Consider the following 116,313-nt stretch of genomic DNA (forward strand, 5'->3'; position numbering starts at 1 on the left):
CACAATGCAAATCATTTGAATTTAGATCTAATCAGTCCAAGGAGAGCACAGCAAAAGAAAAGCCCTCAAAGTGAGTGGACCTCGGTGACAATTTCATAAGCACGTTCTCACACTTGAACCGCTTTAATGATTTGCCAATAAAATTACAAGTAGTTTTACTTTGTCCCATTTGCAACAAATGAAACTTTGTTGTCACAGGTTTGGATGAGACAAATATTTAATCTTTCCTACCATTACTGAATTACCTAGTTTTTCTATGCTCATCTACTAAAACTTAAGACACATCACAGTGACCATGGCACTAAGCACTCTTTAATTTTATTATACACAAAACATAAAATCATCTACTGGACCAATCTTCTCATATGACATCAGGACTATTTAAAAAGCTGCTTGAAATTTTCAAAGATTATGTGGGACAATGTAGGAAAACAGTTTTCCAGGAAGTAGTCGTAATCCTTCTTCTATCCTATTTTTACTGAAAAATGCAGACAGAAGAAGGGGAGAGGTGTGTGTCTGCGGTGGTGTGTGGTTTCTCCTTTACAGAAAGGAGAAGTTTGTAAATTAGTTTGTTCATCAGTTTGATCCTAAAATTAGATTTCTGCTGTCCCAAAGTTCTTTCCACTGCAATTAAATACCACTTACAGAGGAAATAAAGGATCAAAAATTACAGTCTAGAAAATCAGATGGAAACAGTTTTTGTATTTTTGGTACTAAGGCTACTTACTTTTCCTACACTTGCAAGAAAAAGAACTTGACTATATCAGGAGAGTCTTTCACCCTCCTTTTCTTTGACTGTTAGTGTAATAAAACGTTTTACTTTCCAATCTAAATTGGAATTACATAGCCTAGTAATCCCTGAAGTCGACAGTATCTCTTGTAATTTGGAGTTTTCCAAAATCTCCATCAGTTAGTTGAATGATGAAGGTCACCTTCTACAAATATATCTGCTTCACATCATTTTTCTACAGAAATATGGTAACTATTTATTGAAATCATAAGGACTGTAGAGGTAGCCATTGACAACACTGAACACATTTTAGGCTGATGGCACCCTAAAAACTAGGCTATGTATGGGGTTGGGATGCTCTGCAAGTGTGGGCAGAACAAATACTGTCAAAAGGGTATTCTTTAGTCAAATTCTGTTTATGAGACTGTGTTATCATAAAATCTTAATTTAAGGAGTGAGAATGCTGCAGGCAGAGAAGCTTCCCTGCTGCAGAGAACGGAATGAAGACTTATGCATGTACACAGTAAAGTTGCTACGGTCTTTTATTTGCAATGGATCAGAGAGGACGATCTTTATTATTCAAAGGTCATTCAGGTCAATGGAAAGATCCCTTTAAGCTTCAGGGGCTTTTGCATAAAAGGAAGAGACAAATGCCTAGCGCTAATAATGACCGATGAAATAGCAGACTGTTTTGAGTGGGAAATATGAATATATACATATAATTAATTTGTTTATGGGAAATATATCATACAATTTTTTCTGGTAAGCAGAAACCATAGCATATTTGTGAGTATTTCCCATCTGAGTTTCTTTATTTCCTCATATCTTAACAAACATAACAAACTGAAACATGGAGCTAATTATTTTCTGTTCAGTAATAAAAAAGATACATTACTTTGATGCCCAGAAAATACATTAAACATTCATTTATTTGTGACAGTTTCATTATATTATTACATATGCCTTGGTTTGGTGCATAGGAAGTGTACATTTTAACATGCTAATTTTATTACCAATTTTAAAAAGGTATGGAGCTTTATTCTATAATAGACAGGAGATACAGGTCTGAGTTTCCCATGTATTGCTGAGTACAGACGAGATGATTGGAATTTAAGCAATATGCCTTATCCTTGTGACAGGTTAATTACAATGACAGGTATTTGTTTAATTAGAATCAAACATAATCTTACAATCAAATAATAAGTACAAAAAAAGGGAGTATTTTTTTAATATGTGCAATAGCTTCTTCGTCTTACTATTTCTAATTCCTCTTCCTCTTGCACTTCCTCTTGCAGCCGTAGCTGAATGTTGTTTTTTAAATATCTAGGCTAAACTTTTCAGAAGTTATTAGCAATTCTGGGTGCCTATTCAGTTATCCTACTGGGGCCCAAAAGCAAATATTTAGCACTTTCTGACAATCTGACTCCTTCAAGGTAGTTAATATTGAGGTGAAATTACTAATCCTTACCAAACCTCCTCCATCCAAAGATACCATATATTCAACCCAATGAACTCTGACATCTGTTTTGTTCCACATCCTCAGCCACTCTGGTTATCTGGCCAAGGAACAATAGTTAAGATCTGCCTAAAATTTTAGGAAAGTTTTAAATTTCACTAGGCAGCTGAGCACTTTTACACACTACTTACTTTATACAGACAACTACATCAGGCTCACTTAATTTGCTCCACCCTATGTCTAATCAACATAATAGCTTGTTATTTGTCTTAAACTATAAACCAAATATTTAAAAATAAAACAAAAAAACACTATTGGGTTTTACAAACAAGTATATGACATAATAGTTTGTGGTAATGATTTAGGTTGGAGCGGCTTGCTTGTCTGGGATTTTAAACGCTCTCTCAGAACCAGTACTCGGAGACAAAGATGTGAACATTGACGATGTTACGATGAGATACCACTCCACCCATGACGTAGTTCATCTCCAGTTTCAGGATGGCATGGAAAGGTCCAACAATGGGCCTCACCTGGCGAACTACACCTGTTGGGATAGAAACAGGTTGCTGAGATTAACAGGACAATCAGATGGGTTTGGATGAGCTACACTCCCCTTCGTCTTCAGTACAGCTGACAGAAAGTTATTTTACCTATTGGGTCTGTAAATAGCTTGCAAGAAAGCTTGCAAAATAAGAATAAAACAGAACTTTTGAATCAAAATACCTCGAAGATCTAGAAAGAGCACTAAAATGCTGCTAATGGCAGAAAAACGACATATTCTGAAATCAGTAATATATTTTTTTACCTTTTATTCAGAGAGATAAATTCCGTAAGTAGTCTGTGACACTGCTTTTTAAGTAAGTAGGACATAAGGAGACTTTCCTTAGGTAAGCCAGCACACACACTGCCCTGAGGAGTACGTGAGCACACACACCTGGGAATGCCATGCAATTGCTGGTACCGTGTTGAAAACCGCATTTCATTTGGAACAGCAGAAATTATTTGTAATGCAGCAGTAAAATCAACACTCTCCCTATAAACATCAGATGACACTGATCTCTGAATTGTTCGCGTGCCACATCGTGGATAGACAACCCCACTGGAAGCAACGGGAAGAAAACCAGGGGAGTTTAATGAGGAAAGGAGGACTATCACAGCATGGGGTCCTACGTCATTCCTCACACGGATGGTGGCCATTCCCTCACCACCATCAGGGCTGGGTAATGAGGAAGGAATTGGCAAGGGAGAAGCGAGCGGTGTCTTTTAGGGCTCTAGTCCTTTGGTTTGTTTTCCGTGGAGGAGCCTCAGCGCCGGGGCGCAGCAGGACGAGGACTGCTGGGGGCCGAGAGCAGTGGGGTCCTCAGGGGGTGGCAGGGCAGGGCTTCTCCAGACAGGGCTTGTCCCACCACCCCAGCCAGGCAGCAGGGCAGGGCTGGGGGCAGCCAGGTTCAACCGAGGGCCCAGATCACCAGCTCAGCTCATGGCGACGGCGCTGGGCCACAGTCAAGCTGTGGAGGCGACGCGTGGGTTGGGCTCCAGAACTAGAGGACCTACGGCTGTGATGGCGCTGGAGACCAGGCTTCTTCCAGGACTGCTCAGGCAGGGGCTGAAGCCGAAATGGGGCTCCTGGCCTCTGGGCTTATCGGTGCCTTGACATGATGTGGCTAAACAGAACAGCGTTACAGCTTCAGATCTACGCAAAAGAAAGTCAACAGGAGCTTTGCCATTGACTCCAAAGGCTGAAGATCAGATCGTAAACATGTCCTCGCTCCATGGTTATTTTCTAGGTCCGGTGTTACAGAGTTGGGAGCTACCAGATGGCTTCTATCTGAACGGACGTATCCAAAAGGTCAAAATCACGCAAACCCAAAGTCAGCCAGCGGGCACAGGAGTCTGGAGGAGACCCCCCCCCTCCTCAGACACCTCCTTCTGACAACTGACTTATCTGACAGGGCTCTTGATTCAGAAGGAAATACCTAGTTTGATTTAAGGAGTTATTTTATTTAAGGATTATTTAAGACGTATTCCTTCTGCGTGCTGGGGGTTATGTTTCACAAGCAGGCACCACACCAGCACCTCCCTGGAGTCCCAGCCGAACTCCTGCAGCAGTCCTCTACGAACACATTGGCTTGAGGTCTGATGGGGGAGATAAACGTTTGCTTATGCAGGCTGTCAGCACCTTTTTCTAAGGCAGTGATGACATTACAGTTTTGTCCTGTTTAAATACTAACTAATATCTTCAGCATGCAGTAAAATTGCAAACTTTTCACCACATTCACTTTGCTTGCCATATTTGATGAATACACTTTTTAAGCATCCTTCCCCCTACAATTTATATGTACATACATACATATATATACTTGTTGTTTGTTTTTTTTTTTTCTAGTTTTCTTGGCTACTCTCCTGCACCTTATAAAAATGACTGGGCTTGGCAGATAATATATTGAAAAAGAAAAGCCTTGCTAAAATTGCTCTCCCTTTAGGGTAGCTTTTAAAGCATTTTGCTAACAACACATCACATTATTGCAGGCACTGCTTTAACTGACAACCACGGAAACACACACCATTGGAATCACTCAATACTGGCAAGCTGTTTAACCCACCCTGTTAGCGGCTCATGCAGTGATCACCAAGCCTCAAATGGCAAAGGTTGCTGTTTCCATTTAGCAATCTTTTTATAGTGTTCTACACTTTCTTGCTCTACTCTAGTAGAGTCTACTCTAGTCTAGAGGTAGGATTGCAAATTGTGGTTTTTTTCTGATGTGATGCAATTCTACTCAAGATGGTTTATGCCATCTATCCATACACTATTGACGTAGCATTCAAAGCAATTAGTAACTTTCTCATTCTTGTTTGGATGCATTCTGCTAATAGGCAGAAAAATTGGAACATTTATTTTCGAGGTGGAATGGGCAAACACACTGATCCATGTGGCAGTACTTCTCCACAGAGTTCTCTTGCTGCAGTTTTAAAATCAAGCCTAATAATGGTCTGAGAAGCAAATGCTGCACATGTTAAGACAGCTATACTGAAGCAAGAAATTGAAGGAATGTACAAAGAAACACAATACTCTCACAATATTTATTCAACCAGTTTGTTGTGCCAATGTCCTAGATGGTCCTGAAATGACCGCCAGGGCAAAAGAACTATTTCCCTTCCTCTCCTATTAAATAAATAGGATGATGCAGTGAAATGGGTTTGCACTACAGCATCTCTATAAGGATGCAGTCATTCTAAATGGGCAGAAGAAAAAAAAAAAGAGTAAGAAAAAAACCTTGAAATGTTCTACTGCACAAAAGCATATGACAGGTTTTCAGCTCTTGGCAGATTTACTCATTAAGAACTTCCCTTTTTTTTTTTTGGTGAAAAGTGCTAAAATGGAAAACCTGAGTATTTTTCTCCACCAAACTCAAGGACAAATGCGGATGGAAACCATGCAACAGCAAAGCTGCTCAGAGCCTGAAACCTGGCTATGTGCTTATCCAGTTCCCAGTGACCCTGTTGCAGTGGTCCTAGGACTTGTCTCAGAAATGCTGTTAAAGGCTACCTGCTGTAATGTGTCACTGCCTTTTGGTGCTACCTGTGTCTGATTCTCTAATATCTTGTGCCTTTCACGTCAAGTAGGAGGGAGACACAACTATTCCAGTCCCAAACTAGGCCAGCGGTGCCTTGTGCCTACTCTCACAAATGGATGTCTAAAGTAAAAGCTTGAGACTCAGGCCTCGTACATGTAATTCACATACTTGGCTCAAAGAATCAGTCAATATCTGAAAAGCATTTAACACAGGACACATCTGAAGATGCCATGTGTAATAATTCTAGATGTTTTCAAGTGACGTGGATTTACCAGTTACTGCAGCATTTGCATAAACATGTTGTTCCACTATGCCTTTTGGCAGACTAATGCTGGGTCCAGATTTGTGGTCTGGCATCCTTCAGCATTCATGGCTGAATATTAAGTATAAAAACATATTTTATAGTAATAGGAAGGTTACAATTTTTAAATGTACTGAAGAGTCAGGAAATGTAGAAATAAAGCAGCTGCATTTTGATCTCTTTTGTACCAGTCTAAATCCAAAGTAGCTGGAGGGAGCTGCTCAGATTTGACATGGGGGTAACTGCAGACTGGGACTTGGTCCTGGATCACTGCAGCAGTACATACTGTCCCGTGAGTCACTCTCTATAGGATGCCACAAGAACAATGGTGTTGCTCATTAAATGACCTGAAAACAGAGGGCTCTCAAATACCACCATCAGCTGGTCCTCTCTGGGATCAAAGCTGCAGACTCTACAGTTGGTAAATGGGGTGAGTTTATTTAAGCAAGTTCACCCAAATCCTTTTCCAACAAAATCAGACTTCAGCTAGGTTAGCATTTTGCACAAAAAAAGCCAGGAGAATATTTGTCTATATTAAAACAGGGTGAATCACTGATAATAAATGAACACGGAGATTCGCACTGCTGCTGAATCCCATGTGCCAGGCAATCTCGAGCATCTGTGTTGTCTTGCCTACAGGCACATCTATGCAAGCAAGCACTGCTACCCTCCAGTCTGATGCGCTGCTGTTGCTGTTCATACTCCTCAGTTCATAATCTGTGGCCCATAGACTCAACCTACAGAAAACCCTATGTCACAGACCAGGCAGACTACTTTCCATCAGCTCACCTTTGTTTGGTTTTGCTTTTTTGTTAACTGAGCAGAGGTGTTATTATGCCTCCCAAATCTGCTTGGGTATCTTCATGGTTTGCTGACCTCCTTTTAGAAAACAATGATAAGACTTCTTTTTTCTGCACACTTTGCCCTTATTGTAAACAGAATCTGTGCCAATCCTTTCCATCTGCTGATCTGTGTAAGCAAACAGCCTTGGCTTGAGAGGCAGTAAGTTTTGGATGTCACAGTTATTTCTGCAGTGTTAGTCTGACCATGGCCCAGAACTGTTAAAGCTCTGTAATTAATACACTGAGCTGCTCTCTTGCCCTGTTTCTTCTTCTTTCATGTTTCATATTTTGATTTTGTCTAAGGTAAAACTGTGTCACCACGTGTAGTGAAGACATTAACCTAAATAATATATAATACTTATTTTCAAGTGAGAAATGACAACAACCAGCAATCTTAGAGCCACTGTCATTGGATTACTGAGGCTTTGCTTCTCAAAGAAGATGGGATAAATTAGACAGCAAGCTTAATATTGTTCATCTTCCTAAGCCTTTCAGCAGAATTTCTATTATTGTAATCAGATGCCACAGGTATTCCTTGGCTTGTCTATACCTCCTTAAGATATCATTACATTTCTCTGCTTTGAAATATGTGAGACCCTCAGGCAATTCACTTCTGTGTCTGGTTTCTGCTTGTATTTTTGCATTAGGCAGCTGATTTGCTAAAAAGCTCCATTTTGAACTTAGGAAAAACACTGCTGTTTTGTTACCACATTAACCCACTCTGGATAAAAAGCCCCCACGTTATCATGCATTAACATTTTGTCTCCAGAAATCCAGACTCCTGACTCTGACTTCTGTGCTAAGCTCACTGCCCAGTACGCCGAAGGAGCACTTGCAAAACTCTTTAGAATACTTTTTAAAAAAAAAAACTTTTTTCCACTGCTAACCACAAAATCTGCAGCAATTACACTTGCAATGAATCTGGGTCATTGTGTTCCTTACACCTCTTGCTGAACACTGCATTTGCATTTTCTCTAGAGAAAGTTCCTCTAACGGGGATCTCCACCGTTCGCCAGAAAGCAAACCAGAACCAAAGCAGCTTATTTTCACACTGACACTTGAAAAGGCTGTTTTGGATTGGTAGAGAGGATGCATTAGGTTATGTTTTCTCTTCCAGAGGTCAAGGTCACAGGATTTTCCACAGGGACTGACTCTTGAGTCTAGTCAAATATTTAAATCTGCATCATCGTAAGAACACAGTACAGACGTAAGTTCCACCCATTCTCAAAAAGAGAGCCTCAGATAACCTGAACTTTTCAGGACCCCCATGAAATCAAGCTGAGAATTGTCCGTGGAGCAGGCAGGGAATCAGAGGCTGAAAGGAGAGGCCACAGGGACTGCTGATGACTAGGGAGCTGTATCTGGTGACTGCTGGAAGAGGGGATGTGCTGAAGTAAACTTCTTCTTGCCTTACCCACATATGCATATGCAGGCATATATATTTGTGTATATATAAACAATCTAAACTACAGCCAAATCAAGAGTTGTTCTTCCAAATAACCCGTGGGCTATGCTCAGGAATATACAACAAACACAGTTATCAAAAATGGGATCAACTCCCTCAACCACATTTCAAGCTTTAAGTAACAAGCACAAGAACTCTTTTCCTCTTACCACCTTCCCCTCTTTTCCCCCATACACAGGATTACAGCTGTATTGTTTTGTTCCGGTCATCACATGCCAAAGGATAGTAACAAAACTACGTGGTTTTTTTTCCTTTGTGCTCACAGCAAGCACCCGGTCTCCTTTCTGTGATTCTTCTCAGGTGGTAAGTTAATGAAGAGACACGTGGCTTCTTACTATCAGTTGAATCCAACAGCATTGCCCCTTTTTCATTAGTGCAAGACTCCATACTTGACATTGTAGGTAGGTACTAAGTTAGCCAGTTTTTCTGGGAACAAACAATTTATTTAAGAAAATTTGCTCTTTTTTTTTTTTTTATTGTTTAACGGTAAGATCTGTGGTCAGCTAAAAACTGACCACAAACTGACTAAACTTGGGAGGGATGGTAAGGAGTTACTGAGAGAGCATGAGGTGGTGAAAAGAAGAACAATCCACTTTTCTGATTCATTAATCTATAGTTAACATATTAATCCAGTCCTAAATAGAACAAAACACATCTTTTTATTCATTCTGAGATGTATTTTAAATTAAACACTCTGTAAAAAGTATCTAAAATAGTAAGAATGGGATATATATTTGAAATACCAAAGGCAGACAAACAAGTCTGAGCATAGCTCATTGTTCGCTTTTCCTTCAAAATAAGCACACACTGCTATTGAATTTTTTTTTTCATGTTTGCATCCTGGCCATGCATTATTAAAATAAACTTTCACAAATCAGAAACTAAGAGGACAACTGAGAATTAGTCTTCATTCACTCTACTGCAAGGGGAAGTACTGACCATATATAAAAAAAGAATATTTTGCATTAGTTAGAATTAACAGCAACTTGGTATATGAAATATGATATGAATTACTGTGTGGAATATGGCTCCATAAGAATGTTAATATTGGCTCCATTGTAAAATACAGTCATAGACAGCAAAGAGTCTAAGGGCTGAGGAAAGCTAAAGAATCTCCTAGGATCTTCTTGGTAATTCTCATGTACAATGATGTTTCTTTGCCCTGATACACGGGTTGTTTCACTGGCTGCCTAGCTCTGAGGTCCCCGGGCAATTTCTAATCCAGTCCACGCCAGCAAGGCAGGCGGGACAGCAGGGTTGAAAAGCTGAGCAGGATATGAGGCTTCAGAGGTGAGAGGCAGGAATACATACTAGGGCTGAAAAATGCATTGCTTGTTTGTCCAGCACGTATGGTATTTTGTTAGCAATACACTCATTTCTATTCCTCATGAGATAAATAAAATCCCATGTGAGATGAATAAGAGCCCAAGCAAATGAGTTTTTCCCCTAAATTTCCTAATCCTTGGGCTATGAGTCTACAGGTCTGATTGTAAGCGAAAGCTAAAGTCCATCACAAAATGTGTCCCCTTTGGAAAAAACGACAGGAAGGCTTGTCAAGAGAACGTGCTATTAGATGGTGAGACATAGCGCTGTCTGGTTTTAGATGGAACTTTTGGGATGAGCTGCTGGTGACACCTACGTTTCAATGACACAAAAACCACCTTATAATTTTTCCTCTAGCTATTTTCCTTGTGCTTTAAATGGATACTTGGAACATGAAATGATTAATTTGGGAAAATTCAAGTACCAGAGAATGTGGTGAGAGCTGTGGAGCTGGAGCCTAAACTCAACTGAAACTCGGGTAATTTATTGGGCTTTATATTAACTTCCAAGTAATCTTAGCCTATGTTCTGAAGTCCTACATTTGGCTGTTCCGGGATCTCTGTTTCTCCACAAAAGACACTCTGGGCCTTTTTACAGCCTTGTCAGAGACGAACAGTCCTAGCTGCCACAATGCAACAGTAACTATCCTTTTTTAAACAATGGATCTTTGGGAATCACAAAAATAGCCTTTAAATAGTCTGCTAGTGTGTGTCAGGCCATGGCTATCTATGATTATGTACAAAGGACAGACACAGGCTCTCCCCTAACGTTAGCAAACTTCTTGAATCCCATGTGGACGTTTCAGTAATGAAGCCGAGAGGTTACCGTCTCAGCCGCCTGGAACCTAAAACCATTGCACGGCTACTAAACAAAAGTAGCCTAAACCACCAGCACGCTAGCAGTAATGTGTGGTGAACAACTTTTTGTGAGGGGAAAGCATGTTTATGAGTTTCCCTTAAGCAATACAAGAAGACTGATCTCCTCATGTTAATGCAAGATCTTGGACTATAATTTCAAGTTTGCTTTTCTCCTCAAGGCCTCTTGCTTTATACTGCTGGCCAAGATTTTCGAAATTAAGAGTAAACATCTCAGATGCATCAGTGTTACTTAAGAGCCCAGTCATAGTTTCAAAAGAGGTGTTCAGGCAATTAGGAAGTTTAGGACTAGGGAAATGATCGCTGCAGTGGCTACTGTAAAAGGTAAAGTTGATAGGATCATTCCAGAAATGAGCAAGAGAAAAAAAATCCAGCCATGAATAAATGCTTCCTTGGATCAAACCATAGACAACCAGTTGCAGGTTAGGCTTGAATACCAGACTATCTCAGTCTACAACATGTAAATACATATCTATAGCATGAAGCCAAAACTATATAGCCAAATTGTGTTTTGGCTCTGTAGACCTCAACTCAAAGAAGTCATGTTAAGATTTGTAAGAAAAAAAGTTATTTCTTATTCAGTATTCATTACAAATATACAAAGTTCATCAATAAGGTTGAAAAATTATTCATATCCTGGTCACAAACAGAAAATACGTATTTTAGGCTATTTTATTCATTTTTTTTTCCGTAAAAAGCTTTGTGGCTCTGCACACATTGAAGTTTAATTGAATTCCTTTCCTAAAGGCTGCTCTTTATTCCAAAAGGTTATGCCAAAGTAATGATTTTCAGTGCTTAAATTGCTCTGGCAACATAGTTACTAGAGTACTTACTGACCTATACCATGCCAGCGGAGAAGGGAAGTGAATCAACTGTTGTGTAATTGTTTAATATATCGTAGCTTTGAAAATATAATGCTTCAAACATTGCACATTAGGGAATGTCTTACTGCATTTGGTAGAGTGAAAGCTGCAAAGTTTTTCCTTTCGTAGCAATCCAGTCCTGTCATGTTTTCAACATCACTGCAATCCAGAATCAGAATCACAGAAAAGCTGAGGCAGGAAGCACCTCTGAAGACCATCTACACAACCCCTTGCTCAAAGCAGAGTCACCTAGAACGTGTTGCTTTGGGCTGTGTTCAGTCTGGTTTTGAGTATCTCTAAGGATGACGACTCCACAGCTCTAGGCAACCTGTTCCAGTGTTCAACCACCTTTACAGTAAAGAAAGGAAGTTTTTTCCTATGTTTAAATGGAAGTCCTGAATTTCAGTTTGTGCCCATTGACTCTTCTTTCCACACCACTGAGAAGAGTCTGTCTCTGCCTTCTTTACTCCCTCCCATTACATTGATCAGATTCCCCCTGAGCCTCCTCTTCTCCAGGCTGAACAGTCTCAGCTCTCTCAGCCTCTCCTCATAGGACAGATGCTCCAGTGCCTTCATCATCTTCATCACCCTCTTCTGGACTCCCTCCACTATGTCCATGCCTTTCTTGCACCAGGAAGGCCAGAACTGGACACAGCACTCCAGTGGTGACCTCACCAGTGCTGAGTAGAAGGGAAGGATGACCTCCTTCAGCTTGCTGGCAATGCTCTTCCTGACACAGCCCACTGGCTGCTTTTGGCACAAGGGCATGTCATCAGCTCATGATCAACTTGGTGTCCACCAGGACCCCCAGATCTTTCTCTGCAGAGCTGCTTTCCAGCTGGTAAGCCCCTAGTATGTACTGGTACGTAGGGTTATTGCTCCCCTGGGGCAGGACTTTGCACTTCCCTTTGCTGAACTTCACGAGGTTCCTGTCAGCCTGTTACTCCAGACCATCGAGGTCCCTCTAAATGGTAGCACAACCCACTGGTGTATCAGCCACTCACTGTGATTTTTTTTCCTCTTCAAACCTGTTAAGGTGCGCTCTGTCCCATCAACCAGGCCATTAATGAAGAAATTGGCCCCAGTATTGATCCTTCGGGTACACCACTGGTGACTGGGTGCTAGCTATGCTGCTGATCACAACCCTTTGAGCCTGGCAGTTCAACCATTTTTCAGTCTGCCTCACTGTGCACTTATCTCATCTACATTTCCTTGGGTTGCCTAGAAGGCTATTAAGGGAGATGGTGTTGAAAGCCTTACTAAAGTAAAGATAAGCAACATCCACTAATCCAGAAATCTCTTTGTAGAAGGTTGTCAGGTTAGTCAGGCATGATTTGCCCATCGTAAATCCTTGCTGACTACTCCCAGTCACCTTCTGGTCCTTAGTATGTTTGGAAATGGTTTCCAGTTGGATTTGGTCCATCACCTTCACAGGGACTGAGGTGAGGCTGACCAGCCTGTAGTTCCCTAGATCCTCCTTCTTGGCCTTCCTGAAGATTGCAGTGACATTTGCCTTCTTCCAGTCCATGGGAACTTCTGATCACCACCATCTTTCAAAGATAATTGAAAGCGGCCTTGCAATGACATCAGCCAGTTCCCTCAGCACTTAGCGGGGGCATCCCATTAGCTCCCATGGACTTGGGTATGTCCAGTTTGTTTAAATGTTCCCTAAACTGATCCTCCTCCACTGAGGGTAAGTATTCCTTGCTCCAGACCTTCCTATTGCTCTGAGGGTTCCGGGAATCCTGAAGGCTAGTCTTATCAGTAAAGAATGAGGCAAAGAAGGCATTGAATACTTCAGCTTTCTCCATGTCTTTTGTTACCAGGTCTCCTGCCCCATTCAGAAGCAGGCCCACATTTTTCCTAGTCTTCCTTTTGCTGTTGATGTACTTCAAGAAGCCCTGCTTGTTGCCCTTCACAGCAGTGGGCTGTGCCTCCACAGGCAGTCTCACAGGCATTATGTTCCTCCAGTCCTCTCCAGTTCATGACTGTGCCTAAAGGCACAATCTAGCTGTCAAACTGCAGGCATTTCCCAGACCACCAGATGTCTGCTGACTTCGGAAAGTTAATGTACACCTTAGATTCCTCCATATCTCTAAAGCTAAATAGTCCTTTTCATTTTCTCTTTTTTTTTTTTTTGTTGTGAAAGCTATTTATATTTCTCTCAATTATTTGTGACAATAACAATGTAGGCTCCTGCTATGTGATGCTCTATAGTTTCTGATATAATCTGTTTCATTAATAAGAGCCTGCTCTTTGGAAAATGAAATATTTCTTGGTAATCATCACTGCAGGCATCAAATCATATGCAGAAAAATAGCTCTGAAGATATCATTAATCCTTGAGCTGCCCCACCTGACAAACATAAATATGGTTAAAGGATTCAGAAAACTCATTAATCAAAATACAAGTACCGAAATAGGTTTCCTCTTGCTTTGAAGTATATTGCCCTCATAACATTGTGAATTAGACCTTCATTCAAGTTTGATGGTGAACACTTCACAAAATAATAGATTTGGAGGATCAAGTTAGAGTTGGATGTTAACAAGGTTTCCATGCTGATGGAGAACTGCTTCACAGGAATGTGGCTGGCTATATGTATCTTTGCTGAAGTATCTGGGGACAAGATATTAAAAACCATGTACTTTTCAAACATGGACCTCCCAGATCTTTATTCAAATTCCTAAAAAACGGCCCAGTTTTCAACTGTTGAGCAACCAAGTGCTTATAAAATGCTTCAGAAGTCAGTTTGGACACATAAAATCGCACTTTCATAAGCTACATGACACTCAGGGGAATTTCACTGTTGGCTTAAGCTGATCAAAAAGAGTGGTCCTGCTATATCCTCCATCCCTTCTATTGGATTAAAACCTGAAAGAAAAGAATAAAAAATGGAGCTTGCTGCACAAGCACTAATGCTGACAAGAAGGAAAGGGCTGGAGTGTTAGTTCAGAGGTAGACAGGAGAGGGGGATTTCCCTTTTGAGCACCAACAAAGCTCTAGATCACTGAATACAACCCCAGTGTCCCCTATTAGGGAACAGAAAGGCAACGGTGATTTAGGTACTGTAACAGTGAGTATTGCACCAGTGGCATAAACAGGGCTTCTAATGACTTGGGCCAGTTGGTGCAGCGCTGAATGCAGTGGTGTGTTATCTCAGGAACAGGCAAAAATGCCTCTGTCCCTACAGCGATTCAATAACCGCTACCCAACAGTGCAGCTCAAAGCTGTGCTGTATCGTCCTCTGAGAGGTGTAAAAGAGGATCAGGCGTAGGGCAAGACACCCCTCGGAAAAAAAGAGTAGCGTAACTCCATGGGCCTGGGCCTGCGACCATAAGCAACACCTATTGCTCAGATCTCTCCCATGCTCAGAGTATCTATTGACCACAGTAATCATTTAAAAGCCACATAAAGACAAAGCTCTCCTTTAAAGACTGTCCAAACAATTGTGTCTAAAACTCTCCAGGTACTCATAGCCTTTGAAGTTTCCACTTAGGGTACAAGTCTTCATTTAAGTTTAGCTAAAACTGAATCTGCTTCTCTTTTTGCCTTTTGTTTCACCTCTAAAGAAAATGGAAATTACAGTACAGGAATTACATTTCAGCATGAAAAAGGATCTTTCTGCCTTATTCAACAGTTCAGAAATTTGGGATTCAATTTATTATAAATGCTATCCTTCAACCACTCAATGAAGTTTAATTTCATTAACACTTGGGCTTCTCTAGAAAGCTTTGATTGCTGAAATGCATCAAATAAAGAGGCAATAAAGAGGCCTCATGGTATTAATACATTTTTTGGCCAGAAACAAATGGTAAATATTTTCAAAGCTATTATCTGTCATGTTGGATCATATGGAGCCTTGGTATTATGAAAGAATTAAAAACAACCTTTGATTTTACTGAGGTTTGGCTAGTTTACAAATACTATGATCTTTATTAAGGATACCAAATAACTTCAGAGAGATGTGCTCTTATCTTGGTTTGGCAAACTTGAAGTGCTTTTAGATCTCTGGTTTGCCTTCCAGCCAAACCTTGCAATGGGTTTTAATGTTGACAATGCTGTGAAATCACTCATGCCGAAAATGCAATAACTGTGCTTGAAGTAGCCTCATTAAAAAATAGTTTCCACCATATATTTTTTAATCCTTCCTGTTCCACCTTTGAGAACGTGACATGCTTTATGTAGTATAAGAATCTTACATATTACAAAAACAGGTGGAAAAACTTCAAGGCTGAATGTCCAAAACATGCAAAATCACATATATCAGCCTCCCGATACTTTATTCCCACTATCTTATTTACAGGCGTTTAGTATCCATCATGGCACATCATCACGTACATGCAATCTCTCCATTTAGTGAGAGCAGCTTAGTTTACCCTACCTGTCCCACAACCACATTATTCTGTTTCAGCCAAGTTTTGATACAGTAGCATATCCATGACACCTGAGCAATTAATTATTGTAACCCTAAGCATTTCTTGGCAAAAAGCCACATTATGGCACACAGCACGATACGGCTCTGTGATTCAATTTACCGCGGAAGAAAAAGTACCTAATCCTGAGGATTTGACATGAAAGCCCTTATATAGCTGCTCAGTCATCACCTAGAGGCAACAGCTCTGCTGGTATTGTTAGCAGAACTTCTGACAAGGCAAGCTTTCTGAATCTTAACGTGTGTTAATCCCTGACCAAATTCTCAAAATAAGGCTGAAATGAGGGGTCACTTCACCACATTCGACCCCTTTAAAAATAAAAGTTAGGGTGGGTTTTTTTTAAGTGAGCCATGCATCTGTGCATCATACCGGGAAAGATTTATGATATGCCTTGAGTCTCTTATCTTCTGTCTCCATTTTTATAGGGTGTGTAGGTGCTACTGCAGGAATGAGATGTTTGCAATCAACTCAAACTCAGGAGCAGCCACAGCAAAAGCAGCTGTATCAGTCGCACAAATATTTCACGCTTGGAAATTGTCAGAAAAGCAGGTCTCTGACTACTCTAAACTGGGGCAAAGCACCTCAGAAGGCTGAATTCACACAGACATCTCTCAGAGGAATTGCTATAGTATGTTTCTCCGTGTACTGGATTCCAAATCTGGCTTTATTTGCTCATTTATCTAGTATCTCAGCCCACCATTTAAAATTAATACCAAAAATGCATGCTATGTAATCTGAACCGAGGACCTTCGGTGGTCCTCTTAGCTGTTCCCTGACTCAGTCCATTTCTTTCCCAGGTCGGCAGGTTTTATACTTCACGCCACAGTTCACAAAACTTCGTCAGAGTTGCAGTGTGATTTATTTGTCTGCTGGTTTTATGGAAACTGTAACCGAAGGTGGTCTGTATGAATGTTTTTGTAATACGTTACACCTTCCTACCCGAGGGGTGAGATGAACATTGATCAAGGAGGAGCGTTTGATGAACCAGATACTTGCAATGTGCTAGAGTGAAATTTGGCATCAGGAAGGTTGTTCCACTTGAGCACGAGACTCATTCTCACCAGAAAAGCACCTTCAGCATTTCTCGGAGACAAAATGAAAATTCACCTCCTGCTCGAGTTGCTTGTTTGCCTCCAGAAGAGCTCTCCAGCCTGACAATTTTTCTGGAGGGGAGGGAGGGTGTTGAGAGATTTGACTACTGAACAGCGCAGTCATCAGCATCCCGAAAGGGCAGGTTCAGGCAATAAATCTAGGCTCCCATTTACCAAATGGCTTCTGGGCACCCTCATCTCAAATGCGTAGCTAGTAATTTTGACAGGGCAACCTGGCATAGAGAAAAACTCACAAAATATTCTTTGCTGAGGGGCTCCTCTTGTGAAAGGGGCAAGCCTAGATGAAACCAGAACAAAGATACTGAAAGGGACTGTGTCTTTTTTAATGTAAGGCTGGAAAAGCCTGTCGAAAAAACCTGCTGAATTATGTCCCTGCTCTGTGCGCTCACTGTGAATGACTGGACAACATCGGTTTTGTATTGCCAGACACCATTGTCGTTTCATGCTAATGACATTATAGTCATGACAAAAGGTGGCTATTGTTGCTTACTTTCTAGTAAGAGTATCCACAAGGGGAGATAATGTATGTGCTGAAATCCTCACCCCTGTGAACAGCAGAGCTCTCCTGGACGCCCTGGCTCTGCCTACACCTAGGCTCCACTTCCCCACAGAAAAGCAACTGTAGGTGAACTGCTACTTTCAGCATCACAGCCGTGCCAGGAAGCCCAAATCAGTCCGGGGATCTCATTATGCTAAACACCGTAACAAATGCATGGTAAGAGCCAGCCAGCCTCTGGCCCAAAGATAAAGAGTCTAGAGCAACAGAGGATAAGGGAGAAGCAGAGAGGAATGTGAAGGTACTTGCCCGGCACTGCAGAGTGGGTCCAGGGACAAAGTTCAGAACCGAATCCTTTGCAATCCCGTGACTCTGAATTTAATGTCAGACCATACAAACATTTGTGTGGTGGACTGTGAGAAGACTTGCCACACTGGGAATGTCCAAAGCACTTACAAGATACCCCTGTGCTAAGGACAAGTTTCCCAAAAAGTCAAATAAACCTCCAGTCTCCTTCTCGTGCCCTCAACCAATACGGGATCCCCCAAGCATACTTTCTTATGGTGACTGGTTTTTTTACCTTCCGATAATTTTTTAAAAATCTCTCCCCAGCCTCTGGAACATATTAAACAATCATGATAGCACAGTAGAAATTAGACTACTAACAAATCCAGTGTTGTGCTATCAGTAGTTGAGACACTTTCTGTAATGGTTCAAAGGTAACATCATGAACTATCACATGTGTAAAAGAGGCTGGAAAGTCAGGACAGAGATAGCAGTGAAATCCTTGCAAATAGTAATGAAGAGCAGTAGTACCTTATCTGTAAAATTATAAGCAACTGTTGATAATCAGTGTATTCAGGCACCAGCACAATACCCCTGAGAAGCTCTATAGGTATGAGTGAAATTTTATAATTGTACTGGCACTGGATGTTTTTGATAAGAATAGTACCATTCTGCTTAATAGGCAAGAATATATGCTTAGGTTAGTATCAAATACAATATGGAAGATTTCAGCCTATCAAAACCACTTCTAGCTGTATTACGAAATTTTAAAATCTTCCTGAAGTTTACCAGACTACAAGGTGGTATTACAGTCACCTAAGGAAATGAATGCATAGCTGAGGGGGGAAATGTTTTATAGTATCTGATAATACCTTAGGCATTGATAGGACATTTTTGTACAGGTTGAAAATGCATTCTTCATTTTTCACTGACAGCTGGTTAAAAGAGGAATGCAGTGAAAAGTCCATAAAAGCCTTTAAAAAAAAAACAAACCCGGATAGGTCTGCACTTCTGCTTTTCTCCCACCCATGCTAATAAGTGATGTCAGTTATTAACAGTATCTTTTGGATTCAGTGCCACCTTGGCCTATAACCACACCAGGCAACAGAGAGCCTACAGCACTTCTTGAACTGGGGAAGAATGGGTTTTCGCATCTCTTTTTAATACAATAGAGTAGAAATATTGGAGGCATCTTTTTACACAATTCTTTTTCTTCAGCTTGCATGAAGTCTACGCACTGTCACTCCAGCAGGCTGGCTTTCGTTCCTTCTCTTCCACTGGAAGATACTTTCTGTAGGTCAGCACAGCTAGTTTTGGAGTCTGTTCTTATTGGCTCCTTCATGTCTGATACTGCTGATCATTGATTCCCATTTGATGTATTTTCTTTCCGTGACTTTGCAATACTGTCCATGCCTCTTTCTTCTCCTACCTTTGTGCCTGCTCCTCCTACAGCTCCTTTGGGAGACCGTGTTCTTTCTTTTTCTAACATTCCCTGGGGCAGCTCTTTCCTCTGTTTCTAGTTTCTTCTTTTTCCTTCCTCACAACCTGCTCCTACACACTCTCATCTCCTCCTATGACCTCAGCTGCTATCTCTCCATCAACAAATCACAAACCAGCCTGATCAGCCACTCTCCATCCAATCCCACATACTTCTCAGCTTCACTAACATCTTCTCCTTGATATCTCAGTGTCAACTTAAGGGGATAATGGCTAAAACTGATGACATGACTCTCTTCAGTCCACAATTCTCTGTCAATGTTGAAGTCCTCACTTTTCTTCTGTAAATCCATCTCTAACAGCTCCTCCCACTCTCTAAACCTTTACCAAGAGAAACCTGTAACTTTTCACTTTTTTTTAGTGTTACACTTTTGAGGGCATCTTGTTCCTTTCCATTCACACACAGTTTAGATGCAGGTCCTTCTTAAGGCATCATCTCTCTTCTTGTTTGTGACAACCTAGCAAAAAACTGTTTTACTAATGAAGGACTTCCTGCAAGAGCATCTTCATCGGTCTGTCCTTTCTTCCCCTCTTTTCCTAGTGCTCCCTCCTTTCTTTGAATTCCTTCATTGGTTTCCTCTGCTCTGACATCAAGTCAAGGTTTATTACACTCAGCTCTATCAGTAACACTAATAACTGCTTTCCTGCTTTTTTCCATATACTCTTATGCATTTCATCTCTCTCTGAGCTAACCCATGTCTTTTCTTTAAAAAAAAACCAAAACCAAAACAAGCTCCTGTAGAGTTTTTCTATCTTTTCTCTTGTAGAAAAATTTATCTTGTAGAGAAAAGATATTTGGTGATCTAATTTCCATTAGCAGATAAAATAGCTTTGATACTCTAATAATTTCTTCTGAAATATTACAACAGAATGAAACATGCTTATTATTCCTTTTACCCATGCATCTATGATTTATTTTCAGGGTAAATGTATTCTTTCCCCTACAATATAGGCAGCAAAAAAAGATTGAAAAATAGGCTACACGGATTCAAGAGGCATATGTCCATCAGTGGTCATCAAGCATGACAGTCCAGGTGTGCTTTCCCAGAAGCATATAAACTGATGATTGCAGCAAGTTGGAACATTGTATTTGGAGAAAGATTCCTGTATAGCTGTCTGTTACTGGTCCATATGTCGGACACTGGTTACTGGGCTAGTTGGACATTTGCTCTGCTAGAGTCCCTATGTTACATCCCTACAGTTCTGATGTTCCTGTAACTTAATGGGATAACCAATAAAGCTTTCTGATAACCAGTAAATCTTTCTGATATTGTCTATGCCCTTTGTCTTTTTCCACCCTTATACAAACCCTTCCCCTTTCTTTACAAGAGCAACTCACTTTGTGAACTCCTGTGGACTAGGATCCCATCTTATTTATTTGTCTTGAAAACTTCCCAGCACTTTTATGGGAACACCTAACATTCTGATTATTAATAACAAGAAAAACGATATTATGATGAGAGCAGCAAAACCGCTGCTGGCAGAATTATTTGCAAACCTAATTTCACACATACAACATGCTGTCCTGAACCTCTGCCCCTCCAGGTAATATCAGCTGGGGTTTTGTTTTGTTTTTCCTTTTCCAATTCTGCTGCAGGCAGTTTACTTTGCAGCTTCCATCCATTAATCTCAAAGTACTTTTACATAGAGGAATTAATTAAGACTCTTACATACAAGAATTAATTAAGACAGTAGTAGGCATGTTTTATCATCTCCGTGTTGCACATGGGGGAACTGAGGTAAAGAAAATGTTACCCAATTCTTTTGCAGAGCTGGGAATGTACTTAGGCATATATCATATCCTCTCAACCAGGTGTATAAGAGTATCCTTTCTCTCCTAACGTTGTGAAGCAGATATTCAGTTTACCAAGTAAAATACCCTTGACACGCAGTCCTATTATTCAAAATGGAAACGCTTCCCTCAGGCGAATACCTTGGCCAGTCAAATTTCTAAACACATCCTTCTTTCTTATTTCAGACAGAAAGAAGTACACAGCACGGAAAGCAAACTACTGTAACTACTGCGGGATCTGATAACATTTATACTCTTCTAAAGAATCAACCCAATACCTGAAATCTGTAATCTTATCATCTTGCTTTAACAGACTCTCCCTCTTTCTCAGCATTCACATGTATACTTCTGTTTGATAAAGAAAGAAATATAAACCTAATGACTTATGATTTTTATCTACAGTTCATAAAACCTTTGCACAGTTGATGCTGCACTATCGTGCTTCTGAAATGCAACAGTGCCACCTTCAGATCATGCTAAATATGACTTTTTCACAAACCATCAGTATGGAAGAAGCACAACAGTGATTTTTCTTTTCATCCAGACAAGTCCTGCTAGAAAGCCCAGAAGCACATGTATAAACCTGAGCTGAACCTGCACATTCACAAACTGAAACACAAATGTTCACTGGGAAGAGTCATCCTTTATTTTCATAAATAAACATTAATAAAGAAAAATCACATACTACTTTTTAATACCCGGCATATTCATTCTCTAAGCATGAGAATCACAGCATATTCCCCTGCCACTCCACTAGCAACACACATTGGGCAGAGCAGCACATCAGCTAGGACCTGCTCCTGCTTTACAACCTTCACATAATTTGCCAGCTACTCCTGGGTATGTTGGGTCCCAGAGTGAGAGCCAAGCTACAGTATACACTGGAAATATGTATCTGTATGCATGAATGTATATATGCTAGATACACTTTACACATTACATACTGGATACAGTATGCATTATATCCCCCAAAGGGGCTCTGCTTTGAAAGAAACCTACCAGAAAGTACGACCCCAGGTTTTGTTGCAGCCCTTCCCTGCTAAACAAGGAGATGCAGGTCTAGTGTATGACCCATGTACACAGGTATACCTCCTGCCATGTCTCCTCCCTGCCAAGTTGAGACTGTAAATCAAATGTATATGTTCCATTCTGAAGTTTCTTCTAAACCACAGCATTCAACAGATCCCTTTTACCCTCAACAGAGGTATTTATTTAAAACTGAACCAGCCTGTCATTAAATATTAAAACAGGTAACAGTTTTGGTAAATTCAGTCCTGCTTTAAAAATTTGATTATTATCCAGAAATTGGTGCAATGCTGTTTAAACACGAAAGAACAGTTAATTAAATTTACAGTCTCTTTGCTGACATACTACATATTTTATATTTGGTTTGATTATAATGGGCAAACCTCATCATTTTAAAGCTAAGCCATTTGCATTTGTAATTAGACCCAGTTCTGAAAAAAAGTTAAAATACTTCTCAAATTAAAGGTTAGGCCTCCAGTATTTTGAATAAAAAGTTATCTGTGATATTAGTTCAAATTACACATATTGGACTGGAGAATATTAAATCAATACAGGCTTGAAAATCAAGGTGGGAATTAATTACTTGAGTTAATTTCTTTTACTTTGTTCTACAATATTATTGAGAGAAGAAAGTAAACAGAAAACATGCTACTCACCCACTGTCATACCATCCATGTAACGCTTGATGATATCAAAGGAATCCCTTAAATTTCCTTCTGTTATGTCAAATATGATATCTGCCTGGTTGGCCGGATATGTAGGTGTGATGGCACGAAGAAAAATAATCTCTGCAAACAAAGAGTATCACAGAATGTACTGAGAAGTATTTGAAAACACCACTGAGGAACCTGACAGAATTTGATCCAAAATGACTTGCCCTCAAAGCTGGGACGACACCCCCACCGCCACCACTCCCAGTTTGTCCTTTAAAATGGAAAGAAAGAAGATCTGGGGGAAGGGAGGATGCAGATAGATTTATTTTCTCCTCCTGCACCATCCAAGAAGCCCTGAAGCCAAAACACTATTACTTTTAGAGTCTAGAAAGACTACTCTTAGAAACCAGTCAGACTTCCAGCATGTACCCAAAGAGGACAACACTGAGGGTCCACAGGGTGGGCAGTGGAGGGGGACCAAACAGATAAACCCCTGAACTCTGATTCCCTTAGGCAGTTACACAATGTATTGCCATTAAATATTACAGAAGTCCTTTTGAGTACTGGAGGAGGGGGTTAGGTTTTTCAAAAAGTGAGACTATTTTTCAAGCCCCTTGTGAGGGAGGTTAAGTATTATTATTCTCATGATTATCCTTGCTCTACAGATGATGAAAGTAAACCATGGGGCTGTAAGAATTCACCCAAGGCCATGCACTGAATTCAGTTTAGGAACGTCTTCTGGGCTTCGGTAGTGCTCTCAGATCACTAGGTCTCATCTCTTTTTATTAAATCATGAGGATGGACTAATGAGGGAACAGTTTGGGAAGCATCCTGGGCCAAATCCTTAGCTCTGCTGCCAGTGCACCTGGTGAAGCTGAAGGGGTGTGTATAGGAGTAGAAGTGGCTATGGGGCATTCCTCCGTTCCCTGTGAAGTAGGGCCAGCCAAGGTCTGAAAGAGGCCTGATGCAATCTATGGCAGCTCTACGCAGCTAAGTTACTGGTGGCTAAATTGTTCCTATACGAACAAGGATTGGGATGTCTCTTGCCCTACTCCTTCTGCCTGGCACAGAAGTGAAGAATCAGCTTTGGCTTTCATTTAGGACAACCTTCTGAGATAGCAAGGCTGAGACTCTGGGTGCATCAGAAATAGGGATTTAAGACCTTTAAAACCCCTCCAAAATAATCTTCCTTTCCTCCATCCCCTTATTTTCTCTCTGTGTCTGTGGCACGCAGTAAGTTGCTGAGTGGCTCGTCCTACAGAGCAGCAGGGCTGAAGGCAGTCATCCCACCTCGGGATGTATAGGCAATCCCCAGTGAAGCTGCCAGAAAATGAATACAAATGCCAAGGAGCAAAAATTGGCTCTTGATCTGTAAGTTTATATGTGAACTAAGCAAAGTGAGTGTGATCCTTAAGAAACTGCAGGACTTAAAAACTCACAGGTACTGCAGGGGCTGATGAAACTCAAGAAACACACGAATGCCCATGAGAGTGCAGAATCTGGGGCTGGAAAACTCACTTCGGATGACTGGACAGCCACTCACTTGGATGCTTTTTGAAAACCTTAGCTTAAAAACTTTCTGTCCAGTCCTTGGAATTTCCCTTCCTTTATTCTACATTTAAAAAAAAAACAACTTATTTTTTTCATAGGTCAAAAATAGGCGAATCACAGTACTAGAGAGTATATTCAAGATAATGTATTTTGTGATTAATCTTTGCATGTAGATAAAGACTATATTCTTGGAACAAACCTCCTGTCAATAGTGAACAACAGACCATAAACAGATGAGAGAAATACAATGAGCACCGACTTCCTATGGCAAAATATGCAAAAAAGGGAAGAAAAAAGTCACGCGGCACACAGCTATCATGTGAGTAAATGTGGTAAATAGGAATTCAGACTCAGTATTTCCTTAGACTGAGAAGTTGTATGAGTTAGAGCTCAGAATGACTTTCTTTGCCCCATAAAATTAAAACTCCTGGATATCGAAGGTTTTAATTAAATGAATAGTACACTGTAATTTGGAACTGTGCAAACATTTTACTGCACCGGTAGCTAGTCTGGCTTTAGGCAAGGATTTCCGGTGGAGGTTTTATATGTTGTAGTCTATTAAATGGAACAAGGAACAAACCACTTACCTTCAGGTCTTGTAAATTCTCTGAACGTGGGCAGTGAAATGACAGTGTGGGAAATTGTGTGGACTGGATCCAACACACAGGTGACATCATTTGGTCGACAAGACTTAATGCAACGGATAGTATCTGTCTTTTCAAGTCTGACACTAAGAGAAACGAGAGAGAGATGCATATACACCCTGCAAAAGAATTACTCTGTGTTTTGCAATCTGGGGAGCTAGAAATTATAATTGATATAAGTGTTTGTTCTTCACCTCAAGAACTTAGACTAATGCAGATCATCAGAACTGCTGGACCACTGAAAAATTTGACTTGGCTAAGCGTTGCAGTCAAAACCCCCTCAAACCCAGTTCTTCAAGCCAGGCATGTAAAAATAGGGAGAACTGTAGTGTGTCAGATGCCATGTAAAGTTGCTTTCCAAGTACAAACAGGACCAAACAACTAGGCCCAGATCCTCAGCTGCATTGTCCTGGCATGGTCTCAGCCATTTCAGTGGAGCTACACTTATTTGCACAAGCCTTTTTGTACTCTATGTGATAATCAGTCACACAAAGCAGAAACAATTGTTTCCATTCTGGAAACCTGGCAGGAAATATCCGAAGGACCAACCCTCTTTCACGATTTTCAGTGCAGCAAGAGCCAGAAAAGCCTTTCTGATGACTTTTTTTTTTTCACACACAGCCCTTTCCATCTAAACTGAGACAACAGAGAGGAATGGGAACTGGGGGAGGAAAGAAGTTAACCACATTATTTAAAACCTCAAAGATTGAATTCTGAGTTTGGGGAAATGGTAAGGGTCATTTCATATTCCATCTCAACCAGCTGCTCATTCGTCCTTGAAAGTCTATTAAAAGTTAAATGACTTCTTCTCACCCTTGTCCACTAGAGTGAATTTAAAGTCACTTACAGTTCAAGAACTTCACACAATACCCGGTCTGTGTTCATGAGAGATGAAAGGGCTATGCTGGGACTCACAATGTGACTAAGCCCCACAAATGATCTCAACTTTGACCTGCCCATTTCTTCATATTTCTAAGTGGAAAAAAGAAAAGACTGCAGTGTCAGTGGGGGGGAACTAAAAGATTAAAAGGAAGAAAAATTCACTGAGTAAAAGGGAAACAAAAATGGAAGCTTTACTTTGTCAGATACCTCTAGAAACAAATGGTTCTTGCTCTTTTCACAATGTGTTACCCAAGTCCACACCTACAAGTCATCTTTTTTCAGATGTTCAAAGGGACTTTATGGCTCTATTAATAATAAATACATCAGTAACTTCTTATTATATGCTACCCACATTTGCTCATCAAAGAAGACAAAGCCAAACACGCTGATATTGTATGAAGCTAAAGTAAGGATAAAAGAGAAAACATGAATCAACATTAAGGAAACCATGCTCAAACAGATGTGAATGGGCATAGTCCACGGGAAGGCAATGAAGCTGGGTTAATTTACACCAGCTGAGTCTGGCTTGTTATTCTCACTCTGTAGTTGATGTTTTGAGACTGGCCAGGAGATACAGGCCAGGAGTGACCTTTTACTTGCCACCTTTACTGGGGTACAAAATTTCATCATTTCCTAGGCATCTCACAGGGAACAGAATAGGGCTTTCTGCTGGCCATGCTGGTCAGTGTAGAACAAATTAAGTCTGGATATATGGACATAAGAGCCTGACCTACGATAACAGATTCCATCCCCTTATTTTAAACGTCAGCTGCCAAATTAAGAAAGGACTTCCAGCTAGCTGACCCTCGCGTCTGTGAAATAAGAATCAGCTAAATTCACAGTCTAGTTCCTGTGTAAAATAATCTATTTCAAAACACGTAACAAATAGAATTGAGGCAAAACATACATCCGTTGTGTGTGTTTTCCTCTCTCCCTTTTTTTTTCCCCTTACTGTTTGTAGAGGCGTTTAGTAGACATTTACATCTATACAGCCATACAAACAAACACTGCATCTCTCCTCAGGATCCTGCTGAGCTGGGGTCCCAACACCTAGGTCAGACCTGTGTTACTTCCAATAACGTGTTTACAATTTCTGAAGAAGTTCTTTAAAAGTCTCTTTGCATTACATAACACATAAATAATAAATATAGCACCACCTAAAGGTTTTAGGGACACCAATAACCAGTAGCTTGCGTAACTCATTTTGGGACATTATTACCAAAGAAGTACTGGTACAATACATAGAGCATCCTAAATTTTCATAGCTGTATTTAGATAATAGAATTTGTATGCAAAAACATTGTGGTTTGAGTGTCTGAAGCATTCAGTATTAGTCTGCCTTTACCCCTTCTTGGGAAGGGAGCTTTACTCTTGACTTCAGCTGGAACAAAATTTAGCAAACACAAATATTTCTGAAATTCTCAACCAATAAAGCCATGAATGCGTTTAAGATGAAGTCCTAAGTAAAACTTACATTCATGATTCTCACTTCTGATTCACTGGAGTAAAGCATTCTGACATGAATTAGGTACCCTGCATACAGAAACGGAGGATTACAATGATCACGAGTGATTTGTGTTAGTTCCTAAATAAAACTAGTTTCTAGATCCATCCAGCTTGTACCCATACACATGACAGATAAACATTTGTGTCAGCTCTATTTCTTTGCACTGTTTCTTTCTCCTCTTACAAATCCCACAACCTTTTTTTTTTTTGCATGCTCTGTCCACACTGCTAAACTTGAGTTTGTGCTTTCATTCTGCCCTGCCTAAATAGTCATTCTCTGATCTCTTTTCTTTTGATATCCCTGCTAATTGCTTCAGCATATGCAAAGTGCAGTTGATAACACTTTGTTCTCTCATTGCTTTGACGGCACATCTTTAGACATCTTCTGGAGTAACTTCTTTGACAACTAGCATTTATTTCAAATCCTAATATTTGCTATTAATGATGTGCTCTGATCTCAAAATACTTTTTAATTTTATCCTTACACATCATCTTTGCATTTGATCTTCTGATTAGCTGACGTTTTCCTTTTTGCTTGCGTCCTCCTATAGTGGGGTCTGTGACTGACAAAAGTTTCTTCGTAAGTGCTGAGAACTTCTTCTTTATTCAAATCTTTCCTTCAAGTTTTCCCCCCTCTAATAAAAATTGCAGCTTTGGAGCTGGTATCTCCTCCAGGCCTTTTTCATTTAAAAGACAAAAAAGTTAAGAAACAGCTCAGTTGCTCTGATTATTTTGCAAATAATCCTTTCCCGAATACATTTTTTTCTTTCTTCTTGGGTCCTGGTGTCATTCCTTTTCATATTCTCTGTTGGATTCAATTAGTAAGTTCCTTGGACCAGGAGCCGTGATTTCATTTTCATTTGGAAAGAACCATGCACATAAATGGTGCTGCATAATTACATACATGTTCTTGAAAGTTCCAGCTACACTGCAGCATTAAAGCATCTAATACAGGAGAATCTGAGCTCCATGTTCTTGAATTACTTGCTGAATGCAATTAATATGGTAGCATTTTACAATACTGAGGGCCAAATTCTCACACTCCCTTCTTTTCCTGCCAAACAAATATATATTAATGCTTGCAAAAATGAATTTTATTTTTGAATCTTTATCCTACTTAATTATGGCCTCATAATGAACTGGTAGCCAGAGGGCATTTATATACAAGCATCTTCTGTGGCAGTAAGAAACCCTATTACCTCAAGTAGCACGGGCTTGTGCTTTCAATATTTAAAGCTGGGACTCTATCCCCACTGGCAACTTCTGGCAGCTTTATAAGTATGTGTCAACAGACTTATTAAACATTGGCATTCCTCGTGAGACTTGAACTCCTGTCAGCCAGCTGGGATAAACTTTGCCTTAGGGAACATGTAATACTCTGGCAGAGTGCTGTGATCATGCCCCAATCTAGTCCTTGGCTAATGATGAGCCTGAGAGCCCACAGCTTACAGCTAATAGAGTAATTCCTTGTGTTCAGGTGGTTAAGGCCTGTGATCTTGGTTTAGAAGGTTCCCAGTTTCTAACCTTGTACCTTGTCTGTGCTGTCTGTATTTACACAGTGAAGCATTTTTTTAATATGTGCATTCACATGGATTATTCCTCATTCATCTATGGACTGACTATTCTGCCTATGTACCAGGCAGCAGAGATATTTGAGCCCAGGATGGTGTAAAACATCAATTTTTAGACCATACCTCTGGGACTGAGTTTTTAATATTTATCAATACAAGGACTGAAGAGTAAAATAAATCCTTTTCCAGTCCACAAAACAAAAGAATTCCAAAGAAATTCCAGTTGTGTTGTCTACATTGATCTTGATTGTATTGAAGTAAAGGAAGAAAGTCGTAGAAGTAAAGGAAGAAAGATTGGGATATTGGAATTCTGGCTGACCTGTCAGGGCTGCTAGGGTCTGGCTGGGGTTTTTTTGTTGTTGTTGTGTAAAGTCTTTACAGTTAAAAATTTATCAGCTTTGATATGGAAGTTGGAGAGACAAAAATGTTATGAGACCAATTAAATATATTTTTCAAATGTTCCTGTAGACACATCTCAGGATACAGCCTGTGAAATAGAAAGGAGCTCTCTGCTACTAGGTGAATGCTGCTAGGAAGTTCATTGTTGTTTTCCCATCATTAGTTTTTCAATTCCATGGAAATTCCACAGAAAGGAAGATGAAAAATCTGTAAAATGAATGTTCTTTAGAGGAGATTCTCTTTTGCACTGTCCTTAAATTTAGAACTGTGATCTGTACCTGGTGGAAATCAGCACAAGCTCATTGGCCACAACAGAGCAACGATAACTAGCGCAGCTAGTTATGAGAATCTGGCTCCACACTTTCCACGTGACTTGTGTGCTGGGCACCTCTGAGGTCCTAAGGGCCTAATTTATGCCCTTTTAATAGATTTTCAGAAAATGCACAGTATTTACCCCATAAGTAAGGAAACTCTCTAAAGATGTCTCAGCTGAGACAGCTGAAATTATGTACCTATTTTGGTTTGAAAATTTAGACCTAAACATATGCAGCTGTGAATCATCAAATGAGACCAACTCCACTACTGTGTGAAGTAAATTAATAGTTTTCAGTGCTCGGTATATTCAGGTAATAAGCTCTTACACACCAGTTTCTGCTTTTTATAATGATTACACATAAGAATCTCCCCAAATTGAGACATTCAGTGATAGGAGAAAGTGGAGAACTGTAATGATGATGGCAAATAAAATGCAAGTGCAGCATGCAACAGATGAACTAAACCTTTATTAAAATTGGGGAAAAAAAGCTACTCTTAGAAGAGAAAAAGTAGCCAATGATGCTTGTAAGATAGGGATCAGAGCTGTGCAGAGACAAAGATAAAAAGTTTGGCAATAAACGTGTTGACAGTTCCATGGCGGGAAAGTTGCATTTGAATTGTCAGAAGAAGGTCTCTGGGCTCTGTGATTTGCCGCTGCATGACCACAATGCCACTGTGGTTGTTCACTTTTTTTGTGGTGAAAAAACCCTCCTGGTTCCCGCTGATGATGGACAGCAGAATTTTATCCCCAGGGACAGCATTGGAAGGGCCCATGCGGAAAATGTCGGTGGGTACTTGAATGTTGGTAGGAAAAGAGAGGTGATAGTAGGTTATTCTCAGAGGCAGGCTCTGGCACTCCTTATTTTCATTACAAGGCAAGCGCTCACAGCGACTGCAAGAAAAGTGAGAACACAAGACAAGAGGAAGATTAGCGTACATTTAGCAAGCGTGATAGGAAAGCAAGGGCAGTGGGGGTGGGAAAAGATATGTTGACTTGTATACTGTATCCATTCTTCAGCCTGGCACCTCAGTCATATTGCAAATGGACACTTATTAAATAAGGATGAACTCGTCTGTAGTTGGTACTTTTGGAGAAGCGTTGCCATTTTCAGAAGCATTGCCCTTTTTTTTGCATGCACAGATGGATTGAGTCTGACACCTTGGTGTGGGTGAGAGTTTGTTTGCATTTAGATCAGCTAAGCTCTTCCTAGGGAGAACACTGGCTCCCCACCCCCCCACCCCGCCCCAAGTTTTATTCTTCTGTTGACCAGACATATGTTAAATAAAGGAAAAGATTTTAAGAGGTTAGTGAGTTGACTGTGTCCTACTTGGGATGTCTGGCTGGATTTTAAGACTGGGCAAAGTATTCTGAAAGCCACAAATGTACAAGGAGTTGGTCTTTCTGAGAGAGAAGAGGCACTCTAGATACTGCACTATTTATGTTCCTCATCTGACAGCATACAGAGGAGTGTAAAACTTACTTCCAACAGTGCCTGCATGTCAAGGTTTATTTGTTTTGAAGACAAACCTTCTTCCTCCCACTGTGGCACAGTATTTCTTTGTGCTACCAGGAGAACCAACTTGAGTCAGTCTAACACCCATCTAGGCAAGCATTGAAAACAAGATCCAACGGCCTGATGTCTCCAGCATGTGCCCTGCACATTCAGTCCACTCTTACACAGCCTTAAGTCACGGGAATGACGCTGGCGAGTGAGAAAGTTGCCCTCTGCTGTTTCCTTCCTTTATCACTAGGCTCTATATTACAGTGAAAAAGCCAGAAAACTAGGAAGAGATCACGCATACAGGCTGAAAGTGAACAACGAACATCAGCACTAGAAATCATGATCTGCATGGAGGGAGCAATCTCCTCTCTTTCTGTTACTGAGACAAGTAAAGTTTGCCCAGTAAAATATGGTACAGACAGGTATGGGCATTAAAGTCACTGCTATTAAAGAATGTTGTCGTTTACCAGTACAATAATGAAGACCTGACATGTCATGATACCTGGTGGGTTTCAGAAGTGTTTAAAGAATTGCATACAAGGAAAGTTTATATGAATTTCAGATTGAAGATATGCCCAAATGACTACATTCAAGTTGGTATCTGAACATCCTCTCGCACAGGTGCATAGAAGTAGAGGTAGGCATGAGAATCTCAGCTGGATGTTGACTTTGCAAAATCTGGGGATGATCAGGTTGTGCATTTAGCTCCAAACTTGCCTCACGCACAACTATGAATCAATTAAATGATGTACAAGAGTCTCTCCACTCAAAAGCAATATTCAGTCCACAGGCTGAGGTTTTGGAACCTGAACTACTTTTTTTCTTTACTAAGAAATGCTCCAGTATGAAAGCATGGTTTGTTTCTTACAACCTCAAGGAAATCTGAGTGCCCATTTCATGTATTTTATTTTGACAAATAAAACTGAGCTCCTATCAGGAGTATCTGGTATCAACAGAACTGTGGCTCATAAGCAAGCCTCACTTTGTTGCCAGAGCATGGTGACCTGAATTCCAGGAACTTCTCATTACATGCAAAATAAGCATTTTCAAAAAGAGTAGTTAAAAGCACCCTCAGTTCTTCAGTTAATGTGTTCTATGTTTTCTTTTAATACCACTTGCAAACGAAAGTACAAAGCAATTCTTTGAAGACTTAGATGCATTCTTAATTTTATTCATGTGTATGAAGAGCACGCACAAGTCTTCACAGGATGGCCAGCTAATTAGGTGTGGATACTCTTGGAATATTTTCAGGTATAGTGAGTTCTGCATTCTTTTCTGAAATGTCATCAATAACTCCACTCAAGAGAATTACTTGGTTTTGTTGAAATCACAAGGCTACTTGGTTTTGCTGAAATCATGAAGCAAGTCAAGACAATTAATTTCTTAGCTGGAAATGTTTTCTTCATGTAAATCTTTCTGGAAGCATGTACATGCTCATGAGCACTTACACACTCATAAAGATGCCCTGATTTATTCTTTTATAAAAGTAAAATACATTTTATAATAATAGCCAGAATTTTTTAAGAGAACAAAAACCCAAGGCTTCCAGCTTCCTAAGATTTGAAAAAGGACTTTCTGCTGATTCAGAGTTATTTGTGGAGACAGATGTGCCTGCGGCTAGGAGCTAGAATTATTCAAAATTCATCTTCTTTTATCTTATTCTTTGGTGGTGCACAACTACACACTGCACACTTCACTACAGGTTTAGTTAATGTGCACTAATTGTTCCGTCAAATAACCACAGAGGAGAGATAGCAAATATTATTGCTTTCAAGAACCACAGTTCATTCTGGGGTCACGCACCACAAAGGCAATAAGCAATGAGCATTTAAATCTCAGTGTACTCTCGAGACCTTGTTTAAATGCTTCCCTTCAGTGGGCAGAAGAAAATCGTACGGCGGGGGAATCCAACAACCTACTGCTAGTGAGCGAGCAGCCCAAGACCCCGGGTGCTGCTCCAGCTCCGTGGCACGTCGGGACGGATGAGCTGGCCGTACAGCTACCGTGCCACCATGCCGCGTCGCTGTGGGAGGCAGCACGGGGGACCCGGAGGGAGAAGGGGAGTGCTGAGGAGGTGCCAAGATGCTACCAGAGAAACCCAACACTCAGCCCAAGTAAAATATGCGCTGCTTTGCAGTGAGGCAATTTTATATACATCTTTGCAAACCTCTGCAACTAGGCGCACGGGCTAGAAAAATAAGCATATAATGCTGCTAAATGCTCCTTCCTGAATTCATTCCTTATTATTTTAGCTCACTTACTACTCTGTTCTCTTAGGTTTATTTATGTGGCTGAAATACTGGTTTCAAAGAATTACTCATAGTTTGAATTTCATGTCCTGAACACTGGTTACTCATAAAGGAAAACTACCAAAACTAGAGAGATTCCATTTTAGATAATGAATACAACATTTCCTAACAGAGAAATGAGGAGAAAATATTTTCTGCCTTCCCTCCTTTTAATTTCTGAGCTGGTTTTCACGTGATACAGAGGCAATTTATTCCATTGTGCCCAAAGGAGTTGAGTGGTATACAACAATTCCTCATGCACTGAAGGGAAAAGAACTTTTTAGCAAGATTTATGACTTCACAATTTACTTCATACAGGGGAACCATCTCAACATGCTGAATGACTAACCAAGTATTATTACTAAACTACACACTACACATCTCTGAAATTCGACCCTGGAGATTTCCAGAGCTGTAACAATCTTCCAGACCTCCCAGAATATACTCTACTACGAAGGCACTCACTCATGCTATCATCAGTCTGTATTTCTTTTCAGCTGTTTGCACCACATCTTGAGGCCCAGATGAGCCATCAGCTGGGCTGTATCACCACATTGTGGATCTCTACATTTATGTTAAAAAAGCAGCTGTGTAGTGAAGGGGGTTTTTGTCTTAGACCAGAACTTAGAGGGAATGAAACCAACCGATGGTTGGTTTTCACAGATATTTCTTAACCAGAGGAGAATCTGGAGTCCCACTTCAGGCTCAGGCAGGAATACAGTATACAGCAATACAGTAGACAGGATGGACAAATACTTTCTATGTTCCTCCTGTCTGGAGCTGGAAAAGTCTTGAGTAGTTTTCAAGCTATAGAAGAGACAGACCCATCTTCATTCTGCCCTCAGCACTGAGCTTTTATGTCTTATCCTTGTCTTCTTCATCTGTCTTTCCCAACCTGGCTCCTTCTTCCTATCCCCTCTCCTTGCCTACTGCCCTTCCTGCTCACTCAAACTTTTGGCATCAGGACTGTCTACTCAGCAAGTGCCAATCCTCCTCTCTTGCTCCATCCTCTCCTGGCTGACACTTGGTTGCCTCAGTTCCTACACCTCACAGCACTAGTCCCAAAGCATATACCCCTTCCCTCAGTATCTTTCCACAGCCATCCCAAATTATTCCTTGCTCAGATGGTCTTCATCTGAATCTGGCATCAACCACCCTTAACCATAAGCTCCTGACTCCTCTGCTTGGTTTCTCCCTTGTCTCTAACTTGTTTTACCCAATTTTACCTTCTACCCCTCAAGCGTCTCCCAGATTCATTCTCCTCACCTGGTCATACGTTCAGATCCATCCCTCCCTCCCTCAATTCAGCCTCTCCATCCCTAAGTACGCCTTTCCTTCTTACCAAGTCATCTCTTCTCTTACCCATGCTAGAAACAGCTTTCTTATCCACGGAGTCTGAGTGGTCTTTGAAAGCACAGAAGAAACAGGCTCTGGGGTTGTTAGGGCTGGCAGCACCTGGCCCAGGACAAGTAGAAGCTGACATTATGGGGAAGATTGGGCTTCCTTCCTGTGGCTGTATGTGGGAGCAGGCTCACACAGTCTCTGGAGTTGGTACCTGCACATTTTAGACTGCTTTAAAGAGCTGCAAGAATCAGGTCTGCTGAATCAGAAGAGAAATGTGGGTTGCTAAACAAGAAAGACCTCTCTACTGAGAGGAAGAATTAAATTGTACTGAGGAAGATAGTCAAATGCAAAGACAGGCTGCCACTGAGGCTGTGAATTCCTTATCATTCAAGGACTTGAAGCAAAAGTTAAACAAACAACTCTCAGAAATACTCAACGTAGACCTGACTCTATTTTGGCATACAGGGGTGGATTAAGATTACTCATCAAGGTCCTCATTTCCTAAAGTTTATGAAAAAAGGCTAAATGCAATTTCACGAAGTCCATAATTTCAGAAGTTTCAGAGGTTTTTGGTAAGGATGACTAAAAGCATAAAAGTAATCTCCTAACACATTTCAGATTTCTGCTCCAAAACATGACAGCAAACTGCTAAAAGAAAAAAAAAAAGTCACCAAAATGCCTTAAAAACAAAAACCAATGTGTTCCTCGCTACCCTTGATCTTGGAAATGACTGAACTGCTTTGGCTGAAATTTGCCAAAACTTGAGCCTGAGTCAGACACCTGGCACGTAAAATTTCAGCCGTTGGTTACGTTTTGGCAAAATTCTAAGCAGTTAAAAACAGGTCCTAATAATGAGAAGCGACAGGCAACCTTAATAATAATACACAGACATGTCTAGAGTATAAAAATATTTCCCAATCTGGCTCAATGGAGCACACACATTTCTGACATGCCGTCATAACTGCTTCTTTATCTTTTCTACTATTTTTCTTGGCTTAAATATTACAAATGGTAGACTTCAGTGTCACGTAAAGAGAATTTGTTATGCAATTTGAAAACAAAAAGTGTTTGGCAAGGCAGTACAGCAAGTTTAAGTCCTATTGTGAGTAGCAGTAGATCTTAATTTTCCTTGAAAAAATGCCAAGCCTATAGGCTGATCAAGGTAAAATAAAAGGCAGAATTTAAGCAAAAGAGATAAGACCTTCAATAAAATTGTTACCGTTACAGATCAGACCACACCAGGCACTTTGCTGGTCTTTGGGGAAGGTTACACAGGCTGTTTCCTCAGAAAGTTCAGGGTATCCATATAGCATCCTGAGCTTTCAGCCTGTAGCATGGGATGATCCTGCAATTACTTCACTTGATGACAATCGCCACTGCAACAGCTACCATGCAAAAATCTCTGCTTTAAAGGTATTGGGTAAGGAAGCTTCTGGACCACTGAGGGCTGTTGCCCGTACATAAGGATTTTAAGGAAAAATAACAATGAACAAACTTGGATTTTGAGGACTGAGGCCTATTAAATTATAGCTGTTCCAAAGAAAATACTGGAGATAGGGTAAAAAATCCCATGAGGTGCCAACTTGATCAGAATGGAAAATGTGTTGTCTGTCTTATGATGTGCCAAGTTGGTGATACCGGAGTGTGTTCTGAATAAAAATGAGAGGAAAATGGTACCTGTAGTAGATATGATGTTATGAGAAGCCAACTGGTTTGATTTTAGAGTCCTGGCACAAGGTTGGGTGAAAAAGCAATTTAATGTCATTATCATGCAAAAGCTAATGAAGATATGCTATCTATCAGCTATGCTAGGTTATATATGCCAAAAATAAATTATTCAAGAATATGTAAATTAGTTTGGATGTAAACAGGTGCTAAAAAGCTGCTTATGAAACTGTTCCCCAATGGGCACAAGGCAACCCAATACATAAACCCTGATTCTGGCATGTTGGTATAATACTCGCATACTGGTTAAGTATGAGAGTACCTATCTCCCCATTGAACTAACTTGGACTTTTTGCAGTAAAGATAATGAACTCATATTCTCTTTGGTTTATGCAAACACATTTTCGACAATAAATTTAGTAACTGTGTCTGTAGCTGTTGAGAGGGAAAAACCTAATAAATCCAACAAGATAATAACTCAAGGAATTAAAATAATTAGAACTTCACTGAGCAGCTACAGGATTTGTGTCTGACTCATAGCCTAATTATAGCCCTAGCACATCAGAAGAATCTCTCCCTCAGAGTCTGTTCGAGTTAGGCAGAGTAAGCCATTGCAGGGCCCCAACAACCCAGACATAGAAAAAAAAATTCAGACATTCTACTACTTCCCCAAAAGATCCCTTACATCTCAAATAGCCATTAACTTCAACACATGCATAAAAATATAGATAAGAAAGAAGATGAAATGGAATGTGTGTGTACAATGCGTATTTTATAAACCGAACTTTGCAACTCAGGGATGTCCATAAGAGTAGAAATCTGCTAATTCTGCTTAGTGGCCCATTGCAAATGACTTTTTTTGAATTAGGATACAAATGAACCCACAATATTACAAATAAAGAGAACATCTGCATCACGACGCACTGCTTGTTTATTGATATGATAAATGTAATTTAAAAAGTAATTACTACTGACACTTCTCAGAATACACACGTATTTTACAAATATCTGTTTTTATACCGTGAACTCCCTCTACAGCATTCTGGTCAAATACATATGCTCTGCCACTTATATGGCACTTCACAGACTAAGGTTTAAATGGAAACTAACTAATCCCCACAAAGTCCCTCCGACTCAATTTTATCTAAAAGATGCTGGGCATATGAACACTGACAGTGAAAAGCAATAGCAGGCTGATGACAAATGTGGTTTATCAGCTTTCCTCCCTAGCTGGTGGAGCATACACTTACCTGGGTATGGGCAGATGAGGGGGACCATGGAGCAGCCTTTGGAAGAATCGTTGGAGTACAGGGTGGCCATAAAGCCACAGGGCAGGAGGAAAAGTGGTCATCTACATCAGCCATAAACTCTAGCTACGTGACTGAAATTTTGCAATAACTGCTCCACTTTGCTAGCACCATTTGATGGGTATAAATGAGCTGCCAGCTGCCCCTCCTCCCAAAGCTGTCTCATATTCTCAACACCAGAATGCATACACTTTCTCTGAGCTAGGTTAAGAGACACAAGTTTGAGCAGCAGCTAATGTACCATCCTTGCTAGGATTCCCAGCTTTTTTAACAGAGGTAAAATGGTACTAAAAATAAGACATTCTTGCAATGCTTTGCAGCAGCACTGGTAAAAATTCAGAGGGAGCTAAAAAGAACTCTTTCACTGGAGTGTAATAATAAGGAAAGACTACATCTGAAAGGAAATAAAAGTCAGAATTTTGAAGCTGAATGTAACCCTCCTAACAGGTTGCCTGCGAGGTAGCCAGAGAGAGAACATCTGCTCATGGCTCTGGAGATTATTACGATGTAAACCACTGACACGTGGCATTTTTTTAAGGCAATGTCTTTTTCTTAGACTGAACAGGAGCATGAGAAAGGGATCAGACCCATGTGTGCAAAACATAGGGTAGGTCTACCGACAAAATACATATTTGCCAGAATCCGTTATGTATTCAGTCGGCAGTGGCATGTCACCCAAAAACTGTTCAACCTTCAAAAAGAAAGTACTTACGTATCTCCTGACTTGCGGTAATTTTCTGGACATTCCAAAGACAGACAGCGAAAGCCCCCCTGGATGTTAAAGCAGGTCTCATTGAAAGAGCAGTTGTGGCTTTCTGCAACACACTCATCAATATCTGCCAAATGGAAAAAGGTGAGTGGATTAAACACATGCCTTTCCTCTACTTGCAGGTGCCAGATGATGAAATTATCATATTAGGTACTACAGAACATGGAGTGCTATTAAACATTATTACAGGATTGGAAGGGGAGGGCAGGAGAACAAAAAAGAAGAAATATAACCCAAACAACAGGCAAGAACAGGAAAAGGAAGAGCAGCAGTGCCACTAAGTGGACAAGACCTAAATATTTGCTGAAATGTTTACAGTGTATTTCCTTTTAATGGCTAAACTAACTCATACCATTTCACAGTGGGAATCTCCATCTTCAGAATTTTGTATAATTCTTTAATAATGTTGTAAAAAGTATTCTCTACTGCATTGTATAGTTTGTAAGAGAAATTTCCTGTATATTTATTATAAAATATTGGTTTCTTCAGATTTCAAGCTGATGTTTACTGCTTTACTTATAATGTTCTAGGAAAGGTGTTTTTTTAAACGTAAAAACTTGCTAGAACTTTTCAGAAGTCCACAATCCAGTTAGGTCTCCCTGCAGTTATTGAACTCACCTTGGCAGTTGCGTGCATTGGGTGCCAACCTGTAACCAGTGGAGGGACAAGTACACTGAAAACTCCCAGGAATATTAATACATCGAAAGGAACAGATATGCCCTCCAGTAGGTAAAGCACATTCATCAATATCTGCAAGAAGAAAACACCACTAATTTACTATGTGTTCATGACATTCAACCAAGTGCACGTGTACGGTGTTGCCACTGCAAGATTCAAACACAATTTCATGATTCTAATTGCTGGGCAAGGAAGAACATCATCAGACAGGTGTGGCTCTAGTCAATAAGGTCTGTCAGGAATAAATGGAGGTGTGAAGAAAATTAAAAGTAATGTAAGGGCCCAAGACAAAGTAAATGGGTACGAGCAAGCACTTTACAGTGATGTGTATCATAGTACTTTACAAAAGGGAGGGAAAGGAATAGTTTTATCCTTGTTCTTACAAAAAGGAAATCGAGATGATGTGTTCTGCCCAAGGTCTTACTGTCTAGTAAGTCCTGGAGACCTAAGTTCAAATTCAGGATCTTACCCACAAGGTCACGCCCACATCCTCCTTGTATTTGAGGAGAACCTACTTACACATTAGTTTAGAACCTGCCACAAAAAGAGGATATATAAAATACTACCTAGTAATATTATATATTACATATGTAACATATAAATGTGTTTGTATCTTCACTTGTTGAAGACTAGAAATTCTGTTAGTTCCTCAGAAAAAACCCAAACATTTCGGACAAGTTACAAAAGTACACCAAGCTAGAATTCAGTGTAAACAGCAAAACTGACACCACAAAAGCAGAGGTATTTCTAGACTAGGACATGGGTGGCAGACTCATTAAATACAGTTTCATAGTTTCACAGGAAAATACCAAAGAGAATCAAATGTTAAAATGAAACAATTACAGGTACATGGAATTGTTCATCTATGTTACGGTGAGAATAAGAAATGCTCACTCATCCTCCATCTGCAAAACAATAATGCTTACCTTCACATGAAATCCCATCTATGTCACTAAGTTGAAAGCCACGGCGGCAGTAACACTGATAGGAGCCATACACATTGGCACACTCTTGACTACAGGGGCTGCTCTCACACTCATTTAAATCTGAAATGCAAAATTATATACCTGAACCCCAAATTTCCTGCTATGTTCCTCATTCCTATTACAGGACTAAACCAAAAGTTTGGAAGACAATTTTTCTAATTAAAAAAGGATGGTATGCATGTCACTGAATAAGCTGGAAATAGGAGGGGTTGGGTGTATTACTCTCAACAGGGTCTGGCAGTATAGGTTAATCTATACTGTGCTATTATTTCCCACTGTCCTTCAAGGTGTGTGACTTGGAGGGAGTCTTTAGGACCACAGTGGCATTTTTGTATCTGGGTATCAGCAAGGCTGGTTTTGAAGGTCTTGACTCTGATCTAGCTGAATCACCCTTCAATATGCAGTAAATGCAGACCCACACACTTCTGCATGATCTAGCCTGAGGGCAATAAAAACTGTGGGCTAGAGTGGCCTTGATTAATCATAACAGCATTCATGTAATCAAAGAGACCACACTGGGTTGATTTCTCATGCCATTCCAGTGCAATCTTACAAGCTAAAATCAAATGAAAATAGGTAAACAGCAATGAGCTGTATCTCACACTATATAGCCAAAGCATATGACAGCTGTACCTTCACATGACCTGCCATCAGTTGAAAGTTTGAATCCCATGGTACAAGTGCAGTAATAGGAACCAGGAGTATTCTCACACTTGTGAGCACAAAGGCGGCCTGGATAGCGTCTGCACTCATTGATATCTGCAACGATAAACATATAGAGAGGTCTATGTATTGGCTGGCTTCACTGCAGTAGTAGTCTGGACAAGAATGTGGTCATAAAAGTTTGATTTTTATTTTCCAGATCTAAATTTCATACTAGAGAGGGAAGGACTTGCCCAAAATGCTCATTTAGAAACACCCCAGTGCATAATTGAATTAGATCTATAAAGAAGAAAGTTCCTTTGATCTTCCAAAGGAATGTTTTGCTGTAGGTGCATATAAAAATATCACAGAAAACAATTACACACGCTGTCATAATCTTACCTTTTAACAGGATAACAGATAACATGTTGACAATACTAATACAGCTTCCTTTGAAGTATCAGCAGCTCTTTAATATGGTATTAGATTTATACAAATAATATAGTAGTCAATTTTACATTCAGATGAAAGAGGTTATGCAGAGAGCAATAACATTCTTTACACAGGATCATTTTTTAAAACGCCATGGCTGCATGTATTTAAGTCGACAGGTGCAACTTACCAATACAAGTTCTACTGATGACATCAAAAGAATAGCCGGATTTGCACTCACAACGGTAATTGCCTGGGGCATTTATACAAACATGTCCTTCTCCACACGGCTGATTAGAGGATGAGCATTCATCCACATCTAAAAAAAGGAGAGAAGTGATTGCAAGTACACTTCTGAGCATGCAAGTTGAGAGAAGAGCAGTATGTTAACATATTTCCACGTCCCCTAGTAGTTACAAAGTGTTTTGAAACAGAAAGCAAGATTTTGATCTAGCTCTCAGCTTCTACAAGAAGATCAGAGTCACAAATCCAAACTACTCTTAGTGAAGCAGGTTATCTCTCGGGTGTCCCGTTAATGTTCATGGACTTGGGTGGGAAAAGAAATCAGGAAATCAGACAATCTTCGGAGGAAATCAGTTGCAAAATTGGTTTATTATGCACACTCGATATTCATGGATCAGATCTTCAGCTAGTGTAAGATGCCAGAGACCCACAGTCAGTAGTGCTTTGATAAGGCTTTTACAAAAATGAAAAACACATCCAAAAATACCTCTCTTAGCAAAAGCCACCTTAGTTAAAAGCCAGCCAAAGGCATATAAGCCTTTCAACATTACTTGAATGGCTTCTGTGGGACATTAAGTGGCTGTTGTGTTATACCTCTGTATTGAGGAGATTTGAGACCACACAGCATTGTTTCAATACACTAATATAGTCACAGAAAATGCCATTTTGGGGAGGTGATTATAATTTCTCTTACTCTCAGAATATAGGGTTTCATGAGTTATATGAAGGACAGAGTGTGGATCCTTATCATTCTACACTTGTTGAGACTGCCATGAGGGAAAGAACAGGATCAAGAGTCAACTGTGGGAATGACAAAAACTTGGGCACAGTGCACGAAACTGGCAAACATACATGATAGATGTGATTTATTGTCTTCAAACTGTTCTTCTTCCAAACTGTGACTTACCTACGCATCTTGTTCCATCTTCATTGAGATGATAACCTCGGCCACAGCTGGGTGAGATTCGCTGGCAGGTATATGAGCCATCAGTGTTAATACATATCTGTCCAGCTGGGCAAGGCATGTTGGTGCTTAGGCATTCGTTGATATCTACAAGAGCACAAGTCAGTGTAACTATCTGCTGTCTGAAGATGTTGGAGGTAAGATGTTTTCCTAATGTAATCCTTCAGAGGTTTACATCCTGATGTATCCCTGAGAGTTACAAAAGTTCTGCCTATGGGAGAATACAACTATTTCTACCACTTAGTTTCACCGATCTAACACTTCCAGGGTAAAGATCTGCGGAGGTATGAGAGGCTCAGATCCCACTGAAAAGCGGTGGAAATTGGGTATAGAACTTGTATTTGTTTAAAAGCCTTTGAAAGTCTCCCCTAAACATACAAAGAGATGATCAACAATTCAGTTCACCAGCTCAACCAGTTCTGCTGCAGTCTGTGGGTTGCAGCTCACGGTGAATGAGCTATTTGGTAGTGTGTGCTAATATAGGTAGTAGCTCACTCCATTTTTACAGAGAGATAAACCACTGCTCACAGGTATTCACCATGAATACCCTACCCTGTCTTATGGTAAGTTGTCCATGTAAACACATAGAATGTGAATAGCATATTTATGTATTCATAAGACTATGCAGCCCTCTACCATCCATCAAATGTTACATCTGTTTTTTTACAAACTGGACATCATATCACTTTGTGACAAAGATAACCTTTGCCTGGCAAGAACCCACTATAAAGTAGAATCTCAGAAAATGTAATAAGATGAGACTAAGCTGTATTAAAGTACGACCTGGTGTGCTATATCTAGCCAAGAAGGTAAGGAACTCACTGTTACGCAAGGTTAGCATGTGCTATTAGTTTGGGAGAAAGGAGTTTCAGAGTTGGGAATCAGTGGCTACAGGAGGTACTGAGGCAGCCTTTGCTGCCTGGAAATGTTAATGTAACGAAGATCTGACAGTTTGTAGGAGCAGCACTGCTTGTGAGTGTATGGGCTTGCATCCCATAACCTTCAGCAAAGTCCAGCTTCATGTGAGTACTTCTCTGCCTAAAATTTTCCCAACTGTTTCACTAGGATATTAGCATCATTTTACACAGGGGGACTGTTAACTGTTGAAGAGCTACTGTGTTCCAGTTGGTATGGTATGGTATGGTATGGTATTAAGTACAGCATCCAGCTTGCAAAATGTTGGCTTCCTGAAGATGGGGAAGGGGATGTAGTATAATGTGAAACATTTCAGCCAGGCCTATCCCAGCTCACTACAGTGTAAAATTTTCAACTTATGAAGACAGTGGATAGACAGGGAAGTTTTCATACTTCTTCCCCTCAACACCACACAGGGCAGCATTTGATTCACAGTGTGTAAAATTAGCCTGTGAAATTGTTCTGGTACATATTTTGAGCAAATGCATTTTAGGGGACATAACTATTGCTGCTGCAAATTGATGTGGGTTTACTAATGTCAGTGAAGGCAAGCTAACTACTAACTGCCATGGACCTCGTGCTAGCTATGGCAGATACACGTCTTCAAAGGGTTTGTTGTGCACAAGCACTGGCCCCTTCATTTTAAAGGCTGCAATTTTGTTTTCAGGCTCAGTGTTTCCAGTGTCAGATTTCGGCACTACAGGGTATGATATGGTCAGGAGAACGAGGGGTTGACAATGAGCTAGACTTGGCAGCTACTGCCGCTCAGCCAGTTCCACAAGTCCAAGACACACCACGCCGATGGGCAAATTCAAAGTTAAGTTGAGACTTGAAAACACTACTCAAGGGAATAACTGATAGATTTGTAGGTCACATTAGACAATTCCACACAGACTCTGCTGGAAACCAGTAATTCTAACATATTTATATAGAGGTTATAATTCTGTTTTGTAGGAGTCTTGGAAACAAGGCATAAGTCTGACAGATTGTAATCAATCTTTAAAATAAAACTCCTCTCCACAGTGTGTTACAACTGGCCCACCATTCTCATACATAGTAAGATTCTTGATAGGCTATAACTAACAGGGGACAGGTCTGGAAAGACCTACGTACCTGTAAAACCACGCATACTAATATCAACAAAGTGTGTTACAGAGGATGTAATAAATTACAGCTTTTTATACTAAGCTTTAGCTAAAACCTTTTGGATGGAGGTAGATAAAACATATCACAATTTTTTTTACAAATTTTGTTTCAGATAGAATACCCAAAGACTTAAGGAAAATGTTCAAATGCAGCTAAGTGCCTTAGGTAACCAAATCTCATTAAAAATAGAGATCTAGTATTTAAGTCTTTTATTTAAATGTTTTTCGTCTGTAAGTCTTACCTGTGGGACCAAGCCTGTCTTTAAAGGAGCAGAAAAAACACATAGTAGAGCAACGCATACATGCATGAAGAATGACTTGAGAAGCTCAGAACTCACCCAGTGAAACTACAACTTTTCTCATAGGCAACACTTAATTATTCACTGAGTTAAGAATACGTCTTACCAATACAGTTGCCTAGCGCATCTTGTATAAACCCATTCATGCACTGTAGCTTGGGTCGGCAACGGAAAGATCCTGGAGTATTCTGACAGATAAAATCGGGGGGGCAGTTATGAGTACCAGTCTCACATTCGTCAATATCTAGTACATCACAAAAAAAAATTGTTAGTAGGAGTTTGACAGAAGCTTTTTCATCACATTTAAAACATAAGACACAGTTAAAAATGTCAGACAGATTAATCCTCAGCGTACCTTCGTGCAATTCAGTGCAGTGACCCAGGATCAATCTGACCTACTACCTCAAACAGAATCTCAGTAAAAACAGGTAGAGTAAGTTAAAGATTTTTTTATTATTTCATTCTTAACATTATATATGGGGGGGTGGGGGGTGTATTTATTATGCTTTACAAGTTTAGTTCTCACAACTAAATGATTCAAAATTATTACAGAGCACCCGAAACATCGTGTTCAGCAGTCTTCAGCCTTGATTCAGCAGTGTGCTTATACATGGGCTCAGCTTTGAAATCAGTAAGATTTAATCATATGTCCAAGTACGATTTTAATTTTAACCTTAGATCCAATGCAAACATTGTTCATTTCTTTCATAAGTGAATTAATTGGCCTTGATTCTCATCCATATTAAGGCTTGCAATATCCTTGCATTATTGTGCTTTAGAATGCACATAAATACGATTTCTGCTCACTTTAATATTCCATTCCAGTTCAGAATAGACAATAAATATTTGTGAATAAGTTATGGTTCAGATAAAGCAAACAAGGGCTCATGAGGCTTCATTCACAAATGTAACCCCGTCCACATAAAAGCAACTAAAAACTTAATGTTTGCCACCTTGCAATGGGACGAAATCTCCTAAAGCTATTAAAATACAGAAAGTTTATAGCAATAGGATGCTTCAGCCTTCGCATTTATGCAGCTGACACAACAGTAGATGCAATTGCTTATCCCTAGAGCTTTGTGAGACTTAAGTAATGATTGTGGAGCCCCTTTTAAGTTTAGGATGGGTTAATGCCGAACTGGGTTCAGCAGGGTTCTACATGTTGCACAACTCAGTTGTTTTACTTGGCATTTAAAAATCATACACGAAGATTATTCATTTTCTATTCTCATTGCCATTAACATAACATTAATAATTAATATTATTAACATATCTTATCCAGATAAGAAATTTCTAACATTAATGGCATGCATAATTTACTGTCTGTACTCCTTTTTTTCCACCAGAGAAAGATTGTTAATACTTGCTGGTAAGCTATTTGTTGGCCTAAATCTGATGTCATTCAAATCAGCAGAAATTTTACTTCAAAGGGATCAAAGTTAGACCATGATACTTTGAAAAACATTGTCTGTATGTTCTGCAGGTTTTGCGTTGAAGTTTGTTCGCCAGCTGTTTTATTCAATCTATTATTCATCACTAATCAGTTTCTACAATAAAACCCTACCCAGAATTTTGGTTGAGTTAATTTACTCAGTGGAATGAAATTAGTCTGTTTATAAACAATTCTAAGCGCAGGGGGAACAGACTTTCTCATAGTGGAAACCAATTCCACATCAAATGGAGTTCGCTGCCGATGTATATCTCCGTGAAGTTAGCATGTCAGGTGAAGTTATAGATGCACACAACAGCATACACTGAGCTAGATGCAACTTGAAATCAGTCATTTCTTTAGTAAAAAAAAGACTGTTACCCTTGTGTTCAAACATAGCTAGTCAAGAACAGTGCTTTTATCTCTTTTTCATTTTTAATCCTTAAGAATGTTGTGATTAAGAAATTAATCCCTTTGTAACAAATTTAAACCTCCTGAGGATAAAGGCTTACTTTTTTAAAAAGATGCATCTACCTTAGCATTTTCAAATTGAATCACCTAGTCACTCCACTTGCCACACTTCATTTCACACTCCAAAGTGTGCAAACTTGATTCTTTCAGGTGAAACTAAACCATTAAGTATGCTCCAGGAGCAGGATTTAGGCACTCCGTTCACTAATGAGCAACCAATTCACAGGACCAGACTAGAGCTAGCCAGAAGTAAACACCAGAAAAATGCATGTGGTCTGAATGCTGGGCCTTCAAAATCAACTGTTTCAGTTCCCAGGCCAGCTCCTGTCATGCAACACAAATTGTCAGTGTAAAATAAATGTAGTTATCTCTCCTGGAAGTCTTTGTTGTAGTCCACAGACAGCCTGATCTGGTATCTGCAAGGTGACAGGTGGAAAATCTTTGTCCCAGAAGAACTAGCACTGTCTGTGTGTCCCTGTATAACTACAGCTTACATGTGTATTTACCAAAGGTAAAAGAGCATGACATGATGATGTACTTATTTTTTTTCTTACATCTGGAAGATTTCAGTTTCTCTGCACGAGACGTACCTTTGCAACGACTGTCATCCGTTAGTTCGTAACCAGTTCCGCAGCTCGTGTCCCGCTGACAGCGAAAGGATCCTAATGTATTGACACAGGTCTGTCCAATCCCACAGCTGTGTGTCCCAGTGATACACTCATTAATATCTAGAATATGCAAAACGATTAAAAAAAAAAAGAAAGTAAATAGGAAACATGAAATCCCTGGGAAGAGATGAGGTCAATGGGTAGCTGTGGGCACACCTCCAACGAGTCATTACTTTGAGCATCAGGATACAAAGAATGGTGTGGATTTGGCCTCACACTCACACACCCACAACATGGCTACTCATCTCTCCTGTCAGAGCATGAGCCAGTAAAGACATTTTGACCCCGCTGGTAACAGCACTTATGACTGCTGATTCACTGTACTTAAGAAAGAGGAGGAAGTTGTACTGAGTGAGAGCAAAGGGCCAACTTCATCTGATTCAGCCCAGTAGCAGATTATAGTGACTGTATCAATGAGGCAAACTTTCAGAAATCCTTCCCTTGCGCTGCCTCCCACCAACATATGGCTTAGGGACTCCTCGAGCCACAGACTGCAACTTTCTACTTAATAGCTACTGATAGACATTTCTTTTGTGAATTTTTTCATTTTCTCTTTGAACACGTAAGAAAAATTGGCATCCACGTGTATCAAATGTAAAAGTTCTTCCTTTTTATATTTCACACTAGGTTAGTGTTAATCCGACCAATCATCAATATCTTTTTTATATTCTGAAGTTTGTATCTGAGCTACTTACCTAGACTCGCTCTTCAGTCAATGACAAAAAAAGGCACTCCCGATGAGTAATGCTTTTTATCCTAGAATAGCTACAGAACAGGCAAGATGAACTGTGCCCTGGAAGTGCTTGTTTCTCTCAGTTAGCAACAAAAGGAGTCTAGACTGACTAGCTCAGAAGCAAATGTCTACATTGCACATGTCTGAAGTCAAGTACAATGAGCTCTATCCCAGCCCATTTCATTTTATGTCCCTTTAGTTCTTCTCCTGAGAGAAACTTAACAATTCTTCCCCCTTGACTATTCCCATATCACTCACACTAGCCAAAACTTTCATCCTTTCTGTCAGTTGTTGTGCTGGTTTTGGCTGGTATAGAGTTAATTTTCTTCATAGTAGCTAGTATGGGGCTATGTTTTGGATTTGTGCTGAAAACAGTGTTGATAATGCCAAGATGTTTTTGTTAGTGCTGAGCAGTGCTTACACAGAGTCAAGGCCTTTTTTGCTTCTCTCACCACCCCACCAGCGAGAAGGCTGGGGGTGCACAAGCTGGGAGAGGACACAGCTGGGACAGCTGACCCCAACTGACCCAAGGGATATTTCAGACCATAGGACGTCGTACTCAGCATATAAAGCTGGGGGAAGAAGGAAGGGGGGGATGTTTGGACTGACAGCGTTTGTCTTCCCAAGTAACCATTATGCATGATGAGCCCTGCTGTTCTGGAGATGGCTGAACACCTGCCTGCCCATGGGAAGTGATGAATGAACTCCATGTTTTGCTTTGCTTGCATGCGTTGCTTTTGCTTTACCTATTAAACTGTCTTTATCTCAACCCATGAATTCTCTTACTTTTACTCTTCTGATTCTCTTCCCCATCCCCCTGTGAGGGAGATGAGTGAGTGGCTGCATGGTGCTTAGTTGCTGGCTGGGGTTAAACCATGACAGTCCTGTCCTTACAAGCTGAGGAATCCTACTCTATTTCATCTGCCTTATCAATTACTATCTACTATTGTAAAAGAGAACATGTATTTTATTTTGGTTTTATGCACAACAATAAATTCAAGATCTTCTGACTCTTCTCCACTCTAAATCCTCTATCTCTTCTACTGATTCTTTCTTAACTCCATCTTCCCACAACTCTCATTCCAACACTCCATTTAAATCAACTTTTAATGATCTCATCTCTTTCCCCAGCTGGCATAAGCATATTCTGAACTCTTCTGTCTGGATCTTTTTTTATCTATTCCTGCTGTTTTAAAGCAATGATGTTGATAATCGAGGCAATAGTTTTATTTCTTTTACCTTCACAGTTGACACCATCTGGTTGAAGCTGATACCCAACAAAGCAGGAGCAGACGTAACTGGATCCTGTGTCTCTGCACTGCTGAGAGCAGGGCCCACCACCTAATTGGATATTTTAAGAAGTCTGATATGTAAGAGGCTCTTCACAGGAACTGAAACAAACCATTAATTTACAGGATGCTTGCTGATTTATTTAGAAAAGCAGATAACTGAACACACACATATACAAAAGAAGGAAAGGGCTAAACACTGAATGAAGCATTTGTAATCACTGGATTCTTTTAGTTCTAAAAATGAATACAAGAAGGAACTAAATTAAGGCATCGCTCATGGCCCATCATTGTTAGAAGTTGAAGGGAAAATGCTGATGAGCTCAGACACCTCCTAAGGTTTTGGCTGGCAAGTTAAAACTTTATATGGTGATTACTGTAAAATAAGGAAGACAAGATCCATCACCATAAGCTAATGAAACGTTTTCACTATTAGCTGCATTAGGCTTTATTTTTAGCCCATCATTATTAGGACAATACTCCTGCATTAGCTATAGCACATGCTCTTTTCCTGCTCAGCAGGCAGGAAACATGAAAGGGAGAAGAGGGTATTGTGGGTGACAAAGGCTTCAGAGAACCTAAAGGAACCAAGACTTACTACTGGGGTACTAAGGACCTAGTGAGATGTGTGCAGGAGTCACAAAGGATGTGAAAGAGAGCTGGGGTTATTCTGGCAGGCAGAAAGAGAGAATACTATAGGAAATTTACACAAAATTTGGCTCATCATTAAGAAAACTTACTTCTGATCTTGTTAAGAAATAAATTAATATTAAAAACATTTCATATTCTCACAATAGAGAAAAGGTTATATACTTCCAACTACTTGTTGTAAGAGTACTGATATTCTTAGTACAAATAGAATCTGTCTTCTTCCATTTTTCAGAATAGCTGAATAGGCATTAAACAAAAGGTTTGCGATAAGCACAACCAATGTGGGCAAAAGCAGCTATAATACTTTAAACTTTTGAGTGAATTAAAATAATTTTTTAATTTGCAACAATTTCTAATGAGGACAGGGCCATTAATACACTACAGAAGATTAGGTCTGTACACAGTACTGGCAAAGGCAATGACATTAGAAGTAACCACAGTCTTCTGGTTGAGATGGACAGCTACCACTTTCTGAACCTCTGCTAACACTGAGAGGTCCTGTCAGCCACAGTAAAACCTATCGTGGAGGTGCTGGAAGAACAGAATTAATTTCCTTATATAGCATGAAGGTGCTCCAAAACAAATTGCTAGAAGTTCCTCTGCCTAGGAAATTTGTTTCCCCTGGTGAAGTTTGGAAAATCACAAGTAATTCTGGCATGCCAAGTTTACCAGAAAATATACTGTAGACAGAAACTCTAATTTGTAATTAGTCATACCAATTCATCTCTTGCAGGCAGCTGATTAACTGACAAATGCAACAACTGATTACATAAAGAAATAATGCTAGGAAAATATATAACACATTTTTCTATGTCATCTCTTGTAATTAGCAGCTGGAGACAAAGAGGAGAGCCAGGGTTGGCTTTGACTAGCTAATGACCTAGTAGACATTTCCATTCTCTCTTGAGTGTAATAGCTATACAGCATGCAGCACAGTAAATCATCTCTCAACTGGAATATAAGTCTATTAAATTGATTTTATCCTAAATACATTACTTAGTTCTGAAATGCTTGTAGAAAATAATAAATCACTGCTGTTTTAAGTTTATAGACATGTAAATTGCATGCGACAAGCAATAAATCAGAATACTTAGCAGAACAATATCCCAATAACACATTCTTCCCAGGAGGCAGAACAGCCTGACTAATGAGGACAATAGCCGCTTTTCTTCCTTTTTTTCAGGTGATGCATCTCAAAAGGAAACAAGTTTCATTTCATATTCAATCACCCTGATCATCCCAAGAGAGGAATAAAAGAACGCACATATTTAATATAGGATCCCCATGTTCTGAAGAATCCAGAGTACTCCACGGGTTCAATGGGTAACACCTCTGAGGTACTACCCACTAGTAGTTAAATAAATTTAAATGTATAGTCCAAGCTTCAGTTGGATAAGACGAACTCCACTATGGGAGACAATGCCTTGTATTTAGGAACTTTTGAGGCATCACATAATGGCCTGCTATTTCTTAGAACAGATCTTCATTCTGTTATTTTTACCCATAACTAGCCTAGGCTAAAGGTTTTGGCTAATCTCTAGATCTAAGTTTGCTTCACTTTTATTGGAGACAATCACAAAAGAGCTAGCTAACAGGACTAGTTACCTGACTTACCTCTGCAGCCATCATGCAGATAAGGATCTTCTTGGTCTAGTTCCTCCTTTGAAATTTCAACTAAAAAGAGGAGAGATAGGCATTAGAGGAGAAAGCACTTTTCTTCTCACAGTAAAAAGCTGCCTGCTTGGGACAGGACTCAGACCAGGGTTCTGGATAAACCAGGACAAAATTAAAGAGCATTATTTACATATTTTACAGCTATTTCACACTTAAATTTGACATTCAAATGCACATAGCCATGGGGCATTTTCCATCTGGCTGATTCAATAGGAAAATCACACTGTGATCATAGATTACATATGGGTTGAGATTTTCAAATGCAGGTTCTTAACATTAGGCTTTTAACCAGAGCTTAACCTCATTTTCATAAGACATGTTGTTGAGGCATGCTTGGCTTCCACTGACTTTATAGTAGCTTGGGGTACTCACAGCTTTAATGAAAATCAGATTAACCTCAGTTATTTATTTAGACTTCATTCCAAAAAGAACTCCACACCCAACTTTTGGGCACCTACTTACAGCATTCTTTCAAATGTACTTCATATACCTTAATTCTGAGAGCTCTGATGAGCGGTACTTCTATGTCCATGTGTCCTGAGAGTTCCTTCTCTCCACACAGAGGACATAAAAGAGCTGAGTAAATCCACTCCCTGAACCCATTGCTTGCCCAAAGGACTAGCTAATGGACTTCCTCCAATCCTGCCACTTTGGACAGAGGGGAAATGGTAGGTTGCTAGTGAGCTGTGTAAAAACACAATCTCAAAATACTCTGGTTATTGAATAGGAAGCTTAGTCTCATTTCAGTGATTGTCCATAAGCCTATTCAACCAGCAGTCACTTACAAGCAAATAATATATCACGGAAGTGAAAGCAAGTTTTTGTGCAGTGGCACAAGGCTGGGTTGGTACACTGAGTCCTCAAGCCATAGGGGTACATTTTGGTCACACAGAAGCTAATGAAATCAGTTTGCCCAAGTCTGATCTGATTTTGTAGAGGTCTCTGGGGACGCAGTACCAGACATTACTCTTTACATGACTAAGAAAGTGTCATACAGGGAGTTAGCTTGCCCCACCCTGTGCAGCAGAATGCCTTGCATGCCTTGCTATTGCACAACACAAACACAAGGTGCTAGTCCAAGAAGCTGCCTTAAAAAATGGAGACTGATCTCCCCTTTATGACTAACAAAGATGTCTATTCATGCTGCCTGCTCTGCCTTTCTACAAGCAATTTTTATTGTCAATAGGGATATTTGGCATACATTCAACGACCTGCTTGTTTCTTAGTTTAATGATAAGAACATTGTCCTGCCCTGCTTGTTGACATAGACCTATCTTTGCAACACATAATGGTTATTATGTGTGCCATAATAACAATACTAACCACATGCATAATGGTTGTTATGCGTGCCACTTGCCCACAAGGGTAAGTGGGGAAATACTGTACGCTGTGCTCACAATTATGGATTTTCAGGTGTTGATATATTTCTCATGTCATGCAGGTAATCTTGAGTCTGCCATGTTTTGTTATTAGCAGAGTGGTCCAAGTACAAGGTATCTACCAGTCCAGTTACTTCAGCCAGTGCTAATGGACAAGGGGAATTCCCCTGCTGAGACAGCAATACACAAAGAAACTGGCAGGGTAGTTCTAAATGTTACTGGGTATGTGTGTACACTGACATAAGACAGATTTGAAAAACCTGAAACAAGTCTGATAACACACTGGCTCAAGCAGACAAATGCAACCTTTTGTGGTGGGGTTTGGGTTTAAGTCATTGATTAAGATGAGGTCTCCCAAAATCTGTCACTGGTGATCTGCAAGCCAGACTGCATGTTTTCAGTGCTCAGCTGCCCACAAGGGAGGCAACACTATAAAGCATGACTTTTCTGCACTTTCAGGTCTGCCTGCTAAGTGAAAAAGGCAAAAAAACCCCAAACCCAGGTCTGTAAGGGTCAGTATGTCCACACTCACTCGCTCTCTTCAGCTCTGTGGACTAGGTGTGGAGAAGGGCATCAGGAGCTGCTGCTATCTAGACACCCCTCTCTTTTGAAAATGTCAAAAGAAATGCCAATAACACGTTTCCCCGAAATGTTCAGTTCTCCCAGACAGTCCAGGCATTTCAAATGCTCCCAGTTTGTGGGCATTTGCCTCTCACACAAAAGGCAACATCTGGATTCTGCCAAGCTGGCAAAGGCCATTTTAAATCCAATTAAAAGCATCGGTTGTCGAATTTCTTTTTAATTAAGAATTTATCAGTGGGCAAAATACTATTAAAAATTAATAGCTTATACTCAGTTACCAAGATAAGATCATTAGTGGCCAAAATAACCTGTCTTACAGTTAAGTTCTGACACCAGGAATTGAGTGACCGCTTTCCAGCTCTTTCAGCCTCCTGTACACAATGTCTCAGCTATTACTATTCAAAAAAATGAGTTCCAAAACATGCATCATTAAATTACTCAGAGGAGATCTCAAGTTAGAGGAATTCCAACAGAAATAATTTAAAGTACAAGCACTCCTTGTACCCCATATCATTTTGTGTCTCACTCTTTTATATTGCAACATAAAATACCTTGCTCCTTTTTAGGAGCATCATCACTGACGGATACATCAATGCCTTCTTGACCCTTCAAACAGCAAGCTCTGAAGACAATTCCACACTGGTATCCTATCTTCGGGTTGGGTTCACAACTCTGTCCTTGAATTTGGGCAGCCTTTCCCAGCAAACAACAATAACAACATATCTGTTAAAAAAAAAAAAAAAGTCAAATCCTAGCGCTGAACAAATCAATGCAAATTTTGTCAGTAGTGTCAATAGCGTTATCTCACTTTGGCAAACTGATGGAAAATTTTCTGCAAACTCTTTAAGAACTCCTGGTATACCTAGGCTCAGACATTTTAATTGTAGTTGAATTCCATGAGCTCTGTATCTGGCCTGCATAGAGCCAAGCACAGAGCCTGGATCCAGTTCTCACAAATATTGTGTATGTGTGAATGTGTGTGCAAGGTGATGTGAAGGACCAGAATGGTCCACATATGTATATGGAATTTCATTGCTCCCTGCCTCCATAGCCCAATTTCAAATACCAGTGAACAGTGGGAACTCTTAACATCTCTGCTTCCCTTTTGTGTCCAGTTCAATTAAAATGGGACACGATCAATGAAGTGCATAACTCAGTTTAATTATAAACTGCTTACTCAACCTCCCAGCAAAAAATACACCTCTCTGAACTAACAGACAAACAAGCAAACAAGCATGATTCATCCAAGGTTAGTGTTAACAGGTCATAAAGAGAAGCTCTTCTGCTCTGAAAAACAGACTACAGAGTCAAACATTATCTAAAAGCATCACAGTCCTGACATGGCTTCCAGCAATGAAACATGATCTACCTCTTCCAGACCTGCTGAACTACGCCCCGGAATACACCACAGAAGTGAACACAGGACAAGTTAATCCCATGGAGGTTTCTTTTTCTTTTAACTGAAGGGGACACTGCTGATTATTCATTTTTCTTCCTTGCTGTTAGAAAGCAGCAAAGATGTCTGGTTCTCTGGAACTGGTGTCTGCCAATTGCTACTGTCATGTAAAAGCAAATTTAAGCTTTTATTGTTAACTTCACTATTCTTCCAGACACTTTTTTGCTTGAAGAAAATAGCCTGTGCCATTAAACAGAGCAGATGGAATGTAAAATAACTAAACATGGAACTAAATTTCTGTAATTCTGTAATTCGGTGCTTTAAGCACCACACCTATTGAAAAGAAGGCAACTATTACATTTCTTTCATTACTCTGAGATGTATACCCTGCCTATATTCTAAGTTTTCCCTTATATGCTATTATATGTTTCTCTCCACAAGGCAGTGAAAGGCTCTTTTAAAACCTACAGCAGCATGAAAGTAAAATAAAATCTTTTTTCCTTGTTTCTTCAGTATTTTTTACTTTCCAGCATTTTGAAGTATGTAAGCATGCTATTCTGTACTTTGTCTTTAAATACACAGCTGAATCCTCTCCCTGCTGCAGAATGCTGTATGGCAAGAACTATTCCCTCCTGGCCAGTGCTGGGGTGTTGTTTCATGCCCACCGTAACACTAAGGTACATGTTTTCTCTTATTAACTACTGTTTGGTAGGATGGTTCCTCACTACCCACTTTTTTTACTCAGTTCTCCAACTACTTTCATCCAGTGGCGGATGCTCTGGTTTCATCACTAATATGTCTGGGGTATTTCCATCTTTTCTTGCTTTTCTGGATAACTTTAGAAATAAATACTTGATGATCTCTTCCAAGAATTGCAACATTTCTGAATATTTATTCTAACACGTCTATAATTTTGTTGGATTTCCAATTTTCACAACCATAAATTAGAAGACAGAAATGAAAACTGAGCTGAAGATTTTTTGTTTGACTTAAGCTTGCATATTTTTGATAACCAAATCTTATTTAAGTTACCAAATACAGCTGATGCCTTGCCAAATTTTGACATTATATACTTCTGGATATCCTCACTGGCTTCTACTGTTAGTTATATGAATTGACTCAATCTATTTCTTTGTCTTGTCACACAACTCTCAGTTTGGGAGTTATAGAGTTTCTCTGGATTTTTTTGTAAAGAGCGATCACTAATTGCCATTCTTGAAGTGCTGAATAACCTTATGTTCTTTATTTCTTCCAGGCTGAGCCACCACTTGAAAGACCTCTGTCTCCAGCTAATGTAAATCTTCAAGTACAGAACTTGCCAAATCTTGCAATGTCTGTAAGAAACTGTATCCTCATTTAACATAACTGTTGGAACCATTTGTTCCAACCTGTATTTATTCTAACTGTGCATGATGCATCTTGATTTAACATCTTGATAATGATAATAATTTATGTTGCTATACCACAGCCAAAATGATCCGGAGATGGAAAGTGTCAAACGTTTTCTTAACTGATGTTTATGGTAACTGGCTTTTAATATTGACCCTAGAAGATTCTGCACTGGCAGTCCTAAAGGCTAACACTTCCTGTTCAACTAAAGAAAAAAGATGGAGAAGCTGATGAACGGCCTTGTGCTCAGAGCACAGCCGGGACTCTGTAAACTCGCATACATCTCCACATCTCTCACCTGTGAACTGGGAAAGTCACTTTTTCTTTCAGTTCTCTCACTGTGGAATGGTAGTAATATAGCAGTGATAAGGCTAGTTTAACTCATGTTCATGGAGCACTCTGGTATTCTGAGACACAAAGCAGTATGTCAAAGATTAATCTCAACACTTCCTTTTTCATACTAATTTTTTCAGGGTTGTTAGTCTATTCTGAAAGACTTTAATCCTTTAGTCCGGAGTGCAGTCTAGACTCCTATTAGTTCAGTTCTTGATGTGTCTGCAGCCATTTTCGAAAGATTGCCAGCTGCCCAGAGGCACGTTGCAATGACCATTCACCCATTTGCTAGAACCATCGCTGCCTTCAGGGATGGTACAATCTAACAATCGAGTTGTTATTACACACTTTCACTGCCTGTAAGCCTTTGCTTCTTAAGTGATCCCAATAATAATCTCAAACATTTTTTCCTTTGCCTTTCCCCTGTTATTAGCAAAAGGCCATGCAGCTTCAAAGCCATGCCTTGATCTTCGTGTCTGGATACAAAGCTGTGTCCTACTTGAAGTCCTATGATCCCTTGACTGCTCTTATACCTGGCCTTCTCACAGAAAGGAATAAAGATGGAAGAAAAAAAGGAATAAATAGTTACATGTGAGAAGTTTCAAGATTTATTTTTGGTGTGATTAGGAAGAATCTGAAATTGCTTTCATCAATAAGCTCTCTTAATTAGTTAAATTTTCTAACAGTTCTTTATTCTTTATGTCACCAGATAAATTACCAGATCTGGAAGGGTGAACCATGTATTAACATTGCTTTTGTGTATCTGTCCACAAGAGGTCTCTCACTTGCTGAAATCCAGACTAACTAGTAGATGCTATGAAAAACAGACAAAAAAATACAAGTAACTCAGTGGAATTTTTCAGAACTTTCTAAGATTTGAACAAAAATAGAAAATATGTTCAACAGTCCAAAGCAATAAAACTTTTGCTCTCACCTGATACACACAACAAAAGTATTCTTGACAAAACTGGGGAGATAAGGCCGTATCTTGATCTTTGGAAAAAGAAAGTACCTATGACAAATGCTGGGGAAAATGTCCGAGCACCTTAAAGAAGGTCAAATTGCTAGAAGGTTCACTCCTTTCTCCAGGGCTGTTGTGGTGGAAACTTTCATAAAACCATTTCTACATCCCCTGTATCGGCAACAAATCTGGAAATTGATTACTGTCTTTTGATGAAGATTTTAAATATTAATTTTGCATCCTTTCTTTCAAGGCAAGAAAAGCTATGCTTCCAAAAAACGGAGGAGTAAAATTATGCCCATCATTACCTATGGCTATTGCCTTTAAGTGTAAAAGCTGAGGCAAGTGTTTTCAAAATATGGTCTTTTTATCTTCTTTCCAATTGCAAGTTTTGGATTCAAAAGAAAGATTAGCTGCCTCATTTGCTGCAAAGTGCTGCGATTAATCCTACTAATTGAATTACTAAATCAGTCTTTCTGCTTCCTTGAAGGAGACAAAGAAGATCCAAGAGATTTCCTATGCTACCTAAACTAAACAAGAACAGACCAACTCAGGCAAAACGAGATTCAAGCCCCTGTGAGATGGGCTTGGTGTGAATTAAGAAGTTTGTTTACCACAGCAGGGCACAATTGCCAGATACATGTATGTCTCAAGGTCATCAGATTCAAAATGTATTCAACAAACAAAATGATGAATTGTTCACTGATACTAGATCATAAATCATTTATGTCCATCATGGATCAAAGAGATTATCTACAAAGATACTCCTACAGCTAACTCAGTACAGTTATTATTTAGGATATTCCTATTGGGGGGGGGGTGGCTGGGGCAGAACATGGCGCACAAAAATTAAATAACACTGACTACGTTTATACCAGTAAATTAAACAGGGACAGAATATGGCCTCAGGCATTGTCCCACAATCGTCCGTAATGTTTAAATATTAGCAAGCTCTACTGGCAACTAACATCCTCTCAGACAATGCTGAAGCATATTTGGAGGTTAGGACAGGCCAGCGAGTGTTCCCAACAGCCCTCATGCACTGTGTTTTGCAAAGGAAAGATGTCAGTTATGTGACATGAGCCCAGTCCATTTTATTTAATAATACAGCTGTCACCATGAAAACCTGCCATCTTTAAAGAAGTCTGGCCATTTTAAAAAGCAAAATCATTAACTCTTTTTCCTCATGCTGACAAGCCCACATAGGGAAACATCAGTCAACTGATGGACGTGGGTTTCCTTGAACAGTTGTGTTCTGATTTGTCTCATGTCATGTGTTTAAAACAGTGCTGCTATTATAAACCTGTCTCTGGTAGCAAGCGCTTGAATCTGCAGAGTACTCGCCATTGCAGTCCTTGTTCATCTGTTCATAGCCCTTCAAAAGTACTGACACAGAGGGCTAAGTATTTTTTCATGCTACATTCAGATTGCGGTGGACAGGCTTCCTAATGGTAAAGGCTGCACAGAGGAATCTCTGTGCTAGGAACAGGGCATACCCTGGACGTGGTCAACAGGTAACATATGTCCTCTCTGGGGGACACGCTCCACCATGGGACAAAATCACGCTACACATGCAGACAAGTTTGTGACAACCCAACAATGCCGGCCTCATCAGCATGTGTTACCTTTCTTCTACTCACAGCGAGAACGTGGATTACTTCACAGCCCTGGCATCAGCAGCATCCTACTGCCAGGAACACGATCAAGCAAGCATTTTGAAGAAATACGAAACTTGCGAATCAGACATCGTCTGCCATCTTCTATAGAGTAGATTTTTTAACTGAATGAACCAAAACATTCAGCATCTTTGAGCAATGGCAAGAATTAAAATCACTCTATTTTCATCACTACTGAAAGAAATCCGTAACAGGACCAGAGCTGTTCATGACTGGGTCATGGTCAAGATCACGATCTTACTGGTGGAACTTTCTTCCCAAAACACTCTGCAGAGTGGTATGTGGTATGAATATGCTCCCTTTCAAGAAATGAGAGACAAAGACAGTAATAAAGGCAGAGGGCAGGGCACAAATTAACTAACGATGCCAATGATAGGCATTTTTATTCTAATATCATATGCTATTATCACAAGCTTTCAGATGTCCCCATTCAATTGTAAATCAAAGTCATGTTAACTAAGGACACATACACAAGCTGGAATTGTAAGTACGCTCAGAGGATTAACTTCAGCCCTACCCCTTTGGACCACCAATACTGAAAACCACTGAGTTTGCTGTTAGGCCGTGAGGCTCTAATGAAAGCCAAAGCCTGAAATGCATCCGCGTTTCTCACCCATCCCTTTCTACAGCATTGATGTCTTCTCTTCATGCAAAAGTAGTTTCCTAGCCAACTACCCGTTCAAGACTTTCAACCCTTTTGCATTCTACCCTCTGCCTCTGCTAAAATGTAACGAGACAGTCTGCTTCACTCAACAAGGAACTGTTTCTCTCAAAAAAGCACAAAGTGGACAGCCTTAACAGAGACATGAGGTGTAGATGGGAAAAACTTGTTTATGTGCATCAAACTGAGTACAGTGATGTTCAGGGTCAATCCTTAATACCAATCTAGACAGTCAATACCATTTCTTGAAGCCAAACAGGAGTAGCTCTAATGTCTCACCTTGAAGTATTCAGCTCCACAGGTAGAATTTTCACCAATATGTGAGTCACACTCCTCACGCACGTTGGCAAATTCAATCCCATCTGAACAGTACTGCTTCTCCAACTGGCTGCGGCAGCACTGTACCTGAGTCATGCTGACAAAAGGATGGAAGCAATGGGAGAAGAATGTCATATATAGGTCAAGAACAGATAATGCAAGTTTTGATAATTAACATTTGTGCTAGTCTTAGGGACAGAGGTTACTGTGGGCACACATTTTAGTTACAAAGTAAAAATATTCTCTAGGAGTAGGCAGAATGTCTAGGTGATATGTTTAATACAGTTTAACTACTGGTCTGCCTTGCAGTCTGTCCTAAAAATTTTTTTAAGCAAATGGATAACTTCAACTACATTTGCCACAGGGGTCAAGGTCTCCAGGACTTGCATTCTTGCACGTTTTGTGAGAGCTGGTGGCTGAAGAGAGGATGGTGAGAACCAAATTGGTGCTCCGACTGATGGAAGGGAGAAATCAGGCCCTGGACATTGTGAGAATCTGCAATCCCCCAGGCAGTCCACCCTCGCACCTGCTGCCCCTTGCTCAAACAGGTACGGCACGTTGAAGGAAGCTCAGTGTTGCTCTGTGGGACAAATGGAGATATGGGGAGAAGTGAAGATACCAAGCGAAGTCATAGTGAGAAACAGAGTGTACTGCAAGCAAGAGGCAAAGAAAGACAAAAGAGAGAAGAGTAATACAGGGCAGGAAGATGTGGAGAGGAGACAGGATAAAAATCTGCAGGAAACTCAGCTCTGTTAGCTCCACTGCTCATAAAATCATTCTACTTTATCTCGGTTTCAGTGAACAAATGGAAAACTCCTTCCTGTGGGAAAAAATCTACATAAGGAGGCTTTAAACTCCTCCACTCCTGTTGCTACTGCCACTTGAATGCAAAGCTCACTGAAGGAGTTCTCTCCCCTCTCTCCACTCTGTTTTTATGTGTAACTCTGCTTTGTTAGGTAGCATCGTGGGTGGAGCTTGCAGTTTAAAGCTCTCCCACCACTACGTCCTGTAATAGACACCAGGAAACACAGAAAAAAGTTGAAGAAGAGTTACAAATCAGATTACACATACAAGGACATAAACATATCCATGTGTTTTGTGATAACCCAATTTCACTAAGAAAAATGTCACCTGAGTTCCTAGGGGGAAAGGCAATTATCCCAAAGGCAAACAAAGCTGATAAATTCTATTTATAGTACAAAAGGGGCACCTAAAAGGCATGCCCTGATATGTTAGAGCTCTGTAAGAAATGTACAGAAAAACCCTATAAACACACTTTTATACCCATCAGCATGGGAAATCTTATACATCTTAGAGACCAACAACACTGAATGCATTCTCTTTGCTGTTAAGAGCATTCACCTATTTTTTTCTTCAACTCTAGTTATTTGAACTGATGAGTAAAATCTTTTGAAGGATTACCTAGAAATACATATATGTAAAGATACTCAGCACACCAATACCTTTTACTCTTAAAAATCCTTTATTTACACTGTTGCAAATTTTGGAAGCATAAGGAAGAGCGACAGGTTAGCTGCACCACTGAACTACAGGCTTCTCCTACTATCATCTGAGATAAGTGGATTCCTGTGCATCACCTCTGGAGGAGCTTGCCTGCTCTTGATGACCCTAGGATGAGCTTTCAGCTCCCAGGCGGCATTAGAGACTCCCTCAGCTCTAAGATCAGGCCACCCGGTCCAGCCCACTAAAAGCAGGGGACATGTGGGTAGTGGGCTCAGATTCTGCATCTCTGTGCATATTGGTGAGGCGAGGTTGTCAAACTACATTCCTGAAGATTCCCCATTCTTATTTACTGGGTTTTGTAATGGTCTGACTGTGCAGTTCTCACTTGGACAAAAACAGCTATGAGATTTCAATGCATAGGAACAAAACCAGGATAAGTTCATGAACAAATTATTCAAAAATAGACTCTAAAGTCATAGCAAGAAGTTAAGCCCAGGACAGTAACTTTATTTGGCAGAATATTTGAAGGTTTTGATATTTGATTTAGTTCCAGTTTGGAAGAATATGTAGCTTTTTTGTTGCTGAAATTCCCTCTGAAGCAGAATTTCCATTCCCTGCCCAGCTCTGGGGTGGTCTGACTGTCAGGACTTTGGAAGCCTGTAAAACCTGAACTTCAAGCCCAAGAGTGTGGGAGTTGAGACTTTCCAGCTCCTTCAGCCCTCCAAGTCCTGTTGAGGAGCTAGATATGTTAGCCACAGACAAACAAACAAACAAACAATAGCAGTCTTTCAGTAGATCTGTTTGATTTCCAGTGTGGCTTTTTTTTTTTTCCAAATAAAAGTAATCTCTTTGAAATCTCTGACAAATTGGCAATTTCAACCAAAACGAAAAAGTTTCTTAAAATGTTTCCCACAGCTGTATTCCTAAGTCATGTGGCCCACTCCAACTGTAACAAGGAATTAAACATCAATTGAATACTAGATTAAAATACCATTTGTTCATTCTCAGAACAACAACAATAAAAATCACACTTCATTGCCCAAATCCTACAGTGAAGTTGCATTGGTAGCAAATATTGCTGGAGACTGTAAACACTTGTGTGGCTGTAACAGAAGTAGAAATCCTTGAAAGATGGCAGAGAAAAATGCTAGAAAAATCTGCACAGCACTGGTCTTCCAGCTGCAACTTAGCCTGCCCAGCTGGCCATCCTTTTCCCTTTGCACACCAGCCCACGTGCGGATGGTCACTAGAGTATACCACCAAGCTCTTCAGACTCCAATACTGTTGAGATGAAGAGTGTTTCTCTCTGTCTTTGGTAAGTTATGTGTGTCTTCCTGGCTTAGACCCTAATATAATACATACCCACTTTCTACTTCACAGCAGAGTAAAGGAGCCATCTCTACTTGCTAATAGGACATCTAGATTTGTCTCTTCATGTAAAACCTTTCAACTCTTCCTGTGTAGCATTCCTATTAACTTCATGTCTACAGACAGCTTACAATATTGGTCTCTAAAAAAAAGAAAGCAGAGGAGTACTTTCCTGTGGTTTTTTTTTTTTAATTACTCATAATAATTAAAAAGGCGAAAGTCTACTTCCTCCTTATCTGCCCTATTTTGAATTTCAGTTAAAACAGTGCAACAGAACTTTATTGAAATAAATAGGAATTAACAACATGGCTGAAATCTTAAAACACTAAATATGGAATCTCTAGGAGCATGAGGCCTCACAACTGACATTCACTTAGGATACTTCAAGTAAAATCATGCATCTCTGAAAGACAAGTTTTATTCATGGCTCACTATTGAATGGAAATCACTCAGACATTTAAAAAATCCTTATTTTTGTTGCAGATGCTGACCTAAAATTAAATTTATTTCATTACTAGGTAATTTGATTATAAATCAAGTTAAGGAATCATGTTTTATATTCTCACTTTTACTTTCTGTTAAAATGTAACCAATGTAACTGATTTTTCATGGAATAAATTTCCAGCTGAAAATCTACAAGCCCATTAACCTCCACAATCCTTTCATATTTATTATTCTCCTTCCCAGAGGATGCACTCCTAAACCAGCACGGATTTTGTAATCACCTACTTTCCCTTTCATTTCTTTCCATACAAGCATTAAAATTTAACTTTGCTCTGAAAACAATGTCTTTGTTGTCAGTCTAATTTCATTACCCTCTGCCTCTCTCATTCTACTTATTAGCCTGTGTTCAAACTATGTCAGTGCTATTCATGTGCACAGTGGAAGGTCTTGGACAAAAAATATTAAACATAAAAAGGGAATGATTCCACTCCAGAATTATTTTGCAAAGATAAGCTGGGTCTTCCACCCTTAGTCCTTTCAGTTTGCAGTTCAACATACAACAGAAATGAACTTAGGAAAATTAAGAGCAAGATCTGGTATTATGAGTGCCACAATATGACAAATGAAAATAATAAAGAGTGCCTCAACAATGAAAATACATATATTCAATCATGTGTTATAAATTAGCAAAGGACTCAAGTAAAAATAATTGATTCAACAAACCTCAAAATTTATCAGCTGCGATCCATGAACAACTTTGTAGATTACATAATAAAAGTTTTCTTGATGGTGAAGGGCAAAATTATATTGATATCATATATTATGTAGAGAAATAATACTGATAACATTGTGGCAGAGAAGGACTGGGTTTGACATTATTCACAAAGTGAAGTAAGCAAGTTATCCTAAATGAGTGGGAATAAAACCCTGACAACATAGAAGACTGTTCTTCTATCCCTCTGACTGTGAAGCCAAAAATCTCAGTGACTGTGAGGCACACTTAGTAGGCTACAGAGAAGAGAGAATAATTAATATAGACAACTTCTCCAAAAATAACTTTAACAGCTTTTTCAGACATAAAACTGTCACAACTTTGATGTCCAAAATCTCAGGCTCTTCCAGACTTACAATGGCATAAATCAATAAACATCTATCAGCAGTTAAGCATCTGGTGCCTATCACTCCAAACACTCTTGTCTTATTATTTCCTTGTGTTCCTGTCTGAGTCTGTATCCAAGTGCTACCACTTGTCTCTGCTTGGGAACACAGATCACCTTTTTGTTCTGTTTTTGCACAGTACCTAGCAAAGTGTTCTGTAGCTTCTTCTTTTATGCATTCTTGCAACACTAATAATAAATAATGTTATTCCCAATGTAACTCCAAAAAGACTTCACACAGTGCTAAAGGCATGCAATTCTCATATGGAGATATGCTGTTTCTGGCCCAGGAATTAAGTTCACTTGCTAAGAGCTCTGGGCAGGGGAAACTCTTCATTTTGAAAGCAAGAAGATTTATCGAGCAGGTTGAGTTCCAACAATAAATGGCAGCCGTTTCCGGCTGCTGCAAGTTTAGGCACATCACAAGAAAATGGATGAAAGGGGAAAAAGCTGCTGTTATGACAGCCAAAGATATTATTCATCAAAACTCTACACTCGTATTTACTGATTCATGAAGACACAGAGAAAAATACTGTTCATTGTCCAGAGAGATAATATAATGAGGTATACTCATTTGTGGGACAAGCAACCCACAATAAGAGATTGCAGACATCACTGGACATTGAGCCCAGAGCCTTGTTCCAACTTAAATGCAACTGAATAACAGTAGCCAGATGGATCTTACTAATTCAGGTGAACTTCAGAGGGGGGCTGGCTCATCTGTGGTGTAGGACAAGTGAGTACATCTGCAGTTTGAACTGTACCATATTCAGCAAGTAACACTCACACAGATGGCAACTCCCTCAAGGACCACAAGAAATTTTGGGGGAAGAATGCTAAAAAGATGTTGAAACCCAGAACTGTCAGCTTGTTTCTAGGATGCACGGCAAATAAGAGAATCTCAGTGCTTGTGTGGAAACCCTTCTTGATTACTATGAATGTGCTTTAAATGCCTGGGAAAAGGTCAAGGGAGTGCAATTCTAATTCAATAAGGCAGCTTCTTCCTCACACAAACAAAATAAAAGCAAAAGAAATCCTAGCAGTGGTGGGCTTGCTCTAAGTGAAGGACTGAATCTGAGATGCCATTATGTTATTACTATTCTAAGAAGAGGATTCAAGAACAGCACGTAAATTCTTGTAAAGCGTGCTGGGCAAAGTACTCACATCCAATCTGTTCTGTGTTGCACAGTCTTTGCAAAGTAATTGCACAAAATCATTTTTACTTCAGGAACGTCATCAAATCTGCTCACTTCACAATGTATTCTTTCCTTGCATTCAACTGCTAACTTTGCAAACCCAAGCTGAAATAGGCAGAGCAAACAGCTCCATCTGGCATGAAGTAATATGGGTTTGTACACCCTAGAGGCTTGATTTTTAGAGCACGCACTCACATGATGTACACTGTCCAATGCTGTGCTGCACTAGACAGTCAAAAGATCCCAGCTGGGGTTTAAACAACCACATAGATGATAGGTGTCTGTCCCCCAGCAGCTCCCACTGCCTGTAGGTATCTAAATGGGAAGCAAGTTCTTCTGAAACTCTGTAACCAATAAGGCATCCTGTGCCATATTCTCACCTGCTTAGACCTCAGCAAGTGTAATGAACCTGGTTTTGCTCGCATCTCTGTGCAGTAGGAATAAATGTACCAAATCAGTGTCATTACCCTCATGTGCTTGCAAAGGCAATCATGCTCCCTCACTGTTCATCCTGGCTCCAGTTACACCAGCAATTAGGAGAAGAATTGGCCCTTCTTTTGTGTCTGAAATGGCATCATAAAGTGACTTTGCTGTACCTCTCACAGACATGCCAGTTTGCAATCATAACTGGAGCAAAATAGTGTTGCCATTGAAGAAAGTAGTCAAAGGTGCCAATTTTACTTAGTCATTTTTAGAGTGGAGCCAAGATTCAGGGGGAGCTGTGTTTATTTATCATACAGTCATGAATAGATGCATGAATTTATCCACTTCTTTTTTTGTCAATCAGTGCTCACGCCTCTCACAGAATATGTGAGATTTCCAATTTACCATTACACCACTATAATTTTCTTAATTACACATCAGTTATGCACAAAAACTAGATGAACTATTAGTAAGCTTTTTTCAGTTCCTAAGAAGTCCTAAAGACTCTCTAAAATGGCAATCTTTAGAAGAGTAAATTACACTTACAGCATAATCGCAACTCACAATAATCAAATGATCATTAAATCAGCAAGATTCTCGCTCCCAGATTGTTCAGTAAACTTAGTTTCCTGTTTTTCCTGCCTCTGTTTTGTCTGTAACTCTTCTGACTCTTCAAGTATTTCCTAAATTGGGATTTAAGTCCTATCTGTCAATTCTTCTGCGTAAGAGACTGCTTTCAATGCCAATATAAATGCAAAAGTCAGAAAACATGGACAAACTTGCCTGCAAGACACATTCTTTCCATAATAAAGATCAATCCAACACTTCTACTATTACCAATGTTAAATGTTAAATCACTTTGCAATCCATTTGAAAAGATAGAGGGAAGCAATGTACTCTGTTTTAAATATAAAGTTCTCTGTGAAACTGCCCCCAAACTATCAACCACAAATTTAGCTCCACAAATTAAATGTAACAAGTGTATTTAACAGCAAAAATAACACAAACTATCAACAGAAAAAATATGAATGCCCCAATCATATAAAAGATTCAGTTTAACCAAAATATTATTGTGCAAATAATTTTAATATTTTTCATTATTTCATTTGCTAGTTTATGTAATAGAAATTAGTACCCTATTAAATGTCTGCAGAATTAAGAAATCTATTTATTAAGTAAAGGTTACTATTTTCTACGGTGAAGTACGTTTGACAGAAGTCGGACACTCTGCGTAACTAGGAATCTTGAGTTAAGCTTGAAGTTCCCCCATCCAGCAATACAACTAATAATTGCAAGACAATTATCTGTGTGGCACCACACAGGAGAGACAGTTTTAAAAGGCTGTGTTACATACATACATCTGTATCTACGCAATCTATAGATTATTCATGTATAGGATCTGCTGTGATTCTTGAAAAACTTTTAGCCAAGAATTTGGACTGCCACTGGGCTAGATTCACAATCAGCATAAACTGAAGAAGCTTTGCTGACATTAGTGGAGACATGCTGAGATACATTGACTGTAGGCAGAGTCCAAGCCCTGTGAGTAGAGTACAGCAGAAAAACTTCTGACTAAGAGAAAGCACACGTCAAACAGGTTAGAGCTGGGTGACTCTACACTAGACTAACAGCAAAAATTAGAAGGACTTAATGGAATACAAGTAGGTACTCAGGTTTTCCCAAGGCTAGACATGGATTTGGAAAACTCGGATTTAAGAGCTGGGTGCTTCATTTTATAATCAGTTTTCATACTTGCCATTCCCATGGTTCTACATGAAAACATAAACTATAGTTTAATATATAATACATAACTATATACCTGCATTCTCTGGACTCGGATATTAATGGTAGAGAAGTACATATTCTGTTTTTATTTGCCCATTCAATACCCTTGTCACAGCATTCTTCCATTGAAAGATCTGCAGAAATGAGGAAAAAAAGAAAAACACAACAATATATTTAATACAACCTTAGTAAATGGTATTGCAGCTGCCAGTTAAAAAAACCCAAACAACAAAAGAGGGTCAGTTCATTTTTCCCTCCCTAATGTACACACAGAATAGTGCACCCATCCAAAAGGCAGCCATGGCCAAATGAAGCATCTGTTAGCACCTTGCAATCAGCCCAAGTGCTGGAAGTATTCTTTCCTCAGTGAAGCAAACTGCAGTTTCCCTTAGCCTTCCACAGCGACTGATACTGCAGCAGAAAACAGTTCAGATAGAGTCCTGCACAATAAAAGGATCTGATGGATTGCACTCCTTTACTATCAAAAGCAGCAGTAGCAACAAGCAACCTTTTAAAATCCTGAAGAATACAGGATAAATCACTATCTGATATGAAAGAAAGATGAATCTCATTACAAGTTAATTTGCAGAACTATTTTTTCCTGAGGTTATTATCCAATTAATCTGTTTTACTGAAAAGTAAAAGTCTGTAATTGCAAAAGTATTGTACAGAGAGACAGAAAGGTATATGGTATTTTGATCACTTAACATATGAAAGAAAAATTAATATAGATACCAACCCTGAAACTAAGGGGAAAAGCATACTGAAGGTAATTATTTGTGCAGAGTATGATTTTTGCAAAGGTACCTAATTCAATAAAACTAAATACTGTTAATAAACTGACAAGCACTACAGGTTTGCTTCATATTCCAAGTGCAAAAGTTCACTGCACAGCAGGTGTATCAGAACTTGGAATAAAACAGGAGTCACATTTTCCTATTAATTATCTTGTAGTCCGGATGCTGAACAGCTCCTTGTATAACAAATATGCAATCTGTGTAAAAAAAAAAATTTGATTATCAAGAGGGACAGCTTTCTAATGTTTTCTCTTTGATTCCTAAGTTTTCTGACTGATGGCCTTGACAGGCTGCACTCAGGACTGCTGAGGGAGCTGGCTGCTGTCATTGCCAGGCTACTCATTATTATCTTTGAGAGGTCATGGCAAATGAGAGAAGTTCCTGAAGAATGAAAGAGGACAAATGTCCACCCTGTCTTCAAGAAGGACAAGAGAGAAGGTCTGGGAAACTACAGACTGGTCAACCTCTTCTCACTGTCTGGGAAGGCGATGGAGAAAATCCTCCTGGAAACAATGTCCAAACACATGAAGGACCCGAAGGTGATCAGGAGAAGTCAGACTGGATTTATGAAGGGGATATCATGCTTAACCAACCTCATAGCTTTCTACAATGAGGTGGCTAGCTTGGTGGATGAGGGGAGAGCAGTGGATGTTGTTTACCTTGACATCAGTAAGGCTTTTGACACTGTCTCCCACAACACCCTCACAGACAAGCTGCCAGTGTACAGATCAGGTAAGTGGGCAGTGAGGGGGACCGACAACTGGCTGAACCGCCAGGCCCAGAGGGGTGGGATCAGGGGCACGAAGTCCAGCTGGAGGCAAGTCACTAGTGGTGTACCTCAGGGGTCAATACTGGTTCCAGCGCCGTTCAGCATCTTCATTAACGACCTGGACACTGGGAAAGAGTGCATCCTCCGCAAGTTCACAGATGATACAAAACTGGGAGGAGTGGCTGATGCACCAGATGGTTGTGCTGCTACCCAGAGAGATCTCAACAGGCTGGAGAAAGGGGCAGTGAGGAACCTCATGAAGTTCAGCAAAGAGAAATGCAAAGTCCTGCATCTGGGGAGGAATAAGCCCTGTGCACCAGTACACACTGGGGGCTTACCAGCTGGAAAACAGCTCTGCAGAGAAGGACCTGAGTGTCCTGGTGGCCACCAAGTTGATCGTGAGCCAGCAATGCACCTTCACAGCAAAGGCGGCCAACACCATCTTGGGCTGCATTACACAGAGCACTGGCAGCAGGCTGAGGGAGGCGAACCTTCCCCTCTGGATTCCTCCAGGAATCACATCTGGAGTGCTGTGTCCAGTCCTGAGCTCCCCAGTTCAAGAAAGATAGGGACTTACTGGAGTAAGTCCAGTGCAGGGCCAGCAAGATGATTTATGCACTGGAGTATGTTTCATATGAGGGGAGACTGAGAGAACTGGGACTATTTAGCCTGGAGAAAAGAAGGCTCAGGGGAGATCTAATTGATGTTTACCTAATGGGAGGGGATGAAGAAGAGGGAGCCTCTCAATAGCGTCCACTGACAGGAAAAGAAAAAATTGGCACAAATTACACCATATGAAGTTCCATCTGAACAGAAGAAAACACTTTACTGTGAGAGTGTTCAAACACTGGATGATCCCAAGAGGTCCCTTCCAACCTAAATGATTCTGTGACTGATTACTTAATGAAATATAAGTAAGTCCCTTTCATCTGTAGGTTGCTGTGCTGCACAAAGGAAGGCAAATCTCATTTATTTCTTTTTGATGGAGAAGCCAAAGCACAGAAGGATTAAATGACTTGTCCAAATTACACAGCAAGCTGGTGGCAGAACAGGGAGTGCACACCAGGTCATTCCCAGACCATCTCTCTCCACTGGATCATAAAATGCCTCACATGATTTTCTCATTCTTAGTTTTGCTCCAAGCACATCTAAAGGGTGCAAAATTCAGTAAGCAGCAGCATTATATTCAAGACTATCTATCTTCACAAATTACTTCCTGCAGAGTCCGATAAGGACAAGCATCTGTCTCCTCTGGTTCTCCCTATACTAGTTACAAAGCCCAGGTGTTCCTGATGTATGGGTGCTATAGCCTCTTCCATCTGTCCATGTATCCACCTCCTAACCTGCTGCAGTTATCAAAATAAGCAGAAATATTATTTAACCAATTCATGATCACACTTACTTTGATACACATCAGACAGAGTTTACATGAGTACCTCAACTGGCAGATCTTCATATATGGGAAAGTAAAAAGCAACTGAAAGCAAGTAGAGAAGATAACTCCCTCCAGTAACTCAGATGTTTACAGGGAATAACGTATATTCCCGACGAGTGATTATAATCCAACAATTCAAAGCAAAAAGGAAAGAGTTAAATGAGATTTTAGGATGCATCAGTCATCTTAAGGTAGGTACTCTTAAGATAGTTACCAATTCTACCCTGCAAAGCTCTGGAGTACTGAGCATAATTCTGGCTATCCCTCTTTAGGAAAGTTTATATCAAAATGGAAAATCTGTAAAGAAAGGCTAGGAGGATGGTCAGGGGAATCAAAGCCCTATTTTATGAGGAGGAACTGGAAGAAATTTTAAGCCTAGATAAGTAAAGCTTGTGAAAGGATGTGGTGGTTCCTGTCAACAAATATTACTGCAGTAAACAATAATCAGAATTATGGGATCAAGTAAACCAAACATTTTTTAATAAGAAAATCATTATACTTATAAACAGAATTACATTAAATGTTAGTTTATAACAGTGTTCTGTACTCTATGACCCAGGTCACCCTTCTAGTCTTACTCACATACCCAAAATAATGGTCAAAATTCTGTCATTATAAAGTCAAGCCAATATTTCTCTTGAATTCCTCAGGGTGTCCAGAATTCATGCCAGTGTCTGAAAGCTAATTGTAGTTTATAATGCTACAGACAAAATCAGTCTTGTAAATAAATATCCGTCTGTGGTGAAAGACATGAATTTGTGTCTGATCTCTTCTTTGGGAATACAGACCCTGTCTGGTGCTCTCTGTCTGCCAGTGTATTGCTAACAAACATTATATGCATCAGATTTCATACAACATGTTACAAATAACCGTATTTTTAGTGCTGTTGTCTGCAATCCATCTTAACTGTGTTGAAAAATGATGCACATTTAAGTGAAGTGCAGAGCTGGCTGCAGGTTTTTGCAAGGCTTTGTACAAAAGGGTCTTCAGCCAAGTTCCTCCCCAGAAGGACAATCCCTGGCTCTGGACACCAGTTCTTCCCTCCCAGCTCTGGCAACACACCTCTACTCCAACCAAATAACTCAAGAATTCAAAGCAGGCCAAGCTAAGCAAGCTCGTCTGTAGGAGCGCATCCAGACAAAGAAGGATTTCGGATAGTTTGTTGAGGGAAAACTGTGGTCCAGGCTCATTGTTTTGGTGACATCACAATTCATATCCTCCAGAGATCCTGCCAAAAATCTCTTGAGAATAGAGGGAAGTGAAAAACAAGCAGTAAAAAAAAGACTCCACCCTCAAGGCCATTCTTCTAAAACATAACAATAAACCAGTGAAAAACATTTTCTCTAGCTTGGCTTTGCAGTTTGCTTTTAAAAATGGTCATTCGTGGACAAACCTCTACTCTTTCAAAGTCTCAGAAAGTGCGTGTCTCACACTTCGAGTGTCAACTCCTGATTGCACTGGAATCGGTTCTGAGTATTTTGGCATTAGGAGTTGCTAACGAGTAGAAACAGGACAGACTTATCGTCTCATAACTGTATTTTTCCAGTGTTGTGGATTCAACTGTACATGTGCATATTCATGTGGCTCCCAGTTGGAAGTCTTTGGGCAGGCAGTTCATACCGAGGCCATTTGTGCCTCCTTACAACCTCTTCAGGGGACCAACAGCATGGGGGGGCCATGGCCTGTCTTCAGTTTCTCATAACTCCAAGTTTGTAATGCAGGGTGTCTGAAAGGAAGGGGTAGTGGAAAGCAGATGGTAGAAACTACTCTGATTACGACATCTTGGAGAATCTCACTTACTGTGCAGAAAGTGATGGTTCTTTTTTCTCTGAATGTGACCATGTGTCTTTTACTGCAGTTTTTGGGCTTGTGGCACCCCTCAGAGCTGGAGTGCCAAAGACAATCAACTAGAAATTACAGTACTGCTCTTCTGAATCTGGTGCCCCTTCAACTGTTTTGCCAAGTGCATAATGTTTCATGCAAATCAGACAGAGAAATCTCAGGCATCTGAGAGACAAAACACTTCTGGGAAAGGCTGATGATATTGTATGTGTTCAGCTGAAATGTGCCCTTTTATTTGGAGGGAGAAACCCTACAGGAAAGTTGTAACATGCAGGAATACACTGCCTGGTCCATTTTGTAAGTTTGTGGAGCAATTGTTCAGCTTTTTGGTATCACAAGACAGAAAAATATGAAGATAAACCAGAGATCTGTTAAGATGGTAGCATGTTTACTTCCTGTTCACTCGGATACATTAATTTTGCACGCCAATTGACTAACTGAGAAAAATCCAAGTCTATTTTGGATAAAATCAAATGCAGCTTTATCACTACATTGTCCCTGTAAAAAAGTATGTGCAGCAAGGCATCCAAAAGAACTTGAGTCATATTAGTATGATAACAGCAAGGATGCCTGTCCTGATGTTAAGGTGGTATATATGGTTAAGTATTCTGAGAGAGATTTCAGGAGTCTCAGGAAGAGGACAGTAGAAACACAGCTGGAAGTCAGATCTCTAATTTTACTAAAGCTGTCATGAAGAAGAGCTATCAGATAAGAAGCGATTAAAGGTCACATAAACTCGAACATTTTGTGCATGATGCATTCATGTGCTAGCTATGAACTATGCTTACATAGACAAAATGTGTATGAGCATATGGTTGTTTTAAAAAAAGGTAGCTTGCTAATCTTAACAGGATTGCCATACTGTGTGGGAGTTCAAAGCAAAAAATGTGGTTAAAATCTGTATAACCTTAGACTTTTATGATGTAATAACTGCTTATTCAGCTGCTACAGTGAATATTTTCTGCAAAAGAAAGATAAGCTTAAGAATGTTACCCAAAAGCATGATTCCTGGAATGAGAAACCCTGAATTGTTTCTCGGAATTGTGCAAAAAATAAGCAGAAGTAAAAAGGACTGGCTAATTTTCATGGCGGTAGCATTCCAGCTAGATCAAAAAGGGACAGATTTTTTTAAGTAACGATCTACAATAGCAGCTATTCTGTACCGCTGATGATGATGGAAAAGCCTATATACAATCTGGCATTAGATAGCTGTTCATTACTCAGTGCTGATCTATGGAACAGTTATAAAGCTGATGATAATATCAAACCAAATCTACACTTGAGCCTAGGTGGGCTTATCAAACTCGTGCAAGTAAAGCTTTCCAGTTCTTCAATGCACTAAGTGATGCAACTGTCAAATTCATCGACTTCCCAGCCCACATAACTAGTTATAGTTGGGTATGGATTTGGAAGTGAGTCCAGGTCAAGGGGTCAAAGTCACACCTCCTTATTGAGATGTCTTCAATCTTTTAAGCACATTAATTAAGTTTGTAAAATGTGGTGCAGGTCTTGTCCTTCACTCAGTTTACTCTGTAAGAGACTCAGCACTATGGAATGTGAGAAAACAGAACATGATTATCACTTCTCAGCATATGCAGATACAGGCAGCAGATGGACTCTGTGAAAGCTCAGCACTAGTCCAACACGTTTCTGTAACAGTATGTCATCCAGAATTTTTGGAACTCATGATTACAACAGACATGCATTGGTTTAGGTTTCCAGTAAGAAAAATACTTTCAACTTTCACAGCGTACCTTTCTGATGAAACCTTTCTTGTCCTGTCAAGAAAACTGTCTTACTAGTGATGCTCATCCATCTAACTGTTAGCTGAAAAAAACCGCAAGACTACATACATAATTGCATCCTCAGAATGACAGACTGGCCATCCGTATTATTCAGCGTCACATTTTTTGTCTTCCAACTTCCCTTTACATCTGTACTTTCCTGACACAAAACCACAGCAACTGCATATCCCTTTGGCCAAGGCTCCACTGTGCTATAGGTTCAGAGCAGACAAAGTGTGCTTAGCCTCATCTGCTATGACAGACCAATTGTTCTTGAAACAACAATACCTGGCTCATATGAGGTGGACAAGTCAGCTGCCTCTGTAGCAGGGACGGCAGTCAAGTGCTGGCAGCTGGGATTTGTAGTCTTGATTTTTTGGCTGTCCTTACAACAAACTGTGGAAATGCTGTTTCTGGCAATGCAAATACACTCTGGCTGGCCACTTAAGGCATCAAATAGACCCAGAGACATGTTTAGACAAGAGGGAAGCCAGATGACTTCAAAGGTCCAACTGGTAATAAAATAACATGGTAAGTACAGCCTTGTTGCATCTTGATTTTGTGTGTAAACCTAGGGATTAGGCACACAGACTAGACGAAAGGGTGAAGGAGACCTGAAACTATGAAAGGGAAAGACATAAAACAGAAAATCTGTGCTCATGATTCCCAGAAACAAATGCTTTGAATTGGGAGTAATGGAGCGATGCAGTAAAGCATTACCATTCTCCATCTGAGATGATGTGAGTATTTGCTGGATCTCTTCAGACTGGAGTTGGAATGAAGATACCCTCCTCCATTTTATATGCAGATAAAGAAGTAAAGTGAATAGGACCTTTTCTTTTTCTGCAGACGTTCTCGTTTACCTCAAGACTGTACATCAAATACACCAATACACTGATGGGGTAAGATGAACAGACACAGCTGAGCTGTGGCTTTAGTCACCTTTGAACAGTAAACTATTCCTAGTTCTTCCACTAGGTTGTTCTTACAATACCAGCTTGAACTTTGTAACAAATGCATGAAACTTGGAGCCAGGATGCCCTCTCCTGTAATACCCACAACAGCACAGGCCAGGAGGCAGTCTCTGATGCTTCTGTTGCAGCCTGCAAAGCTGTCCCTCTCCTGTACTGCTCTAGACTACTGTTTGCCCTCAAAGAGGGCCTCTGACAATAGTGCTTCTCTCTTCCAAGTGTGGAGGTCGTACTGGATCTTTATGGACTGACAGACAATCACTCACAGTTTGTGTGCTGCTAAAAAATATGATACTCTCTCTAAACTGGCTTAAAGGGTTTGAACCTTTACCTTCAGCTTAATTCTCAGCTGAATGTGATTATTTTAGGATAGCTGAAACCACTGAAGAAACCCAGCTAGCACACTAACTAAAGCAGCAGCACCCTAAAGGAAATGCTTGGTATGTTAGTGTGTTTTGTGGTTGGTTTAAAAACAGCCAACATTTTACTGGAAATTTTCTTAGGTCTGGAAAACACTCATTTATGGGGAATGTGGCTCTGGTAGCACCAGCAGTGGCCATCACACAACTAGGGGGATTTTTCAGATATGGCCAAACCTCATTTTACGAGGTATCTGTTTGCAGCTTATAAAAGCAGCTCTTAAAATCATTCATGGCAATAGCTGGTGATGAGGTAGCTGCTATGTTGGTGATAAGGACAGGCCTAAGGGAGGCAATGCTATGTTGCAACATGCCTTGTTTTCTCTGGTGGGGAAAGCAAGTGCTTTACTGTGGTTTTTTTACTTTGCCTCAGGCCTAATAAAAAAATCTTTCAAAAAAGCAGGCAACTGGCTACTAAAAAAATTAGAAAAGACAACTCCCATCTATTGCAGAAAGACTGTAAGGCATCCTATATACGTATCAAAATACCACAAAAGATAGGGATGTAGGAGCCCTCAAGAGGTTACTTTATCCTACCCACTACTCTCAGGAAGAGCTGATAAAATTTGGTCAGTTCTAGGCAGATTTCTATTTAGTTGTTCAAAACGATATCAAGTGATGCTGGTTCCACAATCTCTCTAGGCAATGTGCTCTTGTGCTTCAATGTCCCTAATGACAGAAAATTTTTAGTAATATATTACCACACTGTCCACTCCAAAAGACCATTTAAATCTGTTCTTTTGTTACTACCTCTTATACACAGGCTCTTACACACTTCAACAACCTTCTATGTATCTGAAAACTGCTACGTCATGCAGATGTCTTTTCTGTGAACAAATTACATTGAATTTTTTCATCTTTCTGGATAGGTTATTTTTTGGACTTCTGTGAGGGGGCTGGAGTTCGAAAGATACTAAGACTAGAAGATAGAAGGCTGTTCTGAAGATTTCTAGAAGATGTGAGGATTTTGAGAGAAAATTAATACTGGAGTCCACTGAGTCAGCATCATGTAAGCAGCTTAGTATAAGTAATGGCTCTCCTAGACCTTACATACTCAAAAGAACATGAAAAAAAGAAAGTGCATTCACAGCTCTGATGGACACAGGTGGCCTTTTAAAGAACCCAGTCTCACCAAGATGACACAGATGGACCTACAAAAAAGACTCATATTTGGAAGAACAGTAACTGCTCTTTCTGACAAGCACATGCTAAGTTTTGTCCTTCACTTCTCCTTGTATGAAAAAATAATGCAAACAATGAAATTACTTCACAGGGTGTTGATAGCCTGAAGTGGCACTTTTTCTTTCTCATTTAAGAACAAATTTTTATCTTCTCTTGACTTCTCATTTCAAATCTTAAAAAAATATGCGATTAGAAAATTTTATATAAGGTGTTACAATCGATCTATTGTTAGTCCTGCTCATTTGTATAAAGGCCATAATACAAAATGCACTGCAGTAAATAACAGTCTTTAGCTAGATCTTAAAGATCTTTGGATCAAGTCCAAGTATATCTATATATTCAAATCAAACCAACTGAAATAGGAAGGATATGAGAATATGACAGAGCAGCACGTCTTAGAGTATCAAACATATATATGCTCAAGAATTCCTGTATTTTCTCATGTAAAATGGTTACAGGAAAAACATTTTCACACTGGCATTTCATCACCAGAAAATTAGCAAGAATAACTATGCTTTTATACACTGCTTAAGAGAAACATATTGACACTGTAGGCATGTTTATTGCTGAATATAAAAAAGGGACAGACAATGATGAAAAATTCTGATGTTCTACTACTGCCATATTTAAAGAATACTCTGGAAACACAAAGAATACTCTGGGATAAAATACATGGCACAATGGGACAAGGTTTAAGTATGTAAGGAACCACAGACTTTACAGAGCAGGGAGAAAATAAAGATCCGTTTTTTTGCATATAATTATATAGCAATGATTTAGGGAAGGTTCCCTTTTGGAGAAAACATTACTAAAACTCTCTCTTATGTGAGATTTTCCTCATTTTTTAAATTACGTATATTGAGCTGCAAATTGGTTATCTAGCTCTTCCAGACTTTCTGCCAAAGTACTGATACTAGAAGTATTCAGTAATTGAAATTTAGTCAGTGATAAGAGCTTCAAAGCTGGAAGATTGTAATATTTCAAATGGATGTACCGCTGGTAACATTTGTACAGTTTATTCTTCCAGTGCTTAGTAAATCCTAGGAAACACCCTGAAAAGCTGGAATATACCAGACAAAATATTCCTATATCCATACACTTACTTCTGCATTGATACAAAAGATTTTTTTAGGTATTGCTTTCTTTATCACTAAGCTTAAGGTCTCGATTAAGATTTTGACTAGACTCAAAGTGAACCCTTTAGCAGGGAACATCTTACATTCTTGTGCAGCATGCGTCGTTTGTGGGTGCTACCATAATACAGAAAATAATGTACTTCCTATACTTGTGTATAAGTGCCCAAAACTTTATTAGAGATGCCATTCAGCTTTTTTTGAATGAAAATTTTCAATTAAATTGATTAACTGAAAAGAATCTGAATGAGAATTCCTGAGAACCTAGAAATTCAGTTTCTTCTTAAGATCCAACAGCACATGCTTGAAATCCAAAGGGCAATTTCTCAAAAGTTGTAAGTCTAAAGTAGGTTATACCAAGTACAAAGCAGAGACAAAGTACTCATGAGTGCTGGGGGAAAAAAAAGCATTACTCGTTTGAAAAAGTAAAGGCAAGAAGCTTCATTAACTGCATTAGCCAGAGATGTGCCAGTGTATTCAGGAAAGCATTAGTACTGGAGATCCTTCTCTAGGGAGAACTGCTGCATCCTGTTGATCAGAGACAACTTTCAACACAACTTTTACTGGACTGCGCCAGTGTCTTGCCAGAGATGATTTCAGCAGGACAAGAATCCTCATCAAGTCTGATAATCAGGCAGGTTACTGTCACAATTTTTCCCATACTGTACGCACTCTCCCTGTCACTGTAAATTACCCAGTACATCATCTGTGTAGGTACTACTTTTACTATTCCTTCTCCACTTACTTGACTTTATTCTGAGCATTTCTAAACTAATTTTTACTCACAAAATACTATGGCCAGTAATCCTTTATATTCTTCTAGGGCTCTTCACTGATCTGTACTGATCCTTTCTCTCCTTTATATTCTGTCTTTTTGCTTCTTGTGGCCTCTTGTTCTGTTTTCCCTTTTGCTCCCAATGACTCCTTCATGGACTTCTTTGTGGACAATTTTTCTATTTTTTCCTCACCCTACAGTCTTCTCAATCTTCTGCCTCCACTTCTACATCTTATCATGGAGCAATGTTATCCACTCTCCCAGTTTAATTATCTGTGATGACTTAGCTATTAAAATCTCAACACCTGGCCTACTTCCTTCCATCGAATCTACATGTAAATACATGCGCCTGACATTTCCTGAGTGCTTTACAAAACCTTTTGCCTATTCTGGCTAAAATGACCCGCTTATTTTGTTCTTTCTTAACTTTACTCATTTTCCTTACTCCCTGTCACTGTGAACCATCACTTTTTGCTACGTTTTTCACAAAAGTTTTTGTTCATTTATCTCTTTCATACTAAACCACTCTATGCTACCATTAAAATTCTTGCTCATGCCCTGACGTTTTTTTACTTGGATTTCAGCTCTCTCTTTCTTGACCTTCTCTGTCTCATCCCCTTTTAGTCTCTACAGATACTTTACCACATCTAGTAAACCCATATTCTCTGTTTACTAAATTGATTTTGCCACCTACTTCTTTACATCTATCCATAACTCACAAAACCAAACTTAAATTCTTTCACAGTCCCAGGTAACTCTATTTCTGTCAAGTCCCAGAGGGCTAAGACCCATCTTTCATTTCAGAAAATGTTAATAAAAGTATTGTAGAACAAGTTGGTCTCAACTATTTATTAAAAACACATGTGAAGTTGATATGAAACTCGCAGAATGGGCTAAAGTGCAACAATAAATAAAATAACTTTTGAAAATGCATTGACCTGCTATCAGATAATGCCTGAAATCTGACAGAATAGTATAAATACACTGCAGTAACTTGATAAGCTAGTTTATGGATTTTCATCTTGGATTTCACTAACATGTCTGCTTTCAATTACACAGATGAAAAACGAAAGTTTAACATCTTGCTCTTCCCCTGATTGCAATAAAATATCATGTCTGAAATTGGACTATTAAAACAAAACTCAACTGAAAACTAATTTAGAGATAGCACTCATATTTTAGAACTGTATTTTTTGGTAGTATGTGATTTTGGGGGGAGACTTTGTCTATGATAGCAGGCAAGAAAGCATAGATTTAGCCTTTTATAAGTCCTACCTCCACCCATATAATTCTTATAAATTTAGTGCTATAAAAGCACATGTAAAAATCATAATCTTAAAATAAAACTCATTCCACAAAGTCAGTGGAACATTTTTTTTATTACAAACTATAAGCTCACCATGAATAGACACGTTTCCAGATGTTTAGTGAGTTAAACTGTCTGTGCCTGTAGTACCAAGACATGCCAAAGACGCAGCTAGAGGATGAACTATTCATACACTGACTGGACACAACAATGCGAGTAATTAATCTTCTTCAGTAGATGGTAGTTTATATCACAAGGAAAAAAAAAAGTTTTAAAAAAATGCAATGTTTACAATAAAATGAAGTTGCATTATGAAATTTAGAAGGTTTTTAAGACCCTTACTCTTGCAAAGAATGACGTGCATACCTATATTCACATGCACTGGGCAGTTCCACTGAAGGCAGTCCCTTCTGTTTTTTTCAGAATGAGGACTTCTAATTAATAGATACTGATGATTTCATGATTCATTAGTAAGGAAAAGCAATTAAGAAAACTGATGGTCACAAGCTTAGGAGGAGGCTGTATTTCAGAAGTATGTTGTCCTAGTAACTTGGCAATTGTATCACTACAGCATTAAGGAGCTCGTCTTTGCCCCAAGCCCCCTTATCCTAGTCATACAGAGGAATACAGGCTCTGCCCCAAAGAGCCTGCACCTAAACAACATGACCTCACAAGGTAATTACTTCATTTGCCTGCAAAACACAGATGGCCATGTGAAATAATGCAGAAAAAAACCCAAACCCTCTTACAGCAATTACTAGTAATTATTAATTTAATTATTAAATTAATAATTACTAGTAATTATTTCACCTGAGCAAAGTCTACTCTTCAAAAGGTAGTGTCCTAAGCAAGGATCCTCATCTGCTTTTAGACATTTAAATCTAATTTTATGCAGTGCACTGTTTTCAAAGTTCTAAGGATGCAGAATTCTCAGTGAAATTAGAGTATGGATTTTTATTTGAGAATAAAAACCTGATATACCCTTCACTGCCCAATTTGGCTATACTTTGTGTTAAAAAAAACCCCAAACTTTGAAAACCTGAACTTGTACATTAATTACTTACCAATAGTCCAGTAACTAAAGTTAAATGTACAGAGATTACCAAATGAAATTCTTTGGTGTTTTACAATAATGTTGAATGCTTCAAATTACTATGTCCATTCACTGTGATACATCAAAGCCACAATTTTGCTGATGTACTCTGTCGTCTGAGAGAAAGTAGGAGCTATCTTGGGATTCTGGCAATAAATGTTGCTTTTCTAACCTTCTTTATTCTGTCCCTCCTTCTTTAAAAGGAGTGGCTAACATCTCTATCAAACGCAAGTATTCTGAAGGATATCTGTGACAAGTGCTGCGCTCTATGAAAATCTAAGAGCCAAAACACTGCGATAGTAACAAATGAATTACTTCACTGGCTTTTGTCTGCCATTGTTAGGCCTAGGCCAGAGACCATATGTTTCCAAATGTTTGCCTGGAGTAGAGCATAATCAAGCCTCAACTTTGAATGGCGCCTTGGGGTTACTCTAATAGAAAAAGTCACTTACCTGTTAGCTATGATAAATTCATTACCACCATATGAAAAGTAGTTTCTTTGTCATATCTTACCAGTTATATTTGCATTGGGTTGCTGCACTGAATTAAATCAAGTGAATATCCTCTTTTTATACAGTATTAAGAGAACAGGAAAAAAGCGCACAGTACAGAAGGGGAGTTATGGCCTGGGTCCAGATCCCTGCTCTCAAAAGCAACTGCATCACACAGTAGCATTCATAAATGTTTCCCATTTTGTCGCCCAAACGCCTGCATCCTTTGCTTCACTCTCTCTCCTACTCCACCGAGACCTGAAGTAACTGTTGATCCTGTCTCCCATTTTTGGGGGTTGTAATTCGATCAGACCTGACACCTCTCCTGACCGCCGGTTTCGGGACACATCACCCTCGCGGTGTGCGATTTAACCCGACGCTCACCGCCGGCTGCCTTTCCTCGCACAGGGTAACGGCAGCGCCGACCGCCCCGACGTGTCGCGATTCCCGGGACACGGGGCTGCAAAAGCCCCGGAGCCGGCCCCGGAGGCCCGGCCGGCCCCGGGCTTGGGGGGGAAGAAGGGGGGGGAAGCGCCGGGCGGACGGCACAGGGCAGCCCGGCCCCGCGACCGAGCGACTCACCCCCTCCCAGCAGCGAAGTCCGTCCCGGCGGAGCCTCGTACCGACCCTCCGGAGCGGAGCGGAGCGGAGCGGAGCGGAGCGGAGCGGAGCGGAGCGGAGCGGAGCGGAGCGGAGCGGAGCGGAGCGGAGCGGAGGCGCTCGGGTAGCAGCGGCCGCGGGAGCCGGCGGTGGCAGCGGGCGGCTGCGGCGGAGCCGGTGCACGCCACGCCACGCCTTTCTGCTCACTTGAACGTGGCAGCGGCGCTTTAAAGCCTGCCCGGGACGAGCAGGGGTACGGGGAAGAGACGGGGGGGGACACCGGGGGGAAGGAAGCCCAGCCGCCCCATCCCCCGCGGGCCCGCAGCCCGGCCGCCGGCGCCCTCCGGCCCCGGGAGAGGGAGCGGGGACGGCGGGGGCGGCCAGCCCCGGGGACCGGCGACGCGCCCCGCCGCCTCCCGGCCAGCCGGGGCTGCGCTGACGCCCCGCAGCCCGCCGGGGCGCCCGGGAACCCCGCGCCGCCCGCCCCGGGGGCAGAGCCGGGCCCGCGGGCGCCGGGACGGCGGCGGCGAAGGGGGGGGGAGAGCGAACGCGGCGCAGCCCGGCGGACGCCCGCGGGTCGGCTCGGCTCGGCGCCGCTCCCCGCACTTACCTTGGCCCCGGAGCGAAGGCAGCAGCGCCAGGAGCAAGAGCAGCCGCAGCGGCCGGGCCCCGCGGAGGTTGTCCATCGGCCGGGCGCAGCTCCCCGCCGGCGGGAGCACTCGCACCGAGCGGGGGCTTGGCTCTCCTGCAGCGTCCGGTGGGCTCCCCCCTTTTTGCTTGCTGCTGCTGCTGTTGCTGATGTTATCCCAGCCGCCTGAGACCGGTTGGAAAAGAGCTTGCAGGAACCCCCCACTCAGGGGGCTTTACAAAGATTTAATTCACTGCCTACCCGGTTAATTATACAGCCTGCAAGTGCTTAGCAGAACAGAGCCGCCACCGCAGCTCGGAGGCAGGGACCCTGTTGCTTCTGATACCCCTACCTCTCTCCCCGCCACCCCCACACACGCTCTCAAAGTGACTCCCTTCAGCTCGGAAAACTTTACAGATACTCAGCGTGAACCTAGGGCCGGCGTGACTGATTCTGTGAAGGAGAATGCAGCGACTTCTCTCGGTGCCAAGTAGGAGAAAGCCACAAACAAAGGCCAAGCAAAGAAAAAGAAACCACCTAGCAGAGAAAGAAAGGTTTAACCTCTGGAGGGGAGATTTTTCAACCCCCCTTCTTGGTCTTGCTGTGGATTTTACTCCAACGCAACTTTTGCCAATAAAAAGGATTTTTAAAAGGAGAGAGATTGTAGAATGAAATTCACTGGGGGAAAAAAATACCCTTCTTTCCTCCCCCTCCTCTTAAAAAGTCAGGATGAGAATTTCAACCCAAATGAGGCAGTCAGCTCTGCTCTCTCTCTCTCCTCCCTTCTTTTTTCTTTTTCTTTTTTTTTTTAAAACTCCTTATCTTATTTAAACAGGAACACAAACACTGATAGTGGTCAAAGGAGAGCTGGAGTTGAAAGCACCCAGTTGGCTATTCTGTTGCCAAGATCTTTTAAGATAAAGTGGGGGATAACATTTGCAGACAAATGTGCATAGAAACAAATGGAGAGTTCATCACCCCTCTATACTTTGCCCTCAAACAGTTGGAAGTCAGTTTATGTTTACTTGCTAGTTGTGCCACATGGGCTGTGATTGGACTATTCCTCTTACAACTACTCAACGCAACTTTTGAATATCTCTCCTCAAAATGTCCAACTGGAAAAAGTATTTAAGGCAGTAAGAGTTGAAATTGTGCATGTTTGGTTCTGCACCAGGTTACTTGCTCTTTTCTTTTCTTACACGGGAACATAAAAATGGCCATACAGCCAAGGGTCCAACTAGCCCAATAGCCCGTCTTTAGCAATGATCATAAATGGTCACCAAAGGGAGAATATGAACAAGGAAAACACACATAATTCTCCCAACTACTCTCCCAGCCTCCAGTTGCTTTTGAGTTTGGAGCATTTCCTCAGTGGAACGTGGTTTCTGTGTGCTCAGTAGCTCCCAGTGAATTTCTATTCCAGGTATTTATCCTGTCTCCCCATGAGTTCTTGTAAACCTTTATCATCCAAAATATCCTTTGGCAACATGTTTCATGGGTCTACCAGTGACTGTGCAAAGGGCCATTTCCTTTTGATCCTTTTGAACCTGGCTCCACCAACCTTCTCATGGTGCCTCCTAACTCTACTGCAGGAAGAGACATCAAAGAACTGACCCCTACCCACACTCTGAACACCCAGGTCATCTTTTTTTTCAACTGCTGTTTCTTTTTTTGTTTGGGTTTTTGGGTTGTCATTCCCCCCTCCCCCCATTTTATTGGGAAAAGCTGGAAAAGGGGATGAAGGATGGACGGCTGACTTTATTTGGGGGTATTTTTTGCTTCCTTCTTCTACACATGCATGTCTACTTCTGTCTCTTCTTTAAATGCCCTAACCCAGTTTACAAGGATCTTACATCAGTTATAGTGGGACCTTGGCAGTGTTTCATCACAACCTCCAAGCTACTGTTTTTCACGTATCAGACAGCTGCAGGACGTAACTAACAAAGATCACACCTTGTCTAAAGTCTGGACCAGCTTAATTGAACCGGTGGAATCCCCTCTATAGAAACTCTGGATTCAGTTCAGTATTGGCTTATTTCACCTTACTTTAAAACCTCTCCTAATTGATTAAAGGTGGGTAGAAAGAAGTTCACCAGTTCGACTAAAACAGTGTAAAGTCACACATAACAGCCTGTCCACACATGGAGTTACCCTGATTAACACCATGTGTGGACATTCTTACTCCAGAGTAAGAATTCCTTGTTCCTGTTTAGTTTGCCACCACAAGCTGTTTACCAGAAATGAGGCAAATTCAAGCAACAGTTTAAGACATATTTCTAGAAACCATCATGGCTACGGTCATCTGCAGATCTGATAATAGGTTTTCCCTTGGTTTGGGGTGGAGTTTTTTGCATAATATTAATACACATTTCCAGTATAAATTGGCACTCTCACCTACAATCGGATTCAGTGGCCTCGAGTACATGTGATTCTAATTACTGACCCCAAGCTTTGTAGTGAGCTAAGCCATGCACTTTGGGCTCAATTCAAAGGTCCTGGAAGTCAATGGAAAGTAAGGGCTTAGAAGAGGGAACATTTTGCATAACCACATTTTTTCTTACATCTGTTTGCAAAGGCCCTGTAATCCTTTGTGTAGCTTTTAAAACAAACAAATTCTTTAATGAGGATTTTATTTTTACTTCAGAAGAATAAAAATCATTTGCAGAAGCTCAGATTAATGAGTAATGACAGCGTAACAAATCATTGCGCAAGTCATTTCCAGGGATCGTGTTGAGAGTAGATACACGCAAGTAGACTGACAAAGAATTTAGAATTACTCTAACAAATCCATCACCATCTATGGCAGCAGGTTCACAGTTGTCATTCAGCTACTTAGTTTCATGGGAACAGGAATTCTTGAGATGGCCTGACTAAGCCTATGTAAGGACATCAACCTCTGCCTAACAAACAAAGCTGCCCCATAGTCCCAGCTGTTGTACCTCCCAGCTCCTCAGTTTTACTGCAGCTCCCAAATCCTGATTTTTTTTTTCCTCCACTCATCTGTCCAAGAAATAGAGCAAAAGAGAGGGAAAGAAAATTGCTATATCTATCTTCCCTGTTTTCTGGAAGAATGTTGCAAGGAAGAAAATAGATTCACCTAGAAATGAAATCTAACTTGTTACTAAAGGGAAACTCCTTGGGCCCTATGGCAAAAAATGAAGCTACATATTGGCTCTTGTTATGGAAACATGCCACACTAAAGATGCATAAAAAGTCCCCTCTTCCTTCTTAACAGGAAGAATACATCACTGACTGCTACAGATGCACAAGGATTTAGAAAAGCCCATGTGGATCTTGCCATCTCCCACCGTAAAAATAAGACCCCAAACTCTATAGTAGGCAAATCCGTGGCTATTGGAGTACAAATGACCCACTCGGCTTAGCTCTGGACACTAGTATGTGCAAAGTACAATTAGCATTCGGCTTCTTTCCTCTAGAAAACACTACCTGAATCTTTTCTGAATTAGAATAGTAAGGAACGCCTCTGTCCAAAAGACATGTGGCAACTGTGTCACATAATCATTTTAATACTGGAAGTTTGGAAATTTTTCAGTTTTAACATCTTAATATTGGAAATGGATTTTTAAGGTTTATGGGCACACTCTGACTCCTTTGCCTGTCCTTCTGAACAGTATTGGCAGGTTTTCCGATTGAACTAGAACACACCTTTTACAAAAAAAACTTGTCAGAGTTTTCAGAGGTGGATGCACCATAATCCTTGGTTATTTTTTGAGACAATTAATGGCACTACAGATAACAATTTGCTGCTTATTTTGAGTCTAAATCAATCCAGTTTAGTTTTTAATAGATCTCTAGGCTTGTATTCATGTTGAAGTTACTGTGATGATGTACTCAGTGCTTTGTGCATCATCAGCGACCATCAAAAGCACCTTAGGGGAGGTAGTGTACGGGTGGTGTGGTACTGAAGAGTGTGTGTATGGTAGTGGAGGGTGGACACTTCATACGCACCTACCATACATAACCTTGTTAGGGATTAGCTTGGAATAAAACCTTCCCTTAGATAAATCTGTCCCCCATGCCACTGGCTCATTTTCATTCTCAAATCCTAAACTACTGACTATCCACACCAAATGACTACCAGCCTGAGTCATGCCAGGTCCTAGATAAGCAAAGGAAGGTGGGAGGACTGAGAGCCTCCTCTGTTCCCTAGTGTGTATGAAACTGTGCCTCCAAGTCTAGTCAAGAATGCTGACCTAGCCACCACCTTTACGCCATCTGGCTTATGATGGCATCTTGTAGCTAAAGTCAGGCAGAGAAGCTGGCTGAGAACTCCTTCCAGAATAATTACAATGTCAGATGAAATTTATAACCATCCCAAATTTGGACTGCTCTTTATATAAATAATATTACATATATATAAGTAATGTTACATATATGCATATATATAATTATGGGGATGCCAATAGCCCAAGCAGCTTATACCATATGGGTAACAATACAGATGCTTGTATCCACACCAGGCTATCTACCTGGGCTCTATGTTTCAAATACCTAAAGACTGTTAGAAGAGGCTTGCCTTACTTTATAGAGCTTTCCTTGTACAGACAAACCCTTTCACTGCTTGATTAATCTCTGAACATTTTTTCCTCTTTGCATGGATCAGTTAAATATTCCAGACTGGGACTCATTACCCGGAGTCCTTTTCAATAACATTGCTTCTAAGCATTTTGAGTTTTTACCCATTTTGGGGTTTGTATCCATTTTGTAAGTGTTGCCTACATTTTCTTTTCTTTCCTGTCTGATTAAGAAAAACATATATTGCTATCTTGGACACTCAAAACACACACTGGTTTTCTATTAATATGTATGGGGTCTGCTTCTAAGACAAGGAGGAGTTTATTGGGGCATAAAGGAATGCTTTGATGATCCATGTCATTTCCCTTGTGGCATTACTTGTAGAATTCAGGAATAACTCAATCTGACATTCATGGGGCATTTCCGGCCTCTCCTAGAGATGCATCCTCCCAGTCTCTCAGATCTCCCCCTTCCCATAAATTTCCTTTCCCCTTCTAGACTCTCTCATGTCACTGCAGGCAGCACTAGTCTTATGTGTGAATAAGCAAGGCGTTTTCCAGGACCTGACGCCTAGGAAGGCCAGGCTCTGTTTGGTTAAGCTGGAGAGCAGTGTGAGTCACGCACACATGGGTTGGAGGAGACAATGGCATCTGCCTTAGACTCTGCTTGGGGCCTCCACAAATCTAACAACAGCAGGGATCAGTCATTATTTTAGCTGCAATCTCTCGGAGGGTGACTCTTAAATTTGTCAATCAGCATCTGTACCAATGGTTATTTTCACTGTTCCAACAAAAATAAAATCTCATTATAAAGGGTGGGGAAAAGCCATCAATAAAGTAAATGGCTATTCTGGCAAAAGGCCATTTCCCTTCCTGACATCCCAGATAAATCTGAGCTCCATCCCTGTCAAACAAAAATAATATCCAAGTATGTGACCAAATGATCTTTGGGAAACAGAAAATATACAAGTGAATATAAGAAATTTCAGGTTTGCATAAATAAAACTCCTGAGTCTGTTGTATCTAATAGCTTAAAAGCAGGAGCACACAATTTTCTACGCTTCCTCATGATCACTTAAAATCTGCTTCATTCAGTGCTATTTCATTGTTGTTTTATGAATTTTCTGTATTATTTACAAATGTTTTTGCATAAGTCTAAGAAAGAAAGAAGCCATCCTATCCATCTGCAAACAGTCCCAGCCTGCCAGAACTTTTATCTTACCAGTAGAAACTGTGATTTATACTCAGTATAATGTAAGCAGACAGTCAGCAGAAAGAGTATGAACATTGATAAAACTCTACAACAAATTCATGTATACTGGGTTTCCTCCTTTTCCCTCAGCCTCATAGACAGCCTCTGTCTCTTTTCCTCAGTCTCAGTTTCTTTAACAGAGGTTCCCAAACTTTATTTATTCATGTACCACATCTTTTAGACTTTACAGCCTTGGGCTGTAATATCTTTGTCCCAGGAACCCCAGATCATCCTTGGTGGCCTGATCCTACTACAAACAGATGTTAATAATATACACAGGGAGTGGGGCTTGCATTTATACAATGCTTACACAGTTGTGAGCGGTGTCTATGAGAGGACACCTTAATACAAATTAATTTAAAAGTTATTGTAGTGTAGCAAACTGTTTGGAAGAAAAATATTATAAACTTACCATATTTTCTGGCACGATTCTACAGAAGCTGGCTGACATCTGGGATATGTGAAGTTGGTGGACACTGTCTCTTAATTGGAAGGGTGGATGGATCAGAATGTCTTTGGACAGCTGCAAAAGGAAAAATAAACAGATTAGCCCTATTAAATGAACCTAATGGGTTAAGCTGTTCCATGCTAGATCTACCCTGTGGCTCCCAGTTCTCAGGGCAGACATTTTCATTTGTATATACTACATCATTAGCCACAGGCCATGTAGATGAGGAGACTGGCTCAGAGTCTTTGGAGAAGAGCTGTAGTATAGTTTAAGTTTTGCATAAAAATTGAGTTTTCTGTCTGTCAGGGACTACTCTGACGCTCCTTTCTTAGCTCCTGGCTGAGCTCTGGAAGCAGAGCTAGCAACAGAATTTAGGTTCGAACTAAAAAAACTCAAACCAACCAGCCCTGTACTACCCATTCTATTCAAGAAAACCCTTTGTTCTCACTCTTATTTCTTTCAACTGCAATCTCACAACTGTTCTTAGATCTAGTCATAGAGTTTGGGACTGGATCAATGAGATACTCCTATGAGAGGGAAGAACAGTCCCCAGTGCAACGTCTAAAAAGAGGGTGTGACAGACAGACAGCAGCAAGTTACGCCAAAGGGAGGTAGAAAAAACATGCTCAGTCTGCTCTCAGAAATGACCCTCCACCCTCCCAAGTCCTAACTATTTAGGAATTAATTGTCTGGGAGAAACGTGGCCTGCTAAACAGCAAGTTTGAGCAGACTTTAACAGAGGTTCTCTTCCCAGCTCTCTAGCTGGCTTATGTCTTTTGGCAAGATATTTACCACTCTGTGCCTCATTTTATCTATAAGAATAACCTGATTTGTAAAATGTTTTGAGCTCCATAAAATTAAACATGCTGCATAAGAGTTAGCTGTTATAAACTAGCAACCTTGAGCCATTAACTTCCTGTGAATGTGTTACGAAGTAATTTAGAGCAATTTTAGCTTAACTTCTATTTCCCCTGTTTAAAAGCAGCATCCTATATAGTCATCTATATTAGAATGTTAGCGTTCAGAATAGCTCTCATATTCTTTTCTCTAAACTTAGAAGTGTACAGACAGCCAAATTTCCAGCTGAATAGCAGATATATATATTTGCTTTGATAGTTATTCCATAATTTGTACTTTACTTCTGAAATGTTCCAGAAACATACAGCCCAGTCATTATGAGGATCTAACTTGCGCATGTAATAGCTTCATTGCAAGTCAGAAAACAGGATTCTTTAAAGATTTTAGATTTCCCATTAAATAGGTATATTCTCTGTGTATTCAGGAGTAATATAAATTGTGTGTTAACTCTGCTTACTATAAAGCAGATAGCTAGTAAGAAAAGTATTTGCAGAATCATTAGCATGAATCCAGAAAAATAAGTTTCTTTATTTGTAGCTTTCACTTTTTCTCTCAGTTTATGCAATATACTGTATTTAATAGCTCTGCTAAAGACGAGTGAAATCTTGGCTCTACAGTAATCATTGGCAAAATTCCCACTGACTTCAGTGGGGCCAATACTGCTGTTAACTCTTCCCTACAAGGAAAATCCAGATTGCCTAAGAAACTGACCTGCCTCTGTTAAGACCACAATCCAGACTGCTTGCATGTTGAACTGACCTTGTACAATTACTAATGCTGTTATTCTTGAGAGTTTGCCAAATCCTTAAGACAAAACTAGCATCATAAATTATCCCCAAACTTTTACCCTGGGGTAAAACAAACCTTCTCACTTTATAAATGAAAGCACCTATGCATACTTATATCTTCCAATAGTTTCACTGACAGTTTTAGTTTTATAGAAATTAAAAAAAATCATTCTCAGTTTCAGAAAGAAACTGTTTCTTAAATAAATACTGATGAAATGTTTTGCCCTCAGGTCCAACGTTTCACTATAAATACACTAAAATATATAAAATTTAGTGAAATATTAGTATATTATTTTGTATCTCCTGAAGCTATCAGAATTAAGGATCATTTAAATGTATGTTTACACCAGACCATTCATTACTGTGCTTGGTATGTTTCAGCTTGCTTGTTATCATCAAAATATAAAGATGACTTTGTGAAAAGAAAAAAAAAAGCACTTAAAGGACATATACGCACAAAGTACGGAGACGCACAGATAACACCTCCACACCTTCCATTAAACACTTAGCAATCTACTTCAGTAATCTACTGAAGTTTTTACACTCATTTATTTATAATGTACCTTGTTCCTCAGAGCTGTTCCATCTAGCAGCAGCAATACCAAAAGCCAACACTGTTTTGTTTGCTTCTTTTACTGAGGCCAGGGCATTAGTATCAATCATAATTTGACCTTATACTGCATACTCTGCTACTTAGCTATACATTACAATCATGACTGGTTTGGTTTGGTCGCATCATGTTTTATGTGATGCATTGTGTGTAACTTAATTCTACCCATTCCGTGACCACTACAGAAGGATTGAAAGCCAGGTCCTGAACTGTCACCAGATAAGAAGAAACTCTGCATTCAACATGTAACAGGAAATTGAGCAACATTGTCAGAGTGCAACAAAACCCCTAAAAATCCAGCAATGGAGAGTTCTCTGTAATGATATACTGAGGATCTTCCGTATTTAAAGCGCTTTGATAAACATACTGAATTCAGATACATGTTAGTGGTCATTGAATAAATCTCTGTGTCCCCTTGAGAACTCTAAGTGCTTAGATGCATTTTTCTTTTGAACTCTGGGAAGTCTTGCAATGGATGTTAAAAGTACTGTAGTCCTGTTCCTAGGTGAAAGAAATTTAACTGCTCTGAACCAGCAAAGCTAAGAATAGCTTTAACTTTGCGAGTAACTGCCACTGAAGTAAATGGTAATATTTCTATTGCAGTGCTGTAAGACTTGTTCTCATGAGATGCTATGTAGTCTGATTTCAATATAGAAAAACACTTCATCATTTTTTAATAGTCTTATTAACTTCAGTGGGATTACTCACACACCTTAATTTATATATGCCCTTAAATTCTTTACTGAACTGGGCTATATAAAGTGTCCTAAACAGAAAAGCTCACTCATGCTTTTCATTTTCCAAAGTATATGTTGGGAACTGTAGTCTTTCACTACTATTTCTCAAGTGCTATTTAAAAGCTAGCATTTGCCAGACTCCATCATGGGTCAAAAGAATCTTTTTTGCATATACTCTACTCATGCCTCCTTCTGTATTTTCTGACAGCTCACACAATTTGACGTCCTTTTGGCTTCATCTGTTGTTACAGTGATCTATTTCCTTTATTAGAAGAGCCAGCCTTACTAGAAATGTCTGTAAATTTTCTCCTGTTTTGCTGTTCTCTTTCTGGTAACAAAATCCATGCTGGAGCTCCTAAAGTTTTCACTGCTAGATTTCTATTCAACTCAATATTGGGGAAGAGGACATGAATAATAATGTCAGCATTGCTTTTATATGTCTAAAACTGACCTTAGATTTCAAAAAGGTGGAATAGTCCGTTTCTGTGATATTCTGAGTTTATTTCTTCTGTGAAGGAAGCAATGACTGTTCTCCTTTCTAGCTAGCTTGTCACTGAACTTTTCTTCAGAAATTGCTTTCTTGGTGAACAGATACAAGAGTGTGTTTGTATCTCAGGAAAGTGTATCCAATATTCACTTGAATCAGGAGCGAAGACACAGTAGTAGGGACTTTCAGTAGACTACAGGCAAACACACTGTCACATGACCGTGACTTATTCATTGTGTTAGCTAAATGTAAGCTACTTCAGGCATGGTTATACATGGTAGAATCACTCCTTTATTTCATTACACAGACACTAGCTGTATACTGCTAGAGTATCTGGCAGTGTGCTAGCAGGATAGCAAGGTCAAAAAGTGCTTATCAGATTTTATCAGCCTTTATACTGCTTTCAGCATGGGCTCTTTCAAGCTTATTATGAGTATTCACAGTATTTTCTAAATGTTTTCCTACGGTCTTATGTCCTATGTGGCCCTTACATCCAGACATATGATGACAGGGGAACCTCAAAATACCTCTTCCTAAAATTTATTTTTTTAAACTAATACAGGGCCTAGAGAAAGCTTCTGTCATATCTATGAACAACCATCTATAAAGCTTTCATTTAAGAATATAGCCAAAGAGCAAGAAGTTATTTGTACTTTCCCTCCATCTCAGGCTGTAGTTTTAATTATTTCACACCTGGTATTCTTTGGGTTTTTTCTTTTTTTTTTTTTTTTTCCTTTACAGTCATATTGATGATTGCTTTGACTGTCATGGAACCATTGTGTTCCACGGTTATTCTCTGCTTTTGTGATGCACTGATTAATAAAGTCACTTTAAAGTTCCTTTGTTCTGTTTAGAGTAATGTAAAAGGGTTTTGTTTACAATCTCTCTCTTATTAACAGACACAGTTGAGCAATATCTACAGCAGCCTGCAGCAATTTTAAGTTATACACTATGACTGCAATGGCTGTATACCACTTGAGAACCAGAATGCACACATAATGATTTTTGTCTATCTCTGTCCCATGTGACACTGTTTAAAATTTATACTTTTTTTTTTTTTTTTAGAATATGAGAAAATGCTCAGCCAATGTGAGTTTGTCTGGCTCACATTTTACTCAGTTTGTACTACTTTCAGCTTTGGCTTTCCCATTTACCGCCCAGGCTGTATTTTATTTGGAGGCATTTTCATGGTGCTCCTCTCTATTTCAGAGGACTCAAATAAAAGTGAAAGGAATAGCTGTTTTCCATTGTACATAGGACAGTGGGCTGACATTTCCTTTGCAATGTGGGATTGGAGCTGTCACTATAGCACATGTGTAATTACATTTATACAATGAATTGGTTAAGCACTCTTAGCTATCACAAGAACAGGATATGTATTTTCTGGGACACACACACACACAAAATTACTTAAATTACCACCTTCTCTTTTGACCCTATGAAAAGCACCCATAATTATTTGTGAAACAGCACCAAAATGCTAATTTTGAGCATGTATTTCTTTGCTTGTTTGTGTATTTATGTATATATGCTTGTGTTTTTATGCTGGCCTGGTTTTTGGATCAACACATCCCCAGTTCCAGCTGAAATGCATGGGAGGTTAATGTTCAGTGTCTCTCAAAATGAAGACTTCTTGTTTAAAAGACCATTTGTACATTTCAGCAGGTTAGATGTTTTTGCTTCAGGACTCCTGCACTCCAGCCATAATTTCAGAAAAAGACTGAACAGATACATAGTCTAAAAAGTCATCCATGGCATGAAGAAAAACAGAAGTCATATCATAACCAAAAATGCAAAGAAGTATAAACATATATATATACAGTCAAGATTCTCAACTGTGCAAATCCTCATGGCTCCACTCATTTTAACAAAACTGTGCCAATTTACAACAGAGGAGGATTTCCAACTCTTGGAAAAAAAGGAGGTGTAGTATCCTACATATTTCTGTATTTCTATATGTAGGATAGGAAGTTTACTAGTGTTTCTTCAAAGATACTATAGTTCATATCTTTATTAAAAAAAAAGAAAAAGAAAAGCCTTTTAAGACATCCTAGTCAAAGTTTTGAAACTTAGACTTGGAAAAATACCAATCACTGTAAAATCAGACCTTTAACACATCATGGTATAAAGCACTACACTTAGCTGTAATACTTAAAAATATTTTGACACTGCTTGTAAAATCATATATAGGACTTGGATTTAAAGTTCTTTCTGTTATTACATTTCCCTTCTCCTTTATGTCTTTTTTTTTTTTCCAGAGTAAAAACTTCTTAAAGCCTCTGCTTCAAATGAAAGCAAATCTGGTCCCAGATGTCACTAATTGGGAACAGGTTAGCAGAGGGATTTAAACAGAGATGCCTGAAGTTACAATTTATCATGTGGGATCTGACAACAGCCTATTTCACTAGGCTCTTTCATTTAGTTTGTATGATAATAAGCTTTAACTAGTACCACGCAAAACACAGAGGACGCATTTAAGCAGGAAAATTGCATTAATACAGGTCTTTCTAAATGCTATTAGTGTTTGCAATATACTATATACCATGTAAACATCTCCCTTCTATCCATAGGTTTGGCATAAGCACAGATTGAAAAAGAAGTCCATTAATCAAAGTATTTTGTTTCTCATAACAAGCAACCTGTTTCTTAACTTCTGACATTCAAAAAGTAAATTTAAATTGAAAGAGTTAAACGTCTCTCACCAGATCATTAGTTAAAGAACATTTAAAAATTAATTTTCTGTAATAAACAAGATATTTGGAGAGGGAAGGAGTAGAGGGAATTGTGGTTAGTTATGATGTAGACTTGGTTTTGCTGCTGGAATCAGCAGGAATTTTGCCATTAATTTGAAGGGTAGAAGGATCAAGCTAACTACATTACAGTTGCACTAAACAAATCAACGGAAATACTTACTGCCCACAGGGTTAAAATAGGCCATACTTAATTTGAAATCTAGTCTTTGAAAAAATAAAAACATCTAATCACAAATAATCAAGACAGTTTTGTACATTTACATGCAAGCTTGGTCCAAAGACCACTGAAGTCAACTAACAATTCTTAGCACATTTCAACTAGGTGAAATTGCCTGATACGGCTTACTATCTGCTAATTATTTAATTGACTAAGATACTAGCACTTGTGCTCAATTAAAAATGTTGAATTAGTATTTATAAGCCTCTTTTCCTACAATACAATGTAAAAATGTAATTGAACATATAAATTCTGGCATGCTCCAAATTACAGTATTTTGTGGGCCTTATTATCCATTGTCCTGTGTCTCATGGGAGTCATTAACACTAGTGCTAATTGTGTGTAAGACAGAATAACAGTGGGGGTCTTCTTTCATTTTCTTTGCTTTGTCTCAAATGACTATATAAGCATCTGAGCAAGAGTTAGGTCCATTGAAGTCTGTGGCAAAATTCTCTGTACTTCATGGGAAATAGGATCCAATCCAAGTTATATGAAACATTTTATGTTGTGGCGATGACTATAGACATACTCTGTCCTTCAAATAAAATGAAAACTATCAGGCAGTTGGTATGTACACATATACTAATTAACCATATATTTATTATTCTAGGATGTCATTTATTAATGTGTAAATTCTTTTTACTCTTAATTTCATGGTCTTGTGAATATTAAGATCTGCATTTGAATACTGCAGTTGAGACACTGGTTCTAAAAAGAAAGGTTTTAAATAGTGAGATCCCATTTTCTTTTTCAAGATCACTTTTTATTGCTGGATCCACAGCTCATTAAAATTATTCTGATATGCAATACTACAGAGTCTGACTCCCTTTCCTGTTATATTAGTCTTTGCATACTGTGATGTATTGTGGGAGCCAGACAACTACTGGACATTGAGGAAGGTGTATCCCCTTTGGAAGCCTCGGCTCAGAAGGGAGATGGAACTTAAAACTGAATTTCAACAAAAGTTGAGTTTTTCAATTTGAAGAAAATCGAGGTAAATTTTTTACTTAGTGCAACTGGCAGCTGCACCTGAAACCTAACATGCAGTCATCTTCCTGTTCGTGTAAAAAGATTCTGTAGTTTTTCTGTTCATTTAATCCCTGGTTTCTTTAATGGGTTCACATAAAGCCTCCAAACAGATCAGCTCAGAAGGCTTAACAATGTGGGTGAAATGGAGAAAAGCAAACTGCCATCTTCTTATAACAATTGTGTGAAACAAGCAAGTAAGTCCACAAGTTAATTTTTCACCAATTTGTCTTAACAGGATATTTCAAGATCTCGAAGGCAGTGTCCAAAGTAGCCTTTCAAGCTCAGAATGTCTTATCTTCAACATTTAGTGAGGAAACAAAATGGTATCCACCCTGAACAATAGCAGGAATGGCAACTTTGGCTTGGGAAGATGATGGGAATTGCCATATCTGCCTTATATTATGTTATGTAGCCATACACCTCCACACCAGACTGGGACAGAAGCAGGCACAGCCACAGACATTTTCAGTGCATGCAACAAGCTTGCATGAAGACTTAAAGCAGATCCTCATGACACAAAACACTGAGGTGGCAACATCACTACAGAATGCAGTAGTACTTTTTTGCCCGTGAACTGGAGCAGGCAAACACTGACATATGCTACTCAGCTCCCATCAAATTGTAAATCTATGCATGCAATGTGACCAAACACTGGAAATACATGAAGTACAGCTGTTTGAAGTGATAGCCAGACATATCCAGCATAATCTTATAACTAGTAATGCAGGTATACAGAGGGATAGGAGCAACTCATTGAAGCATTTGCTCTGCTGCAGTGGAATTTGGGGCCTTCCCTTCCAGCTCTGTGACTGTTTGTGTCAAGTCTGTAAGGGTCTAACAGGTCCCCAGTTGAGGCACTAGCAGAACCTTGGAGGGGACCTTGGAGGGGTCAGAATGAAAAATGTTAGTTGGAGGCAAAATGTACAAATGCTATTTCTGGTTTTATGATGTCCATAGTGTGCTCACAGCATTACTGGTAGTTACTGTTAGTTATGAGTTGAACATTAAATTCATTATGGAAACTAAATACAAGCCCTGAGATTACTATGAGAACGAAAATCAACATTATAGCATTTTTACAATTCTCTCAATCTTCTAGAAGTACTAAGAGAAGAAGAAAGAGACTGTAACGTCCCAAAGTAATTTAAAAGCACATCTTTTTGTTTGTACCTTCTGTGTCTCCTTTCAAATAGCCAGTTTGGCTTCCCAGTGAGGAACAGGAAAAATAAATCTATTATGCTCATCAGAAGTATAATTTTCAGACTACATTCAGTTCCTATTAAAAGATATCCATACAGGCACAGGTCTCAAATCTGTCCTACAGGGCTAAAGAAAACAAGGCAATGCAACTTCTGCTGTAGACTAAAATTTTCATTGCTTCTAAACTAGCCATTTGCAACTGCTTTAGAATCTGAATTTCAAACAGATTTGCCTATACTAGGCCCTCTGATGTACTAAGGCAAAACATTTATCATCTGTTGGCAAGATAGAAATTGTTTGGTTATGTCAAAAGTGGCATACATTACTTTAAGAAACAGATCTATTCAGGAATTTAAACAAGACCTTAACTTTTAAGTACCTGACCAATGCTCTTAATCGAACAAGATGACTCCTGTTTAAAGTGATAAACTATGTTAAGCATCTTCCTGAATGAAGGCCCAATACACAGGAACTGATGCACTCTGTCTTATGATTTAAGTAATATGCTAAAGTATAAAAAATTCTAAATGCCATCAAGCAAACTGGCTAATAGCATTATTTATTAGACCTAGAGGAGGAGAAAAAAGTTAAAATAACAAAATTATGATCTACACTGCTTGTATTTTTAGACTTGAGTCTTGGATGCTCTGATGTTGGTAGCAAAATTCTTAGTGTGTTTTCCGTCCTTCATTCAAAACTTCAAAGATACTCTTATTCCAACTGAAAAATTTTGAATTTTTGCACTTTGTTATTTACTAGACGTGCAGACCAAGAAACAGGCTGCTGTCTACTACCTGATATTGTTTTATTGCACGTTTTCTGACATTAAGAACTAAAGTGATGTGCTAACCTTAGAGAAGATTATGATTACTGAGGGTTAATATACACTGCAAGCAACAAATCATATAAGCAAAAGCCTTAGTGTAGTAAGAAAATTCCTAATTTGATCAGAAATCTTGTACTAGATTGCTAGATATACTATATACGTGTGTGTATATATATATAAAAATACATAAATTTTCTAATCACTCAGCAGGAGTCTAGGTGGAATTCAGAGTCCTAGTGTGCTAACTAGAAGACTTACTTAACTATGAACTGAGTAGGCATGTTAATGATGGACAGTGTGGTAGCATCTGGATAGACAGTGAATAAATAGTGATTTCACTATTTATCCTTTCATTAGTAGTTTTATGCTAATATAAAAAAATTATTTTCAAAATCCTAAACTTGCATAAATCTCATGAAGTTGAACAAAAAAGAGGATTAATTGCTGTTAACAGCATTAAGCTGAAGTTAATAATGTAAAATATACTCTTCTTAAATCCCTGGAATCCATTAAAGAAATGTTATGCATTGTAGCTGTGGTGGACTGAATGTTAATTTAATGCATATGCTTTGGGAATGTCCATTCATACATAAATTCTCAGATGAAGTATTTGAAAGCATTAATATAATCTTGGACAGCAATAGTCTTCTAGATCTTAAACTGTTTAGTTTGAGGTTTTAAGAAATATATGCATTAAGGAACCACACAATTTTTTGTTGAGTCTTAGCTGAAAAAAAGCCCCAGTTGATTATTCAGAAAGACATTCTAAAGTGTTACACATTCTGGAGTGTTACAGGAGCCTCAGTGAATCAGCAAATGCAGAACACTATTCTGCTTGAATGAACAACAGAATACATTTATGGAACAGTCATGTTTCCTGGAAAATCATGATTAAAATCAGCTTGGGTTTGAACTCTTTGGTTTTTTCTCTTTTAGGCTTTGGGGATGAAAATTTAAAACAGGAACATGAGTTTCTACTCGCCCTCCATTGAAAGTGTGTATGGCAGCTCAATAATCTTAAAGAATAAGAGAAGAGAAGAATCCCTAATTAAAGTGCAAAAGTCAACATAATTTTAACCAGAATCGTTACTCTTTAATATTGCCTGTATGTTATTTTATGCCCCAGTTTTCAAGGACAACAAATACAATGAAATATCTAAACCTGACTGCAATTCAGTCAGATTTGGAAGCCAGGCTCCCTTAACGTTTTATGAAAATATCAGCTCTAAATTCTTAACTTAGGTATCTCAATAGCCTAATAACACACAACACCACATGCCCAACAACCTCTAACTGGGTGACTTTGGTCTTTACTGTTTTTTAAAAAGAAACACATTATTTGCTTCTTATATTCTCAGCATGAGTGCTCAGCATCTGCAACTGAGCAAAAGAAGTAAGGCTCATACAAGATCAGAAATGCATCTATGGATTTGAATCAGGGGTCTATTTAGCCTGGTATCTTTTTTCCTAACACTAGCTGTAAGTGGATGCTCAGCGAAGAGCAACAGAGGAAAAAACAGACTTGACTTTCCCTTCAGTAGCCCCTCAGTCTACAATTATATTCAGGTCACACAATTTCCTGAGCTTAATGGAGTTTTTCTGTTTTGTAATCTTCAGTGGATTTCTATTATAAGTGCTTGTCCACTCTCCCCTAAAATACACATGAGCATCCACAATGCCTTTTGGAGAGCAGTTCCATGGATCTATTACCCTTTGCATAAAGAACTACCACATTATATTTGTTTTAAAGTTGGCTTAGCCAGCTTAATTTGATGGTCCTTAGTTTTTGTATGAGAAGAAACAGTGAACAGCTGATCTGCATCAACTGTCCCCATGAAAGCCAGGATTCTGTGGATCTATCATCAGCCCTCTAAATCACCCTTTTTGGAGTTAAAATTGCCTAGCCTGCTAATCCATCCCTTCTATAGAAACTCCATACCTTCATCATGTTTTTTGCCTTATCTGAACATTTTCCAGTTTTAATATACTCCTTTCTGAGATCAAGGCATCAGAACTTGCACAGTATTCAAAACACAGTTGAACTATAAATGTACATGGTGGCATAATGGTGTGGTATAGTGGTGTTCTGTTTTCTTTTCAGTCCTGAGAATGCCTAACAGTTGATTTGTATTTTTGACCGTCATTGAGCAATGAATCAATGTTTTATGAAACTAAAGATCATACCCTCAGAATCTTGCTTTTGAGTGGTAACAGCTGGTTCAATTTTACTTGTGACTCTAGAGTTGTTTTCACCCTGTGTATTACTTCACATCTATCTACACTGAATTTCAGCTGCCATTTTATTGCCCAGTCACTCAGTTCTGTAAGTTCTTCTTCACAGTCTTCTCTTCTCCTTTCTACCCTCAATAACCTAGTATCTTCCACAACCTTTTAACCTCAATGTTCACCTCTGCTTCCAGGTTATTTATGAGTACGTTGAATAGAGTAGATCCTAGCACAGACAGCTGCTGAACTTTGCAAGTAACCAGTCCCTTGTAAAACTGACTTTTTACACTTATCCTCCTTAGTCTATATTGTAGTCAACTGTTTAGCTATGCAAGGACCTTCCTTTTTGTTCTATGGCTGATTAATTTTGTTAAAAGCTTTCAGTGAGAGACTTCATTAAATGCACTACATATCTACACAGACTATATTGCCTGGAACAACGTCGTCCACAAATGTGTTGATCCTCTGAAAGATCACCCAGAGGTCTGTAAGGCAGAACTTTCCTTTACAGAAGCCATATTGAGTCTCTTATGTAGATCATATTTAGTTAGGTTTCCATGCATTTTAATCTGTATTATGAATTTATAATAGAATTCTGCACGGAACAGATGACTGCACATTATAAACACTAACAAATTAGTACTTCCAAACCCAAACAGATAATGTTTTTACAAATATGGGGGCAATAAGGCAAAGAAAGAAACACAGTGACTTAAGGAGAGTCAGATGATCCATCTGTGCCATAGTTCCAGTGGCCCAAGCTATAAAGGATGGGGTAATACCTTATTGTTCTGCTAGACTGCTGGGAAAATAATTATGGTTCAGAAAATCAGAAATTCCTTCTTGCTATCTTGGCACTTCTGAGGAATACAAACTGACTTAGGGGCTGTGCTAGCTGTAAATTTGCACTGTCATGCACTAATAGTAGCTGAGCTCAGCGAGTAGCTCACCAAAGCTATATTTAATCCTTCTCACTTATGTTCAGGCTGCCTGGTCTGGAAGGGGAGTGAATGAGTACATTGCACCTTTTACTTTTGCATGTCAGATCTCAAAGTTGAGAACGACGTAGAATGGTCTTGCTGCTCTTAACTTCTTTGCACAGATGTGCAGATGAATTGTTATCTTCTAAACTTCCATTCAGGTTTGAGAACACATGAAAGAGACCTTGTTACTCACAAAGCAGAATCTGCCATTCTGTGCTTCTGAAACCTGCAGAGTCCGCTCAAACAGAAGACACTAGTATATTTCAGGGTGGAGAAATGGCTCTACTATATTCAGTCTATACTACTGTAGCCTTAGCAGAGGACACAGCCATGCTATTTCTAGTCTTTAAGCTGCTAAAATATCAGATTTGTTAGTGTGCAAAAGCAGCTGCTGATGAAGCTGTACTGATTTACATCAATGGTAAACTGGATTGCTTGGCTTTTACTTTCACTGGAATGTGCCATTCTGTAAGCTGAAATCACAGGTTTTACCAACAACGTAAAGTCAGACGATTCATTCTTTTTCTTTAATTCATGAGAGGGAAAAGAACTAAACAATTAATTGTGAAAACCTAGAAACCTAGAAAGCTAAAGTTATATGGGAAGCAAACTCACAAAGTTATTATTTGAACCCTTTCTAGCCAAATGAAAGGTTATTTAAAGTATGTAGGAAAATCTTCAAAGAAAAATACAGGATTTAACTGTGAATATTTTCATTCCCTATTATAGAATTTGATTTAAAAATAACTGCATTAACTAATGTTACTTTTTTTAAGCGATACCTACAGCCAGTGTTCCACAGCCAGCTGCACTACCCTCTATCCTCTATCCACCACATTGGTTCATAATCCCTAGAAAGCTCAATCTAAACAGAAATATTTTCTTTTTCTACTGTCTGGAGGACGACTAGTCTCCTAGGCCCATCCACAAAAACTCCCTATGGTGCAAAATCAAAGATGAGTGAAAAAATATTGTCTGGATCATGGCATTCTCAATGTAGTGGATACGTTTCTAATTAGTATTTGTATTAAGGGTGGCTACATTTGTAAAGATACTTGTTAAGGCATTTAATTCTCTTTGAATTCAATTAGCACCTAAATACATTTAAAACTCTACCATGTAGGACAAAATGGGAAACAGAATTCTCTTTAGAGGCCAAACAAAAGCACACATGTGCTAAAATATTCGTTATTAAAATTTAGGACAAAAAACTAAGAAGTGAACACACAAATGGAGGACAGGCTAATAGAAGGATGGCAGTGTTCACATAAATTAGTTGTCTTGTTTGTCATAATAGTTGAGCTGCTTAGCACCGTCATAGTGAGTATTTTCAGCTTTTTTTTCTTTTATCAATAATAAGTCATTCATCAAAGTAACTATAAAGTAAATTCAAGAGGTGTACAAGGACACACAGTGTTAGTAGAGCAGCCACAGATTAGTGTCCTGGGTGTGGGCAGCAGCTTTACATATATAGAACCACTGACTTCAGTTTCTCCTGTTTTAATGAAGTCTAGTTTATTACAGATCTTTTGCAAAAATGAACTGATGGAAGATGCAGGGAGTAAAGAATGTGAGTTTCTGAAGATGTGTTATTCATGTCTGTTGGTAATAGCCAGAGGCTGGTCAGCACTGAAGTGTAGAAACCATATGGTAAGCTTCACAAACACTCTGAAAATACTGCTGTGAAAACTACTTAAGTCAGCAAGGAGCATGTTACGATTACAGCATTCTTACCATAAGCTTCATCAGCATGGATGAAAGAGGCAGCTATAGCAACAAGATGAAAATCAGAATATTTTAGGGGCAATTGCTGGGTCTTCAGCAATAGAAGCTGTGCTTGAGTGAAGAATGTTTTGGCCTTTTGTGGTTATAATAATAATAGTTACAATTAAACACTATTGCATATAAAAAAAGTGTGTTGTGAGCTTTACAAAAAACCCCAATGTACTGTAATAATTTGAGACTGTAATAAGTTGTAGGTTTGATTTGTTTGCAGGGCATCTCAAACAAAAAGCATCTTCAGCATAAATACATTTTTTGTCTAAAATAGTAGCAAAACCCAACATCCATTCAACTGCATTCAAATAGTCAGGCCACTGTCTGTTCCCCACTCAATCTGCTGTAGAGCAAACAGACATTCAGTACCCCATAACCTTTTTATACCTTAAGAACTGGGCGGTAAAAACAAAATCCTTTGCTTTTAACACCCCTGTGAGCACAAAGCCTAAGCTACAATTCTGCACCTATAGTTATGCTTCTACCTAAACTGATCTATTAGGTATACTTAGCTGTCCCTGAAAAGGGAAGTTTATCTCCAATGCAAGTTTGAAATTCAATTTACCTCCCTCTTCAGTGCACCATATAACATGAGATTCAAGAATTTTCCAAAAGAGAATAATCTTCTTAAAAAGAAACTTCTTAAAAATAAAGAATCTCATTAGAAATCCCTCCTTTCTCTATCCAAACACTGCATCTTGAAGTACAAATACTGCACCTCAGCATCAAATAAAGACTAATCTCTACGCAATAGAAAACCCATAGGTAAATGATCATAATTTGCCTTACTAATAAATGCCAAATACTTCCCACTGTGAACTGCTGCTTCCCTGGGTACACTTAGGCTGTGTTACATCTTAGGGAGCTAACGTAAGGGGACAATGTATTAGACTGGTCTATTCAGCACATTGGCAAATTTGCAAAACAATTTTTACCTCAGCACATTAAAATTTCCTGCCTGCAGCTGATTCTTGCTGTGTGTTACTCCAATTGCATTACTGCAATTTTCTTTTACATTTAACTCTCCTGCGTAATTTCTAGTTGAGCTGGTATAATCTTTGTAGATAAAAAGTCTTCTAGGGGAAACATTAAAGGCTAAAAAAAAAAAGAAATGGAGTCAAAAAGGAGGTTAGATTGTGTAAAATACTTTTAAAAAACTAAATTAAATTGCTCTTTTGTTTTCCTAGTGCATTCACACTTCTGTCTCTTAGGCAGTATTTTCACAGCCAGCACCAAATTCAATAGACACATAAATGTATGAAAGACTATTAACTTCTATTAAGGCTTGTGACAATAGGTACTTGGATAAAGAATGACCTTATCTGATCTCAGGTCACTACTTAATTAGATGCCAGATTATTACATAAGAGGTAGCAGGTGAGAGAAAGAAACTTCTCAACCATGGGCAAAGCTAAATTTGCAGCTAGAACTTCTTAGACTCTGAATATGAGACACGAATATATACAAAGCAAGCATCATTAGTTGTTATTTTGCACATAATTTTACAAAATATATTAGTGATAAATTAGGAACTGGCATAGCAAACTACAAAATGATCATACGCAGCTGCCTCAGAGATTCTCAGAAACAGAAGATATAATCCACAGATTGCTTTATTTCAGTTTTATATGAGGAAGATTGCATTACAGATGATAAAAGAGATTTTGTATCATGCTGTAGGAAAGTTTATTAATTCCTAATCACTCGGAGGGAGTCTGTGAACTGGAATGTTACATTGGCAAATATACATTTTTTTATGTAATAGGCTGACTATAACAACTAAAAGTAAGCAACTAGATCTTGGATTCTGTCATTAAGTAAGAAAAAACATGTCATTTGAAAAGATGGACAAAAGAAGGATATTTTTTTTTTTCCCCACACAATTTTAAATGGCAAGTTGGGTGGCATCTACACACCTCCATGGCTGCCTCAAATTGTAAGTGATACGGTTTCCATACTCTTGAGAAAGCGGGAATCCACTGAGTCGTGGATTTGCTCTTCATATTCCAGAATAACCTGGGATATTCTGCCTCAACTGGGAGGGAGCATGTCTCACAGCAGCAGAGGACAAACAACCACCTTCTGAACAATGGTACCTTCCCTTTTCTGTCCCACAGGACTGCTTCGATTGCAGTCATTTGGTACTATTTATGCAGCTTGAAGTGCTTTCTCCTATTTAAATGATAGAAAAATATTGGTTCTGCTTCCCTACAACTACCAAAAATGTATAATTTCTGAGTCTTTGGAAAACCTACATTTCATATGTATATATGGGTGGCTTCATTATGAACATAGAATGATTAACTCTGTCCACAAAAAACACTACTGAATAAATTTTGGAAACACTACTGAGTAAGTATTCAGACTTATGGGAAATTCTCGCTGAGACCTTTCCCATTCAGTTAAATGTGACTGAAATGGCTAAGGAGTGCCAACTTATTAGGGGAGCTATCCAGATAAAATGACACATACATATACACTTTTCCCCAAAAGGCTAGAGTCTCATACTGTCTATTTGATTTGCACTCACCAATTAGGAGGGATAAGGCTGTCACCCTGTTCTTCTTCTCAGTCCTTATCAGGACTAGAGACACACTGAATACAGTGAAGTCATTTGCCTCCTCTCCCCCTGACAACTAATAGGTAGAGAAAAACTGAAGGACAATGAAGAAAATCAAGAACCATATTAAATTTTCTGCATTGGAAACTTTAAAAGTTTTTCACTGCGACATATTGAGTATCTTCACAAAGGTAGCTCTGAATGAAGAACAGAATTCTTCATCTAAACACCAACACATATATTCCCTTCTTTTTTTAGAGGCAAGAAATGAAATCCCAGAATCACAGGATGGTTACAGTTGGAAGGGGCCTCTGGAGACCATCTGGACACTCCCTAAGAGGCCAGGACCAGGTCCAGACAGCTCCTGACTTACCTTCAAGGATGGAGACTCAACAACCGCTCTGGACAACCTGTTCCAGTCCTCTGTCATCCTCATTGGAATGACCTCCATCCCAAGTACAAAAGGACAGCCCCATGCAAAAATGGCACTATACACTGTTCTATAATGAAATATAAGAAAAGCTAAACCTGAAAATTCATGTTGGCAGTCAAGTAAATCATCACAAGAATACGCTGCTCATTCTACTTCATATCTATTTGTATATTCATATCTACTATTAGGGATACGATTTTCAACTAAAAAGTTTCAGTCCTTGTTTATTCTCTCTAAAATAAATATGAAGATAATTCTGTATATTCCCACTCAATACCATCATATCCTGTGATAAAATTATAAGCACCCATCAGAAAACAGAGGACACCAAAAGCACTGAGATCCCACTATTAACTTCAATGATTTTGGATGTGGACATTAACCACTTTGAACCAAAACTCACGATGTCTCTTCAATGTACATCTCCTTGAAGATTCCAGAAAAGACAGACATCAGTTTAATCAGATCAGTAAACTTGTATATTGCTGCAGCATAATGACTATTACATGTATTATACATATATTTTCTCTAGACATTCAAGAAAACACAGCTAAAACTTAGAAACACAACTATACTTCCCATGGAAAGCAAGAATAAGAGAGACTTCTATGGTATCTAATTTGTGCACAACTTACTCAGGGCCTAAGGCTTCAGCATTTGAATCTTCTCTTTCTCTTGCACATAGTCCTAATTCAGGTCACAGTATGACAGCGCTATTTAGTCAGATGATCAGAATTTGATTATTCTGTGCATCTAGGACCTCATGTTTTAGCATATTAAAACTATTAACATGGCTCCATTCTAAAGATAAACAACAGTTTCCAGACACAACAACGGCTTTCGTTTGCATAAATGCTTTTTACTGAATCTGAGCAGCATTTGAAAACCATACATTCTTTGTTTAATGTTACTTGCCAAGAATGAGAACACCATTTGGGCTACAAGCTTAGTGACATCATTGCTGAAGAATGAAATGATTTTCCCATCTACTTAAATAAACCTGGATGCTACATAATGTTTAAAAAAAATGTAATCTCCATTGTCTGTTCTAGCATTTACATTTATAATAATTTACATTTCCTAGTGGATACACATCTTCTATTTTTAGAGAGGTCAAACAGATCATGCAGAAGATAGGGCTCATAATTCTTTTTCCTCTATGCACTGCAGAAAAAGGAATAATAAAACCAGCATTGAAAAATTTCTAGTTATAGGGAAATATAACATGAACTACCCATTGGATCAGACCAGTTGTCCATCTATCGTAATATCCTGCCTTTGACAGTAACTTATACTATTTGTTTTAGGGGAAAGTAAAAGAAAGATGTAATAGACACCTTCCAGAAAACCTGCCCATAGTTGTATTATCTTTCTACCATTGAACTATCAGCTCCTGAGCCAGTAAAGCACTGAAGTGCATATCATCTTTAAGCATGAATAGTTCCATTGCCTTGAATGAAACCATACATCTTAACATGCTTTAGTGATTTATCAGATGGTGGTCTCAAGAATTGGCTTAAGCCCTGAAACATCATTTACATAATAATTTTCACACCATGCCCAAAGTAGTTCAATAGATTCTCATTAACCATATAAAGAAATTATTTTAGATTTTATTAAACCTTCTCAAAGATTCTATTTCCTTACATTACGCGTTGCTTTCAAAGCTTTCCTTCTACAATTTTAAGCATATTGGCTTCCATTTCCATTTTCTTCCATCTTACGTTATCAGAGAATGAATAAGATGGCCCATTCACTTTGTCTATGTTCTCAGCTATACTATTTGTAGAAAGCTTGAGTGACTGGAGACACCTGAGCTAGCCCAAACAGGGCCTAATTTAGACTGCAATTCTGTATGAATGCAACTGCTCTACTTTCAAGGTTGGCTGCATTTCAGAAGCAGTTGGTGTTATCACATGGCACAGAAGGCTCTTAAATAAGTCTCTGCAAACCTGAGAGGATGCCCATAAGAACTACAGAACTAGTAAGTCCAAATAATATGAGACTTGTAATGGCTCAATGTATGTGTATTAGCAGAGATATTTGGGCCTACCAGTTGCCCAATACAACTTGAAGTCCATTGTTGTGGGAGCAGCTCAGAACACCTGGCATTTGAATCAAGAGTGAACGTTAGAACTTGTTGTGCTGCATGTTTGCCAAGCCTTTGAAGAACTAGTTTTACAAGGTCAGGTCGGAGGATGGCCTGGTGTGTGCCTGGGAAGATGTGGCTGAAGACAGTCACCAGTATGGAGTGTGGAGTTGTTGAGGATTTCTTGGCTGGGCAAAGGCATATAAGCAATCCAGCAGGTATCTGGGAGCGAAGCATAAGTTTACAAAGTGCTGAAACGGACAAGGACGCTGTGTCCTTGTATGCTGGGAAAAAGGAAGATAAGAAGAGCCTGACTAACAACACCTGGATGCTGAAGGATGAGATCAGTAACTGCTGGACACCTCGTGAAGAAGCTTGCACAGCCAATAGAGGATGAGATATCGTCGCGTGAAATGTGGTATTATACCAATTAGAGTAATGCTCAAGGCGCGTGGACATAGAAGCTTAACCAATAATAACACTGTAGTTAGCGCGTGTTATCACCTTTTTCTATATAAACCCTGTAAAAACCTGTAATAAAGGAGAACGACTATACTCATATTGAGATTTCATCGTTACTCCGGGACTGACCCCCACTCCGACATGGGGTGTGTTTACCTTTAAGTGTTCTGAGGACTGGCAAACATCCCAGCATGCGCTCCTGTTTTAGTAACGTATAAATATGCTGTAAGAGACAATAAAGAGGTCTTTTTGCCGTTGCTCATTGTAGCTATCAATTTATCTTATATATCTTTATATCATTCTATGGTAACATAAAATCTTCAGTATATTTATCTTGTTCTAGTCAGTTCTTCCACTTTAGCTGTCTTTATAATTTGATGCAATTATTTAATCTTATGATTTGACAGTAGTGCTGTGAAATAGTGTCTTCAAATTTCAAGTGAGCATAGAAAGTAGGAATAGATCTAATCCAAGTATTTGCTTATATTATTTGCTACAGAATTACTCTCATTTTGCAGACTGGAAATTAAAGTGGAGAAAGCTAAGAATGCTCTTGTGGTCAGACATGAAATCTGTGGCAGACCAAGTATATGCAATCATGGTCTCCACTGTTCTAAACCATTGCACAAACTATTTTTTCCTGAGATTCAAACTTTTTTTTCTTTCTTATCTCCAAAATGCCCCTCTACTTTAGAATTTTTTGACAGAGGACAATCAGAGCCAAGCATAAGGTATTGGGTAACATGTTACTGAGCTATGTAATTTCTTAATGTTTTTTTGGGAAGTGTCAAACTGGCTATAAGCTTTTCCCCATCTGTCTGTACTTGTCTCAGCTCTTTTATTTCAGTGGCTACAACTTCTTGATAGGCGTCATTATTATTTATAGCATGCACTGTCTTTCACTAGGTTTAACGTATTATCATGCTGCTTACTGACTTTATCAGTGAAGTGTGCTATGTAGTTACTATTATACAAAAGTGCTTCCTAATGTGTCTTAAGTTTTTAGAGACCTGGGCTAGAGAAGATATGATATTTCTGCTATGTCCACAGATATGTCCACCATGACTTGCTTGTTTCCTATGGAAGTAAGGCTTGCACAGTCACAGTGCCCATATTACCTATCTTGCATTCCTGCATTCTCTTCACAGTAACACACTGAGTCTCTTGCCAGTTTCAACCAAAATAAAAGCAGCTGAAGTTTTCAAATATAAATTCCTTTGAATTTCACAAGTTGAGCTTGGAGAAGGTAGAATGAACGAAGCTAATTGTCCCATTTAGGGAAAGGATGCAGCAGGAGCTCAACACTTCTGTTCAATGTGGCTTAGGTGACAGTTTGTGGTTAGGTGACATAGGAGGGAGACTGGGAATTTTATTGCAAAATGGCATCATCGTAGGATAAATTTAAATACCATTATTTCATTTATCTATGAAGTCTTTTCTATAACTGTATCATAATATCAGAATACAGTAAGTCTCATATGCTAGAGACTTATTGTGCAAAGTGATTTTTAAGCAGAGATGCTAGCATTACTGAAATATTTTCTCCTGACATTTACCTTCCATAGAACAATCCAATATTTAATCCTAGAGTAGCTAGTTATAAACTAAGAAATTTTCCAGTAAACTGAAACATATGAATTAATACACACAATGCAACTGAACAAACATTTAAATTCATAGTAAGGCAGGTCACTAAACCCTTGGACAATGATTGTTATACTATCTTCAACAGTCCATCTTACTAACAAATAATACTAGAATAACTAGAGAGAAGTTATTTGCTGTGCCGGCCAAACTTGGTACACTTTTATTGTTCATTAGGTTTCTCTAATAAGCTGATCTTTTGTACTGAAATATGACAATTAAACAGTCTTCTAGCACTTACTAAGGCACTGGAGAAGGAAGTTGAGGCCTTTCTTTTTCCCCAAGCCTTTGGTATGTTGAGCTATAGATTAGTAACTTCGGAGCATATGGGTTTTATCTGACAGAAATGCAAAATGTATTTTCTTTAGCACAAATCGCATTTCCAGAACAGAAAAATCTGTACTATTTCTTTAAAATCTTTTCAGCCTTACTTATGTCTAACAGAGGCTTTTTTTCTGCTCCACTCTGATGCATTTCCTCATAAACTGAATTATTTCACAGTTCTGTAGCTTATTTATAGACAGGCTAAATTTAAAACCGATGCTGTATTCCAGACTTAATATGACAAGGGCTTTTGTCTTCAGTGAGAATGCAAAATCCTTTGCTTCCTGAAGGTATACAATTCAAAACTTGAGTTTTATCAGGAAGAGAGGAAAGAAAATTGCAATGCAGGAGAACATTGCTGCAAGATCCTCTTTTCTTCTATAATATTCATTTTTTGTGCTTAATTTACTCCAACATGGAATATAACTTGAATTACATGCCCATTTGGTAGCCTGTGATTCTTCCATCTCTGCACAACCTGGGTCTTGAATATAATCATGCAGGAAGAAACTTGAAGGTTTCTGTTCAATGTCTCAAAAAAGAATCCAGACTGTAAGAGGAGCAAGTCTCTCAAGTGTCCTTCTGTGTTAACTAAGCCTGTGCAGAACATGTAATTTCTTGTCAAACTGGCAGGTATAAACAACTACATCAGGAATGGGCAAGGGAAAGATTATAACAGGTTTGTGGCAAACCATGACATCTTTGCAGAATACTAATTAATCAATGCACCCTGTAAACTACAGAATAACAGGGGCTGACTTATTTCAGAGTGAAAGAGAAGTTACAGAAACTTTCGCCTTCCATTGTCTTGACCTTGCTACATGCCGCTTCCCCGGTTTAGGGAGAGTGGTCACATCACTGGGGACATTTTTACTTTCAAATCATGGCTGCAGCCAACAGTGTCCATAATCATGACCAGAACCTTAGTGACCTCTGCTCTATTTTGTTCATCAATTATCTCTCAAGAGGCTCAAAAGTATTACTTCATAATTTACTCAGATTTTCATACAGCCATGATTTGCTGTTTCTGATTTTTCATCAATTATTATTTACTTAATTATTTTTCTATTTTTTTCCATTCTGTTTCTTGGTTAGGTATCTGAAAACAGAGATGATTTAGTTAACTAGCGTGAAATCTCTTTTCCCTTGTCTAAGACCAACCTTGCCACTAACCCTTGTATCAGTGAAATTCTAACCCTTCATCTTACAGAAAACTATAGGCATATTCTATACAAAATGGTAACAATGGCTTATCATACTAGTACTGGGTGGCAAGTAGGAATGAAAAAACCCTGCTGTTTTGTTAACTCCACATTGTGTGTTAATAGCTTTCAGGAAACACAAGTCCTTTATCTATATTTTTCATGTCCGCACACAATTTTGCTAACTAAAAGTGTGCAGTAAGCAAACACTTTTTAAATGAAAACAAAGTGTTCTTCAGCTTTTAAAATTAAAGTATACATTATGTAACAGAAACTTTTTCCTACTAATATTTGGTGGCTTTTTGAAAGCTTTAGAGATTTTTCATTTACTTCTCATTTCAAATCTGTTGAAAAAGATTGTTGCATTTTTACTGTACTGCCATTTGTTGATTGTTTAGATCTGTTTCCTATTCTTTCCAGATCTTAGAATGTAACATAGGTCTGGAAAGAAAAGAGTTTACAGCCTTTTCCCTCTGTTGTGACTAACTCTTCATGTTTTCTTCCATCATTTGATATGGACAATCTATGTAAAGCTTACTGGGGAGGGGGGTGGAACAAAACAAAAAACAACAGGGAGAGATACCAGATGAAATTTTGGGTTCACTCAGGGGTTAGGTTTTCACATATTATATTCCTTTTAAACATACATAAGTATACAACACAAGACTTACTTGTTGAACCATGCATGACTAATGCTCTCAGTTTTGTAAGAACTGTTATACATCCTACTAAGGTCTCAAAAGCAGAAAAGCTAAGAGCCTTTAGAGCATGCCTTAGTGCAGTTCATCGAAGAAATAAGCTATTTCCCAACTCTCCACCAGCTGTATAACACTTGGCTAGCCTTGGCAGAATCTCTCATTTTTCAGTCATTTAAGCTTTCAATGAAAAACATTTTCTTTGTAGAAAAAAGCTTATGATCTCTGTCGGAATGAACTCTGTCGCTGGCCATCCTTCCAGAAGGCCTTTTTTTTTTTTTAAAAGTCAACAGGAGCAAAATAGATGGCTTTGAAAATTGCACTTTCATTTATGTGCCTGTATATGCATCTACACTTACACATTACATGCTCATATATGCAGTGGTAGGCTAAAAACCTGATCCACTGCAATTTCAGTTATCCTGAATCTAGACTTAGTACTCAGATCTCTGAGCTGGATTCGGATAACTACAGATACAGGGAGAAGTAAATATCCCAAGAATTCACAACTCAAACATTTCATTGCTTCAGACTGTAATCCCAGCAGGAGCATAAACCTGGGAATGACAGTGGATCCTTCTGCACGTGTAAGACAGACAGCATTTTCCAGCCAGATGGTTTGCTAGACACTGCTGAGTACCAAATGGGTAAAATAATCAAACGCTAATTATTAAGTGTCTGCGCAGTTTCTTTTAACTGAGTTTACTCATACACTACAGCATTAAACTGTTCACCAGTTTTCCTGTCTTCTCATCTATCTTTTCACTAATCTCCTCACTCATCCCAATTCCAGAGCAGTGTCATTGGTCTCAAGTATTTTAACCAATTTTCATGATGGCTATGTTGCAATATCTCATCACTTAATTGCCAGTGACAGCATTAAAACACCAACTAATATTTCGATATTACCAAGAAAATCTTCTGTTTTAAAAAAAATGGTAATTATGTAACTGGCAGTTTCTTTTTGTCAATTTTTCCTGTGTATGCAGTGTTTTCCAATCCTCACTTCCTTCCTAGCATTTTCAATTAAGGAAGTGGTATGAATTAACTCTTAAATTGTACTGATGGAAAAGATCATAGAAAATTTAATAAAGCTCAAAGCTAAATAATTTTCATTTTTATATGCTGTGTCATCAATAGATAGCTAGTACTTCCAGTACTCTTTCTTTTTTAACATATTTCAAACACCACCACTGTAACAGCAAATATTCTGTTAAGAAACCCAGAGCACATACTGGAGTGCTGTTTTGTTTCAAGTTAGTGTGATGATGATGTATCCGGATCCTCAATATTTCCACTCTCTTCTATTATTGCAAAATGGCATAATTAGATTAGATCATGTATTATTACAAAAGAATTACTTACCCTTATCCATCTTTTCTAAGGATAGAAAGAAGGGGGCTATTAGTTTTTGGAGCTCAGCATGAGTATCTTTAGCTATGTTAACTGCAATTGTGCAATTTCTACTATGACGTCTAGTTGCTGCTGTTTATTTTCCGTGGTTTCTTCTACAGACAAGATTTTTGTGGTTTCTTCTGTGCAGAATTAGGATTGCTAATAAGAAGCCACAGGAATTAGATTTCTCAGGGTGAGAGTTCACTATAATTTTGCTAAGCAGCACTACATTTCTGAGTTAGAGTATCAATAGCAAGAAAAATTCTAACAGTAATGTCCTCCTCTCCTGACTGGCAAATACTCACTCTCTATACATCAGTGAAGTAACTAGTGCATATTTCTCTAGACCTGGGACAAATATATATGCATATGGCACTCCCTTTTCATGACTAGTCACCTGTATATATTTTGATCAATTCTTCTGGCTGGTAATTAGTCAAGAACTATGGCTTTAAACTGCAGTATGTGCTATCTTTCTGAAGCTGACCGCATAAAATGCGGGTAGTACATACAATCAGTAAGGTGTGTGGTTGTGTAATGCAGTCCCATTTAATAACTCTTGTAATAAATCTAGAAAAGAATATGACAGTATATTTGAAAAAGTATTTAAACCAACAGAAAGTATACTGAAGTCCTAAAAAAGTATTCAAATAATCACGCAAATATAGGCACAGATATATATATCTGTAGCAACAGAAACTTACAAGAACAGTAGCAATAATCTATTTAATAAAGTTAACTAAACAATAAGCTAAACCAACCTTTAAATAAATTCATATTTAAATAAAACTCTGCTTGCAAAAAGTATCTATCCTGATTAAATGATCACCTGAAGTACTCCTCATACTCCCAGTGCATCATCAGCCTTTAACTGAGTAGAATGTCTGCTAGATATTCAATTTTTCCAGGTTCTGTGTGCTGCCATCTGAAAAGCATTTCACTCCATTAATAACTGCAACACTGTATAACAAAAATCACACATACAATTTACTGGAACAGACTTAACATTAAATTTCTCCCTCATTCATACAGAATATTTCCTTGCTTCAAGAATTTGAAGTACATTTTTGTTGTATTACAGGGCTGGGAATGAGCACAGTATCCTCAGGAAATAAATGTGGAGATATATGAGAAGCAAATAGAGAACAGTACAATTACAGTAGGAAAATCAGAACTGACCTGGCTTCCTTCATTAAGTGCTTTTATTTATTAACATTACTAAAGTAACATTAGATAAGAAGAAAATACTAATAACATTTCACTAAAAGATGCAAATAAAACTTAACTTTGGCCTTGCAGCAGGAAAACCAGGAAGTCTTAATAAAGTGCATCCATTCAGAA

The 116,313-nt window shown here is 39.3% G+C and overlaps 1 protein-coding gene across 4 annotated transcripts; it reads right to left on the reverse strand.

Moving 5' to 3' along the window:
• Positions 1–1,641: 1,641 nt before the first annotated feature.
• On the reverse strand, positions 1,642–84,101 carry FBLN1 (fibulin 1). 4 transcript variants are annotated; one of them, XM_075051809.1, is made up of 18 exons: positions 82,917–83,141; positions 82,798–82,846; positions 68,253–68,352; positions 60,343–60,478; positions 54,199–54,370; positions 51,627–51,686; positions 49,312–49,413; positions 47,262–47,399; positions 44,878–45,015; positions 42,356–42,499; positions 41,396–41,524; positions 40,765–40,890; positions 40,072–40,191; positions 39,086–39,217; positions 38,411–38,534; positions 24,863–25,005; positions 22,728–22,859; positions 1,642–2,730 (listed from the first exon to the last, which is right to left on the reverse strand). In XM_075051809.1, the coding sequence occupies exons 3-18, from the start codon at positions 68,342–68,344 to the stop codon at positions 2,591–2,593; spliced, it is 2,028 nt and encodes a 675-aa protein (XP_074907910.1). In that variant the 5' UTR covers positions 68,345–68,352; positions 82,798–82,846; positions 82,917–83,141; the 3' UTR covers positions 1,642–2,590. The 4 variants fall into 4 exon arrangements, with proteins under 4 accessions (XP_074907910.1, XP_074907908.1, XP_074907912.1 ...); XM_075051807.1 differs by lacking the exons at positions 82,798–82,846; positions 82,917–83,141 and adding an exon at positions 83,426–84,101; XM_075051811.1 differs by lacking the exon at positions 82,917–83,141 and having other exon boundaries at positions 82,798–82,872.
• Between the last annotated feature and the right edge of the window lie 32,212 nt (positions 84,102–116,313).

This window comes from Buteo buteo, chromosome 19 (assembly GCF_964188355.1).
Source record: "Buteo buteo chromosome 19, bButBut1.hap1.1, whole genome shotgun sequence".
Classification (NCBI taxonomy): domain Eukaryota; kingdom Metazoa; phylum Chordata; class Aves; order Accipitriformes; family Accipitridae; genus Buteo; species Buteo buteo.

Excerpts from the sequence above, each read along its gene's own strand:
- FBLN1 (XM_075051807.1), bottom strand. The coding sequence starts at position 83,501 with ATGGACAACCTCCGCGGGGCCCGGCCGCTGCGGCTGCTCTTGCTCCTG. Across the intron at positions 68,353-83,425 it reads GCCTTCGCTCCGGGGCCAAG|ATCTTTCAATGGAAGAATGC; the intron begins GTAAGTGCGGGG and ends TCATTTCTGCAG. Across the intron at positions 41,525-42,355 it reads AGATGGAACAAGATGCGTAG|ATGTGGATGAATGCTCATCC; the intron begins GTAAGTCACAGT and ends TCCTTTTTTTAG.